General features: G+C 39.5%; 2 protein-coding genes across 3 annotated transcripts; one reads left to right on the plus strand and one right to left on the minus strand.

Moving 5' to 3' along the window:
- Positions 1–21,477: 21,477 nt before the first annotated feature.
- On the plus strand, positions 21,478–92,923 carry rmdn2 (regulator of microtubule dynamics 2). 2 transcript variants are annotated; one of them, XM_079843099.1, is made up of 12 exons: positions 21,478–21,562; positions 22,061–22,148; positions 24,211–24,617; positions 57,719–57,893; positions 59,005–59,107; positions 62,255–62,315; positions 80,293–80,368; positions 80,967–81,044; positions 82,100–82,198; positions 87,668–87,721; positions 90,147–90,227; positions 90,317–92,923. In XM_079843099.1, exons 3-12 carry the CDS (start codon positions 24,217–24,219, stop codon positions 90,362–90,364), a joined length of 1,176 nt encoding a protein of 391 aa, XP_079699225.1. In that variant the 5' UTR covers positions 21,478–21,562; positions 22,061–22,148; positions 24,211–24,216; the 3' UTR covers positions 90,365–92,923. The 2 variants fall into 2 exon arrangements, with proteins under 2 accessions (XP_079699225.1, XP_079699226.1); XM_079843100.1 differs by lacking the exon at positions 87,668–87,721 and having other exon boundaries at positions 90,317–92,917.
- Positions 92,924–120,004: 27,081 nt separating this feature from the next.
- Positions 120,005–126,016, minus strand: cyp1b1 (cytochrome P450, family 1, subfamily B, polypeptide 1). Its single transcript, XM_079843699.1, has 2 exons — positions 124,843–126,016; positions 120,005–121,993 (listed from the first exon to the last, which is right to left on the minus strand). Exons 1-2 carry the CDS (start codon positions 125,832–125,834, stop codon positions 121,396–121,398), a joined length of 1,590 nt encoding a protein of 529 aa, XP_079699825.1. The 5' UTR covers positions 125,835–126,016; the 3' UTR covers positions 120,005–121,395.
- Positions 126,017–144,179: the final 18,163 nt, after the last annotated feature.

Genomic DNA, 144,179 nt, shown 5'->3' on the forward strand with positions numbered 1-144,179 from the left:
ATACCCTCAAATGTTGTCAAGGCAACACTCCACGTGTGTTGTGGTGTTGTGTCGGGTCGAACCGAACGCCCCACAGAGCAGAGGGGGCGGGGTCAGCAAAGCTCATTATCATTTAAAGTCACATACACTGAAATGAGTTGCTGAAAACTGAGCTGGTTTTGACCAGGTAAAATGAGTGTTTTCTTACAATACTAATGAGAATTTTTAATTAAAGTATATTACAAACTTTTCATTTAGACACTAAAGAATCATATTAACTTGTACAAAAATGTCATTCTATGACCCCTTTAATAATCAGTAACTGATTACAAATCCCAAGTAATCTACCCAGCACTGCTTCCTGATTACTACTTCATTTTAATAATTTTATAAACCATTTATCTTAATTTTTTTCTTGGTAACCCCTTGGTTACTGGATGCTTTTACTAACAAAAAAGAATCACATTCTGCCATGTGTAAAGACTACTTCAGTATCGACCATGACTAAAAGCTCAGTCTCAAAAAATGTCTTTGTGTTACACAGAAGAATATCATGCAGCTTTCGAACATGACTTTGTATCTTGTGTCTCACTGCTCTTGCTGTTACTTCTCTCTGTCTTTTGTGTGTGAGGCTGGAGAGGAGCAGAGTGAGGGAGAGACAGAAATATCCGAGGGTGTGTAGGCCAAGGTCTAACCACTGGCATGCAGCAGGAAACAGGCCTCTCAGGAGGATATGCTTGCCTTCCATGAGAGAAAGAGAGGTGGTTGTGATTACTCATAAGATTCATAAAAGACATGTCATACATCTTTTCTGTTGTCAACTACCTTCTGGTCACACACAGTTTCACATGTCGCAACAGTGTAACTGCAAGAGCAAACTATTTATATATAACCCTATATATATATAACTATATATAACCCCACTTCCAGAAAAGTTGGGGCATTTTGTAAAATGCAATAAATTCAAGAATCTGTGGTTTAACTGAGAAAAGTACAAAGAAAAGATTTCCAATGTGTTCACTGACTAAATTAATTGTTGGGGCGAGCGGGTCACAACCTAACGCGAGGTTAGTTGTAACACACATGGTTTAAAACTTTCCACACATGCCAGGATGAAGAAACTTTTATACACAAAAGTGTATTTACTAGTTGCCATATCAACACTATATAGAGAAAAAATTGCGGCAAAATTCAAAAATCTTTGGAAGATATCCCTGAACATTTATTTAACCATAGCAAAAGTAATTTTCTTGCTTAAATTAATTTTTCATCTTTTTTGTGTTTATTTAAAACTTGACAAATCAAATATTATTGTAATCGTATATCTATTATTTAATAGTTGAGGTAATTATTTAATACTGATCTAACCAGCAGAAAACACGAGCCGGTTTTAAATCCAACCCATGTTGTAACACTGCGTTACAATGAGCCCCTATTAGAACTACGCTATTATATTCTATACTTTTATGGATTCTATTGAGAAACCATGAGAAAAAGGTGAATAAAGACTGAGAGTCAATGTTCAGAAATTAATTATTATTATGTTTTGAACTATGCTGTATAGCTAGGTTTTTTTGCAGTGTTTGTTGTCAAACTCAAAAATTAGTTTATTTCTAATTATTAAAAAAAAAAAATCATTATTTTTATATGAAAAAGTTAATAACTATTTATTTACAAAATATTTTAGTTTGTCTTGGATATTTTTTTTTATTATATCCGGTAACATTTTAAGCTGTCATATGCTCATGTTACAATATACCCCACCTAAGGGGCATGTTGTCACATTTCACTTCCATTCTTTTAGGGTAAATCAAGAAAAAAGTATACACTGTATTAATGAAACAAAACCACATAATAGTACTAGACATGTGTGAAATGAATGAGGGGGGAAATAAATACTTTGAACCTCAAGTGAATTTACCCCGACTGAGAAAGTGAAAAGCAATAGGTTGTGCCCCATTCTCCCATATTTTGTATAAACAATTTTAGATGTTGATGACTGCAATACACTCCAAAAAAGTTCGGACAGAGGCAAAAGTGGCTTGTAAACTTACTGGAAAAGCTACTTTATTTCAGATACACCACTGAAATTGGGGCATTTAATTTAGCGTGGCACTATTAGCCTACTACTACTGGTGAGTAAAACGTTAAACAACCAAATACCAGGAAATGCAACAAACGCTTTGAACTGTTTAGTCTCCTTTTTAAACATGATTTTAGTCTTTAGGAGTCATTTTAGGTGAAAACACCGCCCACTGATGGACCAAAAGCTTGGCTCTTCTTGACATTTGGAGTTGTTTAGACTTGGAAATCCAAATTAGGCTACCTTAAAACTAACACAGGGCTGGTCATAACAGCTCTATTAATGACTCAGTCCCTCCTATGACTGTAGACAAGCTTTAAAAATATGAACAAACACCCTCCACAAATGTCAGGATCTGTGTTTAACCAAATTCCCACCGGAATAAGTTTGTCATACTCATTAACACAGCAAAACATACTCACGCTGGATGAATCTCTGTCTTGTTTGTGGGCAGATGAAGCATTTAATGCTAAACTAAGCTGACCACAGGAAAGAGCATGCAGTCAAAAGTCACAGAAAAAAAAACACTCACCACCACAAAAACACCACAGTAGGATCCTTTGGCAGCCGGTTTAACGGAGAAGATAGTCATGACAGTAATGCAAGCGCCCTCTGCTGGGATATGTCTGCATGTGCACACCTTCAATTTTTGCATTCTACAATCAAAAATGTGTTTTACTCTTAGTTATACACCACAAGAGTTGTTGGCAGATGAAGTGCTAAAATGCAAACAAAGCATGCACAATGGAGAATCTTAAAACACTAGATTTCTTATTAGACATTTTATTAATGACTATTTACAAAAAAATGTATTTATCATATTGTTTTATAAAAACGCTAATGCCATAGCAACTTATAACACTTTGTTTTAGGGTTCAATTCTCGCTGTTGCTTATTAGCATGCATATTACTATTGGCTGTTTAGTAGTACTTATAAAGCACATATTTATGACTTATTCTGCATTCTACATCCCTTAATCCCAATACCTAAACTTAAACGCCACCTACTATTATTAAACTGTAAATTACGAGTTTATAAGGCAAAAGTCGTAGTTAATAGGGAATATGTGTCCCCAAGTGTTACTGCAACTTATTGTCTGATTATTTTATTATGAAACTAATTTTTCAACCAGAAAATTCTATACATTCTGCTGCATGAGTTTTTAGATGTTAAATGAAGATCAAATTGAGACTTTTGAGAAAAATATCACTCTAAAATAAATGCTCTTTTGGCCAAGTTCTGCTCTTACTTTATATAAAAAATTGTCTAATTTATGTCTATCTTTATTGCTCCCAAGGAATGTTAGGAACAATATCCAGACAAAGTGGATAATTCATTTAATCACAATTGAAACCAGTCAAGTTTCCTGACTAAAAGAGCAAACTTAAATAGTTTGATACAGCATGTTCCAGGCTTACAGACGCTGCACTGATGTGTATCTTCTGCTGCTGGTATTTGAGGCCACTGCCATGTAGCTGAAGCACGTACAGACTTTAGATGGAAAGGAGTAAAGGAAGCAATCGACTCATCTCTCTCTCACTCCCGTATGGGCACACTGCCAGCAGGAATCCTTTATATAGCCTATAGTGAGTTATGAATTCATGGGGGCACTGGGTAATGGAACAGGGTCATGGTGAGGACAAAAGACAATTTCTTTTATTTTCTAAAAACAGCAGGAATCTTTAATATCAGTGCATCAGTTTATGCACACGTACATGTATGTCTGGCATTTATTTTACTGTATCTCAAAACGCGGAGCTTTGGAATGTGAAAAATTGTCCTGGATACATCTAAGCAGCATTTTTTTGTTGTTGTTGTTTTGTTTTGGAAAAAACATCCACAGGAAGTTCAGTGAAGTTCAAGTAAAATCTGATGGTTCTGATTAGCAGTTAACTGTCCTTGCATGCATGAACAGACCATCAGATATATCAGATTATATGTACATTTCAAAACCTGTTACACAAACAGGAGGCTATTGTAAACGGGATCATTCTACATGCAGCTTGTGTCAGTAGCTTAATAGCAAGTCGATTCATAGCCACGGGAACATATTTTATTTTGTCATGATACTCAACTGTAGTTTGGCACTCAGGAGTAATGCTGATGAGGACCCCTATATTCAGTTTTTCAGTGGTGAACATTCAAGTGTCAGATGAGTTCTGAGGAGGAGTGGAAAGAGTACAGAAAAATAATACTCAAGTAAAAGTACCAATATTTTCCAAAAAAATCAACCTGCTCTCACAGAACTCCGTGAAATGAACACGGGCCCCTTGACTCAAAATCTGTGGCAGTTTCACGGAATCGCCGAAAATTCTGTGATGGGTCCACGGAAGTGATGCCTATGCAAGTCAATGACAGTATACAGACGCGTTGGGCATGGTTATCATCATGAAACTATGATTTTGCCATTATAACATGGAGAGTGATTCTCGAATTAATCAGCCAGCATAATTTTATTTACAATTATTTTCTTTTTTTTAATTTTTAAACGTAACCCAATCCCTTCCCTAAACCTACCCATTTGCGTATTATAAAAAAACAGGATATAACAGGCAGAAACGACTGCAGGCACAATTTATTCAAAAAGTACAAATATTCCAAGTGTTCCGAGGCAAAACAATTGATTTGTGTGAAGAAAATCCCCCAAAGCGATCAGCAGCGTTGAGTCCATCCGCCAAAGATCATGTTGCATAAAATGTAGTGTGAATAGAGTCTCTTATTTAAAAGTATTCATGAGTAGTGAGCTGCGGAACTTGAAAATGTTTTTGCGCAAGTGCACTTGCTAAATGAAGGCAGATTGTATGAAATGGATCAAACAAAAATGTTTATTAATGAGCTGTAGTTTTATCACATCATGTGATGCAGTACAATATCATCAATAAGGTGCATAATGAATTTGGTCCTCCAATTTCAGTGCATTAAGCCATAGTAAGCTGTTTTTCCACATTAAGCATTTTAGAATGTCGACCCAACAAGAGTCAACGAGCTGCAGGACATGTGCGAGGCACAGACATTACAGCCCTTACATGCATGAACAGACCATCAGATATATCAGATAATATTTACAGATGTAATATGCCACAGATGGCTGTTGGCCAGGGGAAGCAACATTGAGCAGATCGTTGACCTGGTCGTGCTGGAGCCATTCATTGCACGACTCACAGCGGAGTGGGTCCCATGCCACTGCCTGACATCACTGGACCTGGCCATTCAACTGGCAAAGTATCAGATGGTGGCGTGCCCCAGGGTCGGCGAACCCCTACCTGCTGTCTCTCTCTCACCCCTCCCCTTCAGTATCTCTCTCTCTCCCCCTCTCTCTAGACCTGTCCCTTTTCCTAGGTCCAGAGCAAACCTCCCTCCTCGAGCCACACCACGAGGGCAGGGTGGACAGAGACCAGAACCTCCAGAGGCCCAGAGACTGCCACCCAAATGGGGGTCGTCCAGTATGGACCCATCATCAACTCCCTTCCCTCCGCTCTCTCCACATCAATTCCTTGTCCGCTTCCTGATACTAGGGCGGCAGGGAAGCCTGGGCTGGCCTGTTGGCATTGCGGAGACCTAGGGCATTTTGTTGACAGGTGTCTGATAATGGAGCTGCACTACAGGCTGCCCCCAATCAAGTTGGGTTGTATCAAATATCTGTAAGTATTAAGGGAGGTATTTATCAGTCGGGAGAAGCTGAACTGGGACCGGCGAGTGCTTAGCCAGGGAAACAGAGCACTGTTGAGAAGCAAATCCTCGAAGAGCGAGATGATTTTCCTCTGGAGCAGTCTCAAGATGAGATGCTAAAAAATGCCTTTAAATAGGTTGCTCTATTAAATAGGTTGCTCATTCTTTAGACAGCAGATTCGAGTGGTTGTAGCAAGCGATCGACAGCTTAAGGGAATTTTGTCACTGTCGTAAGGTGCTTCTGAGTTGGGGAAGCTTTTTGACTCCGAAGGGAAGTTCATTGAGTCATCATGTTTCTTGCATTTGTGGTCGTGCTTCAACACAGCTGATGTGGCATACACTCTCCTCAGCATGGAGAAGTTTTTATTTTTTTATCCCCATAGCATCTTATTCAGACGCAGTGCAAATTCTTATTTGAAAGTTACAAATGTAACCATGGTTCCCTGGGAAGGGGAACGAGGCACTGCGTCTCATTGCATGCTTCAGGTAGGCCTGCCCACGTCTCCTGCAGACAAATAAGTTGATGATCTGTACTACAGATGCCCTGTTATACTCATGGTCGCACTTATTCAGATGCAGTGCATAGATACATTTTTAACCCGAGACATTTTCTATGCACAATTTGATTTGACGGAGTCACAAGACCGATTACTCTCTCCATCCAATCAACAGATTAAAAAGTAAACTTTAAATAAACATGTAACGACCACAAACAGAGTAAATAGCGGAGTAAAAGTACGGGTACATTGCTCAAAATCAGTGGCGGCTGGTGATAATTATTTTGTGTCTTCACTTTTATCTTTTTACACATTCATTTCCCACATATAATTGAATGAGGAAAGGAAAAACAAAAGAGAACAGCAACAACAGACTAGCATGTTGACTACTTGAACATAAATTTTGCTCTCCTTTCTTTCTGGCCAGCAAATTTCTCAATGGCTCTCTGATCAAAGTCAGTCATCTCAGTAGTGTCATGACGTTTGCATAATTCAGTTAGATATTTGAGGTCTCTTACCCCTGTTGTTGTCCACAAAACTTCAGTACCAACACTTTGAAATAAAAGACAAGGAAAGCAATAAAGGGCATTGCTAACAACCCATCCAGCCAGCCACTTACGTTTCTCATAACAAGCTTGTGAAGCTCCAAGTGCAGCTGCGTCCTGTCACTGGCCTGCTGCTGGATTTGTAAATCGCGTTGGTCCGCGATCCTTTATCCTTTTGTTTTCTTCCAGCTAACGCCTTGTGAAATAATTTGGTTTAACTGCTGCCATCTCTACGAAAGTGATCATCATAACAAGGTTTTGGCGGAGTCGGAGAGTGACTGTGTCGCCCGCGTACTTTCGCTTTAGTTGCCAAGAACGGAAAGTTGAATGACAGGTGACGAGAACCAATCAGATTGGATAAAATAACACGCATCCAATTCTGATTCGCCAGGGACGCAGCGACCTGCGTCCGGAGGAGGATCTTTAAGAACCAATTAGAGACCAGCTTCAGGTCACATGCTTCCCGTATATTTTTAGACTCAGATAAACATCCATTTGTCCGGCGTCCCTCGCCCATGAAACCGCATGAAACATATTGAAGAGCATATAAAATAGTTATAAGATAACCCATCAAAGCCAGTTTTTATTAAATGCTGAGGCTCTTACTAACAGCCGGCACATCGTATGAGTAAACTATTTTATTTTTGTTTCATTTTTATATCATTTTTTGTATACATGTATATTTCCGGAATTTTGATGGGGGCGGCGCCCCAGAGTCCTCTATTGACCAGCCGCCACTGCTTAAAATGTACGCAAGTAACAGTAAAAGTACACAATTTTTAAACTAACAGTAACGTGAATATAGTAGTATTTGTAATTCATTACTTCACACGCTGCTCCAAAATAATGTTATAAATAAATTAGATGTTCACATGTACACTACCATTCAGATGTTTGGGGTTGGTATGATTTTTTTTAATGTTTTGATAAGCTTTTTACGATTTAAAGTAACAGTTTTCTGATTTTATTTTTTTTAAATGTCACTGCTGAATTTTCAGCATCATTACTTTTTTTCGGTGTCACATGATCCTTCAGAAATCACTCTAATATGCTGATTTGCTGCTCAAGAAATTTCTTATTATTATAAACAGCTTGATATTTTTGTGGAAACCATGATCAATTTTTTCAGTATTCTTCGATGAATAGAAAGTTAAAAAGAACAGCATTTATTTGAAATACAATTTAGTTTTGCAACAATATCAAAGTCTTTACTGTTGATCATTTTAATGCATCCCAAATAAATGTATTAACATACATTATTTTGAATGGTAGTGTATATTATGTTTTTCTGAGTTAGGGGAAATAATCAGTGCATTACATTTGCTATAGTTTTATCATCTGATATTATTGCAAGCAAAATTTAAAGTCTAGCCAAAAATGAAAATTCTGTCATTATTTATTCACTCTACCTCATGTTGTTCCAAACATGACATTTTGAAGAATGTTTCAACATGGCACCCATATGACTTTAATTTCAAGCATTGACTGAATGACAGAATTGTAATTTTTGAGTGAACTTTCCCTTTAAATTTGTATATTTAATTGCAAATCATAATTTAATTGTAGCCTATTGCAATGACAGTAGACAGTTAAATGCTAAACAAACATGATCTCCTTCTTGGAGATGTAAATTAGTAAACATATGTTCACAATTTGTATAAAAACAGTAAATATTGTGTAAAAATATCTGTGCAAACCAAATTTAAAGTCAACCTTAAAGCCAAGATATCATCGACGGCCTTTCAACCATGTCTGCACAGAGCCGAATGTACAATATCAGTGTGTAAGCTTGGGTCATGATAATTATTTAGTTTATGGAGATTGATGGTTTAAACATTTTACCCAGCCATGTCCGCATAACCTATTTAATTTTTATGAGGATATCAAGCTGCACATCTGCAGCACATTTTAAATGTGCTGTTATCTAAAGGGGAAATAACATGCAAACAATTCTGATGAACTAATATATAAAATAAAATAATATAGTGATTCAATTATAATGATAAAATAATGATTGTACTCTTAATAGTGACAGAATATATATGGAGTTGCATGAGCTGTATATATTTGCTATATATAGAGTTGCATATCTTGTACCATATTTCAAAACAACCATGAGAGATTCTAGTTATATAAAATAACTTGGATGACTTTATGTAAGAGTCTTTATCTACTGTATCTTAACAGTCTTCCATTCATACCGCAGGCGTCTGATGCATAGATAGCTGTTGATCTTTATATATAACTTCAATACAGTTTCAGCTTGTGTGTCTTTGAATAACATACCGTGACATTGATGATGGTGATTAATCTGGATCAGAATGAGATCTTTGATGGATGACAGCTATCATTCAATCTCATGTGAAGCAGAACCTTCCTCTGCTTTGGGTTGGTTTGTGTGTTTATAGGCTGAGCGAATACAGGTTGGTTTGGAACAATGAAGTGTTTTTGTGAAAAGAGCCACGTCTGTGAAACTGCACGTAGCAATCGTAGCCATGCATGCAGGCTCCACCTCGCACACCTTCATGTGGGCTTTACCATCACTATACTGTGTTTAAATGGGGCGGTACAGGCTGGGCTTATGGGTGACTGCATGTTATTCCACAAATAGCCCATGTTACATAAAGAAATTGGACTGTGTGTTGCCTCCTCCATTGCTTTCCACTGGCAAAGATGCATTCAAGAGCCACTTTTAAGGAACTGTTCACCCAAAAATGAAAATTCTGTCATTATTATAATACCCACTCTCATGTTGTATGTTTTTTCTTTTGCATAAAATATTCATTATTGCAATTATGGGAGACTTTATTTCTCACAATTCTGACTTTTTTCTCTCTCGCAGTTTGTGTCTTTGCAATTCTGAGAAATAGCTGCAATTCTGAGAAATTACAAGATATACAATTGTGAGTTTATGGGCCCTTTCATACACCCGGTTGTTTAAAGGACAACTCCGGTGAAAAATGAACCTAGGGGTAATTAACACATGGTTACCGAGTAGATCGTTCTCTGGGATGCGTTTTCATGAAAATCGAATGTAAAGAGTTTTATCTCTAAAAACAGATTAGCTTATAACGCTAGTTATAAGCCCTAGTTAATACCACTAACAAGGCTCAAAATAGCCTCTAGTAGCCTACACTAACACGGTAGCATAATGAGGGTCCCTACATACAAACCCAAGCATTGAGAACGTTGTAAGTGTACAAACAGTTTAATAAGAAGATACTTTATAAAGACAGTACATTGTGCGTATACAGAAAGGAGCCATCTTGGAAAATAGTCTCGACGAGTCGAGCCACGAATGCTGTGCAAAGTGAGCTGGTCGATAGGAATTAAGTTTGTGAAATCTAATTACATGGAAATGCATGAATTGTTAATTACCCCTAGGTTCATTTTTCACTGAGTTGTCCATTAATTCCTATCGACCAGCTCACTTAGCACAGCGTTCGTGGCTTGACTTGTCGAGACTGTTTTCCAAGATGGCTCCTGTCTGCAGTGGCTGTTCTACATTAAATTGCACACTGGGCAAGACTTCCTTCGAGCGCACCCCCCCCCCCCCCACACACACACACACACTATTCTCACTACTGATTAGTAGCTTATTAGCATGCATATTAGGATATCGGCTGTTTATTGTTGCAAATATTAAAGGGTTAGTTCACCCAAAAATGAAAATTCTGTCATTAATTACTCACCCTCATGTCGTTGGACACCCGTAAGACCTCCGTTCATATTCGGAACACAAATGAAGATATTTTAGTTGAAAGCTGATGGCTGAGAACGGCTTCAGACAGGCCTCCATTGGCATTCAGTACATTGACACTTCCAAGATCCATGAAAGGCACTTAAAACGTCGTTACAAAGTCTATCTCACCACAGTGGCTCTACAATAATCATACAATGCGACGACAATAGTTTTTGTGCGCAAAAAAAAATCAAAATAACACCTTTATCCAACTTGTTCTCGACTTCCGTGTATGCCTCCACGACGCATGCGCGAGAATATGACGCAGATCCGGCGTTCGGACATATGACCCAGAAGCGATTTGTTTACGAGCAGAGGAAGACGCGCGTGTCTAAGCTGTTGGATTCTACATTGATCGTACTTTAGGTCTCGGCGTAGTGCTCAAAATGGGGCTTAAGTGTGTATTTAATCGATTCCCGAACACCGGCGCTACGTCATATTCTCGCGCATGCGTCGTGGAGGCGCACACGGAAGACAAGAACAAGTTGGATAAAGGTGTTATTTTGATTTTTTTTTGCGCACAAAAACTATTGTCGTCGCATTGTATGATTATTGTAGAGCCACTGTGGTGAGATAGACTTTGTAACGACGTTTTAAGTGCCTTTCATGGATCTTGGAAGTGTCAATGTACTGAATGCCAATGGAGGCCTGTGTGAAGCCTTTATCAGCCATCAGCTTTCAACTAAAATATCTTCATTTGTGTTCCGAATATGAACGGAGGTCTTACGGGTGTCCAACGACATGAGGGTGAGTAATTAATGACAGAATTTTCATTTTTGGGTGAACTAACCCTTTAACGCCTTATTCTGCATGACCGCGGTTGCATCATACCCAGGAATGTAGGCAGGTTTATAATCACTGAGATCCCAAATGTGAGGTTAGGGGGGTTCGGGGGCATGCTCCCCCGAGAATTTTTTTATTTCTGTGATTTATCTACATATGTGCATTTTAAGATGTTCTGAAGGCCAAAAAATTAGATAACAATAGCTTGAAAACCATGTCAGTGGGCAGACATTTTCATCAGTGAAGAAAGTAGTAAACATATGGTTAACTGATATTTATATGTTATATGCTAATTTACTGAAGGCTACCAGGAAAGCTAGGTAACTAAGTTTATTAAATTAATTCACAATATGCACACATTCATTACTAATCTTAAGCCCAATACAGGCTGAAAAAAACTGAGCTTTTTTATTTACTGAGAGCTACAAATGGAATTATATTAATTTACAATGTTTTTTTTATTTTTATTTTTTTTATTATTATGATAGAACAGTAGGTAGACAGGAAGCGAAGTGGGAGAGAGAGAGGGGGATGGGATCGGGAAAGGTCCACGAGCCGGGACTCGAACTCGGGTCGCCCGAAGCACAACAACACTATATGGGCCCTATCTTGCACCCAGCGCAATTGACTTTGTACACCGACGCATGTGTCATTCCTATTTTGCACCCGCGCAAAGCGCGCTTTTCCCTCCACAGAAGCACGTCGCTAAACTAGTGAATGAACTTGCGCTACCTGGGCGGTTCAGCGCAAAAAAGGAGGCGTGTTCCGGCGCAAACAATCCCTGGTGCTATTTTGCAGTTCCATTAAACAATTGCGCCACTGACCAGAAAAAACCTAGTCTAAAGTCAGTGGCGCGTTGCGCGTTGTTCATTATGCTATTTTAAGGGCGCATGCTTGACCATAATGTAGGCTATAGCGTGCACAACGCGCATACACTTTGCTCATGTAATCTACACAGATGCAACAGTTATTTTTGCAAATCATAAATTGTTACACTAAAAAAATATTAACACATGAGATGACGGAAATCATTGTGGTGTGCCACGAAGATGTGAAAAAATAGGCATAAATCTAGCTTACAAATGATTCAGGCTAATTGTAATAATTAAGGATAAGACCTGTTTGCCCAATAGTGGCAAGACATATATGTATATAAGGACATCTGACAAATTGGTTTGTCCGTCAAGAACCAGGAAAAAAAATCGACTGAAAAACTGAAAAAACTGAAAGACTGAAAAAAAAAAGACTGTGAAATCACCTTTGTGTAATGTACAACATTACAACTTCACTTCTCTGTCTTTCACTGCTCTTACAAGAACATCAGTCTCCTCGGCTGTGAACCGCTCCTGGCGTGTGCCTGGTAAATACGCCATAATAATAGCAATCCATAATGGAACTTGCGCACCTGCTTTTAAAGGGAATGTTGGATGACGCTCGGATTGGTTTATTCACGTTACACCCAAACCACACCTATGAATAATGAAGCTACTTCAGACCAACCCATTTTAGATTTGCGCCGGGCGCAAGAGCCATTTATCCCGCCGGGAAAATAGCAACAGCGCCGAGACCCGCCCACAAAGTTACTTGCGCTTCGCGCTTTGACACTCGCGTTTCAGATCGTTAAAATAGGGCCCTATGTCAGCGCACTGCCCACGAGGCTATTGGTGCCGACTTAATTTACAATGTTAAAGGGGTGGTAAACCACGATTTCACTTTTCTAACTTTAGCTGGTGTGTAGTGTTGCTGTTTGAGCATAAACAACATCTGCAAAGTTACAACGTTCAAAGTTTAAAGCAAAGGGAGATATTTGCTTTTAAAGAAATCAATTTCTAAGGACTACAGTAAACGGCCGCTAGGGACTACTAAACATTCCTCCAGGGTTGCTGACATCACCAGCCACAATATTTAGACAAAAGTTTATCCATTTATCCACTGCTAAAATTCGCGCCTCATCAGCTTCTATGTGAACATAAAGCCTGCATACTATGATTTGATTGGTTTTCTCAAATATTTTGACATTGACGAGTGGTGACAGACCAATGAGGATCAGATGAACACACACACCTCTGCTTCTGGGAGAGACCCAGAGGTGAACTGTCACCCGCGCCCCCTCCCCCCTTCTCACACACACAACCAAAGTGCACGGCACCTTCTCAGCAAGCAGGGGCGCCTGCAGCTGCAGTCTGTGCAGAGGGCATCAATTTACCAATTCCACATTCAGTGAAATGATAGATAGAAAACCGCTTCGCCGCCCCCATGTGTCATGATTTGTTCAACCATGGTATGGAAACGAGGTGTATTCAGGTGCATTGTTGGCACATTGCTATTTTGAGGCAACTGAAAACGACTGCTAGCCTGACAAGCCAGACTCACATCAAGATGTTGGGTCTGGGAACACACCATTGGCAGGGCTCAATCCGAGGGACGGTTGTCTTTCAAATTCCCTCTGCACGCAATAGGATAGCGCTACAACCAACCAGAGCAACGAAGAAGGTGAAGTGGAGCTAGTTGATCAATTAAACTTTCTCCGTATCCGGTCGGCAAAACGCAGAACACATCTTCCTTTCTTAAGAAGGACTTCAGTGCCGTTCTTTATTCTTTCCTCAAAGAAAAGCCAAGTCTCCAAGTCTTCCAGAGTCGCTGCCAAAGCCGATTCGAAAGACCGCTGTTCGCCAGCTTCTTTGTTTACGAGTAGTACACGGAACCACCGCAACTCTGCCGTCATTATGTTAAGCCTGTCCACCGACTCTGTACACTCTAAAAAAAAAGGCTCGTAATCATAGGGGAACCTTTTTTAGTGCTATATAGCACCAATTTTGGTGCTTCAGTGGTTCTTCAGCGGTTCTTCAGAGGTGCTATATAGCACCTTAGTCAAAGAACCGGTGAAGAACCTCTGAAGAACCGCTGAAGAACCTCTGAAGAACCGCTGAAGAACCACTGAAGCACCAAAATTGGTGCTATATAGCACTAAAAAAGGTTCCCCTATGATTACGAGCCAAGAACCATTTTTGGTGCAATATAGAACCTTTTTTTTTTTAGAGTGTACACGATGTGATTGGCCTGACCAGAGTTTGGTTTTTCCAGCTCGCAAGCCAACGGAGAGTTGCTACTACCCTGGCTGCAAATTAGATTTGCTGCCGCTAGGGTGCGTCTAGATTTCTTGGCTAAACTACTGCGCCATTGACCAACAAAAACCTGGTCTAAAGTCAATAGCACAGTATTTGTGTTATTCAAAGGGTGCATTAGTAATATGCGCCTATAGGCGGGTGCACAACACACGCACACTCTGCTTATTACAAACACAGGGATGTGCAGCAGCACACAAACATTTTTAAATATTAAAAATAAAAGGATTCCTCTCTGGAGAAGCGTTACGTTTTTCTGCTTGCAAATTCCGCCATGTAAGTAGCAAATCTGCCATGGTGCAAGCACAACTGGCTTTTAAAGAGAATGGGAGATGAGACTTTATTGCACGTTACGCCCATACTGTTTTTTTTCCGTCGTTAAACTAGCAAAAGTGGATTCGGACATGCCCTAAGTGCACCTGCACCATGCACTTTAGACCATGCACTCAGACCGTTAAAATAGGGCCCATAATCTCACAATTCTAAGAAAAGTCAGAATTCTGAGAAATACTTATAAGTCTTTCGTGTGGGTTTATATCTTACAATTGTGATTATATGTTATAAGATCTGAATTGTGAGATTATAAACTAACAATTGCAATAAAAAAGTGAAAGATAAACGTGAATAATCTCTACGCAAACAGACAGGCAACAGCACAGCACAACACAACTTAACATAATGGAGATCGCAGAGACTGAAGGAACGGGAGGAACTTAAATAGTGAACAGAATGAGGATAATGATGACACACAGTTGACACAGATTAACTAATAACAATGGTAACCGGGGAGACAGACAAGTGGCGGGAAACAGAACAAAGGAACATGTGACAGATACAAACCAACTGAAAGTCCAATCAAACTGAAACTAAACGTGACTGTGACAACTACTATGTACTAACATTTACATTAACTATTTGGACCCACTTTATATTAGGTGGCCTTAACTACTATGTACTAACATTTTAGTTAATCATTTGATACAATGCACTTATTGTGTACATACATGTTTTTACATTGTACTTATATTTAAAAAAAATACCTGCATGTAATTACATCTGTAATTAATTTATGTTGCATTTGTAATGACACAGTTGACTCTTCCCTTACACCTAACCCTAGCCTTAAACTTACCCATACCACACCTGTCCCTAACTTTTTACCCGTATCCCACCTCAATATCAGCAAAAGTGTTTTGCAATACAATTTGAACACAGTAAATACATTGTACTTATTTTTTGATGTAAGTACATTACTTAAAGGGTTAGTTCACCCCAAAATGAAAATTCTGTCATTAATTACTTACCCTCATGTCGTTCTACACCCGTAAGACCTCCGTTCATCTTCGGAACAGAAATGAAGATATTTTAGTTGAAATCTGATGGCTCTGAAAGGCCTCCATTGGCACAATGGCACTTTTTGAGTAGTGCAGTTTGTATATTAATGCAGAATTTCTCATACACTGATAGTTTGCAGTGACCACAGCTTCTATTGCACTATATTGTGTCTTCAGTCATATCATTGCTTTGTGAGGAAGAAACTGAATTCAATGAAGTTATTAAACGAAGTGGAAATTCTTCCCTCTGCTCCACATATTCAATATACATGTTTAATGTTTGTGCTATTTTTTATTTTTTTTAAGTTGACTACGTGTAAATAATGACAGAATTTTAGTTCATGGGTGAATGATTCCGTAAAGTGATACCCTTGGTTGTCTGAAAGAAAATCACAGAACATTCTTGATTGAGACATTTTTCTGAGAAATGGCTTTTTAAAATCAATCATGCTTAGACACGATCATCAAGCGTTCTGCTTTTAAAAAGGCTGCCATTGAGAGTGCTTTCAGATCACGAAGCATAGAGTCAAGATTGTATATGATAAGCAGATGTTACGACAGATAGTACATAATAGTTTATTAAAAATAGACAGTAAAGCTACTGAAGTATTTAAACAAGCAGTATACTGTATATAGTCGTAATAATTATGTATACATATAAATAAAAAACGATAAAGTGTAGAATTGGCATTCTATTAAGCAAGATGTCATTAATGACTCACCCTCATGTCGTTCCGCACCGGTAAGATCTCCGTTCATCTTCGGAACACAGTTTAAGATATTTTAGATTTAGTCAGAGAGCTTTCTGTCCCTCCATTGAAAATGTATGTACGGTATACTGTCCATTTCCAGAAAGGTAACAAAAACATCAACAAAAAGTAATCCATGTGACATCAGGGTAACACTTTAGAATAATGTTCATTAGTTAACATTAGTTAATGTATTAACTAACATGAGCTAACCATGAGGAATACATTTGTTACTGTATTTGTTCATCTTTGTTAACGTTAGTTAATATAAATCCAGCTGTTCATGGTTTGTTCATGTTAGTTCACAGTGCATTAACTAATGTTAACAAGATTTTAATAAAACATTAGTAAATCTTGAAATTAACATTAACAAAGATAAATAACTGCTTTATAAGTGCAGTTCATTATTAGTTCATGTTAACTAATGTAGTTAACTAATGTTAACTAATGACCATTATTCTAAAGTGTTACCGACATCAGTGGGTTAGTTAGAATTTTTTGAAGCATCGAAAATAACAAATTTTTCCAAAAATAACAAAAACTACGAATTTATTCAGCATTGTCTTCTCTTCCGTGTCTGTTGTCAATCCGCGTTCACGACTCCGCAGTGATGCTGCTAACGTAAGACGCTGATGACGTGTTATTTGGTGCACCCGAACTTCGTTTACAGTCTGGGTGCATTTCATTCGACAGGGTCCCTACGCACTGTTCAGTGCTCTCTATAGATTAATAATTTTCTGTTCTTATTCATAAATCGGTTGAAAATGACATGGACAGACGAACTAACGTTTGTGGAACGATTTCCTGATTTTATAAATTGCATCACTGACTAAATGGATTTTAACAAACAAATCACTGCACAAAACCATTCAGCAGCAGCAAAAGTCGCATTAATGGTAAATGTCAAATTCACTTGTATTTATGTATATTGATACACCGTTTACTATTGTAACATATAGATCCACTGGAGGCAAGTGTTTTGAACCCATGTGCAGCATTTATTAACAATAAACAAAACTTAAAACAAAGACTTGGCTTAACTTGGTCAAAACATAAAACAAAGTCATGGCATGGCTAAACAAAACTCACCACCAGCAGGTTACAACGTTAATAACAGACAAAGACACATGGCAAACATGAGGGCTTAAATACACACACAGACTAATGACAAGACAAGTGACACCTGTGAACAGTGATGAGACAATGAACCAATGACAGGACAAGACACAAGATCACATGAGGGCATGGGATTCACATGACACTGAAACATGACAAAACCAGGAAGTGCATGACAAGACTGTGAACAAGACACTAAAACAAAGCAAGAACATGATAAACTAAAACATGAACCAAGAACAATGAACATGAACCAACACCAAGACACCATGTGACAGATCCCCCCCTCTATGGGCGGCCCCTGACGCCCAAACAACACCAACACATCAATAACCTAACAAAGAGTCTTAACAAAAAGTCTTGGGGGGCGGTCTTGGGGGAGGGATGGGGGGCCAGGCCCGTGCAGGGGCACCGGACCCAGACATGACACGGCCGGGCCTGGGAGCGTGGGCGGACCTGGACCCTGTGGCGTGGGCGGACCTGGACCCTGTGGCGTGGGCGGACCTGGACCCTGTGGCGTGGGCGGACCTGGACCCTGTGGCGTGGGCGGACCTGGACCCTGTGGCGTGGGCGGACCTGGACCCTGTGGCGTGGGCGGACCTGGACCCTGTGGCGTGGGCGGACCTGGACCCTGTGGCGTGGGCGGCCATGGCGGCAACGGCAGTTCATCAGGCCATGGCGGTAATGGCGGTTCAGGGGCCCACAGAGGCGTGGCCTTCATGGCCTCCATGTACCCCCTGCCCCCCCCCAAAATTTTCTTGGGTGGGACAGCGGGGCCGTGGGCTGGAGCCTGGACGGGGCCGTGGGCTGGAGCCTGGACGGGGCCGTGGGCTGGAGCCTGGACGGGGCCGTGGGCTGGAGCCTGGACGGGGCCGTGGGCTGGAGCCTGGACGGGGCCGTGGGCTGGAGCCTGGACGGGGCCGTGGGCTGGAGCCTGGACGGGGCCGTGGGCTGGAGCCTGGACGGGGCCGTGGGCTGGAGCCTGGACGGGGCCGTGGGCTGGAGCCTGGACGTGGGCTGGAGCCTGGACGTGGGCTGGAGCCTGGACGTGGGCTGGAGCCTGGACGTGGGCTGGAGCCTGGACGTGGGCTGGAGCCTGGACGTGGGCTGGAGCCTGGACGTGGGCTGGAGCCTGGACGTGGGCTGGAGCCTGGACGTGGGCTGGAGCCTGGACGTGGGCTGGAGCCTGGACGTGGGCTGGAGCCTGGACGTGGGCTGGAGCCTGGACGTGGGCTGGAGCCTGGACGTGGGCTGGAGCCTGGACGTGGGCTGGAGCCTGGACGTGGGCTGGAGCCTGGACGTGGGCTGGAGCCTGGACGTGGGCTGGAGCATGGACGTGGGCTGGAGCATGGACGTGGGCTGGGCTCACTGGGGTGGAGAGTACTGTGGGAACGTGGAGCTCCTCATCCACCGTTCCCACAGTAAAAGATGAGCCACTCAACTGAAGTGCATAGTCAATATATCCAGCTAGAGTTCCTGGAGAATTGCTCTCTGGCATCAAATACCTTAAAAGGTCATTAAGTCCATTTAAGAAAATACCCTTGAGGGCAACATCATTAAAGTTCACCTGGTAGCAAAGTCCACAAAACTCCTCCACATAGTTCTCTATGGCTTGGTTTCCCTGGCGTAGACGAAGCAAGGATACAACTGCTGGGTCCATTTTGTAGGTCTGTTATTCTGTAACATATAGATCCACTGGAGGCAAGTGTTTTGAACCCATGTGCAGCATTTATTAACAATAAACAAAACTTAAAACAAAGACTTGGCTTAACTTGGTCAAAACATAAAACAAAGTCATGGCATGGCTAAACAAAACTCACCACCAGCAGGTTACAACGTTAATAACAGACAAAGACACATGGCAAACATGAGGGCTTAAATACACACACAGACTAATGACAAGACAAGTGACACCTGTGAACAGTGATGAGACAATGAACCAATGACAGGACAAGACACAAGATCACATGAGGGCATGGGATTCACATGACACTGAAACATGACAAAACCAGGAAGTGCATGACAAGACTGTGAACAAGACACTAAAACAAAGCAAGAACATGATAAACTAAAACATGAACCAAGAACAATGAACATGAACCAACACCAAGACACCATGTGACAACTATTTCATGAAACTATCAAAGTTAACAAACCCCAAGTGCCACCAGCACCTACAGGCCTATTATGTGAAGTGTAGGCCGACGAAATGGTTACGTGAAAGGACTTTATTATATTACCATTTTTGAATATTATGCAGCATTATGAAAGTCTCTTATGTTCATCAAGCCTGCATTTATTTGATAAAAAACAGCAATATTGTGAAATATTATTAAAATAATGGTTTTCTATTTTAAAATAATTTAAAATATAATTTATTCCTGTAATCACAGCTTTATTTTCAGCATCATTACTCCACTCTTCAGTGTCACATGATCATTCAGAAATCATTCTAATATGAGGATTTAATGTCAATGATGGAAACTGTGATACTATTTTCAAGATTCTTTTATTAATAAAAAGTTAAAAAGAACATAGTGTAATAAAATTTCACAATATTAGGCTACTGTTTTTTTTCTGTATTTTTGATTAAATAAATGCAGGCTTGATGAGCATAAGATATATATATATATATTTACATATTGCCCCTTTTTTACATTTGAGCCCCTGCCCCTGAAGAACTCTCTGCACGGCCCTGGGAACCAGTATTGGATTTTTCAAATGAATTTATCTATGTTTAAATAGTGTAATTTGTGTTTGTTAAATTAACGTGATTTAATATGTTGTTTTTATGCTTTTCATCCATGTCAAGTATTTACAGTTACCTCCTGGTAATTTAACATTAATTGCTTGTTTAAGTGAACACTTTTTATGTTGAGTGTACTGAATTACCATGTGTTAAACCAACATATTTTATTTCATTTTAATATTTCCTTTAATGTGTAGTATATTTAATTAATATGGTAAACCAATATGTATTGTAAAATATATGCAGTTTATGCATTGGTGTGTAGACTGCACTTTATTGGTGTTGTTAATGAGAATATAATATTCAGTTAAGCAAGTCAACGCATACAAATATGGTGAAGATTAGGTGTTTTTCAATTCAAACAGTGGAATGTTGTTAAACTATTGAATGTTTTTGGTGCCAGATGCGCTGGTTTAAGTATCTCAGAAACTGCTGATGTCCTGGGATTTTCATGCATCACAGTCTTTACAGAGAATGGTGCAAAAGTTGGCTGCAGTTCTGTGAGCATAAAGGTCAGAGGAGAATGACAAGACTTCAGTCTCACAAATTTCACAATATTACAATAAATCTATGAGGAAGAGCACCTCTGAACACACTGAAGCTTGCAGTGGATGGGATGGGATGCAGCAGCGAATAACTAAGAGGTTATAGTGGGCAGATGGGCATAACAAACTGGGCAGTCCAAGAGTATGAAAAAAACAGTTTGATCAGTTAACATGACCCCTAGATAACTAGACCCCTTCTGGTAGATACTGTAACTACACCATCTGGACCCAAAAGCATCTTGGGTCCAAATGCATACACTGAAGATAGGAGTAATGATTCTGAAAACTCGGCTTCGCCACCAAAGGAAAATAACGGTTTTAAAATATCTTCAAATTGAAAACAGTTATTTGAATTGTAATAATATTTCACCATTATTACTATTTTCACTGTATTTTTAGTCAAATAAATGCAGCCTTGGTGAGCACAGGAGACTTCTTTCAAAAGCATTTTTAACATAACAGTGAGTGCAGTGTCATTTAAAGTAAATGTCTGAGCAAAGATGCTAAAAGCCAATCCGAGCAGCTGAAACAGCTGAATCACAGTTCAAGGTTGATCAGATACATGTGTTTATAGACTATAGAGAGAAACACGCCATAGCACTGAACTCCACAGCAGTGAAGGCCACAGATCACTGCTCCATTACTGTAAGTTTTCCAAACTTTAGCCAACTGCTAACATTGCTTGGACGGTTAGTCATGGTTTTCTCTGACTATATGCACAGGATTGTGCTCAAGAGATTCTTTGTGCACATATGTCGTAGGCTACAGATTATTTAAATTAATGCCTTTTTTAAAGTTTATTTGTAAGCTAACTTGTAGGCTTTCTGCAGGTCTGTTTTGGAGTCTGTTTTTGTAGTTATATAAAGTAGTGTATACTAGCAGTTTGTCTCTGTTAATGAGTGATTTTAATGAACTTTGATTCTTTGCTTCATCTGTTTTTTTTAGCAGGTCATTAACATTGATGGTGCCTCTTTATAAAGGGAATACAGTTCAAAGTACAAAAATGTATACAATAGTTTCTATATAAAATTAATAACTATAACAACAAACAAGACTATACCATGTTTCAGGTTCCCATTTAAAACATAAATATTACATCATAATTGCTTAGGTTTGACTAAAAAGCTGTACTGTATATTGCAGTATCAGGACGGAACCTTCAGTATCGAGCACTAGAGCGTTACGGACTGTTTTTGCAGACGCACCACTGCGCTCAGAAGAATTCAAACAGGTAAAAGCTGCTGTTTTTATTAGAATATCGCTGTTTTATGCTTTTGCTGATGGGACTTGCGCTGTTCTGAGGATGTTAGAAGGGTTTTTTCCTCCGCTACATGTGTATATACAGACAGATCGCAAGCTGCCCTTAAAGACCTTGACAGCTGATTCATGATTTTAAACACTGCTGCTGTTTAAAATGTTTTTCTTTCTTTTCTGAACTTTGATACAATGCTTTTCTTTCTTTTCTGATCTTTGATAAAATGCTTTTCTTTCTTTTCTGAACTTTGAAACGTATCTTTAAGGTGAAGTGGGAGCCTGTATCAGAATAATTGTGTGCTTTCATTATTACATCTGTTTTTACTTTTTTGCTCATGTGAAAATAATGTGCCACTTGCCTGGAAACATATCTGTGTAAAGGTGTACTAAACTTAGCCTATGTTCTGGTCAAGCCCAAACACCTAAACCTTATTCAATGTAACTTGATTAAGAGTAATGACATAAACTAAGACACTTCTCATTGACAGAATGACAGCTTTATGAGGGTTTCAATTATTTAGCAAAAACAAATCGAATCTTTTGTAACATTATAAAGACATTCATGATGTTACAAAATATTCTATTTCTAATAAATGATGTACTTTTGAATTTTCTATTAATCCCAGAACTCTGCTTTTTTCCCCCAACATTACAATAATAAATTGTTCTTGAGCAGCAAATCAGCATATTATAATGATTTCTGAAGGATCATATGACACTGAAGACTGGAGTAATGATGCTGAAAATTCAGCTTTGCCATCACAGGAATAAATTACATTTTAAAATATATTCAAATATAAATAATTATAGTTAAATAATTATTTTAAATCGTAATAATATTTCACACTATGACTTTTTAATCATATAAATGCAGCCTTGGTGAGACGAGACTTTTAAAAACATAAAACTTACTGATCAATACAAAATGCATGTAATTTTTTTTTAGTACTGTCCTGAATAAGATATTTTACATTAAAATGTTTACATGTAGTCTACAAGACAAAACAATAGCTGAATTTACTAAAATAACGCAGTTCAAAAGTTTATGAACCATTAATTCTCAATACTGTTTGTCGTTCCCTGGATGATCCACGGCTGTTTTGTTTGTTTTGTGATAATTGTCTTGAGCTGGGGGGTGAAAACTTAATGAATTTGAAGATCATCAAATGATAAGGTAAATTGTTCTCAATTTGTCTTCTAGGAAACGTGCAAGTATCTTCTGTTGCTTCTGAAGGGCAGTACTAAATGAAAAATAAATAAATAAAATAAAATAAAATAAATAAATAAATATAAATATATATATATATATATATATATATATATATATATATATATATATATATATATATATATATATATATATATATATATATATATATATATATTTAAACAAAATAAGAAACATTTGGACATCTTCATCCTGCTCAAATAAAATATAAAAATATTTTATGTAAGATGTCTTGTTCAGGACAGTACTAAATAAAAGATAACATGCATTTTGTATGATCTCTTTTATTTAGTTAAAATGATTCACATTTTCACAGATTCTGCAAGTGGTTCACATACTTTTTCTTGCCACTGTATATATTAATTTAATAATAATTTTAAGTGCGTGTGTGTGTATGTGTGTGTTCAACAAATTAACAATGTATGTGTATAATAATTATTATTATATTTGAAGTTTTTTAGAGTAGTTAGATATTTATTTTTTCAATTCACCCTGTGTATATAATTATTCACTCAAAAAAAACTCTATACATTATTAAAAACTGATTTGACATAGTGCAGGGCTATTTAATTTAACTGCAAAAAAGTGTAATTATGTTGAAATAAAATATTTTTCCTTATTGATTCCTATTATTTTAAACCTAAAGCTTTGATTGTTCATTCAACTATCCATAAAAGGATCTTCTTGTGTAAACTAATTAGCTGTCCCTTGGGATCATTTGTTTGTTTGTTTGCATAAATATTACCAGAATACTTATGTGCATTGAATGTGATGTGTTTAATCAGTGTTTTTTTCTTCCTTGTCTCTGCAGTTTAGGATGGCTCAAGCAGACAGCAGGGCTGTGGCTTTGGGAGTTTTGGCAGGAGCTGCTGGGATCAGCTTGGCGATCGTCTACTTCCGGAAAGTTGGAGCAGGTGGTGGCAATGTCTCACACACAGGAGGCAGTCTGGGTCTGCAGACGGGCCAGGCGGAAGTGCTGGATCGGCTCGGTGCTCTGATCAATTGTGTGTCTGAGCTCAAAGAGGAGGTAAAAGCCCTGAAGGATGCGCTTCCACACCTGCAGGACAACGTCAGAGATCAGCTGAGGGGCCGAATCGGGGAAGAAATTGGTGCTCGCAAGGCAAGTCCACTTCATCGAACTCCCGCCAGGAGAAAAAGAGCAGGTGTCCCGGATAGAAGTGAAGGACAAAGCTCGGAAGAGGCAGAGAGTGAAGGAGGGTGAGTTTACTGAGATCCTTTTTTTGTAGAATGCCAGGAAATGCTTCTACCTGACTGTCTAGTGTTGTCAAAAGTACCGACTTTGTAACCAAGTTGGTACTGAAATTAACAAAAATGTTACGCTTTGAGCGCTGTTAAGCGGAATCGAAAACACCTCAGATTACACATTGTGCTGACGTGCTCATCAAATATGTCTGTGATTAGGACGATTCTAAGGGCCCTGGTCAAAGAGGGGGTCCGTTCGGTACTATTGGGGGGTAAATCTGGTGGTTCCAAACCCATAAGACATTCATTTATCTTTGAAACACAAATTATAATGAATAAATATTTTTAATAAAATCTGAGAGATTTCTGGCTCTCCATTGAAAGTATATAAAAAAAACTCTGTTCAAACATTCATTAAGCGATTGCAAAATAAATGCATATAAATTGAGTACAATTGAGTACACTACCTTTGTATTAATACATTCACTGATCAATGTTTATATGTGACTTAAAGCCTAAATTAAATCTTTTCATCATATAAAACAATCGTATCTCTTTAGAAGAAGGATTAAACCACTCAATTCAAATGGGTTTATTTTACAATCTCTTTATGAATGTTTTCGAGCGTCAGAGTTTTGGGTGAATAGACTTTTAATAAAGGGACAGAAATCTTTCAGATTTTTTAAAAAATATCTTAATTTGCATTCCAAAGATGAACAAAAGTCTTATGGGTTTGTAATGCCATGAGGGTCAGTAAATGATGACAGAATCTTCATTTTTGGGTGAACTAACACATTATATGTCCTGTTATATAGCATTTGTTTCTGTGACAGCCCTAGACTCGCAGTCAGATTCTTTGTTTAACCAATGCATCTTCTGTCTATCAATCATTTTACGCATTAACAGGGCTTCCCTAATGTGGAAGCAGGAAGCTGAAAGCATATTAAAGGATTAGTTCACTTTAAATTATCAACTTTTGCTGATAATTTTCTCACCCCCATGTCATCCAAGATGTCCATGTCTTTCTTTCTGCAGTCAGAAAGAAATTAAAGTTTTTGAGAAAAACATTCCAGGATTTTTTCTCCATATAATGGACTTCAATGGGCTCCAAATGGTTCAAGGTCCAAATGACAGTTTCAGTACAGCTTCAAAGTAGGGATGGGCATTTTTGTCAATTTCTCATTTCGATCATCGATAGGTCTCAAAAACGAGTACTCGAGTAATTGGGGGCGGGGCATGTGCAGGGGGCGGGGCATGTCCGTCATTGAGATAATGAAAATACTGTTATGAAAATGGTTGTTGACAAATACAAACGTGACATGAAAACGGGTATATGAAAACATGAACATATAAAACAAAAAATAACTGCTAGATTATGATGCATAAATGTCTTTGAAAAAGAAACATCTTTATAAAATGACCGTCTCAAATAACCAAGTCAGTAATATCGAGCATTGCCTTTGAGCTGAAACTGTGAAATAACACCACCCTGCAGAGCTTGCTAGCTGGTTAATAAACTCAACCAAACGCACCATATATCAATATTAATATGAAGATTATTATGAACCTATTACGACATAAATCAACACAAAAGGACGTGAATGCGCACGTGAACTTCAGCGTGCTAGATTTTACAGGCGAAGGGTTTGAAACGGAACATTTTGAATGCGCTTTTCCCTTAACAACGCTCATACACGGACAACGAAAGCACACAGAAACAACATTTTATTAAAATCCTGTTCTCATTATAATGCTTTGACAGATTGACTCTGCACATCATGTTACTTAATTTTATTATTCATGATCGAAGCGTTTACAGACATCACTGCGCGTTTTCGAACTCATAGCAAAAAAACAACTTTAAATTAAAGCTGCGAGCAGCGATGACGGGCCCAAGCCGGTGGCACCGCCACCCCGGTGGCATCAGTTTAACTGTGCACGGCAGGCAATAGGCATTTAAAATGGGAAAACATAAAAGGACTATGTCAAAGTCATCTGAATTCACCACATTAACTGCAGCAGTTGGTGCTGCTATGACCACAAACCACAACAGCCACATCTATGAGATCAATTAAATTTATATGAATTTCATGTCAGATTATGTCAAAGGTCAAATTGGAATGAGTTCAGAATACCATTCGAATGCTGATGTTGTTTTATTCTAACACTTCTCTTCATGTGTTTTTGAGCTACCTTAGCTACCGTTTGTGCACCAATCTTATGCACCATAAAACATGCTTTCATTTCAATATGGGTGGTCCAATAAATTTCTTTTAATAAAAAATGTATAAATGGAGCCAAATCACAGAAACTGCAAAGATGATTTTAATATCAGTGTCAGGTAAGAGTAAGATGCGTGTCTACATTTTATGGAAGTTTATTATAAATAGCCACTTTTATAAAATCATGTGAAATTTATGTTTTAATACATTTATATTATATCAGTAAATAATTAATTTAAAGACATGTGCATCATACGTGATCTTGGCAAACACATCACATGACGTTTTTATTTCAAGTGATAGTTATTTGTGATAGCCTATATGAAAGGGTTAAATTATGATCAAGAGAGAAAGTCACACACACACACACACACACACACACACACAAACACAATGATAGAGTGAGAGTGAGGGGGAGGGTAAGGACTGAGAGAAAGGCACACACACAAACTCACAGGGTGAGAGAGAGACCCCCCCCCCCCCCACACACACACACACACACACACACAGATAGAGAGGGGGAAGGGGAAAGACAGGCAGATGGCATTCCATAGACTTAATGGTTTGTATACTGTACAAACTGTACATTCTATCCCCCTACACTACCCCTAAGCCTACATATCGCACACACACACACACACACATACACACACACACACACACACACACACACACACACACACACACACACACACACACACACACACACACACTACCCCTAAACCTACCATCACAGAAAACATTCTGCATTTTTACATTTTTATTAAAAAATTGTTTAATATGCTGTTAAAGCTATTTTGATTTACGGGGACACATGAAATGTCTTCATAAACCATGATTATGTTGTAATAAACACCCCTCCACCTATATATGTTATATATATATTATGTTATATATACCATGATTATATCCCAAAATAATAAATGTTATATTTACCCATGGCCTTCCCTGTTATACAGAAATGTAATAGTTATCAAACCTTCCTTAACTGCATAAATAATAAATGAAATATAGATGAATCATCATTAAAGCTACAATTTTCTCTATTCCCGTTGTTCTTTGATGAACATTAATGACAGGCATCATCAGTGCTCCTGTCACTTTAAGAACAACCGCGGATCTCACGCGCGGTCCCGCGCATCTCATTTCCTCACAACTCTTTAAAGTTCATTTAAGACGTTATTTAACTAATTTAAGACTCTAATATGAGAATACTCAAAATCCTCTGTGTTATTGTTTGTTCAAGAGCAAAAGAGAACTCGATGTGAGCAGGAAACTGACGCGAGTCTATCTATGCGTCGAGTGTGTGTGTGTGTGTGTGTGTGTGTCAGTGTCCCTTGATTAGCTGACATGAGACGCATCCACACAGATAGGACACTGACAGACACACACACACACACACACACACACACACACACACACACACACACACACACACACACACACACACCGCAGCATAGCCATACAGTTTAAGTTCACCCACACTATATATTAATAAAAAGGTTTACAGTGCAAATACTGTTGTTGCAAATACTGTGCATAAAATTTGAAAACATTTGCAAAAAACACCACTGTATCATTACATTTTTTTTTTAAACCTTTAAGTAACCATTTTTTAAACATCTATAAACATTACATTTACATAGATAGACGGACCAGATATTCCTAACACTTTGGGAATACTTTAGGGTTACTAGTTGTTTTGTAAACTGTCTATAAACATTATCTGGATGGTTATTGTAAAGTTGCAACCGATGACTATAATACCTTGTTAAATAGTTTAATAAACAGTACCAGTAAAACGTGGGCAGTACCAGTAAAACATGTAAACAGTACCAGTCAAACATGTGGGTTGTCCTGATACTGTACTTCAAAATGTAATAGTGTAAAAATTGCCACAGAATAAAGTAATTGTTCAAGATCTATTGGTAACTCATAAAAATAATGTCATATTTGCATAAACTGTCACTACCGTATATCCCGACACTAGCACATTAAGATAAGCTATGAAAAAAATCATGTTCCTCTGCCTCTTTCTGGTTAAATAATGTTTATAATAATTGTTAATATAGCATGCTATATTAACTATTCCAGGTTATTTATGCATAGCATAAATAATAGTTAGTATAGCATGCTATGCCACTTTCATCAAAACATATTACAAAGCTATAGCAATCTCATGTCATTCCGTCTGTTCGAAAAAAAAGTTGCACTAACTGTTCGTTACAAGCAGCATTTGCCGTCAGGCAGGTAACGATAGCTAACATAAACATATTTTTGCTAGCCTACCTGCTGCAAACTTACACTTTTTTTGTACAAGACAAGTAGAGCTATTTTATCCAGTGTAATTTATCACATACCACTATCTTGTTTTTTCTTATCCTCCTCTTCCTTTCTCTTTTTTCTTTTCTGGCTTCCTGAAGCATAAAATTCCGCTTCAAATCCGAAGATTTTGTATTTTGCCGCAGCAGAGATCGCGTTGTTGGCTGGCTGCTGTCAGCGACTTCTGAGAGGGGCCCCTTAAGGGGGATCCCGATAACAGTGTCATTGCACTTTACTGCATTGACTATCAATGGGGCGCTCACACAGTTTGTCGTTTCATTTTATTCTTAACCTGTCGCTGTCTTGGTGCCCCAGGCCAGCTCGAGGCCCCAAGCAATTGCTTGGTTTGCCTGCCTTGTCGCGACGGGCCTGCACACACACACACACACACACACACACACACACACACACACACACACACACACACACACAGACAGGACACTGACACACACACACACACACACACACACACACAGGACATTGGCATATAGCGTGTTCTCTTGTGTCTTGTCGCGCTTGGAAGCATTTACATGAATAGGAGCGTGATCATGTAACGCTAAGCAAAAATGGATATAAAAACGGACGCTGCGTTATTTGCGTTAAATATTTTTAATGCGTTAAGCTTCCGTTTCACGTTGACCGAGTTTGGTGGAGATTGAATAAATCGCCTACGAGGAGAACGTAAAAACTCAGAAACTGAATTATACAAATATTCACGTTGAAACAAACTTTCTGTGAAAAAAGACACTTATAAACAGACACTTGTAGAAAATAATGTGAATTTTTTTTTTTATATAAATTTGAACTATGTCAGTAAATAATGAATTTAAAGACAAATGTGTCAAAAGTGATCTTTGCAAACACAGCACATGACCTTCTGTAAAGCACATGTATAGAAAACACACTCACACTCTGTTCTAAAAAAGAGTTCTGTCTGAATGAGTACATGAAATCACGGCTGTCAGGTGAAAAGAATTGTAACTCAAATGTCATTAACAAGCACACATACAGAGAAAGGGAGTTTCAAAAATAATACAACACTGCCACCTTGTGGTGATAGAGGGGAGGGCACACAAACAGCAAAAACATTATTAAACTTTGACATGTTGCCATGGCAACATTTTTTGAAATATTAGGAATCCATTCATATGTCTCTATCTGTCATGTTTTCACATTATACTGATGAAGTTTGAAGTCAATCAGGTGAAAATAAGATGGGGATTCAAAGCATTTTTGAAAGTGACACACTTCCTGCTGCCAGTTGGTGGCGCTTTAACTTTGACTCACAAAAGTCATATCCATGTGATCGGCTTCCTACAACAAACACACAGCTGAAGTTTCATCCAAATCATTCAATGTTTGCACAAGTTATTACACACTTCCTGTTTCCCTTTTCTCGCCATAAATTCGTTGCTTCGCCACGGCCAAACCGTTTGAGTTATCAAAAATCCGCTCGCAATTTAGCATCCTCTGTGTCTTGACTTCATGCTGACCGAGTTTGGCACTGATTGAAACAATGGCCTCGGAGGAGTATATTAAATTCCAGAGCATGTGTTTTCAGAACAACCCATATTAGCTCACTTCCTGTTGGGCTGACACGTAACTTAGAGCACGAAAGTTGTTTGGCCCAATGAGGTCTATATGTGTACCGAGTTTCATACATGTACGTGCAAGTGTGTTTGATATATAGACCAAGTTTTCAGACCCCACTTTAGGGGGCGCTGTCGAGTCCCCCTGCCACGCCCGGGTACCAGCTTCAGCCCGGCTCTGATGGCCGCGCATTCCGATGTGTGTGCTAAGTTTCAAGAGTTTTTGAGCATGGTAAGAGCCCCAAAAGTGCCCGAGAAGTCGATAAAATAATAATAATAATAATTAAAGCTGCGAGCAGCGATGACGGGCCCAAGCCGGTGGCACCGCCACGCCGGTGGCATCAGCTTAACTGTGCACGGCAGGCAATATGCATTTAAACAGGAGAATATTTTAGAATCGCTCGAATATGCCACATTTACCGCAGCAACTGGTGCCACTATCACCACAAGCCACACCCATGATGTAATTTAAATCTAGATTAATTTTAATATCATAGGATAAAATAAATAAAAGTTATATTTTCCTGCTCAAAATTTTGTAAGTCCAGAAGGCCAGTATTTAATTCAAGGTGTTTGTAGTTCTTTTTTACTTATTCACACTAAAGTAGGGATGAAACGGTATGGAAATTTAACATCACGATTATAGTGACCCAAATTATCACGGTTATCAATATTATCACGGTTTTGTTCAAACAAGATGAAAGTGTTCAAAAAGAACAGATGCACACACTTAAAACATTTCAACAAGTTTTATATTTGAAATTAAACAAACAACAAATAACTAAAGCAGCTCTAAGCACTTTTTTAAGCTAGATTCTGTGGGATTTCTTTACTTAATGGCCGTCGTCAATAGCAACGCATAACGCATAAATAATAATAATTTGTCGTAAATATAATCTCTAATATTATCTCTGTAAATATATTCTCAATAAATATTCTCATCAGTGTTCAGCTACGATGCATTTAAATCAAGCATATTTTGTGTTAGAGCCCAAACAGTATCCAAGTGAAATAATGCATATCCATATTTCCATATGATTTGACAGTTTATTTTATTAAATATCAAAATGTGTGCATCATACCTGACACCTAGATGAACACTTTACAGTCAGTTTTATGACTGTCATTCTCTTTAAATGCTAGTGAAGTTTGGTAACGTTATACACGTTTCAATGTTGTATGTAACTTTGCAGACGGTCCCTAACTTCGCCAGCGTTATGCCAGTCATATCAGATGCGCTGTGGTTCTGCTGTGTTTTTTTTAAACCATTTTACCTAAATCACCAAAATAATAAATGTTATATTTACCCATGGCCTTCCCTGTTATACAGAAATGTAATAGTTATCAAACCTTCCTTAACTGCATAAATAATAAATGAAATATAGATGAATCATCATTAAAGCTACAATTTTCTCTGTTCCCGTTGTTCTTTGATGAACATTAATGACAGGCATCATCAGTGCTCCTGTCACTTTAAGAACAGCCGTGGATCTCACGCGCTGTCCCGCGCATCTCATTTCCTCACAACTCTTTAAGTTCATTTAAGACGTTATTTAACTAATTTAAGACTCGAATATGAGAATACTCACAATCCTCTGTGTTATTGTTTGTTCAAGAGCAAAAGAGAACTCGATGTGAGCAGGAAACTGACGCGAGTCTATCTATGCGTCGAGTGTGTGTGTGTGTGTGTGTGTGTGTGTGTGTGTGTGTGTGTGTGTGTGTGTGTGTGTGTGTGTGTGTGTGTGTGTGTGTGTCAGTGTCCCTTGATTAGCTGACATGAGACGCATCCACACAGACAGGACACTGACACACACACACACACACACACACACACACACACACACACACACACACACACACACACACACACACACACACACACACACACACACAGCATACCAGCATAGCCATACAGTTTAAGTTCACCTACACTTTATATTAATAAAAAGGTTTACAGTGCAAATACTGTTGTTGCATATACTGTGCATACAATTTGAAAACATTTGCAAAAAACACCACTGTATCATTAATTTTTTTTTAAACCTTTAAGTAACCATTTTTAAACATCTATAAACATTACTTTTACATAGATAGACGGACCAGATATTCCTAACACTTTGGGAATACTTAAGGGTTACTAGTTGTTTTGTAAACTGTCTATAAACATTATCTGGATGGTTATTATAAAGTTGCAACCGATGACTATAATACCTTGTTAAATAGTTAATAAACAGTACCAGTAAAACGTGGGCAGTACCAGTAAAACATGTAAACAGTACCAGTCAAACATGTGGGTTGTCCTGATACTGTACTTCAAAATGTAACAGTGTAAAAATTGCCACAGAATAAAGTAATTGTTCAAGATCTATTGGTAACTCATAAAAATAATGTCATATTTGCATAAACTGTCTACTACCGTATATATCCCGACACTAGCACATTAAGATAAGCTATGAAAAAAATCATGTTCCTCTGCCTCTTTCTGGTTAAATAATGTTTATAATAATTGTTAATATAGCATGCTATATTAACTATTCCAGGTTATTTATGCATAGCATAAATAATAGTTAGTAGAGCATGCTATGCCACTTTCATCAAAACCTATTACAAAGCTATAGCAATCTCATGTTATTCCGTCTTTTCGAAAAAAAAGTTGCACTAACTGTTCGTTACAAGCAGCATTTGCCGTCAGGCAGGTAACGATAGCTAACATAAACATATTTTTGCTAGCCTACCTGCTGCAAACTTACACTTTTTTTGTACAAGACAAGTAGAGCTATTTTATCCAGTGTAATTTATCACATACCACTATCTTGTTTTTTCTTATCCTCCTCTTCCTTTCTCTATTTTCTTTTCTGGCTTCCTGAAGCATAAAATTCCGCTTAAAATCCGAAGATTTTGTATTTTGCCGCAGCAGAGATCGCGTGGTTGGCTGGCTGCTGTCAGCGACTTCTGAGAGGGGCCCCTTAAGGGGGATCCCGATAGCAGTGTCATTGCACTTTACTGCATTGACTATCAATGGGGCGCTCACACAGTTTGTCGTTTCATTTTATTCTTAACCTGTCGCTGTCTTGGGGCCCCAGGCCAGCTCGAGGCCCCAAGCAATTGCTTGGTTTGCCTGCCTTGTCGCGACGGGCCTGCACACACACACACACACACACACACACACACACACACACACACACACACACACACACACACACACACACACACACACACACACACACACACACAGAAAGAGAGTTTAAAAAATAACACAACACTGCCACCCTTTAGTGAGGGGAGGGCAGACAGAGAATAAATATTCAGAAGAAAGTTTGGTGATTGTAGATGAAACGAAGCCCTTCACTTTTGTCAAAAGGTGGCGCTAGAGAGCCCCTCATCCCCGCCCGTTTCTGAGGCTTTGTCCATGTGTACTGACTGACATCTCTGATGTGTGTGTTGAGTTTCAAGCAGTTTCAAGCAATTTCAAGCATGCTAAGAGCCTCAGAACAGCCAAAAGATTATTAAACTTTGACACGTTGCCATGGCAACAGTATTTGAAATTTCAGGAATCCATTTCATACGTCTCTATCTCTCATGTTTTCACATTATACTGATGAAGTTTGAAGTAAATGGGGTGAAAATAAGATGGTGATTCAAAGCATTTTTGAAAGTGACACACTTCCTGCTGCCAGTTGGTGGCGCTATAACTTTGACTCACAAAAGTCATATCCATGTGATCGGCCTCTTACAACAAACACACAGCTGAAGTTTCATCCAAATCAGTCAATGTTTGCACAAGTTATAACACACTTCCTGTTTCCCTTTTCTCGCCATAAATTCGTTGCTTCGCCACGGCCACACCATTTGAGATATCAAAAATCCGCTCGCAATTTAGCATCCTGGATATGTTCTCTTCATGCTGACCGAGTTTGGCGATGATCGAAACAATGGCCTCGGAGGAGTATATTAAATTCCAGAGCATGGGTTTTCCGAACAACCGATTATAGCTCACTTCCTGTTGGGCTGACGCATAACTATGAGCACGAAAGTTGTTTGGCCCGATGAGGTCTATATGTGTACCGAGTTTCATACATGTACGTGCAAGTGTGTTTGATATATGGACCAAGTTTTCAGACCCCACTTAAGGGGGCGCTGTCGAGCCCCCCTGCCACGCCCGGGTACCAGCTTCAGCCCGGCTCTGATGGCCGCGCATTCCGACGCCTGTGCGAAGTTTCAAGAGTTTTCGAGCATGTTAAGTGCCCCAAAAGTACCCGAGAAGTCAAAAAAAAAAAAAAAAAAAAAACAAAAAAAAAAAACAAAGAATAATCTGAGGAAGAACAATAGGGCTCTGCGCCCTTTCAGGGCTTGGGCCCTAATAATAAGAAACAGAGGAAGAACAATAGGGCTCTGCGCCCTTTGGGCTTGGGCCCTAATAAACTAGGTCTACTGTTAAAAAATACGAGAACAGTAGGCTATAGCACTGCTGCATTACTAATATCAATGATTCTGAGAAAGAAATAGCCTATCTGAAAAGAATATGACCGTCTCTAAACCATCATGTCGAGCATGAAATATGCGTTTGAGCTGAAACTGAAGAGAATGAACAACAGCCGGTATAACGGCAGCGCTTTTCTAGCGTATTAAGCTCAACCAAACGCTTCTTATATTAGATTAATCAGATATAGACAACATAAAAGTAATCTTACAACGTGCATCTGCAGATAAGGACGCGGATGCTCACATGAACTTCACGCGCTAGTCTGAGTGTTCTCGCTAGTTTCTCTGTGGATCAGCTGATACACGGGGAACTAAGCACAGATCATTTACAGCATTCTAATTTCCATCGTGTTTTCATTATAATGCTATGTAGGCTATGACAGATTGGCGCTGCACATCTTGCACTGACCATTTAATGATCTCATGATTCCAGACATCACTGCAGTGCACGCCTTTATTTCGCCGCGGTGGAGGCGTGCTGTAAAACGCTAACCAATCAGACCTCCGCAAAACGATGCGATAACCAATAAAAAAGAGACAAATATTTTTTTTTTCAGGGCGATCATCGTTCTCATGATCGATGATCGCTGTCACGTTCGAGTACTCGATTACTCGACCACTGTTGCCCATCCCTACTTCAAAGGGCTTTAAACGATACCAGACGATAAATATGGGTCTTATCTAGCGAAACGATCAGTTTCTGCGAGATACCGAGCAGTATTCATGCTATTATTTTACCTCTTATCAGACGAATGTGATCATCTCTGAGCTCCGCCATAACTTCCGCTAAGTGAGGTCAAAATACGAGCGCGGTCATAGATATATTGATAGTAGATGCCTCATTCTACTGATCCGTGCAGGCGCTAATGAGACATCTATGTATACATCTATGACCACGCTCATATTTTGACCTCACTTAGCGGAAGTTATGGCGGAGCTCAGAGATGATGTTCGTCTGATAAGAGGTCAAATGATAGCAGAAATACTGCACGGTTTCTCGCAGAAACTGATCGTTTCGCTAGATAAGAATCTTATTCATCGTCTGGTATCGTTTAAAGCCCTTTGAAGCTGTATTGAAACTGTCATTTGGACCTTGAACCGTTTGGAGCCCATTGAAGTTCATCATATGGAGAAAAATCCTGGAATGTTTTCATCAAAAACCTTAATTTCTTTTCGGAAAGAAAGACATGGAAATCTTGGATGACATGGGGCTGAGTAAATTATCAGCAAATGTTTATTTAAAAGTGAACTAATCCTTTAAGTAGATGATTCAAAACATTCAGATTGATAAGCAGTTTGTCAGTTGTTAGTTTCTCTCGACAGAACACCAGTTTGATACCACTTTGGTACTGTCTTGCTCCTCTGATTACAACCATCTTAGCAGTCCTTCCAGAAAAACGCGGCTTAAAAAATGCGATGAAAAATGCGGGCTATTTATGCAATTTTATGCGAAAAAATTGCGGGAACTTGCAAAAACTGCGGTTTGATGAAAAAGAGAAAAAAAGCACTACATCACAGAAAGTGCTGGGAATATTTAAGTTTTATTGATCTTGTTTTCATCTTGTTTTATTGAAGACCTTAATAAACACATGGCTCAAATTCACAAACCATTGAGTCAAACAAGTTCTGTAGGTTTACAAAAGGAATATGCTACACAACGAGAATAGTTTTTGTGCTAAAACCTAAATAACGACTTATATAGTGATGACCGATTTCAAAAAACAGCATCATGAAGCTTCGAAGCGTTATGAATCAGCGAGTCGATTCATGATTGAAATCGGTCAACACACCAGGAAACTGATTTGCGCGGTCTTTTGCTGTTATTTTTGTTGGCAAATGGGAATTTGTGTGCTTCGTCATGGTTTCACTGATATATATGGTTTCACCACGGGGTTTGCAGCTTTTCAAAGACGTTCATGTCTGGTAATTACGTCACTTCAACACGTTCCCATGGCAATAGGGGGAAATGTGTGTGAAGTAAACGAAAATTTTTCAACTTTCTGCTAATATATATGACCTTTTTGCAACGAAAATGCGGGGATTATGAAATCATGCTAGCCCGCATATTTTGCACGCGGAAATAGGCAATTTACGCTACGAAAGTGCGGCGTATTTGAAAAAATGCGGCCCCCGCATAAATATGCAGACTTTGGCTGATTATGCATTAAATCATGCGATCGCATACGTTTTTCTGGAGGGACTGCCTTAGGTTCTATCAAAACAAATGTTACTCGTGTTTGGAGCAGATTCAGTGCAACCTCGGCGTCCGTTTTCAGGCCTTCCCGCTCAGGTCTCTCCAGTGCTCTTGCTCACTCTCTCTCCTCCCTCATCATGAGTGTTTTATGCCCCCTACTGCTCATTGGCCACAAGTGTGTTGTGTTGCTCGGGCCGATCCACATTCAACAGCATTTCTCAGAAATCGCTTACTGCACATTTGCATAACTAATTTATTCCTAGAAAATAAAAAAATCAGGTTGTTAAACTGTATTTAGACACACCCCTAGTTTTGGAAAATCCCCTCTGCAGATTTTAGTAGAGCATTGTTTGCTTTTAATTAAAAAAACATTTTGGATTTTGATTTGTTTTTGACATCCCGACACTGGACATAATATAACATAATTTTGAGTTTTAGGAGGATTAGAAGTGTGCACATAGCTGGGGCATGAGTCAGGGAGAGAGACGAGAGCGTTCCAGATCATGTGTCGTCTGTACAGACGAGGTAAACTCCGCTGCCTCCAGTCATTCATTTGAACGATTGTTCACTAAATTCAGCATTAAGCACTTTACAAGTCTGTTCCAGTCTCACTAAATTCTGCTCCTGAAACCATTCAGAAATAATCTGTTTTGTTTTCCATAGCATTAAACTGCAGTTCTTGTTATTTTTAACACATTATGTTCTTCAGCACCTTAAATTTCCAAAAAATGATTTGTTATTTTAAACTGCTTGGTTTGTGCAATTTTGCCTCCACATCCTCGAAATGTAAAAGTAAAGGAAACCCTTGAGGCATCTAAAGAAGTTGTTTTTATATGTCTGTTTTGAGCATTTCTAGACCATGACTAGCTTTTGTGTTGCTCGGTTATCATGTTTTTGAGCAGTCAGGATGTGTTCTAACACCACAATGCAGCGCAGAACATTGATTCAAGAGCATGTGTAATTTGGTCCTTGGGCCGCTTGGGCTTCAAAGGACCGTTCATCTGTCAAAACAGTTTCCTCCTTTCTGTCTCCATTTAAAGCACCGGCCGATCAATCTAAAAGAGTGACTGCTGAGTTATCACAGCCTAAGTTTTACTGTCTCATGTAGGAACTTGTAATTCTGTCAACATTGCTAGAGTGAAATCACGTCACAGCTCGCCTTAGTTGTTGAAGGATCTTAGTACTTGAATTTTTAAAACGATGCCATTTATTATGTTTGATTGCTGTAGATTTAGAAAAAAGTTATTGTTTACATAGAGGCTGACAGGTCAGATCACTCCAGCTCGTATAGGATGGAAATGAGTGAATGCTCTTTAATTAACTGCTCTGCTAAATGGACTGGGACGTTGTTTATCTGTGACTGTATCGTATCGTATTGCTAGAAAGGAAATGTTTTTGAAGATGCAGACAGTACAATATTGTGTTTGGAGTTTAATCACCTCATTAAGGTGTGACATACAGATTCTCAGACCTATAACTTCTTTGTATTTGTACTTAAATAATCGTTTATTTGTGACTTAATGTGGCGTCTCACTTGCCGACTTGATTCGGGCTCGGTAAGATTTTTTCAATGTTCAAAAGAAGTATTTTATGCCGACCAAGGCTCTGTTTATTTGATCAAAAATACAGTAAAAACAATAATATTGTCAATTATTATTACAATTAAAATAACTTTATTTTCTAATTTTAAAATGTAATTTATTCCTGTGATGCAAAGCTTAATTTTCATCATCATTACTCCAGTCTTCAGTGTCACATGATCCTTCAGAAATCATTCTAATATCCTGATTTGGTGCTCAATAAATATTTCTTATTATTATCAATGTTGAAAGCAGTTTTGCTGCTTAATATTTTTGTGCAAGAACTTTTCTTCAGGATTCTTTGATGAATAGAAAGTTTAAAAAAAATTGTCCTAGCTGAATAAAAGAATTTATTTCAACAAAAAAGTTGAAAGCCACCTCAGACTTTAAAAGAATAAGAAATCGAGGAATAAAGAATAGTTTAGGGGTTCAAACTCCAGGGGGCTGCAGCTGATGAAGTCATCTGAATGTGTGCACAGCCACTGAGTGTTGGGATGGTAACCGTGTTCCCCCTGAACAGCTCTTTTGAAAGTGTTTGCCTTTGTTTTGCATTTTAAAGTCTTGAGATTGGACTTTTAATCAGTTAAATGGAGGTGTTCAGCATAACAACACCACAAACTCTCTCTTTCACGGTTTGTTCTATAAAGTCATTATAGATACCATAGAAACCACATTGCTACTTTTTTACCATGGTAGTGAGGTGCTATGCTTGGTTTTTGAACCAACTGTAATTGTCATAAGAGTAGAGTTCTAACTCTGTACAAATATTTCATCTTTGTTGATGAAAATACATTTTGTTAATGAAAATAAGTGTACATCTGCATCCCAGGTGTGACCCCTTAGACACCCCTGATCTAAACCATGATTTTAAAGGTCCCATGGCATGAAATTTCCATTTTATGAGGTTTTTCAACATTAATATGAGTTCCTCTAGCCTGAATATTGTCCCCAAGTGGCTAGACATTTTGATCGGTGTAAACCGAGTTCTGGCTGTCTTTCTCTGCCTTTGAGAAAATGACAGCTCAGATGAGCTGATCTTGAATTTTCCTGTTATGACGTCATAACAGGAATGGTTACCTCCCTTTCCTCCGCCCAGAGAATTTGGCACGCCCATGCGAGCGCCATATTTGTTTGTCCTCGAGAGATCATGGCTTGTGAACGAGTGAATGCTGGCAGTTTCTCAGTGTTTGGATGTACAAATGAAAACAGAAGTCTTTTTTCAGTTCCTTCTGATTTGTGATCAGTAATTTCTGATGTGTAGCTAATTATTCAAGTTCACACAGAACTTTATTATTTGTACACACGCTGCGGCTTCTCTCTCTCCGTCCTCGTCGCGTCTATCTGTTCTTAAATGTGCATACAGTCGTGAGTTTCTGCTCAACATCGGCAGAGCCACATCTTTAGAGATAAACCTCACGCACGCCGAAGCTCGGGCTGCATTGACCGGTCGGCCTTCAACATCACCGACCCCCAATACTGCATCTCGCGCACAGCGGAGGTGCCATACGCAGTGCGAGATTAAGCAGAAGGGGGGTAAGCGCGGGGTATCCGGGCTAGGCTTGCCAGCTATCCCCACAATAAACTGGATTACATTTGATTGCTGCGCTGTTGTGTCTTTGTTTGCGCTGTGTACTCAATGCACTGACGCTTTTTATATGATAGGAAAATATCTAAAAATAATGCTATAATCAACACTTACTCATAACTCGTTCATCTCGACAGCTGTAATGGTACATTTATATGTGTTACAAAGTTGGTAGAATAAGGAGGAAGGCGGGCTCGGCCTGACTGGGACTCGTGTTTATTCAGAACTCTCAGATACAAACAAAATAAACTCGCGCTGACAGCACAGCGCTCTCACAACTCAGTAGTTACAATATAACTTTGTTAGCAATCGCTCCGTCTCTGGTCCATTGATGTCCGGTTCGCGAACGAATCATTCTTTTGAACCGGTTCTTTTTAGTGAACCGGTCGAACCAGTTCACCAAATCGGACTGAATCGTTCTAAATGGTTCGCGTCTCGAGTCAGCGCTGATCCATCATTTACTAAAGTTACTAACTTTCTGACATGAGTGACAGTCCCTCCAACTAGAAATAAACTAATAACCTGAAGTATATGCTAGTAACTACAACAGTTCACTGAACTGAGACTTGCTGAGAGAACTGATGAGAAGTGAACTCAGGTCCATCCGTCTCTCTGGCAGGCTTGTGCCTCTTAGACCTCGTTAAACCATGCCCCCTCCGCTCATTTCAAATGCAAAGATGTCAGCCAATCACAACAGTGGCCGTTTTTACTGAAGTCTCACAGCAGACACGCCCCTTGAAACAGGGCATTCAGCCAGAGGGCATTGGTATAGAAAAAATGCCTTTTATTTCTAAATTATGACATTTTATGATGTAAAAATCATACTAACAATATAAGTACACCTCAGAATACATTATAAAATAAAATAAATCCATGCCATGGGACCTTTAAAGCCCAAATATAATTTTGTGCACTACTGTGTCAGATCTTTTATTATTATATTATTATGATAATTATTATTATGGGCCAGTATTTGTTCCCTAGAGAATTTGAGGAACATTTGTTACTTTTTTAATAATGGCTTTTTTCTTACTATAAAACATGGTGTTCCATGTATCTTGAAACATTTAATCTGAATCAGTTCATTTCATACACTCTTAAAAATAAAGGTTCCAAAAGGGGGTTTTCCTGATGCCATAGAAAAAACATTTTTGGTTCCCCAAAGAACCTTTCAGTAAACTAATAAGAACCATTTATTTCTTATTGTGAAGAACATTTTAATAATATTTTTTTCCACTACAAAGAACCTTTTGTGCAATGGAAATATCCCACTGATGTTAAAGATTTTTCACAAAACCATATATGCCAATACATAACTTGTCTTTTAAAGGCTTAGTTCACCCAAAAATGAAAAGTAGCCCTTGATTTACTCATCCTCAAGATGTATATGACATTCTTCTTTCAGACGAACACAATTGGAGTTATATTACAAAAATGAAATATATAAACTTTATAATGGCAGTGAATGGCAGTTTCTGTCTCTGTCTGTTTTTGAAGTCCATAAAAGTTACACATGTGCAGAGGTTTTGGTCCTCTGCGCATGCGTCAGTTCAGTTGTTATTCTTTCGCTGTCTGTCAGAAGTAGGGATGTGCGATATTGAAGAAAAATGAAATATGCAGTACCTTGTTAAATAATGCGATATTCGATATGCGATACGATATTGCTTTAAGTGTGTAAAATCTATTTCAATTATATTTAATAATTTTTTTTTAAACTGAGAATGAGACCATTTATGTGTTTCACATTCTTTCTGGGAAAAGAGAAAGCATCGCTACAACTTCTGAAAGTGTCCAGCAGTGTTTTAGCAAAAATGTATGTCACAAATCAGACTATATAATTTGAATATCAATGTAAACAAGCAAAAAATGTAATGCCAATATTTAAATTTAACACTTATTAAAATTTAAATAAACACTTCTGGTCACTTTCAGAAGTTGTAGCCTCAAAAAAAAAACATCCATCGCTAATAAACTTACTCCACATGTCTCCGGGGGGTTAATAAAGACCTTCTGAAGCTTGGTTTTGTTAGAAAAATATAAATTTTTTAAACTTTATAAAGTAAAATATCTAGCTTCCGCCAGACCGCCTTCTTATGAAAAAAGCATGAATGGCGCAATGTATGACGTCGGATGTAGCGTAAGAGTTTTGAACTGCGAGAAGCGTTACACTTTCTGCGTAAGTTGAATACGGAAGGCAGTCTCATTTTAAGAGGCACTCATTGTAGGCACTAACTTGATTAGGCACTAACTAGGCACTAAATGTCATTGTGATAGATCTACAGTATTGTAGACTGCAGACAGGTGTGGATCACGAATGAAACCAGAGATGAGCTTCAGTGCTGGAATGTGCTGATGATTTATCTCAAGATCAGCAACGTTCATTAAGAGAGAACATGCTCAGCAGACAGAAAGGAAGACTTTAGCTGATGAATGGGAGGATCAATAAATTAAAACAGACAGAAAGAAAACGCCCATGTTACCTTTTCACAATTGCATCGAAAACTTTGACTGAAATGTTGGATCCACTTCAACTGCAGGTTGGACGCTAGAAAGTCATTCATCATTTGGGAGGGTTATTTTGCTTTCATATTCATCAGGGCTAGGAGAATGAGGAGAACTATTTGAGTATTATTATTTTTTTTTTTTGCAAATCAAAAGGGTAAACATACAAATGTTCTACTATTCATATACACTATTCAGTATTTAAACTATTTACTCTGAGCATAAAGTACTCGTTTTTGTAAAATGCAAAAGCATTGGCAAAAATCGGTTTCAGTTTGTGTTTTTGCTTGTTCGTCAATGATGTGATGATAGGACATGGTTTTCATTGCTTTGCAAAGATAAACAAATCAGAAGCAGAGAAGTAATGCAAAGGCAAACCTTTGCACTAATGATGTTGGTTAATGTTTGTCTTGATGATGCTTCAGATCTGATTGTACAGCCAGATCCTTGACAGTTGTTGATCTTTGCTGAGGACAGATGTGAGACGTGCTCTCAAACAAACATTGTGCTCTTGAACCCTAACAGTTCTGCTCATGGTGGCCACACAAAGAGGGAGATAAAAGATTGGCATCGTAATAATTCTTGTTGAAGATTCCGTTTTTCCTGGGTGTGGCTGCATCCTTCAATCCAGATAGAGGAAAGACAACTTCATTCAGATTCTGGCTGGGCCATATTGCAAAAATTTTTTCTCTAAAATGAAAGTTTTGGAGATATTTACAATGTTTTTGCGGGTCTTAAAAAGTCTTAATTCTCTCTTCCACAATTTGTGACAATGACAAATAACAATGTGATGCCAGGTGCGACGCAAGTGTTTTTTTTTTATTTCAGCCTGAAAGTTATTCCCACGTCCAGCGCCACGTTGTTTAAATAGCAAACACACTCACGCCTATATTTTCACCCATGGGCGTGCTGGTCTGAAAACGAGGTGCACACACACAACACGTCATCGCATTATAGACTCTCTGTTCATTCCGGTTAAATCACTAAATAAAATATTACAAACGTGTCCCTGCTCTTGATAAAGAATCACTGATGAATATGTAACCCATGTAAATATGACATAAATAAGAATAAATAGTTTAAAAGCTGTATAAATAAGTTTGAATGTTAAGTGATTCATTTAATGTAAGTTTATTCATCAGAGTTAAAAATGTTAAAAATGTTAATACAACAATTTAATGTTTAAGATTAATAGTATGCTGACAGAAAATTAATGTCACTGCCCCTTTAAGAGACTAGTGACGTTAGACGCAGTACTTCAGTGACGCTGCAGCGCGGAAGCCTGAAAGTGAGAGCAGAGGATAGATCGGAGAGAACGAACTGTGTTTAATTAGCAGAGAAAAAGAGTGATAAAGTTGATTTTGCAGCTGAAAAACATAACTTACCTGGTTGGGAACTGACAGGGATTTTATGAGAACTAAGCCACCCCGGTTTTGGTCAAGTTTTTTTGCTTGGTTTGAGGCTCGGTCGGAGCGAGGATTGGCCTGCAGTGTGTGAGTGTGCACATGGCATGCACAGACAGGATTCAAGATGGCGAGCCAGACCCAGACTTTCAACTCATCTTCCCCATCGCATCAGTGAGGAAATCTGCTGCGTATGGTGACTCGCTGCCAGAGTGGTAGGAGTATCAGAAATTGTTTTGAACTGAACTGGAAACCGATTGAACTATCATTTTTGAACTGAACTGAATTGAGCTGAGACTTTTCATTGGACTGAACAATTGAACACGCACATTTGGACTTGAACTTGAGTTTAAGGTTTCACACTTTTATTTTCAAATTGAGTTCATATGTTGAATGTTACTTGAAATGCTTGTGGTCCACTTTGATTGGTTGTGTAAATTGAAGGTATTTTCTCACCTGTAAAAGGAAGGAAACAGAGTTAACTCAGGAAGAAAATAGGAATTCTAAGATAGAAAAAGACCGGTCTAACTTAGATTAGTCTGATTATAACTCGAGTGAACTAAAGAACAAAGAGAGAGTGAAATACCTTTTCATTTATTTTACTTACCTCAATATTAAGAACCTGCAGGGTATTTTTCTTTGTTTTGCATTCTGTTTATTCTATGTGTTTTTGCATTCAGTAAATTGCCGGCCTTTTGTATTTAAAGCAACGGTCTCTGGTGTAATTATTTTTGCTCCCCACTCCTTAGAACCTAGAACTGGTCCAGTGGCGCAGTAAGTGGTGTGATACCGGTGCTACAACTTGGCGAGCCAGCCAGGAGTGGCTTAAAGCATTTAAAACTAGAAACCAGAGACCGCATCGTATCGTTATCAGTGATTCATTATGGATGTTATTCAAACGAGTAGTGTGAAAATCCCTAACTCAGTCATAGTTAGTGGCATAGCCGATACCGAAACTGATGAAGAACTATATGATTTCCTGAAACAATATGGTCCCATTCAAAGGGTAATCCCAGTAGATTTCGCTGAGCCAGCGTCAGACAAACAGGTCGTAGTAGAGTATGTGTATGGTACAGCTATGCAGTCTCTCTTACCTTCGTTGCCACACAGACTCAACAGTAAGACTCAGACTGACGTCACTTACCACATTAGAGCCTTAGCCAGTGTCTACTCACCTGTAGCTAGCAAAACAGCTACACAGACTTACCTTTCAGAGTTAAAAGACATTGCAAAACTGACTGGCAAAGACTTTGCAGCTGTCCTCAGAGAAGAGCTCTCCGTCATCAGTGAGAGTGTCGATCTAGTTCAATCAGAAACCCAAGATGAAGATGTGGAACAGAACTCACCTGATGCCCCAGGGCAATATGGCCCTGAAAATGCTGCACACGTAAGCCCCCTACCCAGTACGGCCCCGGGGCAACATGTCCAACATCATTGGTCTCCACCACCATCTAAAGAAAAGACACAGCCTGCTCTGAAACTTCTTGACGTCAACCCACCTGACATACAAAAAGTAATAGTCGAGCACATAGTGAGAAATGAAGATTCTGCTCTGCAGGTGCACACTTCTTTGAGACTCAGACCCTTCTCTGGGCGCTTCCCCCGATCTAACAATGAAGTGGATTATGAGACATGGCGTTCCAATGTGGAACTTCTCCTTAAAGACACAACCCAATCTGATCTTTACAAGTCACGGAAGCTTCTTGAAAGTCTCTTATCACCTGCCATCGATATTGTGAAGCACCTGACACCTGAATCTCCCCTTAATGCGTACTTGGAGATCCTGGACTCCGCTTTTGGCACTGTCGAGGACGGAGATGACCTCTTCGCAAAGTATCTTAACACAATGCAAGATAACGGTGAGAAACCCTCAGCTTATCTACAACGGCTGCAGGTGATGCTGAACACCACCCTCAGGAGGGGAGGTGTAACCGCAAGTGACCTTGACCGGCATCTTCTCAGACAGTTTGTCAGAGGCTGCTGGGACAACATCTTAATAGCTGAACTCCAGCTAGAGCAAAAGAAACAGAACCCACCTACCTTTGCTGAACTTCTCCTGTTACTCCGCATAGCAGAAGATAAGCGTACTTCCAAAGCATCCCGCATGAAACAGCACCTCAATATTGCAAAGCCAAGAGTGTCTTCTTATTATCAAGGTATTTATGTGCAGAGTGAAGAAGACCGCAACCCATCTCAGCCAGCTTTTGATCACAGGTCCGAAATCCAAGACCTAAAGAAACAAATAGCTGATTTACAGTCGCAGCTTACACGTATCACACAGAAAGACAGTAGGAAGGCTAAATCAACTGCCAGACCAGTACCTCCCCAAACAGCTATCACTCCAACATCTCAAAGGCCGCACCACAGCCGAGATGTAAACAACAACACAAGCAATAGACCAAGGCCCTGGTATTGCTTTAGATGTGGAGAGGACGGACACATTAAGCCTCAGTGTGAAAGTGAGCCGAACCCATCTCTTGTAGCTGAGAAGAGGAAGCAGCTAAGAGAAAAGCAGTTAACATGGGACATTGAAAATGGTGCTTCAAAGCCTGATCATTTAAACTAGACCCAGTTCCGGTTGTGGGACAAACAGGGACTGGAACACAGACAAAGTGTCCCAAAAAGAAGCTGCACAGAGCCTGTGTGTACTCTCACACACAAAAACAGACAGTGACCCTACCAAAAGGGCTGATTGGAGCCAAGTGCACTGCACAAGTGACCATAGGTAACAAAGACTGCAGATGCCTGTTGGATTCAGGCTCGCAAGTAACAACGATCCCCAACTCTTTCTATTTAGAGAACCTGTCTCACTTACCTATGAATTCCTTGAATGACCTGCTTGAAGTGGAAGGAGCCAACGGCCAAAGCGTCCCTTACCTTGGCTATATTGAGGCCACCATCGGATTCCCAAAGAGTTTGCTTGGAGCGGACATTGAGGTGCCCACATTGGTTTTGGTTGTACCTGACATGCGCTCCACCTTGTCATCAGTACTTATAGGCACAAACACTTTGGATGTTCTCTATGAAAAGTATGCAGATATCGCACCTCAGAACTATGAGTCTCTTCCTTACGGCTACAAAGTTGTCTTAAAGACCCTTGAAATCAGGAAAAGACAGTCGGTTGATTCCAGTCTAGGGGAGGTGAGGCTTCATAGTAGAGACTTTGAGACTATTGCAGCTGGGCAGACCAAAGTCATTGAAGGATCAGTGAGCCGCAGGACAACTGACGTTGGAAAGTGGGTGATGGTAGAGTCACCAAAGTCATCCTCCCTGCCAGGTGGCATCCTGGTCACAGATAGCTTGGTAAGCCTACCACCGAAACTACCACGCTGCATACCAGTCATGCTCAAGAATGAGTCACAACATGACATCACCCTATCTCCAAAGGCTGTAATAGCAGAGATACATGCTGTCAAGAGTGTTCAATCAATTAAGACCCCTGACTCAGACCTTCCCACAAAACCTGACCAAAAATTAAATCTCAACCTTGACTTCACTGACTCTCCTGTACCCAATGAGTGGAAAGAGCGGATAACTGAGAAATTAAGGTCCATGCCGGAGGTGTTTGCACTGCACGAGCTTGACTTTGGTCGCACTGACAAAATAAAACACCACATAACCCTCAGTGACGAGACAACATTCAAACATAGACCAAGACCTATACACCCCCAAGATATAGAGGCTGTGCGTAACCATCTCCAGCAACTCCTTGATGCAGAAGTCATCCGTGAATCGGAGTCGCCTTTCTCCTCGCCGATTGTCGTCGTCAGGAAGAAGAATGGCGATGTCAGACTCTGCATAGACTACAGAAAATTGAACACCCAAACAGTAAAAGATTCATATGCCTTACCTAATCTTGAGGAGTCATTCTCGGCGTTGACCGGGTCCAAGTGGTTTTCAGTGCTTGATCTCAAATCAGGATTCTATCAAATAGAGATGGAGGAAGCAGACAAACACAAAACCGCATTCGTCTGCCCACTAGGATTCTTCGAGTTCAACAGGATGCCTCAGGGGATAACTAACGCCCCTAGCACGTTCCAGAGACTTATGGAGCGCTGTATGGGAGAGTTGAACTTGAAGCAAGCCCTAGTTTTTCTTGATGACCTCATCATCTTCTCCTCGACACTGGAAGAACACGAGGAAAGGTTGATGCGCGTGCTCAACCAATTGAAAGAGTTTGGCTTGAAACTGTCGCCAGGGAAGTGCAAGTTCTTCCAAACTTCTGTGAAGTACCTCGGCCACATCGTGTCTGAAAGGGGCATAGAAACTGATCCAGACAAGGTAGCAGCATTAAAAACCTGGCCAAAACCAAACAACCTGAAAGAGCTAAGAACCTTCCTGGGTTTCTGCGGTTATTACCGCCGGTTCGTAAAAGACTACTCAAAGATTGTGAAGCCACTCAACGAGCTCACTGCTGGCTATCCGCCGCTGAGAAAGTGCAATAAAACCCCAGAGAACCCTAAGAAATACTTCAACCCAAAGGACCTCTTTGGTGACAGATGGACGTCTGCTTGCCAGGCAGCATTCGACACCATAATCGGAAAACTGACAACTGCCCCCATCCTCGGGTTTGCTGACCCCAAGCTCCCCTACATTTTACACACCGATGCAAGCACCTCAGGACTCGGTGCTGCTCTTTACCAGGAGCAACAGGGGCAGAAACGAGTGGTTGCCTATGCAAGTCGAGGTCTGTCGAAATGTGAGTCCAGGTATCCTGCGCACAAATTAGAATTCCTTGCCCTTAAATGGGCAGTGACAGAGAAATTCCAGGACTACCTATACGGGAATACGTTTCTTGCTGTCACTGATAGCAATCCATTAACATATATTCTTACCTCTGCTAAGCTCGACGCCACAAGCTACAGATGGTTAGCCGCTCTGTCGACATTTGATTTCCAGCTACAATACAGAGCCGGTAAGCAAAATCAAGACGCGGACGGGCTGTCCAGGCGTCCCCACGGTAGATTACCTGATGACACATCATCACAAAAGGAGTTGGAGAGGATACAACAATTCACAAAAAGACACTTGTCAGAGGCTGATTATGCACACCTGGATGAAAACACTATCAAAGCCATCTGTGAGAAGCACTTGGTTCGCCAAGTGATCAACAATCACTCTGGGGAAACATCACCCGGCACCACCTTGGTTGTGTCACTTGCCCATCATCCAAAAGCTCTCCCACAAAGCTTTGAAGAGGAGGATCAGCTTGGTGGCTTACCTGTCATCCCCTCATTAGCATCTGCTGAATTAAGAGACAAGCAAAATGCTGATCCCTGCATCCGTGAAGTACTCAGGCAAGTGGAGTTAGAAGAGAAACCTCCACCATCCTTGAGGAAGGAACTTCCTGAGCTTGGTCTCTTATTAAGAGAGTGGGACAAACTAACTGTCTTAAATGGTGTCTTGTATCGCAAGCGGCAAGAGGGTGCTCAGACTCACTACCAGCTTGTGCTCCCCGAAGTCCTGAGGTCCTTAGTCCTCAAGAGCCTCCATGACGACATGGGCCACATGGGTGTAGAGCGCACTCTAGATCTCGTCCGGAAGCGTTTCTATTGGCCCAAAATGTCAGCCGAGGTGGAAGCTAAGGTCAAAACCTGCAACCGCTGCATACGACGTAAGGCTATGCCTGAGAAAGCCGCACCACTCGTCAACATCGTTGCTACAAGACCACTCGAACTTGTGTGCATGGACTTTCTCAGTGTGGAGCCGGACTCCAGTAACACCAAAGACATTCTGGTCATTACCGACCATTTTACGAAATATGCAGTGGCTGTCCCTACCCCGAATCAGAAAGCCAGGACAGTGGCCAAGAGCCTGTGGGATCACTTTTTCGTCCATTACGGCATCCCTGAAAAACTCCACAGTGACCAAGGTCCCGACTTTGAGTCCCGAACAATAAAAGAACTGTGTGAGCTCATTGGCACTCAAAAGATAAGAACCACTCCTTACCATCCGAGAGGGAACCCTGTAGAACGCTTCAACAGGACCCTGCTCAACATGTTGGGAACTCTCGAGAATCAGAAAAAGAGTCACTGGCGGGATTACGTCAAACCATTAGTACATGCTTATAATTGTACCAAAAACGAGACAACTGGTTTTACCCCTTACGAGTTAATGTTCGGGCGTCAGCCAAGATTACCAGTTGACCTAGCCTTTGGCCTACCAGTCAATCACCAGCCAGGCTCACACTCGCAATATGTTCGCAACCTGAAATCCCAACTCGAAGACAGTTACAAAGTAGCAACTGAGAATGCTAAAAAGACAGCCAGTCGCAACAAAGTGAGGTTTGACAAGCATGTTGTTGACTCCACCTTGAAGGAAGGCGACAGAGTCTTGGTTCGAAACGTCCGCCTTAGGGGCAAGCACAAGTTGGCCGACAGGTGGGAGTCCGATGTGTACATTGTCCAGAAACAGTCTGGAGACGTCCCAGTGTATGTTGTGAGGCCTGAGACAAGAGATGGTCCACAAAGAACTCTTCATCGTGACCTCCTGCTGCCATGCGGTTTCCTTCCTGTGACCTCAATCGAAAGTGAAACTAACCCGTCAATGGCAGTGAGACGACCAAGAACTCGACAGCATCCTAAAAATGACAGTTCAGATGGAGCTGATGGGGATGAATCCCAATCTGACTCTGAGGAATATCACTATGATGGACACAGAAACCTAAGAGTGGAAACACTAGGGTTTGATCCGACCCCTGAACCCATAGAACACTTATCACAAAGGATTGAACCGGAACCCTCCAAAGAGTTGACTGCTGTTAAGCAAGGTCCTTCAAACGTAGCCAAAGCTCTTCCTGAGGATGTTCCAGTAGAGACTTGTGACCTGAACTTACCTAATCCTGCAAACTATGACTTACCTGACCCTGCAGACTACGATTTACCTAATCCTGGAACCAATGACTTACCTTATCCTGAAGAGAGCAGCTCAACCGCTGAACAGGAAACTGGAAACCTACCTGAGGAAGACCTGGATAATGTCCATCCTTCTACTCAACCTGCTCAGGAGCGCAAAGAAAACACAAGTGTTATGGACCAAACTGACATCCAGACAGAAGGTGACTGTTCTAGAAGACCTATCAGAGACAGAAAAGGGGCTAAAAGACTGACTTACCCTGAACTAGGGAACCCGCTGGTTACAATAGTTCAGTCTTTATTTCAAACCTTGAGTAATGTGTTTACAGGGTCCCTTGAAGAGCCTAGCTTTCCAAAAACCCCTAGAGTTATGACAGTATAGATTCAGAATGCACAGGGACGTGCATTAGGTAAAGAGGGGAGGATGTAACCCATGTAAATATGACATAAATAAGAATAAATAGTTTAAAAGCTGTATAAATAAGTTTGAATGTTAAGTGATTCATTTAATGTAAGTTTATTCATCAGAGTTAAAAATGTTAAAAATGTTAATACAACAATTTAATGTTTAAGATTAATAGTATGCTGACAGAAAATTAATGTCACTGCCCCTTTAAGAGACTAGTGACGTTAGACGCAGTACTTCAGTGACGCTGCAGCGCGGAAGCCTGAAAGTGAGAGCAGAGGATAGATCGGAGAGAACGAACTGTGTTTAATTAGCAGAGAAAAAGAGTGATAAAGTTGATTTTGCAGCTGAAAAACATAACTTACCTGGTTGGGAACTGACAGGGATTTTATGAGAACTAAGCCACCCCGGTTTTGGTCAAGTTTTTTTGCTTGGTTTGAGGCTCGGTCGGAGCGAGGATTGGCCTGCAGTGTGTGAGTGTGCACATGGCATGCACAGACAGGATTCAAGATGGCGAGCCAGACCCAGACTTTCAACTCATCTTCCCCATCGCATCAGTGAGGAAATCTGCTGCGTATGGTGACTCGCTGCCAGAGTGGTAGGAGTATCAGAAATTGTTTTGAACTGAACTGGAAACCGATTGAACTATCATTTTTGAACTGAACTGAATTGAGCTGAGACTTTTCATTGGACTGAACAATTGAACACGCACATTTGGACTTGAACTTGAGTTTAAGGTTTCACACTTTTATTTTCAAATTGAGTTCATATGTTGAATGTTACTTGAAATGCTTGTGGTCCACTTTGATTGGTTGTGTAAATTGAAGGTATTTTCTCACCTGTAAAAGGAAGGAAACAGAGTTAACTCAGGAAGAAAATAGGAATTCTAAGATAGAAAAAGACCGGTCTAACTTAGATTAGTCTGATTATAACTCGAGTGAACTAAAGAACAAAGAGAGAGTGAAATACCTTTTCATTTATTTTACTTACCTCAATATTAAGAACCTGCAGGGTATTTTTCTTTGTTTTGCATTCTGTTTATTCTATGTGTTTTTGCATTCAGTAAATTGCCGGCCTTTTGTATTTAAAGCAACGGTCTCTGGTGTAATTATTTTTGCTCCCCACTCCTTAGAACCTAGAACTGGTCCAGTGGCGCAGTAAGTGGTGTGATACCGGTGCTACAACTACCTTTGGTTTTAATGAGAAAAAAAATGATACAATGGTGGATTCGAATCCAGAACCGAACCTCAGACACACTCTACCACTGGGCTGCGAATCTATGTGAAGAAACCTGGGACTAATAATATTGTATTATTCTATAGTTAGGAGATGTAACGTTAAGGCCTGTACACACTGGGACGAAAATCGCGCGCGCTTATCGCCAGCGTTTTTCGTGACGTTTTTCGGCGCGTCTTGAGTGTTCACACCCAAGCGATTTTGACTGGCGATGCGCCGAGTGAACGTGCACATTCAGTAGATAGCGCTCCCGGTACACAAGGTGGTGCTGCGGCACTTAACACTTCTGACACTTGCTTGTCACACAAGAAGAGAGACAGTATTTACGTGCTTGCCAAAACCACAGATATATTATGTCTATGGCCAAAACCATTCACACACTTTTTGCTAACTGGCAAGTAGCATTAGCAGCTCATCTTCTTCTTTGTCTACTTGCTACTTCTTCGTTGTATCAATGTGTGCTCGGCAAGACCGTTTTGTGCTTGAGCGCCACCAAGTCGTGTTTTATTGTAACTTCAGTAGCTCCAGGCACGTGAACAAAAGTGCTGATCTCATTGGTCGGCCAGTTTTTAACGCGCCGTGTCAAAATTAAAAAACGAACCTGAGGCGTTTTTTTTTTATTTTAATTACGCTTTTACGCCTGCCGTTTTGCACGTCGGTGTGCACACTCACATGGGCGGCCTTTGTTTAGTCACGAGGCGTTAAACGTCGGCGATAAACGCGCGCGAAAATCGTCCCGGTGTGAACAGGCCTTAAAGGATGAAACTATCACGTTAAACATGACTTCCCCCACACTCACCCACTTTTTAAAACAAAGTCACGCCACTGCATCGCATTATCCATTGATAACTTTTTATTCTCTATACGTTTGTGTTGTTTACATTGTATGCACTTATGCGCAGATTGCCGACAAAACACAGACATTTGATGCAGTTTCACTCATCGCCTGCAACGATCTGCAAATCCAACGAGCCTTGCTTATAAAACATTCATCACCAAAAATGCCGGGAACACACTTGAAAAACAAACTGCATCCACTGTTCCCTTAACGCTGGGTTCTTTGGGAAGCTGAACAAGGTTATCTTTCCCTCACAACCAAAAAAACTATTTGGTGACATTGTTGAAAACCCTGGCGAAAAAGGTTGTACCTAGTCTCTTAATGAGTCATGGGTGTGTTTTGGCCGTAATGTGCAATAAACCAATCAGAGCCTTATCTCCCATTCCCTTTAAAAGCCAGTTGCGCTTGTACCATGGCGGATTCGCTATTTACATGGTGGAATTTGCGAGAGGAAAGACTGAACGCTTCTCCAGGGATAAATCCTTTTATTTTTAATATTTAAAATTGTTTGTGTGCTGCTGTGCGTCCCTGTGTATGTAATAAGCAGAGTGTACGTGCGTTGTGCACGAACGCAAAATAAATAAATAATCATTTTTTTGCGTTAAATAACGCAAAAAATACTGCGCTATTGACTTCAGACCTGGTTTTTGTTGGTCAATGGAGCAGTCGTTTTCAGTTGCCTCAAAATAACAACGTGCCAACAATGCACCCGAACACCTCGTTTTCAAACCAGCACGACCATGGGCAAACAGATGGGAGTGCATTTGCTATTTAAACAACGCAACGCTGGACATGAAAATGATAACTGGGTCAGGCTGAAACAAGCAAAAAACACTTGCGTCGCACCTGGCGTCGCATTGCGTCGGGTGTATGATGGCTTTAAATGTTGCATGCACTGCAAAAAAAATTATATCTTCCTCAGTATTTTTGTTTTGTTTTTCAATACAAATATCTAAACATCCTTAAATCAAGATACATTTACTTGAGATACAAAATGAAGAAAAATTAAGTGAGTTTACACTTTAAACATAAAACAAATATATAAAAACTTGTTTTCCCTTTGAATTAAGCTGATTTTTCTGAGCCCATTGGCAGATATTTGTTTTTGCTTTAATCATAAACATTTTGATGTGTTTTGCAGAAAACAAGAATTCTTATGTCATATAATTTTGAAAGTAATGGAGATCAGAAATCGAAACCCTAAACTCCCTAGACATGCACATTTAGACATGTTGTGTTCCTTTCACTTTATTCCCTAAATGGATAGTTCACCTAAAAATGTAATTAAGTCATCATTTACTCTCCAAACCTGTATGAATTTCTTTCTTTTGTGAAGAATATGGGTAACTAACAGCTGATGGTCCCCATCGACTTCCATAGTAGGGAAAAAAAAAACTATGGAAGTCAATGGGGACCATCTACTGTTTGGTTACCGACATTCATCAAAATACCTTCTTTGGTGTTCAACAGAAGAAAGAAATTCATACAGGTTTGGAGAGTGAGTAAATGATGATAGAATTTTCATTTTTGGGTGATTTTTCCCTTTAAATTTTATTAACTTGGTCTTATAAACACTAATATTGTGAAATATTATTACAATTTAAAAAGGCTGTTTTCTATTTTAATCGATTTTAACATTTATTATTATCATCAATGTTAAAAACAGTTTTTGCTGCTTAATATTTTTGTGGAAAACGTGATGCACTACTCTTTAAAAGTTGGGGGAAAATAAGATTTTTAACAAAAAATTCAGCAAGGACACATTAAATTGTCAAAAGTGACAGCAAAGACATTTTAAATGTAAAAATATTTCAATTTCAAATGAATGCTGTTCTGAAAACTGGAGCTGAAAATTCATCTTTGCCATTACAGGAATAAATTACATTTTATTAATATAATAAAACAGAAAACAGTTCTTTTAAAGTCTAATAGTTCTGCGTTAAATTGAGTCCCCCCCTCTGCCAATGCCGCTCACTGAGAGAAATAAAAAATACATATATTTTATTTTGGTGTTTATTGCTTGTGCTGCTCAACTTGAGTTAGTTTTGGGATGTGACTCACAATTATTTCTGTATGACACTGCAGAAGAAGAGGAGAAAGACATTGCAGAGGTAGAGTTGCCAGTATACGTTTAGCAATAATGAGGGTCTGAGAAAGACATCACTTCAGACAGACAGATGATAATGGCTTAAATGAACTCAGATCTCTGGCAGTTAATGTGTAACCATAGCCCCTGAAATTGTGGCAGAGTTAACACTGAACTAGATTAGAAGAAAGCTCAATCACTGGTGTTCCAATCAGAGTTTCTTTGGTTCCTGGGGCTGCCGGTGATTTCCTTTGTCTGTCATGAGCGACCTTCGTTTATGTAACATTGAAGTGCCCTCGGAGGTTCCAGCTCCAACACATCCCTGCAGAACTATCGCTTGAAGTCTCAAATGTTCTCACAAACAGCAAATGACGCAAATGCTGTAGGTGCCAGTTCTTAATGGAAGCCTTTTATGTTTTCACTTTTTCTCAAGCCTTTCATTTGTACCTTAACCTGTAATTAATGTTTTTACGCACTCATGTCGGCTGCTGAGAGTGTTAGTGCACACCTATAGACATTGAAAAGGGGCATTTTTTTGAAAGCTGTAAAAGTTAGGCGGGTATAATAAACAGCTCTCACAGTGTTTTTTTATTGAAGCCTTTAGGTGTAGTACTGAACCCGACAATCCCAATAAACCATTAATTACCCTGCTTCACTTGTGTGATATTTTGCATTTAAATACTTTATGAATGCATATCCATTAACTGCATCAGTGACACCCTTAAATATGTACATTTATTACCCAATTTATTTATTTCTTCACCTTCTCTCACTTGAGTAGGAAAAAAACACAGGTTGAAAGCATAGTCTAAACTAAGCAAAACTTTAACTTCCTGTTTTTATCTCTTTCCCCGGCAGCTTTTTTTGTATTTTTTATTGCCAGCCACCGCCAGCATTTTTAAAAATAATTTTTACATGTTTAAATGTTCATAGAATGTTTTGTTGTATGAACATCTGAACATGCAATATAGCAAAAGAAGGAACAGACCCTCTCCTTTGAAACACAACTATACAGTTTTAGTATAGCTTAATGCATGCTTTTTTATCAACACTTGAATGTGGATAAGTTTCATAAAAAAGCTACATTTTGAGCAAAAAGCTGAGAAAAACGTGCTACATCCAGATGGGAATCAGAACGATTATCAAAACATAGATGGAGTAGATCAAGTCCATCAACACCCCCAAAGCTTCACAGTCCTATAGCTCGTCCTGGGTCAACATTTCAACCAGTAACATTAGGCAGTTTTGATTTATATGCTGTTTAATGTTGATGATCTCGTTATTTTACATATGCATCTGCTTACGTATGCTTTTGCTTGTTTCTGCATCGCTCATCACCATCATTGACGTAAGCTTTCTGCGTGTGTACAGCCGAAGCGCACTATTTGAATTGTTACCTTGTAAGGCTACATTTTAAAATGGGGAAATTAGTTTGGCTGTATTGCTCAGTGACTTAAAATCCAACATGAAAAATAATCGTGATAAAATTGTGATCCTGCCTAAAAAAATATTTTGTGATGTGATATTTTTGCCATATCACCCACCACCACCTTTTCAAAAGCCACTTTACCTCTGTATTGTGAATGGAAGCAAGTTATTTGGGTCAATTTTGATTTCTCTTTGACTTATAGAGTCACTTCAGTTTCACTTCAGCTCCAAGTTAAACTGAAGTGTAAATTACCATGTAAATGACATCCTTGTTGTCAAGAATTGACATTCCTGTAAAACATAGCTAAAGGTTTTCAGTCTTATACGAAGCCAATGTCATCACAACAACAGAGACATGCTCACTGTGCTCCTTACTGTCATGCTCACAGGTATATAACCGCACTGACAGATTCTGAGGAAGAGGAAAGTGGCGATGAACGAAAGCCACTGCAGGAACCAGTGGATGAATTAATGGCTCTACTGCAGAAAGCAGACCGACTGCACAGCTGTAATGGTGCAGAAAAAGCACAAGGCCTGGATGTTCTGCTGGAGAGGAAAGAAGAGGTATGTAAACTTCCTTTCAAAAGATTGGGGTCAGGGTTTATTTTTTGAAAGAACGTCATGCTTTTATTCTTCAATGGTGCATTACATTGATCACCTGTGACAGTAAAGAAATGTATAATGTTACAAAAGATTTTTATTTCAAATAAACGATCAGGTGTTATATTGTGTTAGTCCCCCTTTTTCTGCCAAAACAGCTCTGACCTGTCTAGGCATGGACTCCACTAGACCCCTGAAGGTGTGCTGTGGTATCTGGCACCAAGATGTTAGCAGCAGCTCCTTTAAGTCCTGTAAGTTGCGAGGCCTCCATGGATCGGACTTGTTTGTTCAGCACATCCCACAGATGCTCGATTGGATTGAGATCTGGGGAATTTGTAGGCCAAGTCAACACCTCAAAGTCATTGAAGTGTGCTCCTCAAACCATTCCTGAACCACTTTTGCTTTGTGGCAGGGCGCATTATCCTACTGAAAGAGGCCGCAACTAACTGTGATGCACCGTGTATTCTGACACCTTTCTATCAGAACCAGCATTAACTTCTTGTTTGTCATCACAATTTGGTCAGACTTGATCAAATCCTTACGCTTGCCCATTTTTCTTTGAGGATAAAACGTTCACTTGCTGCCTAATATATCCGACACACTAACAGGTGATGAAGAGATATTCAGTGTTATTCACTTCACCTGTCATAATGTTAGGCCTGATCGGTGTATGTTGTTCTTTTGAACTTTCTATTCATCAGAGTATCTCCATGAAAATTAAGCAGCATAACTGTTTTCAACACTGATAATAAGAAGAAATGTTTCTTGAGCAGCAAATCACCATATTAGAATGATTTCTGAAGGATCATGTGACACTGAAGACTGGAGTAATGATGCAAAAATACAGCTTTACATCACAGAAATAGCATTTTTAAATATTTTCAAATTGAAAATGCTAAATAAATATTAATGTTTTACTGTATTTTTGATCAAATAAACGCAGTCTTGGTGAACAGAACATACTTCTTTCAAAAACATAAAAAAATCTTACTGACCCCAAACTTATGAATAGTAGTGTACGATGGTTTCTGGTTTATTAATAAAAGTTACACACATGTCATGTATGTGCTTGCAGTTCGATCAGAAGTGGCAGTACCTTTGGCGGTTGTCCAGAGCCTATGCAGATGCACATGATTTTGCCGTTGACCTCGCAAAGAAGAAGAGCTACGCTGAAAACGGTAATCACAGCTTTCATGATTACGGGTATATATGTATTTATAGACTGTAGACATTTGTGCTGGATTTTCATAATTTGACATAATGTTTAATTAAACTTAAACTTAAAAATGTAGTCCTTGCTTTCAATTACCATGAAATATTATTTAATTATAATCATATGGTGGCTTTTCTCTTTTCTCATTCATTAAATTAAATGTGATGTATTAAATGAATGAATGAATTGCCATATAATTTGATTGAAGAAGATTAATGTAGTTAAATCATTAACTAATTAATTTATAACCCATCTTGACTTATTCACGAAAATGGAACCATCTACCTAGAATCGGGAAGAAGAAAAGGGCTGTCTTGAGGTTATCAGTTCCGTGTGCCCTGTATTAGCTCTTAATTTGGCTGTACTTTCCATCCCTTTCTGTTCTTTTTTTGTCCTTCTCTCCCTGCTAATTAAATGTAACACAATAGCAACTCAGTCCATGTGTATATGGAGGGACAGGATCAACTAGTTCAGTTTCTGATCCTTCTTTTCTATTGTGTCTTTAATTGCTGTTCTCCAGTCACTTCTCTGTATGAAAGCTTCAATAGCTATGTTTCCATCTAAAGTTGCGGATTTAACTTATGCACAAAACTGAAATACAGCATAAAACATTTGCAGCGTTTCCATCATGTCACTTCTTGGGAAATTGGCAAAATATCTGTAATAGACAACGAAGTGGCTGCAATTGGGGAAGCCACTTTCGCTTGCATAAAGCAGTGGTTCTCAACTGGTTTAGTTATGGGACCCACATTTTCCCATGGTTATGAAGCCACGACCCAAATTGAGGAATTTTAACCAAGCTAATTTAGTTCTCAAAAATGTTTGACATACACACAAGTACTGTACCACATTACTTTACAAACATAAATTGTAAGAATCTCACTAACACTGATGAATAACAGTATAAGGTAAGGGTATTATTAGCAGCCCCAGACTAATATTTGCTAATACAATAAAGTTAATAAGTTGGTTTGAGCCACCGTAGTCATCAGTAACAAAATAAGTGAAAATAAAGTGGTATTTTGGAAACTACAGAAACTACATTTACCATGATGGTAAATGCATGAACTGTTAATAAACATATGGACACTGATCCTAATAAATAGAATGAACATCATACCTGCATGTAAATCCTTCCCAGCACAACGTACCAGTTACGTAATTTATTGGTACTTTTTGGTAATTTCAAGACATAGGGGAGCATAGGGGAGCGCGGGGCCTAACGCAGGGTTAGTTGTAACACGCATGGTTTAAAACTTTCCACACATGCCAGGATGACGAAACTTAGTATATTTACTAGTTGCCATATCAACATTATTTAGAGAAATAATTGCGCCAAAATAAAAAAATCTTTGGAAGATATTACTGAACATTTATTTAACCATAGCAAAAGGAAATTTCTAACTTAAGTTTATTTTTCATCTCTGTTTTTTGTGTTTATTTAAAACAAGACTAATCATATATTATTTTAATCTTATATCTATAAATGTTGTTTAACAGTTGAGATAGTTCTTTAATGCTGATTTAACCAGCAGAAGACACAAGCCGCAGTTTAAATCCGAGTTGTACAGATCGGGTGCGTTGTAACACTGCGTTACAATGAATGAGCCCCTATTCGAAATATGCTATTATATTCTATACTTTTAGGAATTCTTTTGAGAAACCATGAGAAAAGGGTGAATAATGACTGAGTCAATATTCATAAATGATTTATTATTATTATTATGTTTTTTTAACTATGCTGTATAGCTGTATTTAGCGATGTGTTTGTTGTCAAACTCAAAAATGTGTATACTTTTAATGTTTTAGAAATGCCATTATTTTATTTTAAAAAGTTAATAATTGAATTTTATTGACAAAATAATTTAGTTTGTCTTGGATATTTTTTTTTATTATATCAGGTAACATTTTAAGCTGTCATATGCTCATGTTACAATGTACCCCTCACATGTTACAATGTACCACACCTATGGGGCATGTTGTCACATTTCACTTCCATTCTTTCAGGGTAAATCAAGAAAAAAGTATACACTGTATTAATGGAACAAATCCACATAATTGTACTAAACGTGTGAAATGAATGTGGGGAAAAATAAATACTCTGAACACCAAGTGGATTTACACAAACTGAGACAGTCAAAAAGCATTAGGTTGTGCCCCTTAGGTTGTGCCCCGCTCTCCCCTACTAAACGTAACTATGCCGTTGCATGCTTGTGATTTGCTCTATGTATAGTGAAGTGATATACAGCTTGGCCTCCCAGGTGAGACTTTTTATTTCATTATAATGACAGTGACATCATTCTTCTGTCATCATCAAAGACCTATTTGCGCTTGTCAAATGATTCAATTTCCAACGTGTTTTCGCTTCAGTGAGTAAACATGTTTGTTGATTTCTTGAATGCAATGGCCAATCGTAGGTGTTGAAGTTAGAATCCACTCACCGCTCGATCTTTTGTTCAGTGCTGAGTTCTGCACTGCAAATCTTCTCTAACAAAGTGTAGACATTTATGTAAATAAAAGATTTATGTAATATAAGGAACTTTGTGAGATCGCGTTCATTGAATGAGTGACAGCTTTTAGTGATTGCGCTCTGTGCGCTGTCTAGGCGATATAAAAAATGTTATTAATAGGCCTATAATATATTCAGAATTTGAATAAAACTTTAGTTTCTCATCCGCATATACATGCGGGATTCACTCTCGAAATGGTGATGAATGACAGTGATAAATATTTATGTATCGAAATCTGGCACATATAAATGACAGGAAAACACGATTTCTGGCTGCATGTCAATATCCTTGGATCTTTGGTAAGTTGTAAGTTGTATATTGAGTCCAACCTTTAGTTTAAACTGATAACAGTTTCTTTTACTCGCGTTTTCCCCAATTAACTCCAGTCATGCAGCAGCTCTTCTGCCACTCAGTCCCGGCTGAGGGGGTCGTGTTCCGGCGGGAAAGTGACGTCGATGCATGCCCTCTATTTAAACCTTTAGAAGATCTTGTTAGTCCAGCTGTGAGCAGGTGTTCGATCATCTTCTGCAAATCGTCTGTCTTGTCATCTTCATATCATCTTCTGCATCTTGTTTATTTTCTTGTTAAAATTTTTATTTCAGGAAAAAAAGTTGGTGAAGAGGCAATATCCATCAATCCACTTTGTGCAGAAGGTCATCAGTGGTGAGTTTATGTATCAAATTAATTTGTTGTCCAATTTACATAATATTACAACTGCGAGATTAAGTATTTTTTAAACGGGTTAAATTGGGCCAGGGCTGAGCTCATCAGTGGTAACTCATCAGTGAACTTTCTTCGCACATTTTCAACAATATAGGCTATATGTTTTTACACCTTTCTATTTCTTACTAATTCAAGCAATGATTTAAGCGTGTCGTCTTTTGTGCCGTAAAATAAAGGACAAAACAGCACATAAAAAGCATGCAAGTGGATTACAGCAGCGTGAGCACAGTGACAAAGCTCACGTGTAAAATATAAACCTGCAGAAATAACAAACCCCAAACTCTAGCACAAAAATTATGATTGTGCACACAAATCAGCAAGTTGCCAGGAGAAATAAAAAAACTGCTAGTCCTCAGTCCTGACAGGTCTTTCACACGCAGAACTGACCACAAGCGCTAGTTCTGTTCTGCACACGCCAGCTGATTCTTCACCCACACAAGTCAGTTTGCTATTGGCTGCTGGCCTTCTCTGAAACTCTTTTTTTAAATGTTAGTGGGAAGAAGAAAATTATCTTTTAGATATCAATCTGATCTGCATATGCGATGAACATTATGCCAGGTCATGTTTGTAAATGAGGAGTGGTTCTTAAACAGTTTACCTGGATAAATAAAGTTTAAATAAAATAAAATGATGCTCATTGTTGCCCGCTCCTTTGAAGGAGGCTCTATAAAACAGCTCTATATTTAATAAAGCTCATACAAAAGACCTAAACCGGAAGCAATGAGACCTGTTTTACAGAATACGGAAGTATTCTGTACTTTCTGTAAGTATTCTGTAAGTATTCATTTGTAAAAATATGATGTACAGACAGTATAGTGTAGAATATAATTAGTGTAGAAATATGTGAAAGGCTTCTAGATCATTAAATGTTTATTTATCTTTTTTTTTTAAAAAATTTATATTGCTGTCCATTTAAAATGAAGATACAATTTAATTTGCCTTTTGAAGAAAATACATATTTTAAGATTTCTATAAAGACATTTATATACTGTTGTGGTATGACTTAAAAAAAGAAACATACATACGGCACATTCTCATATATCCTGACACCAGCTTATAAGTACACACAGCACAATAATTATTCCATTTACATATTTTTTTCTAACATGCTTAAATAATATAACCCCCCACATAACAAATCCCAGCAGTGAGCATGTTTTGGACAACTGGGATCATGTACAGTACCTTTACCACTAGTACCTTTGCCTGCCGCTATTTTCCATATGTGTTTTGTTAAAAGAAATGGGTTATTTACTACTGTAAAGCGGCTGATGGTTTCCCAGGCACTGCACACAGACACGACTAATCGATAATCAAATTCGATAATATTTTCATTATTGATAATGTATCATGTTTTATTTTATTGAGTAGTTGTTGCAGCCCTACAAGAAACTTTAAACTTGTTTTTTCCCATCTGCTGTGACTCTGGTGCCTGAGTTTGATATGTTTTTTTTTTATGGTTTCACCTATCCATTTAAAATAATTCCCACCCCCTCCAGTACCTCTTACTGACAACTTGTTGCGTAGTGTAGACTTTACTGTTACATTGTATGACCTTTTTATTCAACAATTTCAATGAATACCAACTTTCAATTTCAAGTTGGTTTCAAGAGGTTTTGCAAATCTGTCCCCCATAAGTGAAACATATTTACATTCTTGTTTGTAGCACCTGGGCTCCTGTGTGTGTTTGTGGGTGACTGAATGTATATGTGGGTGTGCTTGTGTGTGGGTGTCCTTTTCAGCCCCTCTGGATATACTCATCTTACAAAACTCTCTTGATAGCATCACCACACCCCAGGAATGTAAACACATGCAAAGACAGCCCCAAGTTAAATACACACCTACTTAATTGCGTTTCTGAAAAAAGTTTCTGTGCTTTTGTTGCATAATTAGTATACACTACTGTTCAAAAGTTTGGGGTTGTTTTTTCAACATTGATAATAACAAGAAATGTTTGTTGAGCACCAGATAAAACAGAATGATTTCTGAAGGATTTTGTGATCCTGAAGCAGGGCCGGCCCAAGCCCTTATGGGGCCCTAAGCAAAATTGTATTTGGGGGCCCCCCAGTGCCACCAATACGATTGGTTATTGTCAATTCTTGATCATCCACACACCCAGTATCAATGTTAGTAGTTGTAGCTGTGTTGTTTACATCATGTCTGGCTGTCATGTTTTTACCCTTATACAGTTTTTAATCGTAACAGTAGCAAACCCACAAGAGTGGTCATGTGTTAATATTCAAAGTCTTACAGTACTACAGTTCAGAATGGGATATGTACTTTTTTATGCTATATCTTATGCTGAATGTCTTTGATGAATAGAAGTTTCAAAAGAACAGCAGAAAGCTTTCAAAAAATACTACAAATATTGTACACAACTGTTTTCAACACTGATAATTATATATGTGTGTTGAGCATCAAATCATCATATTAGAATAATTTCTGAAGGATCATGTGACACTGAAGACAAAAAGTTATTTCATGTGCTCTTGGGGGCCCCAAGCAGCCGCTTAGTTCGCTTATGCCTAAGGCCGGCTCTGCCCTGAAGACTGGACTAAAGGCCCCGATATACATCAAGTGAAATCAAAGAATGAACTGGTAGGTGTCCTTTAAAAAAAATTAAAATCAGGCCAAAACGAAGTTCGTTTGGAGTTTGTTTATGCCGAGTTCACACGGCACGATTTTCAAACTCGTCAGATCACAGTTCTTTTCACACTGCATGACTATCTGGGATAGCATTCAGTTGCTGCTGTGTTTACACTACACGATGAATCGGTGACAGGGGGTTTCACACTGCATGACTTTACAATAGGAAGAATCGCTGACAACTGTGTCCGGTCTGCAAACTAAGTTTCAAAAACACACACAAGAAGTGACAAGGAAACAACGCGAGATTACGCATGCGTCTCACGCAGTTCTCACGCAGGACTGGAAGTGTTATTAAAAATGAAAAGCGGGGAGCAAGGATTGCGTTCTGCAAAGAGATTTAGATTTTTTTTTGTGATTTATTTATTTATTTTTGACCTTGACCTTGCTGCTGTTGCGGCTGGTCAAGCAAATGTTTGTGCTTTGTTTCTGTTTGATATAATTGTAAATATATCTATTAAAATACTGATATTCTGTTCTATAACTCCTCCCCGAACTTCCCGCTGCCCTGTCTCTTGCTCTCTAATTGGCTGTAGGTCATCGCTGATGTAATTTTCAGTCAGAACACATTTCACACAGCAGGATTTTGAATTGCAGATAGGTCCAGATATTTAGCATGGCAAATAGCTCACGGGCGTCGGCAACTCATTGACGATTCACTCGGATCATGTCTTTGATAATTTACTCTGCGTTATTGTCACTTGCGTGAACATGCACTGATTTGACAATGATTTCGGGCATTTGTCGGCGAGTCAAAATCAAATCTTGCAGTGTGAACTTAGCATTCGGGAGTGTGAAACCACTTGCCAAAACGAAAAAAATGTGCTCTGGTTGTTAGACACTAGGGATGCAACAATACAGTTAGTCCATGGTTCAATACATACCTTGGTTATTTAACCACGGTTTTCGGTTCGGTTTCGGTTCTGATGGCTCACATCAGTTTTTTGCTATTCTATTCTTAGGCGACAGGAACAGAAAGAGGTTAAGGAGAAAAATTACTATTTTTCTTTATTTTACTTAAAAGACTTGAAAAACCTAACTTAAACTTAAAACTTTATGTAAAAAACACTTGTACACATTCCTAGTGTATAGTATAATATAAAATACATATATATATATATATATAAAGATTTACACTGGCAGCTCAGAGCTGTACAGCACCATTTAAATATGAATATAGAATTGAATGAATAAATGTAAAAATAAAACACTACATAGACTTCACTATAAAATATCCATTGATTCTTATTAAAGCTACTGTATTAAAGTTTCTCAGTCAAGAGCAGAGAGTGATTTTTTTTTCTTTGTCTTTTGTTGTTTTATTAACATTAAAGGAATAGTTCACTCAAAAATGAAAATTCTGTCATCGATTACTCACACTCAAGTTGTTTTAAACCTGAATAAAGTTCTTTCTTCTGTTGGACATAAAATATATTTTGAAGAATGTTGGAAACCAACCAGTTGCTGGTCCCCATTGTAGGAAATAATAATATGGATGTCAATGGCTGGTATTCACCTGTCTGTGTTCAACAGGAGAAATTAATACAGGTTTGGAACAACATTAGAGTGAGTAAATAATGACATAATTTTAGAGGTGAACTGTCCCTTTAAGGACAAGCGGCAGCGTGTTCACTCGGCTGTGCTGCTGTCAATTTAAGACCTGCTCGCATCTAATATACAGACACGCCGATTTTACTTTCACTTTAGACATAACCGACTGTGTTTATGTTAACCTTGTGTGTATTTGACAGTATTATAGCGCAGTAAGGCCGTGTGTCCACCAAAGCGTTTTTTTTTTTTTTTTTTTTCACGCAGCTGGCTGGCGTATTCAATTGTTTTCAATGGGAGCGCCACGTTTTTAGAACGCCATGAGTGTAACGAGGTGCTGAGCGAGTATTTCACGCTCAAGTGCTGAACGTTCAGCGTTTTTTACTGATCGCCTAGACCAAAGCTTTTTTATCCAGCTGAAAACGCTAGGCGCTCTGCTGAAAACGGAAGGCTGTGGGCGCTTGAGAACGTTTTGGCAGTTCAGCAGGTTTTTTTTTTTTCAGTTGAGACTCTTGTTATGATATGGAATATCCGCGGAAGTGTTACTAGTATCTTATTTCACAGATAGTTTGTTTCTGTATTGATTATATAAAATGCTCATACAATGTAAAGTATTTGCTCTGGCTCTTGTTTTAAATTATTTTGTTCCGTTATTATACTGCTTGTTATCATCTGTTGACATTGTACAGTACAAGCAGAATGTTGCTTGCAGTTGGTCAGTGTTGTATTTGTCCCGCCCCTCCTCCACTCTGATTGGACGGCTGGGTGAAAAGTGACAGTGATGAGCGCTGCGTTTTACTCAAAGTTGAACATTCTTAAACTCTAGGCAACCAGTAAAAAACGTTGAACGCTCAGCGCTTGAGTGTGAAATACTCGCTCAGCGCCTTGTTATGCGCATGCCGTTCTAAAAACACGGCGCTCCCATTGAAAACAATTGAATACGCCAGCCAGCTGCGTGGAAAAACGCTTTGGTGGACACACGGCCCTAGAGTTGAAGAATGTTCAACTTTGAGTAAAACGCAGCGCTCATCACTGTCACTTTTCACCCAGCCGTCCAATCAGAGTGGAGGAGGGGCGGGACAAATACAACACCTACTAACTGCAACATTCTGCTTGTACTGTACAACGTCAACAGATGATAACAAGCAGTATAATAACAGAACAAAATAATTTAAAACAAGAGTCAGAGCAAATACTTTACATTGAATCAGCATTATATATAGAATCAATACAGAAACAAACTATCTGTGAAATGAGATACTAGTAACTTCCGCGGATATTCCGTATCATAACAAGCAAAGAGTCTCAACTGAAAAAAACGCTGCACTGCCAAAACGTTCTCAAGCGCCCACAGCGAGACGTTTTCAGCAGAGCACCTAGCGTTTTCAGCCGGCTAAAAACGCTTTGGTGGACACACGGCCTAAGACTACTTAGTCCAGTAATCACGTGTTTGACAGGCTTTTAGTGCTCATGCTCAGAAAAGCGCATGTTAAAACAGTGCATAAGCACGCAAATGAAATGTTTAACCGGAAAGGCTTTAAAACGCATACAAATAATTAACATTCGTGATTGTGAATAACTATAGTGTTCCGTGAGTATAACTCTACCACTAATGTGTGATATGAATGCATGTCGCGTTGTTCAGTATATTGGGATCGAGGCAAATTATAGAATGTGTAGAAAAATTATTAATTAAATAGAAAAAAACGCAATTCACAATCGCGTATTGAACCGTGAATGCCGTACCGAACGGTTCAATATTATATTGAGAATTGTGGCATCCCTAGTAGACACCTTCGAACTACGATTGGTCTGTGGCATTTACGTAATAGGTAGGTGTGGCTCTGAGGCTCCGCCTACTTTGATGTTGAAATCTTCTCAGATTAATTTCCTCTGAGTCCGTCAAGGTCAGACGTCTGAAAACAATTGTAAAAATTCAATTGTAATTCTAATTGAAAGCAACCCTGACGTTGTTCTTTCAAGTTTAATACTGTTCATCTTTTGTATAAAGTGCTATAAAAATAAACATGACGTGACTTTACTTGACTGGAGTGTCGAGCTTGTGCAAACATTCACATCGCTATGATCAGATGCACGTCGTTTTCTCACTGATGTCATTTTTGTTTATTTTGTTACTGAGAGGAAAGCACACGGCACATTTTCACATATTCGCCACTCTCTGCAGCAGTAGCGGCATTGGGATGTTCGCTAGCAGTGTACCGCTGCAAAGGTTTCCAACTTCTTTTTACCCCTAATTGAAGAGCGAAAAAGATCTTTGCAATGAGTATATTGGGGCCTTAAAGGTATAGTTCACCCAAAAATGAAAATGATCCCATGATTTACTCACCCTCAATCCATCCTAGGAGTTATATTAAAAAATGTCCTGGCTCTTCCAAGGGTTATAATGGCAGTAAATGGCTGGCAAAAAAGTGCATTCATCCATTATAAAAGTAATCCACACGGCTCCGGGGGCTTAATAAAGGCCTTCTGAAGCGAATTGATTGGTTTGTGTAAGAAAAATATTCTTATTTAACACGTTATAAAGTAAAAAATCTAGCCGGACGTAGCTTAAGCGTTTTGAACTGCGAGAGGTGTTACATTTTCTTTGTAAGTTGAATACGGAAGGCCCATCGATTTACTTCAGAAGGCCTTTATTAACCCCCCCGGATCTGTATGGATTACTTTTATAATGGATGGATGCACTTTTTGGGCTTCAAATTTTGGCCTGCCATTCACTGCCATTGTAATGCTTAAATTAGCCAGGACATTTTTTTATATATTTAATTGTATTCATCTGAAAGAAGAATGTTATGTATTAAATGTGCTTCATAGCTTTGTGTATTGCATCATGAAACATATCACGTAATGCATTTTAAAAGGTTAATATCATCAGAAATCATAGTCCCTTATCCAAGACCAGGGCAACATTTGAAAGCTGTTGAATGCAAGACAGCTTTCCATAGATCAGATCAGTTTTGGCTCCCTTTAGTTTAATTCTTTGTGAGCTGTAATGGTTCGACTGTTTTGTTGATGGCCAAACATGTAAAATACTGTAATATGCAGTGATGCTGGCTCGGATTCTTTGTGATTCTTTGTGTGTTTGCATTTGTTTGGTTACAGGGTGTCTTAATGAAGGCATGTTCACTGATCCCTGTGTCTGTATTTTGCCTGTGTAAATCCCTGTGCAATGCTTTTGAGAGTTTATATCTCGCAATTCTGACTTTATAATACACAATTGCGACTTTATCGTGCAAAATCATGCAAAATCTCTCAGGAGAAGATGCCAGGATTATCAAATGGAGCCCAGAGGAGAGTCGTTGTGACCTACACACATGCCCCTCCATTACTGCCTCTTTTATCTGTCCTTGGCAGTACAGTTGGTTTTCATTGAGGATCTAGCCTTCAGCTCATTTAAATTCTGTTCTTAGTGCACTGCCATGACTCTGCTTGTTGTGGAATAGTTTTTTGGGGTTTTTTGGTTGTTTTTTTAGCCATATTAATTTAACACGAGCAGAACAAGTGTAGGATTTGAGTGTAAAACATTTTACATGTAGTAATTTAAATTCAAATAGATTTACACTACTGTTCAAAAGTTTGGAGTCTGAAGATTTTTTGAATACATTTGAAGATTCTTACCCTCACTAAGGCTGCATTTACAGTGGTGGTCAGAATTATTGGCACCCCTGGTAAATATGTTCAAATATGGCTGTAAAAATAAATCTGCATTGTTTATCCTTTTGATCTTTTATTAAAAGAAAACCACAAAATTCTATCCTTTCATTGAAGTAAATATTTACAGAAACATCTTAATGATGCTATGCTGGAGCATCATCAGTGGTATTACCTGGTAACAGGGTGTTTTGGGTGTTTCGAGTATCACCCAGGTGACCCGACCAGGGTTGTCAGACCCCGGCCTGTGCCCCTGCAGCAACACATGGATCTGCCCTCGTCTGTGGTGGTGTGAATAGCTATTTTTCGTCTCTCTCCTGTGATCCTGAATGCCGTGTATGCCTTGCACAGCGATTGACCTGGAAAGCCCTGACACCCATCCTCCGCAGACCAACACTTGGCTCTCCAACCTTTCCTTTGGCAGTCACTCCTCTGTTCCCCATACTTTGCTCTTTTCCATTCACAGGCCTCCTCCATCCTTTCTTCCCATGGTACGGTGAGCTCAAGCATCAGAACACTTTTTGATCAGTATGACCACAACACAATGTCAGGCTGCAGTGTAGTCTCTGTGATGTGGGGAGGAAATTGCATCCGCTTTTCAAGGTCTGCTTCCATCCTCCAATCCTGTGCAGTAAAGAGAAGCCCAGTTGCCTTCTGATGTTCACTAGTTTGTCTTTCTCCCTCTTTGACAAAGTGAATGGCGTTCCTGCTCAGCCGTGTTCTCCGGCAGATGTTAAGAGTATTGCAGATGGTTTCTGCTATTGTTCTGAGGACCTGGTCATGCCGCCACCGATAATGGCCATCGGCGAGAGCTCTACTACAGCAACTCAGGATATTTTCAAGTGTGCCAGTTCTCTCACAGAGGAGTCAGGCTGGTTGTTCCCCAAGGCCCCAGTAAAATAATTGAAAGTGGGGGATACATTACATTATGAAATTAATGCTTTTCTCCACAACATGTTGGTCATAATTATTGGCATCCTTTTATTAAATACTTTTTGCCAAGATAACAGCTCTGAGGCTTGTTCTATAATGCCTGATGAGTTTGGAGAACACCTGACAAGAGATCAGAGACCATTCGTCCATACAGAAAAATCTCTGCAGATCCTTCAGATTCCATGTTGTTCCTTCTTCTCTTCAGTTCACCCCACTCATTTTCTATAGGGTTCAGGTCAGGGGACTGGGATGGTCATGGCAGAAGCTTCATTTTGTGCTCAGTGACACATTTGTGTGTTGATTTTGATGTTTGTTTTGCATCGTTGTCCAGATGGAAGATCCAACCACGGACCATTATATGATTTCTAGCAGAGGCCGTCAGGTTTAGATTTTTTTATCTGTTGTTATTTGCTAGAATCCTTGATACATATCTGAACAAGATGTCCAGGACCTCCAGCAAAAAAAAAATAGGCCCACAACATTAAAGATCCAGCTGAATTTGTAACCATGGACATGGGGTACTTTTTATCCCTGTTTTCACCAAACCCATCTGGTGGGTTAAAATTGATAACATTTTTGCCAAAAAGCTCTTTTTATAGTTTCATCTGACCATAGAACCAGGTCCCTTTTGAATTTCCAGTCGTGTCTGACAGCTGAATATGCTGGAGTTTGTTTTTGGATGAGTGAGGAGGATTTTTCTTGAATCCCTCCCAAAAAACATGTGGTGATGTAGGAGTTGTTTAATTTGAGGGTTTTTTTTAGGCTTTCTGACCCCAAGACTCAACTAATCATATGCGTTTTAAATGCGTTTTAAAAATGTCTTTACTGTCATTTTTTGTTAATGTATTCTTGCTGAATAAAACCTCCCTGACCCTAAACGTGATATTTTTGAGGAAAGGTGTTACATTACTTTTCTTTTAAATTTTGTATTTATTTAGATTTCTGGATGATACTAATTTTATATTAATAGTGGCTAAATATTATGGGAACTTACAACAATTTTTCCTTGTATCCTTCGTGGAATACAACAATTTAAAAGATAATTGTGACTTTTTATCTCTCAATTCTGACTTTCTCACAATTGTTAGTTGTAAAGTCAGAATTGTGACTAAAGACTTTTTGTGAGGAAAAGAAAAAAAGTCAAAATTGAGAGTTTATATCTTGCAGTTCTGACTTTATAATACTCATTTGTGACTTTAAATCATGCAATTCTGACTTTTATAACTTTGTGAGATAAAAAGTCGCAATGACCTTTATTCCGTGGCGGAATCAAGCTTCCATAAAATATAGCTTAAGTCATTCTTTCAAAGTTTTGAAGCACTAGATGAAAATCATAAATATAATCCCTTAGAAAAGTAATAGCACACAATGTGTGGCGTCATAGAGACTTGTAAACCACATAGCAACACCCTGGCAACCACGCACAACATTCTAGCATGGTGGTGCATATGCAGCCAGAAAATGTAAAACTGTAATTTATGCAGGTTTTTTATTTTTTATTTTATGAACCTGAATTAGAAAGTCCTGATACAATGCAGAGTTTGTGTCCATCTACAGCTCTTCTTTTTATGTGTAATTAGTTTGATTGATTGGGTTTGACATTTATTTTATCAGATTCCCTGAGCTGAAGGTTTCTGTCAGTGTCTCATGGTATAAGTTGGACATTTATCCTTCTATTCCACGTCACAGCTGGTTTTTCCCTGCACACAGAGCAGCAGTTTGACCTTGAATGGCAATGGCAGCTCTTGTCATTGAGACTTTACTGAATGCTCAGCCCAAGGTGATGAGAGAGAACTTTCTGTTGAGAGCCGAGAGGTGAAAGGAATCTGTTCTTTCTGTCGATCAGTTTAACTCTTAGACCTCTTTGTTTGTGGTCAGTTGCTCAGGGGATTTCTCTGCCCATGAGGAAAATACTGGTTAAACTTACATAATCCTCTGGCAGCCACAAGTCTTAGAGTTCTGCTGATTTTTTTTCTTTTCTTCTTCTTTTCTTTCTGTGTGGTGCAAGTTTGTGTATGCATGAGTGTGTATGAGTCTATATAATATTTCAACTCACCGAAAGTACTCAAATCAACTGTCAGAAACAACCTATGGCCAAACCACACTTTTTCTTGTAAAAAAATCTTTTCTCTTTCTCTTCTAGTGTCATTTTTGTTTTGTTCTTTTTTCTCTGTATATCTCCCCCATCCTCCCCAAACACACACACACACATTTCAAGATGGAATAAACTTTACAGAAGTTTCACTCCAGAACACTGGAAACTGCCTGAAGCTCACAAACCTCCCTGACCTGTTCTAAACATGAATAACTACACTAATAGTGTAATAGAGGACACAAACATCTGCTTGTTTTCTTTAACACTCTAGAATTTTGTGGGCGCATTACGTCCTTCGATGAACTCAAACTCATTTGAACTCATTCACTCTAACTCTTTTTAATTATGAAAGATTTGCATTTCCTGAATGAAATATCAGTGCTTGCAAGACAGCAAAAGAATAAAGTTGTGGGCACTGGGATTTAGATTTTGGTTCTGCATGAACAACATGTTGCATCATAGCCACCTTATACTTGACTGTCGTCATTGTCGACAGTGAGCATGCAACTTGTTTGAACTTTAAAGGAGGTTATTAAAGGTTAAATAGATGCATGAATGCACCTCTCACAAGTTAGTATGCAAATAGATGCTAGAAAGAATGCATTCAAAAATGCACATGCTAGGGGTGTGATGAGATCATGTGTTTGTGTTTGTGGCAATCCTTTTACATTGTTCTGTTTTTACTCCGAAAATAGAACTAAAGTGACATTAATCACAAGAAGATTAGTAGTTTAAACTCTTAAATGCATGACTGTTTCGCCAATCATTCTTATATATTCGGGTCTTAACCGACCGTATCTTGATCTAACACACATGGATATCTACCTGTGGCGATAATATAAAACTTCTGTAACATTTACAGAAGAATAAAATAAAGCATATTTTGTTACCTTTTGGAGCTTGGTAGGGTTCAGCTTGAGCAGATGTTTTATACCAACATCACTGTCCTCGTCAGAGCTCACACAAACACACATTTTTATCAAATCATACGTCATTAATAGCGGATCACTTCCACGATTTAATACGATTGTGTTCACATCAGCAGCGAACCATACCGGAGTTCACATGAACCGAACCCCAGACCACCCTTTTTAAGCGGACTCTGGTATGGTTCGCAGGTGCGCACCCGAGTTCGGAAGACCACGTTCACATCATCCAAACAAACCGAACTCTGACGTCAATCGAACCCGGGTGCACACCAAAAGTGCTAGTGTGAAAGCACCCTAAGTATGGGTGAAACGTCACTTCATCATTGTGTATCAGACATTGCCATCTTGTGGAATAAAGGTGAATTGCACTTTTTGTCATTAAAGATTCAATTATTGTTGTGCAGAAAAAAATATATACGTACACTCTTATACACCTAGCGACCCTATACAATTTTTACAAAAATGTATGGGAAAACAGGCATTCTTTTATTAAAAAATAAATAAATCTTGTTATATTGTTTATAATGAATTGATTGAGGAATATTAAGAAGGTTGATGTCTAACTTAAAAAAATTTATGAGGAGGAGGGTAGAGAATGACGTTCCGGGTTACTAAAGACCCGAGGTATGCATTTAGGGTTAAAACATTTCAAAATGCACCTGCATTGTTTTGCATTTTGTAACTTTCATGCGAATAAAAGACTTCATATTTTTCCAGTCATATATTTCGTAATTGAAGATTTCTTAAAAATAGTGTTAAAGGGGCTATGGGCCCTATCTTGCACCCTGCGCAATTGACTTTGTACACAGACGCATGGGTCATTCCTATTTTGCACCCGTGCAAAGCACGCTTTTCCCTCCACAGAAGCATGTCGCTAAACTAGTGAATGAACTTGCGCTCCCTGGGCGGTTCAGCGCAAAAAAGGAGGCGTGTTCCGGCGCAAACAATCCCTGGTGCTATTTTGCTGTTCCATTAAACAATTGCGCCACTGACCAGAAAAAAACCTAGTCTAAAGTCAGTGGCGCGTTGCGCGTTGTTCATTATGCTATTTTAAGGGCGCATGCTTGACCATAATGTATAGCGTGCACAACGCGCATACACTTTGCTCATGTAATCTACACAGATGCAACAGTTATTTTTGCAAATCATAAATTGTTACACTAAAAAAATATTAACACATGAGATGACGGAAATCATTGTGGTGTGCCACGACGATGTGAAAAAATAGGCATAAATCTAGCTTACAAATTATTCAGGCTAATTGTAATAATTGAGGATCAGACCTGTTTGCCCAATAGTGGCAAGACATATATGTATATAAGGACATCTGACAAATTGGTTTGACCGTCAAGAACCAGGAAAAAAAATCGGTGAGGGTGGACGCAGCGATGTCCTCTGCTGGCGTCAGGTCCTGAGTAGAGGCAGATCCACCTCCCGTTACACGGCATGCCCGATTGATGCTGGCAAGCTTGGACTTTCCCCGTCTTCTGATGTCATTGCAGCGCTTGCGGCACTGGTGCGACGTCCTGGGGATGCCAGCTGATGAAACGATTGAGGCTATTTCCTCCCACGCCTGTTTAACCCACGCTATTTTGGGTGGGTTTCTCCCATCCCCATACAACACAACTTCTCTGTCTTTCACTGCTCTTACAAGAACATCAGTCTCCTTGGCTGTGAACCGCTCCTGGCGTGCGCCTGGTAAATAAGCCATAATAATAGCAATCCATAATGGAACTTGCGCACCTACTTTTAAAGGGAATGTTGGATGACGCTCTGATTGGTTTATTCACGTTACGCCCAAACCACACCTATGAATAATGAAGCTACTTCAGACCAACCCATTTTAGATTTGCGCCGGGCGCAAGAGCCATTTATCCCGCCGGGAAAATAGCAACAGCGCCGAGACCCGCCCACAAAGTTACTTGCGCTTCGCGCTTTGACACTTGCGTTTCAGATCGTTAAAATAGGGCCCTCCATGCGTTTTTCTGAAATTTAAACTCGCGACTGACACCTGTGGCCAAAAAACAGAACTGCTCTTATTTTCTGCTCGCTCTCGCAGCGGTGGTGACGTCACATCCGCAGACAGCGCGGGAAAAAAACGACTCGCCAGAAAATAGGAAAAATAGGATACAGGCTTATAGGTGCACCCACTGTGAGCGGACAAGGTGTCAGTATGCTAATCAGGAGATGTTTGAGTCATAAATGGTAAAATAAAAAGGCTATTGTTACGTTTATTTTGGGGAAAAAGTTGCATATAGCCCCTTTAAAATATTGCCTCGTTCTCGTGAACCCTATATCATCTATCATCTTGTCTTTTGAGTGTATTGTCACACCCCTAGCAGATGCATATCCAAAGTGACTTAAAAATTAGGAACATCACAAGCAATTTATGATGCAACTTTCAATATACACAGCCATTTAAAAAGTTTGAGGTTGGTAAGATTTTTTTAATGTTTAATCTTATGCTCACCAAGGCTGCATTTATTAGATCAATGATACAGTAAAAACAGTAATATTGTGAAATATAATAAGGATTCCTTAATGAATAGAAAGCTTACATTTATACTGTCACGTTTGATCAATTTAATGCATCCTTGCTGAATAGAAGTATTATTTCTTTCTGAAAACAAAACTCTTACAGACTCCAAACTTTCGAAAAGTTGTGTATTTTACATATTGCAGTAATTTACAATGAAAATTTGGTAATCCGTATTACCAAGCAGCATTCTGTGTATAGTCATTTTTTTTATTCTTTCTTGTTCACAAAGTATCTACTGGTAAACACTTTTTTTTTTTATTGGGGATGTTTATTCATAATGCCTCTGCGGAGGGAAACCCCAGATTCCTAGAGTGGGGAAATGTATCAGGCGTGTGACGGCAGACATTCTGCCACTGGCTTCTATTGCTTAGCTGTGGTTAAATGTTCAGGCCTCTGGGCATTGCCAGAACATGACAGCAATTAATATAAACACTTCACAACCCAATCTGTGAAAGGAGGGGTAAGGAATTAGCCCCGGGAACATTGAGCAACCTTCTCCCCACCTGTACTCTCTCTGCCAGCAGTTGTTATTAGTAATCACTTCTGGTATGTCTTTATGTTGCTTCAGTTCAAATTTATTTGCAATTCATCATGTTTTAGACACATTAAAAACAATTTATGGTGATCTCTAACTTTATGTCCATGCAGTGTCATTTTTGTTTGGTAAGTAATCATAATTGTATTATTAGTTTGGGCTGTTTTAGCTCTGTTCCAAAACCTGTAAAGTGTTACCAATGTATCTTTATAATCCCCTTTCATCTTGGGTAGCTTATTTCACTTAGCTTGTTGCAGTGCATTTTGGGATTACATTATCCGTGAAGGATATATTTGATGCTATCTTGGAATTTGGCCAAAATAAAGAACAGCACAATGTTAGAAACCGCCCTTATGTCAAAAGTGTGTCTATGATTACTTTAAAGTGCTGTCTATGTAGGCAGCACATTTGGTTTTGCAATAGAGCTGTTGATTTTAAGGTAATCGTCCCCCCCCCCCCCCCCCAGAGATCTTGTCGCAAAATTTGTGATGTTCCGTTGCGTTTGGTCATCCTATTTTTGGTGTAGAGAATTTACTTTAACAGTCCTTCTTTGCACCATTGTGTCACAGTAGCCACTAGTCAGACAGAGAAATTGCTAAAACTTGCCCAAGTGTTTGTTTGCTTTGTGAGGAAGTAGGTGAAATATGTTCTTAAACTGTCTGTCCTGCAGCGATGCCAAGCTCGGAGAACAAGCTCCTCAACAAGGTGATGCAATCTTCATTCTCAGTCATCCTCCCTCCTAAACAGATTAACTGATGGTACATAGTCAGAATTTTAAAGAATTTTAAAAATTTGCGGGGGGAAAAAACATTTCAGCTTTTTCAGTCCAAGAACTGCCCACTTTGACTGCAAGGCATAGAGTGAGTTTATAAAATTGTTGCATGCTTATTAGCAAAAGCTGTGTATAGACTTATAATAATGTACACTTATCAGGCATAACATTATGACCGGTGAATACAGTGATAACACTGATTGTCTCTTCATCACGGAACCTGTTTGTGGGTAGTATATATTAGGCAACAGGTGAAAATTTTTTCCTCAAAGTTGATGTGTTAGAAGCAGGAAAAATGGGCGAGCATAAGAATTTGAGCGAGCTTGACAAGGGCCAAATTGTAATGGCTAGACCACTGGGTCAGAGCATCTCCAAAACTGCAGCTCCTATGGGTTGTTCCTGGTCTGCAGTGGTCAGTGTCTATCTAAGGTGGTCCAAGGAACGAACAGTGGTGAACTGGTGACAGGGTCATGGGCTCATTGATGCACGTGGGGAGCAAAGTTGCTACTGTAGCTCAAATTGCTCAAGAAGTTAATGCTGGTTCTGATAGAAAGGTGTCAGAATACACAGTGCGTCACAGTTTGTTGTGTATGGGGCTGCATAGCCGCAGACCAGTCAGGGTGCCCATGCTGACCCCTGTCCACCGACGAAAGCGCCAACAGTGGGCACGTGAGCATCAGAAATGGAAGAAGTGGCCTGGTCGTCTGAATCCCGTTTTCTTTTGTATCACTTGGATGGCCGTGTGCGTGTGCGTCACTTACCTGTGGATTACATGGCACCAGGATGAACTATAGGAAGAAGGCAAGCTGGCGGAAGCAGTGTGATGCCTTGGGTCCTGCCATCCATTTTGACACATACCACCTACCTTTTCAGACCATGTACACCCTTTCATGGAAACGGTATTCCCTGGTGGCTGTGGCCTCTTTCAGCAGGATAATGCGCCCTGCCACAAAGCAAAAATGGTTCAGGAATGGTTTTAGGAGCACAACAATGAGTTTGAGGTGTTGACTTGGCCTCCAAATTCCCCAGACACCTTCAGGGGTCTAGTGGAGTCCATAACTACTAGGGGTGTTTTGGCAGCAAAAGGGTCACACAAAATTGGTCATAATGTTATGCCTGATCGGTGTATAGTTCTTACATAATTTCTGATAACACAGACATAGCCCCGAAAACAAATAGGAATTTGCCATTTTATTTGTGCATACCTAGTTTAATTGCTATTAAGTGCACAAATAACCTGGCAAACTTCTCATATAATTTCTCATATCATTGGTTCAGCCTTAGTAAAGTGATTTTGGTTTCTGGTTTCTCATAAACTGTATGGCCTTATTCTCAAAAGTTGCACAAAGTCAGCCAATCAGATTAAATCTTGCTAGATTGAGATGTTCAGATGGCCAGTTTAACAGGCTGTGGGTGGTCCAGGGATTTGCCGCCTATGGCTGAGACTATTCAGTGCGGCACAATCTTGACTTCATCAATGATTTAAAATGCTCTTGCAGTCTTTTTGTTACTTGGATCCCTTCCTGCATGCATTTTTATTTTTATTTTGTCATGGATTTGCAGTCTAAACAGCAAGTAAAAAAAGCGTAATTCCCACAGTACGCACACACACACACACTCCCCACTGTGTAACCGAGTATAGTAAGTCCATCCATTATGTTACATCTGTGCTAGTATTGAGTTTCTCTTTGGTGAGCTCAAGGTTGAAGCCTTTTGGATACAGGCTCTGTCCCCCAATCAAAGCCCCTCTCACCTCCTGTGACAGTCATTTCACCTCTTCACCCCTTGATCGTGCTCATAAAAGGTGTTTGTGCCTGGCTCCATTGTCTGACTGTGAGTACCAGCAGGATTTACATCGCTATGGTGGAAAAGCTTTGATCACCTCTCAACCGGCCCCTCAAAACACTATAACTACACAGCACACGTACACACGCACATCAGCCCTTTCACCTACTTTCTTTCATTCATTCATTCATTCATTCATTCATTCATTCATTCATTCAGTAAAATCATTGTAATGCACAGCCTTAAAGGGTTCGTTCACCACAGGGGAACAATGAAAAACTTAAAGTCCATAAAAACAACATAAACCTGCCAATTCGTAGCATGCAAATATTGTTTAAAATGTACAAATGCTGAAGTTTTGTAGAATGGCAACAGGTGATATATTATTAATAATAGGTTATACAGTATATACTAATAATATATAATTGTTCCCTTTTCTTTTCTGTTTTTTTTTTCTTCTGTGCAGGTATGCTATACTTTGTGGACTCCTGACAGAATATGAATCTATTCAGAATAAAATAAAAAATGGATACATTTTTAAGGTGAGTTTAAGAGCCTTTTTACCCTGGTTTGTGAATGTTTGTTCTTTACGCAGTGTTCTAGATGTTCTTATGTTTTAATTGGATTGCAAAAATGTAGATATGTAGAGAAGAGTTTAAAAGCAGAGAATGATACATTGAACTCAGCATAAGGTCATTTCAGTTGATTTCAATGGTTGTATGTGTTGATGGGAGCATAACATCAGCTTCTGTGAGAGTTAGTGTTCATAATCTTATCTGAGACAAGAGAAAATATAATGAGGGTACCACACACACACACATTTCATAAGAGCCGATCAGTCTCTGATACACGTAGCATTTTATCTTAGCTGTCGGCTAGATTTCCAAACACCACACACCTGCAGAGCACTGGCAGGTGAGCTAGCAGTGTGTGAGAGAGAGGAGCTGAATGACAGATGCATGTGTTGGTTTTTTCTGTGTTCGTGCGAGACAGTTCAGGAGAAATATTTGTGGTATCTCAGCTGTAGAGATCAACAAAAAAGACAAGTCGTGCCACAATGAAAGAAATCTCTCTCTCTCTCTCTCTCTCTCTCTCTCTCTCTCTCTCTCTCTCTCTCTCTCTCTTTCTCTCTGGCTCAAGGATCATCTGCATAAAGCGATTGAGTTGAAACCTGAAGATCCTCTGTCGTATTACCTGCTGGGCCGCTGGTGTTATGCTGTGAGTGACAGAACATTTGGCATATTTGTGTATTTGTGACATTGTGGTAGTTTAAAGCATATATCATTAAAGCATATATATTGAGTGTTCTCAAGGTCATAAAAATCTGACTGAGTGAAAAATAAATAAATAATTATATATATATATATATATATATATATATATATATATATATATGTGTGCATTCAAATATACATAATAATTAAACACAGTACACACACATATATTATATTAATTTATTAATTAGTGCTGTGAAATTGATTTCCGATTTTTTTTTTTATATTAATTTCTTAATATATACATTTCTGTAGTGAATACACGCTACCATTCAAAAGTTTGGGATTGTTGTTAAGTGAAGTCTGTTTTACAAGTCTGCATTTATTTGATCATAAGTACAGTAAAAACAGTAATACTGTGAAATATTATTACAATTTAAAATAACTATAATAATTTTAATATATTTTAATTGTAATTTTCAGTAGCCATTACTCCAGTCTTCAGTGTCTCATGATCCTTCAGAAATCCTTCTATGGTGATTTTCATTCTCAATAAACATTTATTATTCTCATCAATGTTGAAAACTGTTTAATCAAGTTTATTTCAGTAAAAAATAAATATTTTGTTGCATGTTTTATTATAAATGTCTTTGCTCATTTTATCAATTTAATGCGTCCTTGCTGAATAAAAGTATCATACTCATCTCAAACTTTTGAGCTGTAGTGTGCATTTAGAGTGCAAACCCTGCTGTGTTCTGACTAAATCATCAATTTTGAATGCTGCAAAAATCATTTTTAATTTATATTTAACATTCATGATCTATATATATATATATATATATATATATTGTGAAACAATAAGATCATGAATTGTCTTATGTAATTAGCTTTTCAAATAAATTGACTTTGTTTTCAAAGAACATTTCTTGAATTAGGTGTGTCATATCTATTTTTTGTTGTTGTTATTTTTGTTGCAGTGAATTGGCCTTATTTTCCATCTGCACATTGATAAGCTGAGTTCTTATTTATGATTCTCTTATTAACCTGTTGTGTGCGTAGGTGGCACAATGTACGTGGATTGAGAGGAAAATCGCTACTACTCTGTTTGGAGAGCCACCCAGTGCCACAGTCCAGGACGCCCTGCAGAACTTCCTCAAGGTGGGACGTGCCTCTGATTACCTGCCCACACCAGTGATTGACTGCGTAACAAGCCTCTCTATTTAACAGCCAAACATTTGATTAAATGTATGAAGTGTATGTTGTGAATATTTAGATGGCTGATATCACTGTCCTAATTTTTTTTTTTATTTTTTTTATTCATTATCTGTATGCCACAAAAGACACCCCAGGTGAATAGGGTAACAAAATAACTAATAGTTATTGATTACATTAAGAATGGCAAAAGTTTTCTGAAATGTTATGTTTGAATATGCAAATTAGGCATTATATAATTCATATGCACTAATTTGCATACATTTCTAGAACAAAATCTGAAAATTGGATAAAGCCAGGTTATTAGATATTAGAGTAAAATGTTTTTACTGAGTGGATCTTGGACATCTCTTTTTATCACTCCAAACATCAGAAAATGCTGTCAATAGCCAAAATGCTATAGCTTTCTATAGAGCTATAGAGTCTATAGCTGCAGACCTCCAAACTCTGTGTGGCCTTCAGATTTGCTCAAGAACAGTGTGTAGAGAACTTCATGGAATAGGTTTCTATAGCTGAGCAGCTGCATCAAAGCCTTACATCACCAAGTGCAATGCAAAGCGTCAGATGCAGTGGTGCAAACCACTGGACTCTAGAGCAGTGGAGACGTGTTCTCTGGAGTGACGAATCACGCTTCTCTGTCTGGCAATCCGATGGACGGTTGGGTTTGGCCGTTGCCAGGAGAACGGTACTTGCCTGACTGCATTGTGCAGAGTGTAATGTTCGGTGGAGGGGGGATTATGGTGTGGGGTTGTTTTCCAGGGGTTGGGCTTGGGCCCTTAGTTCCAGTGAAAGGAACTCTTAATGCTTCAGGGCATTTTGGACAATTTCATGCTCCCAACTTTGTGGGAACAGTTTGGTGATGGCCCCTTCCTGTTCCAACATGACTGTACACTAGTGCACAAAGCAAGGTCCATGAAGACATAGATGAGCGAGTTTGGTGTGGAGGAATTGTACTGACCTCAACCTGATAGAAAACATTTGGGATGAATTGGAGCGGAGACTGCAGCCCAGAAGAGTTGAAGCTGTTATAGCTGCAAAGGGTGGGCCAACTCCATATTCAACCCTACGGATTAAGAATGGGATGCCATTAAAGTTCATGTGCATGTAAAGGCAGACGTCCCAAAACTTTTGCCAATATAGTGTAGATAGGTTAAGATAGATTTTTCTTGTATTTATTTCATTCGTTACATTTTTTTTCAGATTTTCACCTCTCGCCTCTGTGTCTCCAGCAACCTCTGCAATGAAATCAACCAATTCAATTTCTAGATTTTCCCACCATAGACTTTGCAGAGATTCACTTAGGTTTGTGTTCAATTCTGATTTGTTGCTCAGATCTTTTTGTTTGGCAGATCACATTATTTTTTAAAGGTGGCCAATATCAGATTTGAGTCTGAACTGATCACGGTCCCGCACAAAGGAACAATAACAAGATAAAAGCAAACACAGCGGTTACTGAAATCAGCATTTACACATTCAGTTATGAGCTAATGTGCCACAGAAGCCCTCAAATGTATGCACAGGCGATAAGGAAGATAAGGGTAAGGAGAGAGTAGATTTTCTTTCTAGTTTTAGTAGTTTTCCCTCAAGTTTTGCTGCGGTGAGCTCACTGTCTCTCCGTGACTACAGTTACGAAATAAGTATAAACGGAGGTCAGAGCCATCTCCAATTGGGCAGTTTAAATAACAAACCATGTTAATTTATGAAAGAGCGTGACCTGTGTTCCTACATTCAGTGTTTTTACATAAGTTGCTCTCTCCTCCGATGTTCTCCTGTCCTTTGTATCTCACCCATCACTTCTTATTTAAGGGGTCTGTGCTTAGACTTGTTGCACCCTGCCAAGACAACACAGCATTCTGGAGTTATACAACAGCATGACTAATTAAAGGAGAGAAATACAGAGTCATTCTTCATCATTAGTCATTAATAATCCATTAATTATAGAAAACATTGAGCATCAGTTTATGTCCAAATAACGTAATGTCTCTTTATCCACACACTGAATGATCTATCAGAATGCAGCATTATATGCTTCATGGCCAAAAGTATGTGGAAACCCCCTTCACAGTTATTACTGTGTAATATTACTGACTAGTGCAGAGTGTGCATACAATCAAGCATCGATACAGCCATGCATTTCCAAATATATTTAGTTGAAAGGAACATTCCTGATACAGCATGATAATTCAGAAAGCGAGTTTCCTGAAAATTCTTTCTATTCATCAAAGAATCCTGAAAATAAAATGTATCACAGTTTCCACCAAAATATTAAGCAGCTGTTTTCAACATTGATAATAAATATAAAATGTTTCTTGAGCAAAAAATCAGAATGATTTCTGAAGGTTCATGTGACAATGAAGACTGGAGTAATGTGATGATAAATTCAGCTTTGCCATCACAAGAATAAATTACATTTTAAAATATAATAAAATACAAAACCGGTATTTTAAATTGTAAAAATAATTCATAATGTTACTGTTTTTAACTGTATTTTTTATCAAACAAATGCAGCCTTGGTGTGCATAAAATACGTATTTCATAAAATTTTTTTTTTTTTTAAATCAACCTCAACAAATTTGAACAGTGATTTGATTGATGTTTGTCAGCCCACACACTTTTGGCCATGTTGTTTATAGCCATGTTTGAGATTTTGAGAAGATGTTGGTGGGTGAAATGGTTACCTTTTACATCAACTCTTTTTTATTGGTTTTCAGTGACATAAAAACAGTAAACATTAAGACGTCCATTTATAAATCCCTTGCATGAGCCCATCTAGCCAAAAAAAAAGCAAAAAAACCCTTGGGCCGTCAAATCAGGCCTAGGGGAGACCCCAAAAAGGGCTATAAATGGGTCAGGGTCAATATTGGTGTTGAGAGATTTTTTAAGTGTCGGACATGTCCAAAACATATGCAGATGGTTGGCAGGTGAATGCTTGCAAAGATTGCAGGCAGCACTCTTGCCTGGGAAAATGTGCGCTAATTTGCCATTGGTTAAGTTAGTTCTGAATAGTAATTTACATTGTATTAAGTAGGGATGCACCGAATCCAGGATTCGGGTTCGGATTCGGTCGAATATAGGGCTTTTTGACGGGGTTCGAGGATTTCTGCCGAACCTCAGAATTTTTTTCCACTGAACCCGAACCCTAGGGCTTGCACTATGCGCGAACGTAATGATGCCGCCGTTGAAAGTGAAAATGGAACTCATGAACAGAAAACGTGGCAGTATGCTACTTCAAGTCAAAAGAAGGCGATTCAAGTCAATCTACATGTTCAATTTGCAATGCCGATTTGTCTCGTGATGACAAGGACCCTAAACAACAGTTGCTGTTAAAACATTTGCGTATGAAACATCCGATAGAATACGAGTTGTGCATGAGGGAATCTACAGACAGCAGCCAAAAGGTATTTTACCGTGCAAACAGCCGCATATAGATCAGATAAAATATAAATAATAATACATAGGCCTACACTAAATATTTTTCACTTAAATAATTACCAAATTAAGATGACAAAACGAAAATACACTGAATCCGTAAGCTTTGAAGAACCGGAATCGTTGTTTTTTTTCTTGTTTTTTTTCTAATAAAAATAGAAGGCCTAGGCTACCTCAATCCACACCTTGTATGTTTTTTGTTTGTTTGTTTGTTTTTTAAGTAACATGTCTAAGTGACGTGGGTTAGTCTGGAGCGCAGCCTGTTGACAGTTAAACCCGCGGCAGAAAACAACCTCAATCCTTCTGTCTCCGCTGCGCGCAAGCCTAGGCTGACAGCGCGCGCGCGCGCCTCCTGCGCTCTCCGTTGTGTTCTTTTAAACGACAGAGGACGACTCGGGTAATTTTTCTATAAGCCATCAAGAAACAGCGGCGAGAAGAACATACACGACAATGTTTAGTTTAGTAAACTTGACCAAAACCACACTATTAAAAGCCTTAAACAAGGCTTCAGATGGACCTGATAACGGAATACAGAGATAACGCCTCGCTAGTGGCCAGCCTCAAGAAGCGCCGTTCATTTGCTTTCCACCAGTCAGGAGCTTCTACTACTGCTGTATTTTTCATTCGAAATGGTCCCACACAGTAAGCTTTTCCATTGCTTCATTTTGCGAGATATATCTGGTTTGTGGTTGCACATGTCAACCGTGAGTGAACAAATAACGCTAGAATACAGCATATTTTTCTTAACCATGCATCAAAAAACAAACAAACAAAAAAGCTTTAAAAACATTTAAACCGTTTAACTGGTAGTATTAATCTGTCAAAGTTCTTACATTCGGTTAACGGTTAAATGGTCAATAGCATCCCTACACTGCTGTGGACGTTGTTTACTTTGTTAATGTGTTTACTGTGATAATGAGGATGGGAGAAGTATTCGGTTTCGTATTCGACCGAACCCCAAAAATCTGGATTCGGTGCATCCTTATTATTAAGCCATGACTTGCACATATGGAAGAGGAGTGTACCTGGTTCAAGATGTTATGCCATAGATCCTCTGTAATTGCAATGCTGAGGTCTTGTTCCCAGGTATCTTTAAAGGTGTCATTATGGTCTAAATGAATAGAATTGATCAAATTATAAATGACTGAGATTAAAGGCCTATGGCTGGCATTTAAAGCGAGAAACTGATCAATGTGTTTCAGGAGGACGATTAGGAAAGTGGAGGAACTGCTTCTCTATGAATTGATTTGAAAGAACCGAAATAAGTGATGGCTGGGAAGGTTATACTTTTTAGATAAGGAGGAGAAGGAGACAAATACTCCCTCCTCGTAGAGGTCACTAATTTTAAGAAGACCAGTAGATGACCAAAGGCGAAATGGCAGGTCTGAGCTAGATGGGGGAAAAAGTAATTGTTGAGGATGAAATTTTTACCTTTTAAAACTAAGGAGAACTTGAAAATATGAGGATAAAAATGGACATTTCCAGCCTTGGGAATCATGGAGATTAGCAGCCCTAAGATTTTGAAAATTTCTATAGTTAAAATGAACAGCTAAAAATCATGAAAAACTGTTTTACAAAAAATGTATGAAACCTGGAGTTATCTTTTGTAGAAAAAATAAGCAGTGCAGTGTTTATATTTTCAGTGATTATGTAAGTCTTGTAAATGTCGACAGCATTATTTATTGCTCTGATTATAGAGCGTAGGTTGACAGCCTGCAATGGTAATTGTTAAAAATCTAATTTAACACACAAAATGTTGGGAGAATTCACCTTAGACGTTTGCCTGGCAGCAATGCAAGCCTTCTTTAAAGAGAGATGTGTTTTTCATGATCTCATTTAATTAACTACTCCTCAAATGCAAAAACAATACTCTTACATAAACAGTCGTTTTTCGATTTCAACAGTCTGTAGTCAATAAATAAATTCAGTCTGACTGTGGAGGACAGATTTGTGTTTGCTTACTTTGTCTTGTGTTTGATTCTACAGGCAGAGGAGATCAGTCCCAAGTACTCAAAATTCAACTATGTGTTTTTAGCCAAGGTACTGACTCTTTTATTTATGATCAATATTAAGTGAATGACATTAGGTATTTTGTTGGCTCAGCACCTAGTGAGCTGTCTACCACCTACATAGACAGCTACTGCACCTTCCAAGGCAGCATCCTAACTGAATTAAGAATGAACTTAAGTAAGAAATTTACTTTTGCTATGGTTAAATACATTTTCAGTAATATCTTCCAGAGATTTTTTAATTTTGGCGCTATTTTTTCTCTAAATAATGTTGATATGGCAACTAGTAACTAGATTAGCCCATCTGAGCTTTCATTTTCTCAAAGGCAGAGCAGGACACCCAGGGCTTGGATTACACCTATCAAAATTTCTAGCCACTGGGGGACCATAGACAGGCTAGGGGAACTCATATTTATGTTAAAAAAAGAAATGTTCATGCCATGGGACCTTTAAAAATTATCCCAAAATTTTTTTGAGCAAGTACATAACCAGCCAGTGTTCAAAACAATTGCCTTACCTTAGCCCGACTCACAACTATAAGCTTGTATTATGTTATAATTTGAGTGGTACTGGTAGCTTTCTGCCGTTCGTCTTTGCGTCATTATTAGGGGTGTAACGGTACACAAAACTGACGGTTCAGTACGTACCTCGGATTTGAGGTAACGGTTCGGTACAGCAGTTTTACAAAATTGCTTTTTATTTATTTTTATTAAACAGTGGTTTACTGGAAAAATAGTGTATGTCCTTAAATGAATTAAATTATAACGTAAAGTTTATTGAAGATTGCACATTAATATTAAAGGTTAACAACAGAGCCCATACTATTAGCCTAAATTCAGTTGCTATTTATTTTTAGATATAATAATCAAGACTCAAATAACACATTGCATGCAAACTTCACATTTACATGTTTTTGCAATAACTTCTAAATCTAATTATACAATAGTTTTTTCTCAGATTCGTTGTTGAAATATAATCATTTTGTCTGTCATTTTCATGACTGGTTTATTTAAACATACATGAAAGAATCAAGACATTCTTAGTAGAATATAATGAATATATAGGCTATTAAAGTGCATATATTTAGTGAAAGAGTTGATTTCTCCAGTGAATAAAATTCTGTGGACACTGAATGACTGCCTGAGGTAAATGTGATGCTACATTGTTTACAAGCAGTTATATTGAGGTCTTTCCACCGTTGAAACACTGAGCGATTACACGACATATGATATGTGACAGTAAGTTGTAATGTATCCTCAACATACCTTCAGATATTCATTCATGTTTATTCTTTAGGAATAGATGATCAATCGCGTTCACGTCACGCGGCCGCTTGAACTGTGATCAGTGATCAGTCACGCCACATTAAAGAGCGTCAAAACGGCATTTATCTTTTGAATTTCGAGATAAAATGGACTGAATACTTAATATGTTCGTGTGGGAACTCGGATTGAAGTGTGTTACGCGCTTAAAACAAGCCTACTGTTAACTGTGAAAGATTGCGGGTGGCAGTGGCTCAGTGGTTCATGTAGGTTGGCCACAAACCGGAAGGTTGGTGGTTCGATCCATCAGAATTCCATCGATCCATCGATTCCACCTGACCAAGTGTCGAGGTGTCCATGAGCAAGACACCTAACCCCAGCTGCTCCTGACGAGCTGGATGGCGCCTTACATGGCTGACACCGCCGTCGGTGTAAGAATGGGTGAATGTGAGGCAATGTGTAAAGCGCTTTGGATGGCCATTGGTCTGTTAAAAGCGCTATATAAGCAGTCCATACTCCTCAAAATATAGATTCATTAGATTAATCCGCGCTGAGGAGCCATGCCGATGCACAACCCACGTAAATAACTCCACAAATAACTACAATTTCGGGGTTCAAACCGACAAATATGTAAAACTTACGGACTGCAGCTTTAAGGGCACACTTGAACTTTATATTCATCAAAAACTTTTCAACACTGATCTTAATAATAAAGGTTTCTTGAACAGCAAATCAGCATATTAGAATGATTTCTGAAGGATCATATGACACCGAAGACTGGAGTAATGCTGAAAATTCCGCTTTGCCATCACAGGAATACATAAATAATTCAAATATGTTGACATAAAAAAACAGTTATTTCAATGGGTATAATTTACATTACTGTTGTTTTTACTGTATTTTTGATACATAAATGCTGCCATTGTGAGCATAACAGACTTCTTTCAAAAACATTTAAAAAATCGTACTGACTCCAAACTTTTGAACAGTATAGTAGATAATTGACATTTCTCCAATTTCTTCCATCTTCGATGTATTTTTTTTTTCTTTTGGAACAGCTTTTACACACACATGCTGTCTACATGGGCAGCTCACTAGGTTTTAAAAGTGAGCCAGTAAAGCTTTTTTAAAAGATCATTAAGAACATTGTAATGGTTGACTGTAACTGCAACTCTTTCACTTTTCTCTTGTCAGTGTTACAAAGACTTGGGTCAGAGGACTCATGCCCGACAGATGTGCGACACTGCCTCTGCAATGAGCATTGTGACCAAAGAGGTGTTTTTCTTATTCAGATGTATAGTTTGAGTCTCTTGTCGTTGTAATTCTCTGTCAGTAACTGAATTATTTTTGCCCTTTCTCTAAAGGACGAGGAGGCACAGAAGGAATTGGACTCTCTTTTCGCCTCACTTTAATAAGTCTCAAACAGAAGGGAACAAAGGCTCTCTGTCTCTCCATCTCTTTGGGTTCAACTGTGACTGGACTGTAGCCGTTTACCCACAAACCAACATATGAACTACTAATGTTGGCAGGGCACGTGATTTATTGTGCCTCCATTAAAATGCACAAAATACTGTATGTGTTTTACACATGGGGTCTTTTTCTCCCCCAGGAACATTTTAGACATTAACAATAATAGCTGCAATACACAACATGGCTGACACCTATTGACAACGCTATGACTATCATTGGCTGCTGTTAGAATGAATATCACATTAATGATATCTTCAAATACCCAAAACATAAAGGTTTATGTCATCTTTTAGATTTTGTGAAAAGGCTAAGATAAAAATATTTATAATTGACCAGAAACCACAGGAAAGATCTATCTGACCGGAATGAAAAGCGTCCAATTACTTTTGTTTTAATTTGCCTTTTAGGGACATTTTTGTGTGTACATTATAATCAGGATGTCATCCAAAAATATAAATGTAGCTACAGATTATTTCATAAAACAGCATGGGTATAAAGTTATATTTGTGGAATCTATCTTACCTCCTAATAAGCATCTGGAACAAACTTTTGAATATCTTTCGAAGAACTTTGGCACATTCAATAATTTGTCTGAAAAGCTGCTAATATTAGACTGCGTGCATGCAAAGCTGAAATTATATTATATATATATTCAACTTTTTATAGCATGTTGCTCCCTCTAGAGATGCAGTATTTTACAGTGTACAGTATCTGGATTGAATCACTTATCTGAGTTCTCTTTGTGGAATCTGTTTGTTTTTCAGTATGATGTAGTAAGTAGATAATTTGGATGATTTGTGTACATTTTAATTCATATACTTTTTTTTTTTTTTTTTTTTACCAAAGATAATTGCTAAACAACTGTGAAATTATTGGGACCATGTAAGTGGAAGATTATTTTGGTAATATTATTTTAATATAATTTTTTTTAGTGTTTATATGATCCAGCTTTAAGAATGTAATAATTGTTTGTATGTTTACATGATTGTTCTATATGGTACATTTTAGATTGTTGGTGATCTGTACAGAACATTGATACTGTAACCGTGCATATGAAGATCATTACTTCATCGCTGTGCTCAGTACAATATACAATAAGGTGAATTCAGACTGTGTTGTACGTTGATCCAATTTTTTTACGTTTTCGAACCAAGTTTTAAAGATCAAAGTGCACACCAAAATGTATATTCTCTTAAAAGAAAGAATTGATTCTGAACTTGCCGAAAAGAGTCAGCAGAGATTCCAGTCTCACTTCCTGTTACATACTAGTTTCAGCCTTACGGACCGTTGGCTGAACGTCTGATGCATATGGCACACTAAACTGGAAACACTTTAGGATTTTCGAAGTCGTCATCTGATTGGTTGAATTCTACAGGAATTTCCGGGAGATGTGTGTTGTGTACTTTAACGGTCCCGCCAAGAAACAAAGATGCCGTGATGCCAAACCCCCTCATGGAAGAAGAACGCAATCATGTTTACAACTGTGATGATCAACTTATTATGATCAACTTAACGCTGGATTTTCAAAAGTATGTGAATTATGTAATGTCCGCGGCATAGACTCTAGACAAAGACAAACTATCTGTGATTGTTTGCTTTTAGGGATGTAAACGGTTAATCGATTATTGATTAATTGTTGACAAGGATTTACTAAATTAAATTAAACTAATTGTAGGTTAATTGAACATTGCGAACGTGACACGAGATTCTCGCGGGCGGCGAGAGACCCGACACAAACTTGAGGCGGCAAAAAAGAAACCAAACATGAGGTGGTCAATACGGAGTGGAGTGTGGGAGCATTTCAAATTAATTAATGATGACAAAGACGCCCATTGTAAACTTTGCGGTACTACGATTAAGTACAACAGCTCTACGAGTTTGCTAAGATACCACCTTCTTAACTTGCATGCAGCCGTGTTGCAGGGAGGAAGTCTGTCGCCTTAACCTACAATCGCTGCTGTGGTCGGAAGGTGAGTATGTGACCACGGGAAAGCGAAGGGCATTACTCAGAGGATTTGCGGCATGATCGAAAAAGATATGATGCCAGTTAGCACCACTGATAGTAAGGGATTACGAGAGTTAATACACTTCATGGAGCCAGGATATAATATCCCTTCTCGAGCGACCATAACTACCCACTTGGAAGCACGCTACAAAAACAAGAAGGCTGAGCTAAAAACACAGTTAGCCGCGGCTAATGTGGCTCTGACGACGGATTGTTGGACGGCAACGTTGCTGCTAATGTTCAAGTTTTTCATAGTAATTTACCAGATAGATTATTATATGTAGGCTTAATAAAGTGTAGGCTAAGCCTACCCATATAGATTTTTATTTAAAATGTATTTTTTTATGTTGCTTAATGTTTCACATGCAACAGGTGAGCCAGTGCACAATCATTTTTTATGTATTTTAATTTTCAGTTCATAATTTATTTTGTTAAACTACATAAATTCCATAATCTGTACCGTATCCCAACTGTTACAATAAAACATCAATTGAGCAATATAACATGCATTTTTATTCAGTATATAAGCAATATTTAGCTTTTTATGTTAAAGACACTATTGATACCATGAGAAATTTACATTCTCAGGAAAATAGCCGCTTATCAGTTAATCGTTAATCGATCAATAAGGTCAATCAACTATCGATTAATGAATTAGCATCCCATCGATCATTTGCATCCCTAGTTGCTTTACATGTCATTCAGACAGCCTCGTGGCGGTTCTTGGCCAATGAAAGCTGCTATGGGAGTCCAGACTTTCTGCCGTCAGTCTGAAGGTCTGGCTATGCAAGACTAGTTACATACTTACTTAAAGGGATAGTTCACCCAAAAATGAAAATTAGCCCATAATTTACTCACCCTGAAGTCATCCTAGGTGTAAATGACATTCTTCTTTCAGACGAATAAAATCTGAGTTATATTACAAAAGTCCAGGCTAATCCAAGCGTTATAATTGGATTCATAGTTGCTCTGTTTTTGAAGTCCATAAAAAGTGCATCTGCCCATCAAATAACATGCTCCACGTGGCTCTGGGGTGTTAATAAAGGCCTTCTGAAGCGAATCGATGCGTTTGTTTAAGAAAAATATCCATATTTAAAACTTTATCAAGTAAACTTTCGACCGACCGCCTTCCCCGTTCAATTAATGGAAAAATTGTTGAAAGTTCCCCTGCCGATCGAAAGACTAACGCGACCAGGTATGCTCGTCATGACTTCACGTACGCATCTTGAGTTTCACTTTCAACATTCAACACTTTTCCATGGAAGGCGGTTGATCGAAAGTTTACTTGATAAAGTTTTAAATATGAATATTTTTCTTACACAAACGCGTCGATTCGCTTCAGAAGGCCTTTATTAACACCCCGGAGCCGCATGGAGCACGTTATTTGACGGACAGATGCACTTTTTATGGACTTCAAAAACAGAGCAACTATGAATCAAATTCTCAACCACTGACAACTGTAGTTGTATCTGAGGCCTAGATGAGTTAGTTTTTTTGTTGTTGACATATCGAGAAGATGCTGTTTTCAGTGCAGCGAATCCACTTTCAAAAGGATGAGGACTTGAAGTACAGGAATGGATATGGAAAAACCGATGTCAATGTTTGTATCGTTGTGTATCAAGCAATGAGGAAGTCTCCGGAGCTGAAATTCAGATATAGTAATAGGCGTCATGTTTCTGACAAGTGCTGTAAACGGTAGACCAATCACAACAAACTAGGCCGTCTGACCAATCAGAGTAGAGTAGGCTCACAGAAAGGAGGGGTTTAGAGAGACTGAATCTTTGAACAGACTCTTCAGACTCTTGAGAAAGTGATGTGCAATGTATATTATGAGAAAATCAAAGTGTTTTTGACCTTGGATGACCTTTAAAGGTGGACTGTTTAATTTTTTTTAGCGGCAACTAGTGGTGAGGTTGAGAATTGCAACCACTCACCCCTCCCTTTCGAAGCACATAGAGAAGCTACGGTGGCCGACACAGGACAAAGATGTCGTCGTCTGAGACAGCAGAGAGTAGCTAGCGCTCCGTAGAGCAGTTTGTCCGTTTAGGGCTATTGTAGAAACATTCCGGTACAAAATGGTGACTTCACTGTAAGGGGACCCGTGGTGTATGTAGATAGAAATGGTTCCTTCTAAGGTAATAAAAACATAACGGTTCATTATGTAAGGTCTTTATACACCACTGAAAACATAGTTATGTATATTCAACCTGATCTCACTCATGGCAATTCGTACGTATTTTACGAAGTGGCTAACTTGTACGAATTTGAACGAGTTCACTATTTGACGAGTTGGCCAATTCGTATGATTTCACATGAATGACCTAACCTCAAGCCCGCACCTAAATCTACCCATCACTAGACTGGGTAAACCCAGCCTGATCTGCCAGTGATTTGATTTCGCCCGGCAACTCAGTCTGGAAACCCGTACATTCACTTCTACTGCTTCTGTTACACTTTTGCGAGAACCAATCACAGACTGGCTTATCCACCTGGCCCGCTATTGGAGGGATTATCACGATGACGGATAGAGAAGCGATGGGTCGTTGCCCGTTGATCACGTCTCTTGTGGTCTGATTGGTTGAAGGACTATCGAATTACGTACAGAGTCATTTGAATTATGCTTGTTTATCACGCCTCTTGTGGTCTGATTGGTTGAAGGACTATCCAATTGCGTACAGAGTCATTTAATTTATGCACATTTATGCTCGCGTGTGCAGTAGAAAATACAGAGCAGACTCCCCAGACCAATGTTCAATCTTAAATTGAACTTGGTCTGGTGATAGCCAGACAAACCCATCACTGCAGTTTAGACAAATCGTTTGAATTCATTGGAGTGAGGTCATACAAATTGGCCACCTCGTACAAATACATACAAATTGGTTGTGAGATAGCTTTGGGATATTATATTGCATTTATGTCAATAGATCCTCACAAGTATTACACACTGCACCTTTAAAATAGCATAATTGGCGGACATTAGTTTTTTAAGTTTTATTCGTTTTCTGTCGTTTTTTCTGTCGTTTTTTTCGCCAAAGTGATCAGGGAGACAGGTAGGAAGGTGCTAGGTGTGTCATCTGGAAGGAGGAAAGAAGACAATGAGACTTGGTGGTGGAATGAGGTCCAGGAGAGTATCGAGAAGAAGAGGTTAGCTAGGAAGAACTGGGACAGTGTGAGGACGGAGGATAGTAGACAGGAATATAGGGTGATGCAGCGTGAGGTTAAGATAGAGGTGGCAAAGGCGAAACAGAAAGCTTATGATGACATGTATGCAAGGTTAGATAGTAAGGAATGTGAGAGGGATATGAATCGGTTGCCGAGCAGAGGGATAGAGATGGAAAGGATGTGCAGTAGGTTAGAGTGATTAAAGATAGAGATGGAAATGTGTTGACAGGTGACAAGAGGGTGAGGGAAAGATGGAAGGAGTACTTTGAGGAACTGATGAATGAGGAAAATGACAGGGAGAGAAGAGTTGTAGAGGCAAATATTGTTGAGCAGGAAGTAGAAAGGATTAGCAAGGGTGAAGTTAGGAGAGCTTTGAAGAGGATGAAGAGAGGAAAGGCAGTTGGTCCTGATGACGTACCAGTGGAGGTATGGAAGTGTCTAGGTGAGGTTGTGCAACGAGGTCTTAGAGAGGGAGAGGATGCCTATGGAATGGAGGAGAAGTGTTTTGTTGCAGATTTTTAAGAACAAGGGAGATATGCAGAGTTGTGGAAGTTACAGAGGTATTAAGCTGTATTTAGTTGTGGGAAAGAGTAGTGGAAGCAAGGCTATGGGGAGAAGTGAACATTTGTGAGCAGCAGTATGGTTTCATGCCAAGAAAGAGCACCACAGATGCATTATTTGCTTTGAGAATGTTTATGGAGAAGTACAGAGAGGGTCAGAAAGAGCTGCATTGTGTCTTTGTAGATTTAGAGAAAGCATATGGCAGGGTGCCAAGAGAGGAGCTGTGGTATTGTATGAGGAGGTCTGGAATTGCAGAGAAGTATGTTAGAGTGGTGCAGGATATGTATGAGAGCAGTAGGAAAGTGGTAAGGTGTGCCTTAGGTGAGACAGAGGACTTCACGGTGAAGGTGGGACTGCATCAAGGATCGGCTCTGAGCCCCTTCTTGTTTGCGGTTGTGATGGACAGGCTGACAGATGAGGTCAGACAGGAATCTCCATGGACTATGATGTTTGCGGATTACATTGTGATCTGTAGTGAGAGCAGGGAGCATGTGGAGGAAAGTCTAGAGAGGTGGAGGTTTGCTCTGGAGAGAAGAGGAATGAAGGTTAGTCGCAGCAAGACAGAATACATGTGTGTGAATGAGAGGGAACCAAGTGGAACAGTGAGGTTACAGAGAGAAGAGGTAAAAAGGTGCGGGATTTTAAATACTTAGGGTCAACAGTCCAGAGCAATGGGGAGTGTGGAAAAGAGGTGAAGAAGCGTGTGCAGGCAGGTTGGAATGGGTGGAGAAAAGTGTCAGGTCTGTTGTGTGATAAAAGAGTACCAGCAAGAATGAAAGGAAAGGTGTACAGGACAGTAGTGAGACCAGCGATGTTGTATGGTTTGGAGACAGTTGCACTGAGGAAAAGACAGGAGGAAGAGCTAGAGGTAGCAGAGCTGAAGATGTTGAGGTTCTCTTTGGGAGTGACGAGGATGGATAGGATCAGGAATGAGTACATCAGAGGGACAGCACATGTGAGATGTTTTGGAGACTAAGTTAGAGAGGCCAGGTTGAGATGGTTTGGACATGTTCAGAGGAGGGAGAGTAAATATATTGGTAAAAGGATGCTGAGGTTAGAGCTGCCCGGCAGGAGGTCGAGAGGAAGATCAAAGAGGAGGTTTATGGATGTAGTGAAGGAGGACATGAAAGTTGTTGGTCTGAGAGAAGAGGATGCAGGGCATAGGGCTAGATAGAGGCAGATGATTCGCTGTGGCGACCCCTGAAGGGAACAGCCGAAAGGAAAAGAAGAAAAAGAATATTCGTTTTCTGTTTTTTTTTTTATTATGTATATATAGTTTTAATTCATATTTATCTTAGATTGTTAATTTAGTACATCGTTAAACTACATTCAAATGAAATTGTTGCCTTTGTCAACTAGCTGAAATAAAATCATTTAAGAGTTTGTATATATATATACAAGCGATATATGTATATATATATATAAGCGATATATGGTACAAGCGATATATATTATATATATATATATATATAAAATAAATTAACTTAAAATTAAATTATATATATATATATATATATATATATATATATATATAATTTAATTTTAAGTTAATTTATTTTATTTCCAGTAACAAAACAATGGGTCACACTTTATATTAGATGTCCTTAACTTCTATGCACTTCCATCAAAAAATAAGTACAATGCACTTATTGTGTTCATATTGTATTGCAAAAGTCAAGTCACCTTCATTTATATAGCGCTTTTTACAATATACAACCCCAAATCAGAAAAAGTTGGGACAGTATGGAAAACGCAAAAAAAAAAAAAAAAAAGAAGTGATTTCTAAATTTACTTTGACTTGTATTTCATTGCAGACAATATGAACACAAAATATTTCATGTTTTGTCTAGTCAACTTCTTGTCATTTGTAAATATGCATCCTTTCCTGTCATTCAGACCTGCAACACATTTCAAAAAAAGTTGGGACAGGAGCAATTTTGGGCTAGTAATGAGGTGATGTCAACAGGTGATTGTAACTATATGATTTGGTACAAAAGCAGCATCCAAGAAAGGTCTAATCCTTTAGGAGCAAAGATGGGCCGAGGATCGCCAGTTTGCCAACAAATACGTGAGGAAATTATTGAAATGTTTAAAAACAATGTTCCTCAAAGAAAGATAGGAAGAGATTTGGATATTTCACATTCAACAGTGCATAACATAATTAAAAGATTCAAGGAATCTGGAGGAATTTCAGTACGTAAAGGACAAGGGCGCAAGCCTAAGCTGAACAACCGTGATCTCCGATCCCTCAGGCGGCACTGCATCGAGAATCATCATTCATCTATAAGCGATATCACCACATGGGCTCAGGACTACTTTGGCAAACCTTTGTCAAGTACCACAATACGTAGTTACATCCACAAATGCCAGTTAAAACTGTACTGTGCCAAAAGGAAGCCCTATGTTAACAGTGTCCAGAAGTGCCGTCGACTTCTCTGGGCTCGGAGGCATCTGGGATCGACCATCACACAGTGGAAACGTGTACTGTGGTCAGATGAATCAGTATTTCAGGTATTTTTTGGGAGGAATGGACGCCGTGTGCTCCGGACCAAATAAGAAAAGGATCATCCAGACTGTTACCAGCAACAAGTCCAAAAGCCAGGGTCTGTCATGGTATGGGTTGTGTCAGTGCCCTTGGAAAAGGTAACTTGCACTTCTGTGAAGGCACCATTAATGCTGAAAAGTACATAGAGATTTTGGAGCATAATATGTTGCCTTCAAGAAGACATCTTTTCCAGGGACGTCCATGCATATTTCAACAAGACAATGCAAAACCACATTCTGCACACATTACAAAGTCCTAGCTGCGGAGGAAGAGGGTACGGGTACTTGACTGGCCTGCCTGCAGTCCCGACCTGTCTCCAATAGAGAATGTGTGGCGCATTTTGAAGCGCAAAATGCGACAACGAAGACCCCGTACTGTTGCCCACCTTAATACTTGTTTGCAGGAAGAATGGGACAAAATTACACCTGAAACACTTCATCACTTAGTGTCTTCAGTCCCTAAACATCTTTTAAGTGTTGTGAAAAGGAATGGCAACATTACAAAGTGGTAAATGCTTTACTGTCCCAACTTCTTTTTAAATGTGTTGCAGGTCTGAATGACAGGAAAGGATGCATATTTACAAATGACATGAAGTTGACCAGACAAAACATGAAATATTTTTTGTTCAAATTGTCTGCAATGAAATACAAGTCAAAGTCAATTTAGAAATCACTTCTTTTTTCTTTTCTTTTTTGCGTTTTCCATACTGTCCCAACTTTTTCTGATTTGGGGTTGAAGATTGTTTCAAAGCAGCTTTACAGAGATAATAAGAAATTAATGGAAGAGAGATTGTTTGGGTGTACATCATTAACATCATGTATTACATAAAACACTTTTGCTGCTATTTAGGTTGATATAGGTAATTGTAGGGATGGGTTTGGTGGTACGGTTTAAGGGTGATGTAAGGGAAGGCTCACCGGTGTAATTATAGTATGTAATTACAACGATTAATTACAGCGTTACATGTATACTTGGTGGGATGATACACAAATTTCACCTGCTCAGGCAAGTGCAATGACATTTTAATTTAGGGAATTTTAATTTAATTTAGTTACTTAGGGAAACTGTGCCATATGGCAACGCTATACCACAAAGGAAAATGGTCAAAAGAATAGTTTTTCTATAAAATTATGATTTTCTTTTTTATTTAAATGCACATTTCTTTTAGAAATTGATAGATTTATATATTTGGGACTCATGGAAACCAAAAATAACTCCCTATCATTTAATCCTTATCGTTCCCAATAATTTGGCTATGTTACTTATTATACATAAACACAACTATACTACAGTAAACACTTTAAATAAATAGCTAAATAACTGCAATCATACTGTTGATACTACTTTCTATAAAATATATATTTCAATGGTGAAATACATTACTGCAATTCCACTGTGGTACAGCGTTGCCATATGGCAACAAACATATTTTTCCATAGTGGTACAGCTTTGCCATATGGAAACATTGCTATTGTCTCAATTTACAGTAAAACTATGTTAGACAAAGCTGATTTGTGAATTTAAAAAATATAATTTACTTATCAAAGATGCTGCAAAAAATCCCCCTTGAGAAGAGATGTTTAGAAGTGAGGTTAGTAGAGCAATTTTTGGAGCACTTCAACAGGTGTCTTCCGTCATGTGAAGGTTACATGGGGAAAGAGAGTTTTGGAGGGACATTCAAATATAATTTGACTAAAACGGCACATCATTGGCTACTTTAAAGGGTTAGTTCACCCAAAAATGAAAATAATGTAATTTATTACTCACCCTCATGCCGTTCCACACCCGTAAGACCTTCATTCATCTTCGGAACACACATTAATATATTTTTGTTGAAATCCGATGGCTCAGTGAGTCCTGCATAGGCAGCAAGGACATTTCCTCTCTTAAGACCCATTAATGTACTAAAAACATATTTAAATCAGTTCATGTGAGTACAGTGGTTCAATATTAATATTATAAAGCGACAATAATATTTTTGGTGCGCCAAAAAAACTAAATAACGACTTAGTGATATTCGATTTCAAAACGCTGCTTCATGAAGCTTCGGAGCGTTATGAATCATGATTTGGATCCGATCGCGTGTCAAACTGCTGAAATCACGTGACTTTGGCGCTCCGAACCGCCGATTCGATACAGTGAATCATAACAGTGCGAAGCTTCATGAAGCAGTGTTTTGAAATCGGTTATCACTATATAAGTTGTTATTTTGTTTTTGTTTGGCGCACCAAAAATATTCTTGTCGCTTTATAATATTAATATTGAACCACTACTCACATGAACTGATTTAAATATGTTTTTAGTAAGTTCATGGATATTGAGAGAGGAAATGTCATTGCTGGCTATGCAGGCATCACTGAGCCATCGGATTTCAACAAAAATATCTTAATTTGTGTTCCGAAAATACAGGTCTTACGGGTGTGGAACGGCATGAGGGTGAGTAATAAATTACATTATGTTCATTTTTGGGTGAACTAACCCTTTAAGGTCTGCCCTTTTTATTCCTGTAGTGCAATTTATTGTATTTTTTGTATGGAAATGAGTAGAAATTATGTGTTGCCATATGGCATAAGGGATTAATAATTTACATAATTTTTATTTGTGCAATTCTGTTTAGTGGCACAAAAATTACACTCCACTTGTATCTTCTTCCTAAATGTAGGTCAAGTAGTTTTCAGTCAGTATTATGCCTGTGCACTCTTGTCCAGAGAGCAGCCAACGATAGGCAATGCCAGGAAGACATGAAGAAAAGGTGCTGATTTTCAGGTGTTAAGGGTGATATTACAGGGCACGCATAGTGACTCACCCATCAGTTGTAAACAGAAATAACCTTTTCATGTCTGAACACCTGAACCAAGTGCTGGGTTAATGAATGTCTTCAGCAGCAAACAGCTTCTGATCAGAGACTCTTTTGTACTGACATGTTTTATGTGAACTGACATCATGTAATGAAAAGTAACTGAGGCAGTTTAAATTTTTCGATAATGCTTTTGATTATTAGCCGTTTTATTGTTTCTTACTTTTAAGCGGGATTGGTAATGTTTTTGAAAGAAGTCTCTTATGCTCAGCATTGAATCTTTTTAAAAAATCTAAAATACAGTAATATTGTGAAATATTATAATTGTAGGGCCGCTGAATTCGCTCCAAGGATCGGTAACGAACCGCGGTGAAGGTCGCTTGTGCGTTCGTGTCTCCAGCTGGGTAGAATGGATTTAAAACTAATATATATTTAATCTGACTCCATTTATCATATTGTCGAATTTAGGATAGAATGCCAATGTGTTGTTTGGTCATTTATATTTGATAGTTAGTCACACATTTAATCATTTCATTTTAACCCTTTGTTGCAATTATATTGTTCCGTACTGGAGATAGTTAATAATTACAGAGTAATTCAGAAAGGATAAAAATGTAACAATTTTATTAACAGTCAGGTAAATGTATTATGCCAATTACATAATCAATTCAAAGATCATTTGTACATCTGTAGCAAAGAATAAGATATCGATACCTGACTGAATATTACAAGACACAATATATGACACTCCACGTTACGGGCCGAACTCATTACAGTAAGCGCCCCAAACTCATTAATCATTAACGCTTTAAGTAACTCAGACCAGACCGAAAAACTGTTTCAAATGGAAATACATGAAAACAAAGGGAATTTAAATTGAGTCGAATTCCCATTTGGCTCGATTGAAAGGAAACCAAATGGCTCCAACAGCCACACCCACCATCATAAGTAAAATACCTCTAAGCTCTAAAAACTCTTATTAACTTCTTGTATACTTCTGTGATTATGAGATTGTTGTACCATTCGCACTGAGACATTTCAAACGATACCAAACACATATAATATTGTATAGTGAGAGTTAAATTGTATATAGTGAAATATACCCAAAATCTATTGGATTTAGTGATCTCCCAGGAGAGGGGATCAGGAGTTTGGGGGAAGTTTGGGACAAGGTAAATACATGCAAATGAAGCCATTCTCAGTTGACTCACTCAGTGGGACGTTGTCTCAGATGAGAGTGAGAATTGTATGAGTGGATTCAGATGTTAATCTCTTTCATTTTTTTTCAGACAGTCTTTGTTCCTCACACAGACAATCTGGCTGTTACAAACAGAGATGACACGGAGAACAAAGGCAAGTGAAAGCAGAGTTTATTACTGAACCAGGAAGTGAGCAGGTGCGGTGAGAGTCAGAGTGAGAGTTTCTGGTAATGCTGGATATGTTGATAATACGATACGTCTTGGAATCTTGAACACAGGAACAATGGATCGAAGGAGACGAGGACCAGGAGACAGGACGAGACGAGGAGACACTCAGGGGTCGTAGGAGATCAGGTAGGTTATCAGGTGAGTCCGAGGAAGCAAGCATGTAGGGTCATGTGCAAACGATACCGGACAATGACTGAGTGTGAGCGTGGGGCTTAAGTGCAGGTGGTGATTACTGTGGTGATGACGTGCAGGTGTGTGTGCTCAGTACTCTGGTGATTGGGATCGTTGTCAGTGTTGTGCCAGTTCACAGCTTTTCTGAACTAGTTCAAGTTCAGTTCATACATGCTCAAAGTGAACAGTTCACGTTCAAAGTTCACAATTTTAATTCTGAACTAGTTCAAAGTTCAGTTCATTTTACTTTTTTCGTGAGATATTCAAATAAATACTTTTTTTCACACTACGAGCTAGAAATCACTATACGTTCCTTGAAGCTGCTCATTGTAGACATTTGCTCATGACACTGCAATTGTGGTTCCCTTTCGAAAGGGAACTCTCGCTGCGTCTAGCTGACGCTATGGGGAACGCCCTCGGCGTGACTGGTGTCTGAAGCTACTATCGAATCACGGCAAAGTCTTTGACCGACGTCAGCCCATGACGTCATCATCGTGCGACCCGGAAGTATAAAAGGGCGCCGTGCCAACACATACACATCTTTCTCGTCTTCAGGGACTGTCTGTTTGATCTGCTATACGAGTTAAGGTAAAACAAATTCAATTATTAATACACACGAGTGTGTATTTACTGCCTGGGATCAAGAGCATGCACAGTCAAGTTCATTTGAAGTTGTTTGTGTGTGAGTGTGAGCGGTTTTCAATCTGAGATCGCTCCACTCTAGTCTGGCTTTTTTCCTGAGGGAAGAGAGTTTGGCATCTGGGACTGGATGATGCTGTCCCGCTCACGCTGAGGCTGAGCGTTGACATACATCATGGGTTCTCAGATGCAGCTCGCCGATCGTTGCGACGATCTGGCGGTTAACGAGACTAAACAGCAAGTGCTCTTAGGGATGGCTGGTGAGAGTGGTATGGATCCTCTTAGCCACCCTGACCGTGTATGCTGAGCTGATGAATGTTATGGAACGTACTGCAGGCAGGCTGCGGCTGCCATGTTGGCGCGTTAGAGGAGAGATCGCTCGTGGTAGATTGCACGATCGTTTTCTCCTTGGCCATAAACCATCAGCTCAGATGAGCCTTCCATTCCTTCTTGATCTTCTTACAGAGATCGAGAGGGCATGGAAGAATCCATATTCGACCCAATATTCATCAGCATCAGCGTTTAACTTCGCTGATGTCGAGGGGATAGGGGAATATGGATATGTGTTGAGGCTACCGACTGGCGAGGAAAGTTTGCGAACTTTTCTCGCATATCGTGGGCATCAACACTGAGAGCTCAAACTGTGCTTTAATGGCAGGGGCATACACGGCAGCGGGTCAGGCTGGTGCTGCTTTTCACACCATGGCGGTGTTTCAGGCGTACCAGGCGGACCTGCTGGAGGATCTCGACCAGGGGGCCGGGCTGTCCCCTGAGGCGGTTGCTGAGCGGCGCCGCACCACAGATCTTGCTCTCCGGGCCACCAAGCAGACTGCTGCTGCTAGCGGCCGCTCTATGGCGGCTATGGTGGTCACGGAGAGGCATCTGTGGCTGAGCCTGGCTGATATCGGGGAGAAAGAGAAAGGCTTTCTCCTCGTTTCGCCGACTGAACTTTTCGGCACCTCCGTTGAGGCGGGGGTTGGAAAGTTCAGGGAGGCGAAGGCGCGCTCAGCGGCATTTAAGACATGCATACCGCTGAGATCCGCGCCCCCACCCAGGCAGGCGGGACCTGGTCCTTCACGGTCTGAGGACCGTAGGCAGGACCAGAGGGCTAGCGTCTCCTCTCGTGCCCCCCCTCCGTGGAGGAGCAGGGCACAGAGGAGACGGGATTGCCGCGGGGGAAAAAGGATCTGAGGGAGGTGATCCAGGACCAACGCTCTCGGCGTTGGTGATGGATCACTTCCCTTGAGGGCGGTTACATCCTAGCCCTCTCCTCTCCTTTTCCTTTTTAATGTCTTTTAATGATTTTTTACCCAGGCGCTTCTTACATCAGGCCTGAGGCGGGCCCATGATAGTAGAACTATGTTCTGACGGCCCGCCCGGACTTGCTCAGTGAGAACACCCCTTTCAGGCATTCAAGGGCGGTAGAACATGGTGGTGAGAACTGCTCTATGAGTCTTCGCTCAACATGCCGCAGGTGAGAGTGGTCATTTTTTTGTGTATTACACTAAAAATATGTATTTCTTACAGACCCCAGGTTTCCTGTATAGAGTTGTGTATTCATCAACGACTGAACGCTGAGGCGTCAGTTGGGATGTGGATGAAGGAGGCGCGTTGCTGAGGCACCGCCACCGTTGGTAATATGTACCAAATATTACTACTTCCCACTAGTAAGGCAGGTGCCAATGCTGAGGCATCAAGGTACTGCTAGCCTAGCTGGCTATCAGGTTAAAAAGGGGCAAATACGCTCTCCTGAAGGTCGGCTGTCAATTGTAGGCCTCAGTAGGCCTCTTGAACAAGGCGCGTTTTCAGTTGGAAGGCCTCAACCAGGCCTCACTGGAGATATGTACCGATGTGCGCATCGGGACAGCTAGCCTGGCGGCTATCAGGTTGTAGGCCTCATCAGGCCTCCCTGAAGGCCCGCTGTTAGTTGTAAGGCCTTATCAGGCCTCCCTGAGGGTGAGCTCTCAGGTTGTGATCACTACCAGAGGCAGGTTGTAGGCCTCATCAGGCCTCCCTGAAGACCTGCTGTTAAGTTCTAAGGTAGTAGGCCCCATCAGGCCTCCCTAAGGTGTTCCTGGGATCCAGTCATCTAAAACAGTTAAGCACGAATTACAAACAGGTAGCAGGCCTCTCCAGGCCTCCCTAAAGGCTGATTATCTGGTAGTAGGCCTCAATAGGCCTCCCTTGAGAGCGAGTTCCTTAATCAGGATGCTCGGATAGCCTGCGTAGCTTGACTGTCGACTAGTAGGCCTCAATAGGCCTCCCTGAGGGTGAGCTCCCAGGTTGTGGTCACTCGAACGAGGTAGTAGGCCCCATCAGGCCTCCCTAAGGCGTTCCTAGGATCCAGTCATTTGATACAGTTAGCACGAATTGCAAACAGGTAGCAGGCCTCTCCAGGCCTCCCTGAAGGCTGGTTATCAGGTAGTAGGCCTCAATAGGCCTCCCTTGAGGGCGAGTTCCTTAATCAGGATGCTCGGATAGCCTGCGTAGCTTGACTGTCGACTAGTAGGCCTCAATAGGCCTCCCTGAGGGTGAGCTCCCAGGTTGTGGTCACTCGAACGAGGTAGTAGGCCCCATCAGGCCTCCCTAAGGCGTTCCTGGGATCCAGTCATTTGATACAGTTAGCACGAATTGCAAACAGGTAGCAGGCCTCTCCAGGCCTCCCTAAAGGCTGGTTATCAGGTAGTAGGCCTCAATAGGCCTCTCTTGAGGGCGAGTTCCTTAATCAGGATGCTCGACTAGCCTGCGTAGCTTGACTGTCAAGTAGTAGGCCTCCATTAGGCCTCCTTGAGAAAATAAGAGTAACCTCAGCAAGGGACTATGCTTCGCTAAAGGCAGGTAGTAGGCCTTACTAGGCCTCCCTGGAAGTGAGCTTGAACGCTCTGAAAATTGGCGGTATTGCTGTCAGGTAGTAGGCCTCACTAGGCCTCCCTGAGGATGGAGTCCCGAGCCAGGATGCTCGGGTTGCCAGCATGGCTTGCTGTTAGGTAGTAGGCCTCTATAGGCCTCCCTGGAAAACCCGCTATCAAGTAGTAGGCCCACAGGGCCTCCTTGAAGGTGAAGTTCCTGAGCTAGGCACTTCTTGATTACCAGTTCTCTGTGGAGAACTTGTGGTAGTTGGGCCTATAGCTGGAGGTTACCCGCCAGGCAGGTTCAGCTGCTCCCCTCAATGAGGGTCGTCTATGAGCGCTCAGCCGCCTGAGCCTGGTCAGACGGTCGTAGGCCTCTCATGAGGCCTCCCTGTTAGATCAGTCCTTAGGCCCTTTTGGCCTCCCTACTGCTTTGAAACACAAGCACCTGGTAGATCCTTGATTTGAGCAGGCAGACTCCCCTCGCTAGCAAGGGTTCTAAAGCGCTACGCTGAGTATTGCTCTCTTGGATAACCCGTCTCTGAGTTCCGGGCTAAGTAGGACTGCCAGTTGTTTCAGTCCCTTAGTTTGGATGCCCCATGGGCACCATCCAGAGGCTCTGTTTTTGAACAGACAGGGTTGGCTAAACCGAAGTGTCCATAACACTTAGGGCACCAGGTCAGGCCTCCCTGGTGGCACTCGGGAGAACTGGTTTCCCGAGTAGTGACTGGCTGGGGTTCCTTCGGGTCCCCTAGCCACATTCCCTTAAAGGGACCCCTTCTTTGGAAGTAGTGGTCCCGGGCCTTCGAGCTGTCTAGATGGAACCCCGCGCAGTGCGCTAGGGTTCTTTTTAGTTGCATAGCTTGGGCTATGACCGTAGGGAGTGCTGTCACTGTCAGCCCAGTGTGACCTGAGGGGGAGTCGCTCAGGTTTTTTCAGTGGAATTACTTGTGTTGACAGTTGTCACTGCCAAGAGGCAGACACTCCCCTCAGCATGGCGGCGTTGGTATATCGTTCCCCATAGCGTCAGCTAGACGCAGCGAGAGTTCAGGCGGTGTGTGAAGAGAGCTCAGAGGATCATCAGAGACTCTAGCCACCCGAACCATGGGCTGCTCTCACTGATGCCATCAGGCAGACGGTACCGCAGCATCAGATCACGCACCAGCCGACTCCAGAACAGCTTCTTCCCACAAACAATCAGACTCCTTAACTCTTGACCCATCAGGATCATAACACACACTGGACAGAATATCACTCAGCACAACCCACTGTAGATAAACACACATTATATACACATTTATTTATCATACAGCATCTATTGCACTTTGGATTTCAATTTTTCAATCTGTGAATAATATTTTATACTGTACATTGTATATTATTATTACTATTATAGCGTAATGTATATTGTTTAGTGTATGTTTAGTGTATATTGTTTAAAGTATATGTATATTGTAAGTATGTGTATATTGTTTAAAGCTGTGAGAACTACACTCACATTGTGTAAATTATTTATTGTTTATTGTAGAGTTTACTGTGCTGTGAGTAATTGTGGGCGCATCAGTGTAATCTGATGCTGCTTTAAATGTTGTACATGTCATGTCATGACTACCATGTTGCTCGGAATTGCACCAAGAATTTCACCTGCTGTTGCACTTGTGCATATGTAGAGTGACAAATAAAGTGATTTGATTTGATTTGATTTGATTTGAGTTCCCTTTCGAAAGGGAACGTCTAAGGTTACGTATGTAACCTCTGTTCCCTGAGAACAGGGAACGAGCGCTGCGTCGCGTTGCCATGCTTCAGGGCCTATCTGCCATACAGTCCCTTCAGACGAGAAGATGTGTATGTGTTGGCACGGCGCCCTTTTATACTTCCGGGTCGCACGATGATGACGTCATGGGCTGACGTCGGTCAAAGACTTTGCCGTGATTCGATAGTAGCTTCAGACACCAGTCACGCCGAGGGCGTTCCCCATAGCGTCAGCTAGACGCAGCGAGAGTTCCCTGTTCTCAGGGAACAGAGGTTACATACGTAACCTTAGACGGTTTCTTACCAGGTGATGAAACTTGCAGCAGTACAGACAAGGTAGACCAGTTCTATACTTAGTGCAATGAAATCTACCAGCATTTAATTAAAAAAAGAATATATAATATGAAATATGTATATATTATTTGATATATATGATATTATATATAGCCTACATATGTGTGTGTATGAAATGAGCAAAACTCTTGAATGAAGGTAATGAAGGCAAAACTCAAAGGCACAAAAAACTTCCACTAGCCATTTTTTTTAAAATTGCAGCGCTTTCTCTCACTCTCGTCTTTGGTCTGTCTCTCTCTCTCTCTCGCTCCTCTAGCCCTCCGCGCTCTCGTCGTTGCCTGCTACGCGGCGTTGCTATGCCTACCCCGCTCTGCTGCAATTCATCACGGGTAACGTTGCGCGGAAGCCAGTATGCTATTCAACTATTCTCAGCCGGACACTACGTTGCCCGCAATGCATTGCGCACACAATGTCAAAACCATTTCTGTCTGGTGATACATGATTTAAGCGGCACCAGCGAGAATACAGGAGGGAGGAACTTTCTCTCGTTGCGTTTCAAAAGAGAAAACAGATGTCACTCAGTTTTCAATGGAAAACAAATTCCAACGTTCATTTACAGTGATGTCTGCCGTTCATGACACATAATGTGAACTAATTCACGTTCAAGTTCTTTATTAAAAAATGTGTTGCGTTCAGTTCAACGTTCACGAAAAAATGAGCGTGTTCAATGAACGCGTTCTTTTGAACTCGTTCACGCACAACACTGATCGTTGTGGTAGTGAGGAGGTGGAGCCTGGCGTGCTTGTAACATTACCCCCCCCCCCTCCACGGCCATCTCCTGAGGGCCGAGGACCCCGACGCCGTGGTGGTCGACCTCTACCCCGTGGTGCCGGTCGATCAGGGCGGGTAGCGTGGAATGTCTCTAGTAGATTCGGGTCAAGGATGTCATGCCTGGGTACCCACGATCTTTCTTCAGGGCCGTACCCCTCCCAGTCTACCAGGTACTGGTGTTGACCACCACGACGCCGGGAGTCCAAGATGTCCTAGACCTGATATGCTGCGCCGTCGTCAACAAGAAGTGGAGTGGGAGGCTCCGGAGTAACGCCAGGCTCTGGGGAAACAGAAACAGAGGGATAGTGAGGTTTCAGGAGAGACAAGTGGAAAGTGGGGTGAATCCGGTACTGAGGGGGTAGTTGGAGTTTGTACGTCACCGGATTGATCTGCTGCAGGATCTCGAAGGGGCCAATAAACCTGGGACTCAACTTTTTACACTGCAGACGCAGTCTGATGTCCCGGGTGGACAGCCAGACCTTCTGCCCCACCTGGAATGTCGGAGCATCGGAGCGGTGAAGGTCGGCTGTCAACCTGCGTTTGCAGAGTGCCTGTTGTAGTTGGTGATGGGCTGAGTCCCAGACCCTCTCACTCTCCCACTCTCAAGCCAGAGACTTGGGCTTGTTGCGGAGAAGGATGGTGAGGGGACTGGCGATGGAGCTGTAGTTTTGAATGAAGCGTCGATAGAAATTTGCGAAACCCAGGAATCGTTGCAGTTCCTTCACGGAAGTGGGAGTTGGCCAAGACCGGATGGCTTCCACCTTCCTCTCATCCATCCGGATGCCACTGTGATCAATGTTGTACCCGAGGAACTGCACAGAGGGCTGGTGGAAGGAGCACTTCTCGGCCTTGAGGTAGAGCTGGTAGTTCCTCAGGCGTTGTAGGACCTCCGCAATGTGACGGCGATGGTCGGCCATGCTCCGGGAGTAGATCAAGATGTCATCTATGTATACCAGCACGAACCTGTGGAGACACTCCCGGAGCACCTCGTGGATGAAGTCCTGGAATACGGAGGGGATGTTGGCGAGTCCATATGGCATCACTAGATACTGGTAGTGACCAGTGGGCGTGACAAAGGCGGTCTTCCACTCGTCCCCCTCACGTATCCGGATGAGGTTGTAAGCGCTGCGGAGGTCCAACTTCGTGAACACAGTGGCACCACGGAGATGTTCCAGGGCAGCTGGGACGAGAGGAAGGGGGTAACGGAACTTAACTGTAATGTTGTTTAATGACCGGTAGTCGATACAAGGCCGCAAGCCTCCGTCCTTCTTTGCCACGAAGAAGAAGCTCGAAGCAGCAGGGGAGGTGGATGGACGGATGTAGCCTTGCTCCAGCGCCTCCTTGATGTACTCCTCCATGGCCTTCTCCTCCGGAAGGGAAAGGGGATAGATTTTCCCCCTGGGCACTGGTTCACCTGGCAGCAGATCGATGGCGCAGTCCCATGGCCGATGGGGAGGCAGCTTGGAGGCCCGTTGGGGACAGAAGACGTCTCTGAAGGGGGCGTAACAGGAAGGGACATCCACCGATCATCTCTCTACCGGACTCTCGATGGACGTGGCACAGACAGGGAGATCTTGGGGACGCGGAGAGGGACGAATCGGTGGAGATGGGAAGCAGTCCGGGAAGCAGCTGTCGCCCCACTTCAGGACTTCTCCCGTCTTCCTGGAGATGACTGGGTTGTGCTGCTCTAACCACGGGCGCCCTAAGATGATGTCAGCGGTGGATTCCTCCAGAACCAGCAGGTGTAGTCGCTCCATGTGGAGGATTCCGACTTGCACTCCGATGGCACCCACGGAGCGACTAACCTGCCTCCGACTGAGTGGTCTGCCTGTTATCGACTGGACTTGGTAGGTCGTCATAGTTGCAGACGTGCGGAGCTTGAGCTGACGGCAGAGGGTTCCCGAGATGAAGTTCCTGGCTGACCCAGAATCGAGGAGGGCAGTAACTGAAAGGGAAATTCCAGCAGCAGTAAGGTTCACAGTTGTGGTAAGTGGCTTCATCTTAGAGAGAGAAGGGATGATTGCACTCACCATGGGTCGAGGAGGACGGACTGGGCATTCAGAAATGTAATGCCCAGGTAGACCGCAGTAGAGGCAGAGATTCTGGGTCAGCCGTCTCTGCCGTTCAGCTGATGTCAGTCGGGTGTTCTCCAGTTGCATGGGCTCGGGGTTGGGTTCTGGAGTGCTGACATCACCTGGTCGGCGGAGGAACAATGACGACTGGCCCTGGTGTTCTTCCATGCACGACTGCATACGAGTGGCGAAGCGAATGGAGAGTTGGATGAAGCGTTCTAGCCTGATGGTATCCTCGTATGCAGCGAGATGCAGCCGCACCCGAGGATCCAGACCCTGTCGTTGGGTCGTAATCAAGGACTGCTCGTTCCATCCACTAGCAGCAGTGAGGGTTCGAAACTGTAGAGCATATTCATTATCTGTGGAGGTACCTTGTTTCAGATGATATAACTGTTCTCCGATCGACGAATCCCATGATGGTTTCCCAAAGACCTCCTTAAAGTGAGACATGAACCCCAACAGGGTCTGGATCACTGGACTGTCTGTGGACCACATGGATTCCGCCCAACGGAGCGCTTTACCGGAGAGTTGAGATGTGATGAACGCTACCTTAGCGTAATCGTTGGGGTACAGGCGCGGCTGCATCTCCAGGACCAGCGAACATTGCAGAAGGAATCCGTTGCAATCCTCCGCCGAACCAGAGAAGGGCGCCGGTCTGGCCATGGGACTGGCGTACTCGGGGGGCGAAGAAGTGGTTGTGTGGATCCCGGAAGTGCTCGCCGGTGAAGGTGCTGGTGCGCTGGTGGGGAGAGCTCACCGAACGGCGTCGACAAGCTCTTGGAAAGGATCCGGGGTGCTCATCCTGGTGCGCTGTGTTGGTCCGGTATTCTGTTACAAACAGAGGTGACACGGAGAACAAAGGCAAGTGAAAGCAGAGTTTATTACTGAACCAGGAAGTGAGCAGGTGCGGTGAGAGTCAGAGTGAGAGTTTCTGGTAATGCTGGATATGTTGATAATACGATACGTCTTGGAATCTTGAACACAGGAACAATGGATCGAAGGAGACGAGGACCAGGAGACAGGACAAGACGAGGAGACACTCAGGGGTCGTAGGAGATCAGGTAGGTTATCAGGTGAGTCCGAGGAAGCAAGCATGTAGGGTCATGTGCAAATGATACCGGACAGTGACTGAGTGTGAGCGTGGGGCTTAAGTGCAGGTGGTGATTACTGTGGTGATGACGTGCAGGTGTGTGTGCTTAGTACTCTGGTGATTGGGATCGTTGTGGTAGTGAGGAGGTGAAGCCTGGCGTGCTTGTAACACTGGCCTTGTTCTTTACATTCTTACACAATTTAAAATAATTAATGACTATAACATGTATGACACTTCAGTGTCACATGATCCTTCAGAAATCATTCTAATATGCTGATTTGCTGCTCACAAAACATTTCTTATAATAATCAATGTTGGACACATTTGTGCTGCTTGCTTGATATTTTTTGTAGGTTGCAGCATTTATTTGAAATAGAATGTCTTCACTGTCACTTTTGATCAATTTAACACATCTTTCAAAAAAAAAAAAAAAAAATACTGTTCCCCAACTTTTGAACAGCACAGTAGGCTATATTATGCAGAGGCATTGACGAGTCTGACTGAGATGAAAAAGTTGAATTGCACTTGGGACAACAAACTCTCCCTATACATTAAATATGGAGATGATTGTGGACTACATGAACCAGCCAATGAAACCCTTGTTCAATGAAATGGTCATTGGTCTAAGTGAAGGGGCGTTGTTACCACAACACGGATGAAGAGGGCAAAATCTTCATATAGGATCCTTTAACTTCATTGTGATTTCTCTGTACATTTTACCATCTCTGTATGTGAAAGTATCATATAACAGGACAACTGTTCATCCTCTGGAACTGAAAACCATCTCATAGTCTCTTATTACCTGATGTTTGTGAATCTGTTCTCTCACATACAGCACAGAGATAATACCTGAAGGCCATGACCTGGATACCTGGAGGTCTCTTCTAGATCTGAAACAGAGCAAGCAATGAGGCTGTCCGTAAATGCTTGAGCTTTATGCAAATTAGAGAAAAAATGCCAACCAACCGCTGTGATCTACCTTAAGTATTTATTTTGCAGATGCAGCACTTTTTAGGATTCAGTGCATAAATTACATGGCTATAATTGCTGTATTTCAAAAGCAGTTTAAATGCTTTCATTGTTGTGTTTGCCAAAAACTCTAACACTTACATATAATAATAACTAAAGTCATAAAATACTTACAAATCATCAACAACCTATTAGTTTATAGTTAATTCATAGTTAATATATTGTAGTCTCTAAATTATTAATATACTAATGGGCTATATACAAATAGTGAGTTCTTAAAGGTGCAGTGTGTAGTATTTATGAGGATCTATTGACAGAAATGCAATATAATACATAACTATGTTTTCAATGGTGTATAAAGACCTTACACAATGAACCGTTATGTTTTTATTACCTTAGAATGTATTACCTTTTATTACCTTTTTATTACCTTATTACCTTTTCGCTGCCATGTTTCTACAGAAGCCCTAAATGGACAAACTGCTCTACAGAGCGCTAGCTACTCTCTGCTGTTTCACACGACAACATCTTTGTCATGTGTCGGCCACCGTAGCTTCTCTAAGTGCTTCGAAAGAGAGGTGTGAGATTTGGGTGGTTGCATTTCGCAGCCACACCGCAAGATGCAGCTAAAATTCACACACTGCACCCTTAATTCATTGTCACTGTAATTAACGCAATTATTGTTGTTTAAAGCTGCAGTCCGTATTTTTTTTTTTTTTTTTTTTTTGAGCAAGTACATAACCAGCTTGTAATAATGTGTTCTTACAATCTGGTTATTAGATTGTTTTCCGCGGGAAATTCGAGCATGGCGCAGTTCGTCTTTGTGTCTTTTAATTTCGGCTCGTAGGCTATAGCACATGTGAGGATACTGCAGGTGGCAGATCATTTATAGCCTTTTCTCATAGCAGCTGGAATAATTAAATGTATCATTTTGATGGCGGATTGTAATCCAGAAAAGACCAGTCATCAGTGACAACTGGAGATTCACCCGTAGTCAAAAGCAAAATATTAGACTGTAAGGAAATTGAAATCTACAGGTAACGCTAATACACACTAAATACACAAAGTCATACAAAGCTGATGTTGTTAACATTAACAATTTGCGAACAAAGTATAACAATAATAATAATTTGCGCGGTTTAATGTGATGTGAGCTAAGCGATCGTTAGATTTAATCACCGTTGGTAGCAGGATTTATTGTAATGCTTTTTTTCCTTAGTTGGTCAGAACAAAAGTGTCAGGCATGTTACTTACTTGTTCAGATGACATTTTCCGGTGAAAATTCTTATATTGGTCAGACTTCCAAGATGTAAAATGTGTAATTCCAAAGTACAGTATTCACACCGGTGCGATGACTGACAGCCACACATACTGCTCAAAACATTAGATTCATCCACACTGAGGAGCCGTGCCAATGCACAACCCACGTAAAGAAGATAACTCCACCGATAACTGCAATTTCCGGTTTCAAGCAGAGATGGCAACAAAGCGACAAAACTTACGGACTGCAGTTTTAAAGCTGCAATATGTAACATTTTTGCAGTAAAATATCCTAAAAACACTAGGCCAGTATTATATATTTTGTTCCGTTGAGTACTTACAATATCCCAAAAGTTTCCAACTATTTGTAAATCGTCAGAAAATTGCTATTTTAACCAAGGAACCGGGACATGTCAGGGAGTCGCCTTTCAATTGCATCATATCTGCGTTACCCTCGGTTTCCGGTTTATTTAGCAAAAACTGCGTTATACAAAAAGTATCATAGCAGCCGCCGAGCGAACGCACAGCATAACGTTTTAACATAATTTTCAACACACTCCATTGTATCTAATATGATAAACAGAGCTGCGTTACCTCGTACTCATGACCGGAAAAGCAGAAATGGTGCGGCAACTGTGGCAAAATAAAAGTCCCACTGCTCGCGAGGCGTATGTTGCATTCATCAAAATAACAATCGCTCCAGCGGCCTTGCTCAGCTCCACAACACTCGGTCCTGCTCTGCTTCATACTACAGTAACGTTAATAATCCCAACCATGAACATGATTTCTGCCGGAGTCCTATCCCAATTCTTTTCCAACGGCTGTGAGGTGAAAACCACATGTCCCAAGATTCTGCGCTCAAACGTGGCATCATCAAGCTACACCTTTGTTTTGAATAGGCAACCTAACCCTATCCTCTAGCGGACGGAAAAGTTACATAGACCACCTTTAATTAGCTCGTAGTATTAACCTACGGTGTGCAATATGATTTCAATGAGGAAAAAATTATTTGTGGTGTTTTTCCTGCTTAAAATAGGACACTATTAGCCAAGAAATCTAGACGCACCCTAGCGGCAGAACATTTATTTTGCCGTGAGTGTAGTCTAGCAACTCTCGGTAGACCTGAGAGCTGGAAAAACCAAACTCTGGTCAGGCCAATCACAGCGTTTGTAGAGTCGGTGGGCGGGCTTAACATAATGACGGCACGTCACGGCAGAGTTGCGGAGGTTCTGCGTGCTACTCGTAAACAAAGAAGCTGATGAACAGCGGGCTTTTGAATCGGCTTTGGCCGCGACTCTAGAAGACTTGGAGTTAAGCTTTTCTTTGAGAAAAGAACAAAGAACGGCACTGAAGTCATTCTTAAGAAAAGAAGATGTGTTCAAAGTTTTGCCGACCGGAAACGCCGAAAGTCTATCAACTAACGTAAGTTCGGCTTCACCTTCTTCTTCGCTCTGGTTGGTTGTGGCTCTCATGGCGCTATCCAATTGCCTGCAGAGGGAATTTGAAAGACAACCGTTTATACCGCCCCTCGGATTGAGCCCTGTCAATGGTGAGTTTCCAGACCCAACATCTTGATGTGGGTCTGGCTTGTCAGGCTAGGACACTATAACAATAGCAATAATATATATATATATATATATATATATATATATATATATATATATATATATATATATATATATATATATATATATATATATATATATATATTATATATATATATATATATATATATATATATATATATATATATATATATATTATATATATATATATATATATATATATTATATATATATATATATATATATATATATATATATATATATATATATATATATTATATATATATATATACTGTATATATATATATATATATATATATTTTTTTTTTTTTTTTTTTTTTTTTTTTTAAGTTTGTTGTACCAACATTGTACCACAACGGACAAATTTAAACATTTGACATTTTCATGCAGAAAAAATAAATATATTTATTGAAAACTTTGGTTTCTTTAACCAGGCACCTGCACAAACACATTTATCCAGTTTATAATGTATTACACGTTTCAAATTTAATAAAAAGTTACATTTCAAATTCAGCTGTTGCTCTCACTGTGGCAACATTGTACCATCACAAGTGTTACCAAACCATCACATCTTATCATGTCAAGTTATCATGTCAAGTTATCATATAAAGTTATCATGTCAAGTTATCATATCAAGTTATCATATCCATCTTCATCCTCATCTCCATCTTCAATCTCTCCCTGCCAGATTGTCACTATGACCTCATCTTTCTCATCACATGACACCTCATCCTCACCCTCATCAGTTGTGTTTTATACCTTTTTTTAAGTGCTATAGAAAACGTGCAGATCATAATATATGCAGTTATAGTATGTGAATTACTAATCTTATACGTGCATTACAAAATCATGCAAAAATGCAAATACATTTCGAGAACTGTAACTCTTTTCCTTACAAATATACTATATTTGTATCCAATCTAGTGTGTCTGGTATGGGCTTATGCGATTCCATTATGGTACAATGTTGCCTTGAGGCAACACACAGTTTTTTGTTATTTACTCTAAAACATTTGATGATATATAATGTAAAGTTCTTGAAAATAATTCTTTACTTACCAGTGAAGGTGACTCATATTGTGGGTGATTAACTGGACGGAAACTAGTGAAAAATGCATTTTTCATTGGAGAAAATATGGAGCCATGACCTGTGCACATGTGCTGAAACAGGACACAAAATGGACCCCTGTGGGTCATGTGACCAATTTTTTGCACTTTCATTGATTAGTATTTGAGTTCTTATAAAATAGGTTTGACCAATAAATTGGTGTTTCATTGTATTAAAAATAAACTAAAATAGACAATGTTGCCTGGAGGCAACACCGTACCAGAGAGGGTTTTAAAGGAAATGTAAATTGGTAGGAGAAAATAGTTTTCACTTTAGATTAGGTCAAGAAAAATGTAATTCATTAAGTTCTTTAAACCAACCTTTATTACCGGTAGTCATTAATTGCATTCATATTCAGTGTTTCTTAAAATGTTTACATAAAATACATTAAGCACACTCACACATTGGCCTATGTTGTTTATGGGAAATCTCCATAGGCATAATGGTTTTTATATTGTACAAACTGTATATTCTATCCCTTTACACTAATATAGTTTGCTGTGATGGGTAGGGTTAGTGTAAGGGTTTTTTTTGTTTTGTTTTTGTTTGTTTTTTTAAGGAACACGTAACTTGTGGAATTAATGTCTAATAAAGGTTGGTTTAAACTTACAGCACTTCATTAATTAAATTTTCCTTGCCCTAAAAGTAAGAACTATTTACAGTTAATAAGTTGTTAACAAAGCATAAAAAAAACATTGTCTATTGCTTTACATATGAGTTAATTAAACAATAATAATTTGGTTAATTACAGTAACAATGAATGAAAAACTCTAAGCCTATATGCCTATAACTCACTATATTGTATATTAACAATGTAGAGACTACAATATATTATCTATGAATTAACTATAAACTAATAGTTTGCAAATAAATTGTAAGTATTTTATTTCTGTATAGCTATAAAGTGTTACCAAAAGCTCTCTTTTTTTTGTTTCATCTGACCACAGACCTCAGTCCTGTTTGATGATCCAGTCGTGTCTGACGACTGAATATGTTTGTTTTTGGATGAGTGAGCAGGATTTTTCTCTAAACCCTCCCAAACAACATGTGGGGATGAAGGTGCTGTTTGATCATTTTTTTAGGCTTTCTGACCACAAGACTCAACTAATCTCTGCAGTTCTCCATCTGTGATCCTTGGAGAGTCTTTGGCCACTCAAGATCTTCTCCTCGCTGTGCATTAAGACAATATAGACACACGTCCTCTTCCACACTGATTCATAACATCTTTAGTTCACTGGAACTTCTTAATTATTGCCCTGATGGTGGAAATGGGGATTTTCAATGCTTTAGCTATTTTATTACAGCCACTTCGTATTTTGTGAAGCTCAAAAATCTTTTGATGCACATCAGAACTATATTCTTTGGTTTTACTCATTGTGATGGATGATTAAGGGAATTTGGCCTTTGTGTTTCCTCATATTTATACTCCTTTAGAACAGGAAGTTATGGCTGGATTTAATTTATTGCTCCTCTTAGTCTCTCTGGTGTGCTAAAAAAGTGTAAATATGAATGGGAATATAGCCTACTTCAGAGATATTTTAATCATAAGATTGTCTAGGGGTGCAAATAATTGTGGCCAATGTGTTTTGGAGAAAAAAACATTTAATTCAGAATGTCACCCCCCCCCCTCCCCCTTTAAATCTTTAAGATTTGTTATTTTTATGAAAGATCAAAAGGATAAACAATGCAGATTTATTTTCACAGTCGCCTTTGATCATATTTACCAAGGGTGCCAATAATTCTGTCTACGACGGAAATATAAAAATACTATAATACTAAAAATAGTAATATTGAAATATAAAAAACAAAATCTAAATATTAATAATGGGATAGTACATACATACTAAAGTAACACTGCTGTTAATGTTACAGTAAGAAAGATTTCACATTTCACTGCATCTTTATTTTTAGTTTTGTACCACTGATAGATTCTCATCTAAGCCCTGCACTCAATGAATCCCTCGCCTCCTTGGCAAAAGCAATTCTGCCGCAGTCCTACTGTTACAGTGAACCGGGGCCTGGAAGGGGAGCAGGCGGCTGTTGGCGTATCAGTAATCAGCTGGCTTTATCTGGACTTGTCACGCACTCAAAGCTCAGCTGGCTACTAACCCCAGATCAGAACAGGATGTGCTGGGAAAACAAGATAAAGCATTTCACAGGGAAGGACATATCCTACACACTTTCCTTATATATTTCAATTTCCCAATTGAGTGGCTGTGTGCAGGTATGATGTGTGTAAAGTTAGTTGGGTTATTTTTTACTTGTCAGTATTCCTAGGATAGTAGGGAGCCACTTATTTTTATACAACATGAAATTGGCCAGTTTTGTTTTACACACTCACATTGTGTCTAGGTCTTGTGGAAGGACGAAATCGCTGCCCGAACTAATTTACATTTACAGTATAAAGCATTTACTGTCCTAAAAGCTTGAGTAATATACTCAATATTGATATGATAGATTTGATCAATATGATGATTTATACATTTATTTATATATTTGCACTATGTTTAATTACAAAAACTGTAACCTGTATGTAGTTTAGAATTCACAGAGCACCCAAATGTCAGCTTACATGAAGTAGAAAAATATAATATTATGTGTTGGTATCACATAATAGGAACTAAATATCAGCAATTCAGGTATAAACGTACATATCAATCTTTTGCACACACACAAAAAAAATGTAGATCTAATACAGTTCAGCAGCCTATTAACATCTAATGATATTACAGTACAAAAAATGTATTACAGCAGATCAAACATCGCTATTACAGTTCAATATATTGCAGCACTGCATATAGAAATAAGCCAAAATTAGTTACCATAACGCATACTATACAGTTAGTTAACAAACCCTGAAATTCCCCTTCAGGATTCCCCTAGAAGAACTAGAAGGGACCCGAGGGACACACAATGTATTTCCTTTCTGCCCACACAACATCATGTGCCAGTCACATTCAACTTATTATAGACATAGATCTCCAGAATAGTTTCATTGGAGACTTCCTGTGACCCACTGCCAGATTCTCCAGATTGGGAAGGAGGCTGGAACACAATGGAAGTGGACTGTGTTGAACCCACCTATGCTTATTTGTCAATTACAGATTGATGCTTAGAAGTCAATGATGACAAGGCACAGACCTCAACACTGCTGTAGTGAGAATCAGGAAATATTATAAAGGTGCACAGTGATTACGAAGAACAATAAAGTGCTGTAAGAGTATACTGTACAAATATGAACATTATAGTGACATTTACAATGCAGCACAGGGCTAGTTTGAACTAAAGCAACAACTAAAAAGGTCAAATTACTTTATGCTCAATGCAGTCATGTAACATATCATCAGAACAGTGTAAAGATAAAAGCCATTCATGCCACCGTTTTTTTTTCTGGTTTCAATCGGAAATACATTATTGAAGTAAAATGGGTAGCAAACAGTGTTGCGCATTGACTTTAAGCCACCGAACAAAAAGTGTTGGCATTAAAAAATTGAAGCGCGATGAGTCTGCATTCTATATACCGACTAGAAGAACCAGAATTAGTAACATACAAATCTATCGACTGGATAATGCTATGCATCTAAAAGCCACCATGCAATGTCCTGTTGTGTAGCTTTTACTTTGCTGCTCTTGCAGAATATACCATAAATCAGTGCATCGTGTAGTTACAGTAATGCCTGGGTGTGATTTTATTTTTGTAGCTCGTTCTGAGCAGGAAAATGTTTTGCCTGAGTGTATATCGATGTCTATAAATATAGATTTTTTTTCCCTCACACATGCAGATGTGAGATATTCTTCAGTGTTTGTTTTCTCCTTCATTTGCCAGAGTATTTAAGTAGTGTGCTTTGATTTCACTTCAAACTTGAGGTCTTTGTCTCTTTTCTGTAGGAGTCAGAGACGTTCCTACCAAGCTGTCCAGCAGTTCTGCGCTGTCACGGAGCGTGACGGACACTTTAAAGGCTTTGGGTTTAATCGTGAGCCCATACAGATAGTCCATGCTGGGAATGCTTTCTGCTGTAAAGCTACATTGATGGACCAGCAAGGAAGTGAAGAGGAAAAGCTGTATCTTGGACAGATCTTCTCCAATGCATCTGCGCTTCCCCACGGAGAAGATCATCACGTTGGTGGTTAAGTCTTTGTTGAGTGCTCCATCCTCATCCATGAAACGCTGTGGGTTGAATACCTCTGGATGATCCCATTTGGTGGGGTCATGGTTCAAAGACCATTGGTTGACGAAAATGATGGTATCTTTGGGGATGCGATAACCGTTGATGGACGTGTCCGTGGTCGTGCTGTGGGGGATTGTTACAGGGAGGAACGAGGTGAATCTCATGACTTCATACATGAAGGCCGTGAAGTACGGAAGATGAGGCTGGTCTGCAATGGTTGGAAGGCGACTGCGATCCACCACTCTGTCAACATCATCCTGAAGACGTTTCTGGACTTCTGGATACCTGCAATGTAAGTGAAGACCTCTTTTAGCATTTTCAACTTTCTACTGCTTGAGTTTCGCAGTCACCAAGGATCAGAGCTAGGTAGTTTACTTACAAATTGTAATCAGTATACATTACAAAAATTGTAGTAGGCAACGTAATCCAATCGGACTACTTTTGGATTACTTCTGACCTAACTTGTTTAGTTGGGGAATCCCTGAATTGCATGTAAATAAGAAATGATGTGAATTTTTACATTTTAATGTGTTTGAAAGACAAAAGCCTTCCAAAGACATTAATGCATGGTCAAATCAAAATTAGTGTGTTAATCAGAAGTTGATTGGATATGCAATGTTGAGAAATCATTTGTTAAAAGTGATTTGTGTAAATACAGTGATCAAATTGCTGTGGGTCTCAGTTTTCAGTGATAGTCACGTGACCAATGACTGGTCTGTGCAATTCCACAAACTTTGAAGACCTTCTGAACGTATACAAGCAGTGGGCGATTTTAAGAAAGGTAGGGAGAATCAATGAATTATGAATATTTGACTGCCATTGTGAGAATAACATGTAATCAATAAAAAGTACCTGTAGACTGAATATGAGTACTATTTTAAAATGTAATCTAATTACAAGTATTTACAAATTACATAATCCAGATTACTTGAAATCAGTTACTACCCAGCTCTGCCATTGAATGTGGATATTGAAAATACTTGCAAAACAGAATAACTGTTTCAACCATGATTTAAATGTAATTTTATCCCATTTCTTTAAAAATTGCCAGGAATTTACAGGATTAAACAGCATTATTTTACAATAAATCACTGTAGTCAGAAATGTACTGCAAAATCAGTGCATGTGTAACACCCATGGACTCTTGTATGTTTGCTTTTTGTCCTGTCATGTGTTGTGTTTTGTTAATTTGCCCTCATTGTGTGTTCTTATTAGTTAACTATTTACACCTGTTTCTGTTCTCCCCGATTACATTCTCCCTCATTAGTTCCTACACTCTAAAGAATGCTGGGTTAAAAATAACCCAAGTTGGGTTGAAAATGGACAAACCCAGTGGTTGGGTTGTTTTAAGCCAGCGATTGGGTTAATTTAACCTAGCAATTGGGTTGTTTTAAGCAAACATTTAAACCAACCGCTGGGTTAAAACAACCCATTCACTGGGTTAAAACAACCCAACCGCTGGGTTTGTCCATTTTCAACCCAATTTGAGTTATTTCTAACCCAGCATTGTTTAGAGAGTGTAATCTCCCTTTTCTGTTCAGTTCTTGCCTGTAGAGAACTTTATTCGTCTGTTTGCTGCAACCACCCGTGACAGAAGATCCGACCCAAGAAATTTATAATTTGGCAGCGATTTTCCCGTTTTTGTTTTGTTTTGTTTTTCGTCACGGACATCCCCGCTGTTCGCCTGTTATGTTTGGAGCAGGGGGAACAAAGATTGGAGGACCACACGCTGACCTTTCTCGAAACGGCCCCTTCTAACTCACTACCCGGACAACTGCCTCTGCGCATTCTATCAGGTGAGCTTGAACGCCACATGCAGAGCGCAGTTGTCCGGAGAAGGTCCGCTGGGTAATTTCGCTGCCTTTTGTGGAGTGGGTGCTGGCGAGCTGTAACTCGCCATTCACCATCTGGCTCGAAGATGAGGATCTCGCCAGCACCACTCCGGACCCAGAGCCTGACCAGCAGCCATCCCGCGGCACGGAATGCCGCCACGAGTCATCGCCGAGCGGAGCGACATTATAACTGACCAAGTGCGTGAGCCGGCTGTGGCGCTCGTGAAGGAGCTCACGGTGGAGAGTGAGGGCATAGAGGGAAGCCCCGCCCACTGTAGCTACCGCCGCTGAGGGTGAGCAAGGGCCATGCTCTGAGAAAATTGACCTGATCGAATTTTCAAACCCAAACCAACAACTCAAACTGCTAAAAGTGAACCAATTTCAGCAGCACAGATAAAACCCAACAAGATTCAAGAAACTCCACAGCATAATCTACCAATGCCGCACTGCATGCTGGGTACCTTCATTCACTGGAGAAATACAGTATGATTTACAGCAAATTGTGTTTTGCAATACTGTAAACTCGTAGCACTTTTTGGTGCAGTTAAATACAAGAAAACTATTTCCTACTGTGAAAGTAAGGCAATTATTAGCCTGGAATATACTGTAATTTTACACTTAAATGTTTAACAGAGTATAAAATAGGCCTAATGTAGCCTACTAGTATCCTGCATGAAGCAGTCATTGTGTTTTGAGTTTCACAGAGTGCCCTACATGTTTAAAAGTGTTAGTGGGTCAGATTTCATTTTGTGTTGCTGTAACCTGCCCTCATTATTTGCTGCCAATACCTGCACGGAAGAGTTACATAACACATGAAAGCTGTTTGGAGTTATTGAGATCCATCTGTCTCTTGTGGACTCTTGTAAACCTGTTAGTTGCCGCACTGCACACTTAAATAAAATAAAAAAAGAACGATGCATAATGTAGCCTACTAATGTAAGTTTCAAACCCATATTTTCTCTTTTTTTCTGGGAAATATAAAAGAAGGTATTGCAGCAGGTCCTTTTTCATGCAATGAACGTGCATTTATAGTGTCAAGCAGAGTAGGCATTGAATGTTGCTTTTTTTCTTTTTGGAGCTTCACAATATAAATCACTGTCCACTGAGCAGCTTAAACGTCCAGCAATATTTATTATTTTATATTCCCACAAAAGTCATGCTTTTTATAAAAAGTCTATACTAATTTGATATAAAAGCTAGTAATAAAAATAAGAATTAGTAGCTAATAAGAGTAAATGACGTCATAATTTTCATTTCCGCTGACCTGTGCCTTTATATTTATGGTAGACAAAAAGCATTTACCTGACTAGTAACAGAATGATCCACTGCAGAGCTGTAGATAGAGTGTCTTGACTGGCTCCAAAAATATCTGAGATGGTCGATGGCACGAACTCCTTATCTAGAAAGACCCCCGGGCCCCCTGACAGCCCTTTATCCAGAGCCACGATGAACGCGTCAGTCATGTCACGGACGGTGCTCAATAAAATAGTCTTGCGGTGCTCCACCACTTTGGAATGGATAAACTCGTAAAACTCCTTGTTGAGTGATTTAAACTGCCAAAAGAGAGTTTTTATTGGGTTTGGGAAGTACTGCAGCCATGGCATCACATCCACGATGCTTCCAGCTCCGACTGTCATGGTGAACTGATCATTTCTGCCCACCACCTGCTGGAACTCCGCATCATCAAACGAGTACCGGCTCCCGAAGCACACGGCGCTCATGGTGTTCGCCACCGACACCACCAAATACCTATGCGGTTCGAAGAATTGCTGCTCGCGAGTTTTAGTCAGAAACAAACGGATGAGCTCTCCAATCTCGCACACGATGTGCTTCTCAAACGTTTGTTTGGTGTGGATGTTGGCTGTGGAGAAGTTTCTCACGGTGCTGTGGGCGATCTTTCGATGCAGTTTCCACCACTGACTGTAGTTACCGAATGCCATACTTTTCCCACCGGACACGAACCTGAACGAGGCAAAGTCGGGTCTGCCTGCAAAATCGACTCCTTTTTTAATGAGCGCCTCTTTAATCGCGTCTCCGTTCAGAACCACCACGTTTCGGCTGCCCAGTTTGATCTGAAACACGTCCCCGTATTTCTGAGCCATCCGGGTGAAGTAAACGTGAGGACAGGTACCGAGCTGAGCGGCGTTACCGATGACCGGCCACGGGAAGGGACCCGGTAACTGCCACCGAGCGGGTCGCCGCCAGAACATGAGCGTTAAACACACCAGCAGAGATAGTAAAGCACTACGCGATGAAAGCTGAATGAAATCACCCACAGCCGCCAGGAAATCCATTTCTGATGTATCTGAAAGCCACGAAATCACTCTAAAGTGGTCAAATACCGTTTACCTGTTGAGCATCAGATAGCTGTTGAAGTTTCCAGCGCTCGCGGCGTGTCTGAGTGATTCATATGAAATTATAGAGTAGGCCTATAAAGTTACAAAGAAGTGTTGTGATGGTCGGTCTAAGATTGAATGAGTTTATTCAAGAATTGATCCACGACTAAATAACATCACAGAGAGTCTCCTCCTTTACACACACACACACACACACACACACACACACACACACACACACACACACACACACACACACACACACACACACACACACACACACACACACACACACACACACACACACACACACACATACTCTCTCACATCTCTCTCTCTCTCTCTCTCTCTCTCTCTCTCTCTCTCTCTCTCTCTCTCTCTCTCTCTCTACCTACATCTCGCGTGACAAAATGTATGCTGTTTAAAAAAGTAAGTGCTGCAGTATAACCTGCAATCGTATTATTATTTTACCTAAAAAGGACTGAAATTACGGGATATTGAGGGGAAAAAATAGACTTGGCAAAACGTAGGCTACTTCCATGGTAAAATAAATGATATTATAGCCTAAATCTATAGTTAGCTATCCAGTGAAGGGGATATAATATTTGTTGCTTAATTCAAAGCAGTTTTGAACATGATGGGAAAGTTTTTCTCTTAGTTTTCTCATGTTTGCGATTTTAGAAATGTGCATGTCAGAACAGATCGTAAAGAATGACGATGTGTGCTGAAACAGCGGATCAAAACTAATGATTGACAGGACAATTGTGTACTTCCTTCATCACCGTGGAAAAGCTAACAATAGAAAACTGGAAATGTCTATGCAATTCTGGAGATTTTTGATAGTATTTTCCTCTTTCTCTGTTTCCACCTGTTGCCACTAGGAGGACCACATGCCCAACCAGCACTGAATTATATGACACTTAAATTAAGTAATGAAAGGAAAATAAAGAGCTGAATTTATTTGTAATTCTACAATTTAGTTTTTGTTGTCCGTATGTTTTATTTAAAGTCTTACTTGGGATGCCTAAAACATATGATGGTCACCCACGAATCACGATCCACTCTGTTTTCACAAAGCAGAGGCAGAATTTCAAAGTGTGCTAAACAGCTCAATTCATGTTTTCCGAGTGAATCATCTTTGAAATTCGATTCATAATTGATTTTTTTTTTACTCTATTAAAAAAAAAAAGACTATTTGGAGGTTTGTTGGTTTAACACGTATATGAAAACTAAATATTATTATAATACATTATTATATACATTATACTATTATTATTATAATGTATAGAGACACATTACATATAAAGATATTTTCATAAAAACGAAATTCTCGTCAAAAATGATGCCGAATGAGTCCAGCGGCATCTCGAGTGTTCAGTACCACGGACAGCGCGCGTGCAGATCACGTCACGTCAAATCACTTATCAGGTTTTATTGATCCCAGGAGAAGACTGACTCTTTACAGCTATCAGGACTTGACACGCTCAAATGGGCTATTATAATTAATAATAAAAAAAATTATAATTGTAGGCCTACAGATTAAGACATTGTTCAACTGCGCTTTAACAGCCTATGTGCACAACTTTCACGGACTCGTTCATTCCATTCCATTATTTTCCCCATTTAAAAAAAAAAAATAGCAAAATCAAAACTATTTGTCTCAACCAACTTCATGAATTACATTCTGGGTGCTTTGTAAACTATATGTATGCTTGAAAACTAGCTTCGTTCCTTCATTATCCGGTCTACTTATATGCTTTAAAAGTTAGGCTACATTTAGTCAATAAATTAATACATATGCTATTGATACAAATATGCTGATGTATATTGATACGCAAATATTGTAGTATATAAGATTGAGTGTAAACTATTGTGTAAATATCTGTGGTGACATTAACGTTTAGTACTATTGATCATTTTGAAGTTTTAACAGATAGCCTAATGCTGTAGGCTAGTGTTATTTCTTTGACCCTTAATTTTATGACATTGAAAAAATAGAGACGATTCCATAACCATCCCTATAGGCATTATCATTCCATAAGCATTTATTTCGGGTGTCAGGATAGAAGAGAGGCTTTCGGGAGCGCGCGTAAACGTCACATCTTTTTGATTTTCCCGGCACGACCCGAGCCCTTCACAATCAGTGCCGGCTTTCATAGAAAACCTTGGAGTTTGGGGAAGGTATCTTTTTAAGTGTCATTAATAGCTGTTCACACATTTGCAATAAAAAGCGATGAATACAGATTCTTAACCCCTTTCTGATCTGTTAACGTGAATTAACATGAATATGAACACATTTCTTAACTGTAAGAAAGGTTAATAAATGCTGTAAGAATATATTGCTCATAGTTAATGCAGTTGATGCATTACCAAATGTTAAAATGTTGTGTAAATATATATATAAATGTGACAGTGACATCATTAACGAGGTACACTCTAAAACATGCTTGGTTAAAAACAACCCAAGTTGGGCTGAAAATGGACAAACCCAGCGATTGGGTTAAATGTTTTCCCAACATGCTGTGCAGTTTTATTTAACCCAACTATTAAAAATTACTATATAGCTGGCTTAAAATGAACCCAAAATAGGTTGGAAATTAAAAGCCAGACACATAATTACTAGAGGCAACAATAATAATCAAAAGGTGAACGTGTATTAATAAGCTATTTAATAGGCTAAATGTTTATTGCTAATTATTATTCATCAAACTTATTAATACATGTTAATTTATTAAACAAATTAATACATGTTAATTTACAACATACTTTGGGTTCATTTTAAGCGAGCAATACAGTCATTTTTAAACAATAGTTGAGTTAAATAAAACTACCCAGCAGGTTGGGCCAACATTTAACCCAACCGCTGGGTTAAAACAACCCAATTGCTGGGTTTGTCCATTTTTAACCCAACTTGGGTTGTTTTTAACCCAGCGTAGTTAAATTATGTACGCTAGTGTTATTTCTTTTATCCTTCATTTTACGACATTGGAAAGCAAAAAAAAAAAAATGATTTGAAAACCATCCCTGCTAATGGGCAAAGCAGGGCCTGTAAACTCGAATCAGTCACCCAAACTTTAAGACAACACACACACACGCACACGCGCGCCAATGCATGCTCCAACAATAATACTCTCTGGGGATTTTCGATTGATTCATTTATCTCATTTGCATTTGCCATATATTTAAAATATTTGTACACTTAAAAAAAATAGCCTACTTTAATATTTTTGCTTTTATTACAAACAAATCAGGGGAATTATATTTTATAACTAAACGCAAAACACTTTTAGTTTTTTATCATTGTGATGGAGATGTATCATATTTGATTGGAACAACATAATTCCAGGTGCAGATTAATTTTCTTTAATACATTAGATTCAGTTCTTATGTGTCACGGTTTACCTTTTTGGGAAAATGTGGACTTATGGTCACCCTCCGAACAAACTCCGGATCCCCAGGCCTTTTTACTATATCAAAGACCCATGCAGGCCATGCTGAGACAGGCCCTGACACACACACACACACACACACACACACACACACACACACACACACACACACACACACACACACACACACACACACACACACACACACACACACACACACACACACACACACACACACACACACACAAGCATCACTTTGCTGTGGTCCAGGTGTTTCCAGGTAATTGTAAAGCTGTATGTTGTCATTTTTATGTGCATGTGTTATATAGTGCTGGAGTCCTTTTGACGGACTGCATCCTGTGGAACTCTAAACATACAGGTTCTATCTTAAAGGATTCTGTCAGGTGCTTCCCATCATTATGAGGGCTTCCCATCATTAAATTATTTTATGGATTTAGTTGTAATTCATTCATTTTGTTTTAATTAATTTTCATTTTAATTAAATTTTATAATTAAACAGCTTGTAAACATACGTTATCACCAGTAAAAAATAAATAAATAACCCATTAAAATATTATGCAATCATTTAAGACATTTCTTCTCATTTAACCATTTTATAAAACCTTAGGGTTTTATATAGAACCTTTAATAATAATACTTCTAATAATAATTAACAATATAACCAAAATATAATGATTTAAATCTGGCAATATTGAAAAAAATCTTAAATGATTTAATAACTTGGAAAAAAAAGATGGTGCTTGGTCTATTATGATATAAAAAATGGTAGGCTAACACTTTACAATAATGTTTCGTTTGTCAACATTAGTTAGTTAATGTGAATCAACACAGAACATACTTCTACAGCATTTATTATTCTCAGTTAATGTTTTTCTCAACATTTAATCAACTTTTAAAGTTGTTGAATTCAAAAAACAGTGTTATTAGCGACACTAATGTCCGTTAAGAGAACTGCAATTAAGCAACTTGCCAGCACGTGCTCGCAATTGTGCATAGTAATGTAGCCTACAAGCGACATGATTCAATGCCCTGATACAATCACCGCAAGGTTGTTTTCTTTCTTTGCCTTGGGGTAAAAAGAAGTTGGAAATACATTTGCAGTGATACTGTTACCGTCATCCACACTGCTAAGAGCGCCATTTAGATAATTATGTTGATAATGTAACATTAGTCATGTTTCCATGTAGCTGTTTGGATGTGTAATGTGTAAATTCAAAATTTTGCATAAAACATCTCTTGGAATATTCTGTTAGTAGCCTATAATATGATAAACATGTTTTCATAAATGCTGCAACACACAGAAAGTCACCACATTAGCAGAGGGACAAAAGAAACTCCTTTAGTGGGACAAAAGTAGGCCTAACTGACATTTAGCCAAAACCTGATTTCCTACTTTTATACTGAAAAACTAAGGATGTGTTACAGCCCTAAATAACCGGTAGATTTATCATTAGCCTACTGTGACACATGAAACGAGAAACACAAGTTGTAATTGAAAGAAAAAAAAGTACAGCTTCAGTTATTTCCTTGCCATACTCAAAAACTGCTTTCCATACCTAACTGCAGGAAACGATGACGAAATCACATGATATTTGGCAACTCCATCAAGTTGTGTACTGAAAGTGCTGTCATAGCTTGGAATGCAAATGTATTCAGGGCTCTGAGAAAATCACTTAGTTTCGTTCCGTGTAACTTTCGCCCCATTTTCCCTAAATATGTGCGGCGTGCTTTCCTCTTAACTCAATAACAAAATAAGAACAACACAAATGACTGCGGTGAGAAAACAGCAGTTAAGAAATCATCTGACCATGCCGATGTGGATATGTTTGGCCCGATTAAAATTACACTTATAATAGTTTGATTAAAAAGTATAAATGAGACTGTAGACCAGTGGTTCTCAAAGTGTGGTACTAGTACCAATGGTACTCAGGCTGCCTCTAGAGGTACGTAGAGGAATCACTAAATAAATTTACGTTAAAACACTTACATTTTTAATTGAATCATTATTTGAGTATTTTTTATATTTTTTTACATTTAAGTGCAGTACAGTTTTAATTTAACTTTACAACACATTTTAATTTAATCATTATTTAATTATTTTATTTACCTGTATGTAAGCACGGTGCAGTGTTAATGTACAAACTGAGTATTTACAATGTTAAAGTGGCTGACAACAATAAATATTCCTATTAGGAATAACCTGCCTCTTTTTTGAACTGTGCAGAGCTGTAGCTGAATAGTTAGGCCTACTACGCTGCTGTATTTTAATATTGGTCATTATGGTGGTACTTGGAGAGCCAAATATTTTCTGAGGTGGTACTTGGTATAAAACGTTTGAGAACCACTGCTTTAGACTATACTATGGAGGCTATGTAAACTTAGAAAAGGGTTAATTCACCCAAAAATGAAAATTCTGTCATTTATTACTCACCCTCATGTCGTTCGACACCCGTAAGACCTCCGTTCATCTTCGGAACACAAATGAAGATATTTTTGTTGAAAGCTGATGGCTGAGAAAGGCCTCAGATAGGCCTCCATTGGCATTCAGTACATTTACACTCACAAGACCCATAAAAGGCACTTAAAACGTTGTTACAAAGTCCATCTCACCACAGTGGCTCTACAATAATTTTACCAAGCGACGACAATAGTTTTTGTGCGAAAAAAAAAATCAAAATAACACCTTTATCCAACTTGTTCTTGTCTTCCGTGTGTGCCTCCACGACTCATGCGCGAGAATATGAAGTAGCGCCGGAGTTCGGGAATCCATGGAATGCACACTTTAGCCCGATTTTGAGAACTACGCCGAGACCTAAAGCACGATCAATGTAGAATTCAACAGCTTAGATACGCTCGTCTTCCTCTGCTTGTAAACAAATCGCTTCTGGGTCATGTGTCCAAACGCCGGATCTGCGTCATATTCTCGCGCATGCGTCGTGGAGGCACACACGGAAGACAAGAACAAGTTGGATAAAGGCGTTATTTTTATTTATTTTTTCGCACAAAAACTATTGTCGTCGATTCGTAAAATTATTGTAGAGCCACTGTGGTGAGATGGACTTTGTAACAAATAAGACCTCATTGTAAAGTGTTTCCAATGTTTCATAGATGTGACTTACATTTAAGGCATTTAGCATGACACTGACTTGCCATTGAAGTCACTCTATGATTGAATATTGTAGTGAAGTAATGACCTAATCCCATAAACACAAGGAACAGGAAAAACCTGACATCTTCTCTTTCTATTCAAAATATCTATAATTTCTGCTCCTTTCTGATTGGACCAAAATAGTATGATATATGGAAATGGAATGTCTATTGATAACTGCTGTTGTGTGAAGGCCAGTGGCCATATAAACAAAAATCCATGAAGTAACAATTCAGGAAAAAGTACAATATTTCACTCAGTAATTACAGTGACAGCAGGAGTTTTGTCACTAATATGTGCATTGAAAAAAAGGTGTGTGCTTGAGACTGGCTTATCTTCTTTGCTCAGTCAGAACAGTCAGCTTCTGGAGGAAACAGACTAACGGGAGAAATCGCCATGGGGCGTTGAGTTGAGTGCCGCAGTCACGCACAGGCACTTTATCATGAGAGGTGACATGACATCAGACACAACTGGAGCTGCCTGCCTAAAGCTTACAACTTTTTTCTGTTTTCCAAATGACTGATTAGATCATAAAGACAAGTTGGTAACACTTTACCAACTTGAATGAACGTGCATAAATACATTTATTTAGCATTTATAACATGTGAGTTAAAATGGCTCACTATTTGGAAGGTATTGCGTTAAAGTTGCCCTTTTTAGTCATGCAGTTATAACTGCTTATCAACGATTTATAATGCATTTGTAAATAAGTTATTAGTAATTTAAAAACACCTTTTTGAACCCTTTACAAAGGTAACCTTAATGTAAAGTGTTACCGGCAAGTTTATTTACAGAGTAAGGAAGAGCCTGAGAATGTTAACACTTCAAGTATTCAAGTGTCATGTGCAAATGAAAAATGAGAAAATTCTGTTTTTACATTTAAAATATTTTTTTTTTTATTTGAGAACAATTTGAGTAAAAGGTTGTGCATAAATATTGAAAAACAGTGATAACCGGCAATGAAGCTAAATATATAAAGCTAACTTTAATCATCAAGAACAAAACGAGTATTAAAATACTAATTCATTATTTTTACCTGTACAAGCGAAAAGGTTTTTTCCTGTCGCTGTCTGCGTAACTGTAAACAGTGTGAAATGTGATATCGTAGTCGTGTTGTTGAACAGTAGGTCATATAAGTTCATTTAGCAAAGAATACTGTACTTCCTCCCCTATTACAACAATAGTTTGTGTGGTTTTGCACTAGGAGAAAATGACAATTGGTGATCTTTGTTATGTTTACATAGCTGATTTTAGAGCCTGAGACCATTTGTGAAAATACATTTTCATTGCACACTATTGGCATAACAGTGGGAGTGGAGAATGTACATTCATTTCATTCTCAATATTTGATATGTCCTTTTATTGCACCACAGATGATTTGAGAATGTTCCAAAGATCATAATTTTTGATTAATAAATATAAAGCATAATCTTAAAGTTGCAGTAAGCGATTTCTGAGAAACACTGTTGAGGATATTTGAGATCAACCAAAACAAACACACCCCTCCCTTTATTGCTCCGCCGCCAAAATGCACAAACACGCAATGCAAGAGTGGATGTCTCTTTATCATAGCTGAAGCGAATGCTTCATGGAAAATAAAGCAAAGATGAAAAATGAACAAGGAAGAACAAAAAATTGACATTTTAAACATCAAGAGTATATTCAATACTGTCTTGTTACTATAGCTAACATTACAACAACAGCAGATCTTGAAACGGCAAAACCAATGTTACTCACGTATGGAGCAGCCTCTTCGTCCGTTTTCAGGCCTTCCCACTTAGGTCTCTCCAGCGCTGGAAAGCTTTTCTAATATTAACACAGTTCCTTAAGCTCTTGCCTGATTATAACCCTTCTTTTTCCAGCGATATTCCTCTGTCATTGTCTTTCTTCAAATCTCCTTATTGCTCACTCCCTCTCCTCCCCCTTCACGAGTGTATTCGCTCGGCATGTGCGAAATTGACAACCAATGATATCTCTGTATTTTCTGGGATTTTATCGATGATGATACTTAGACACATCATGTTGATATTTAGAGACAAAAATGGCACTCTTTGTGTGACATTGATTAACTATATTAAAGGATATAAATATAAAAGACAGAGGCAAAGTCATGCAGTGGAAAGCGTGCATTGTAAATGTGCAAGCGCACTAGTCTAACCTACTACATCACGTAGTGTATGTGTGCACTCTCTAGGTGTGATTGCACATTGTTAAAACAACAATCACGATATTATCGTAGACGATATATATCACACAACGCTAAGGCTATGTTCACACTGTCAATTTTTGGGATTGACAACTGCATTTACTTACAGGTGTTGTGTCGAAATGTCCCGTTCACTCAGCAATTTACAGTAGCGTCTCGAATACTGTCTGTTTGAACCGTAGACTGTAAAAAAAAGTATGGATGTAGTGTCCGTGACGTCACACGTAGGTTTCTGAAGAGCATTTTTGAAGCCTAAAGTAGCCGTCGCCATCTTGCTTGCTTCACCTTTAAATGTTTTTAATTTTATTTTCTCACTTATTTTTTCTATTTTATGTATTTGTTTGTTTGAAAGCCATTTCAAATTTGAATGGGAAGAAAATATTCAGATTTGAGTGTGTTCTTTTGGGCCCTCACTGTGCGTGACCGTAACTTTTTATAATAATATTTGCTGAATTTACCCATCCTGTATCCTGTGATACAGTTGTGCAGTCTGACCGTCTGATTTCCCCTCTTTGTTTGTCCTTGTTACACTCACACTTATACAGGCACACCTGCAAACGCATGCAAGCAGGCTATTTGTATTTATCAGCTTCGCTCTGTGTGATGGTGTCAGAGAGTTTAATCCAGAGCATCACCCTGCCACTGTGTTACGGCCCTGTTTCCCACATTACAGCACAATGACCCTTATGACGCCACAGTCTCCTCAACCTCCAGTTTCCCAGGAAAATGATAAAAACCCTTTCTTTCCTCCCCCTACAAAAGCTCAAAAACATACTAAAACGATTGAAAAGGCAAACAATGCTAATGAGTCTTCGAAGTATCCTAACGACCCCACAAATTAACAACCAATTGAGGTACAGCTTCCATCAGGCTGCGCGGCTTTTTTTGTCTAGCCAACTGTTGCGGAGGCCCTTGCCAAAGCGAGTTACTAGTCCGTGAAGGCGTCTCCCTCTTCCTGACACTAGGAGGGCATGTTTCCCCCAGAATTTTGAACTGTCACCCATGTCAGATTTACATTCTTTTTGTTTCTTTTCTCTCCTTTCTCTTTTTGTGGAGGGAACTTTTGCAGGCGATGTCTAAACATGGGCTCTTTGGGGAGAATGTGCAGGAAGCCACATGGTGGTATGTGATCAGCCGCATGACTGCGCTTTAATTTCAGCCCACACTCTTTTCAGTGGGCGTGATTGCCTAATGCTGTTTTTTTTTTTATTTGAGAACACGTATACAGTAAGCAATGCACGCAATGAAAAAGTCATTACAGTAAGTTTTGAGTGTAAAGTAATCCAGACTTGCTGTGACATTTCATTATTGCTAAAAAATGAATACGTAAGAAAACATTAGTAAGTGTATTGCATAGCCAATATTTTACTAAGGTAAACAGTGATTCAGTGGGTCTGAATCTATACTACTAAAACAACACTTATCATGTGAATTTGAGTTTGTGATGTTGAGATTGTCCAAACATCCCAATACTTTATATACAGGGATGTAACCACCATAGATTTATTAGATTAGTGGTTGATCTTTATGGAGTGCAGATTACTATAATATTATATTTTGTCTACCCCAATATTGATTATTTGGTGGTAGTATTGTTTACATGTAAAATAATAATAATATTTCTAATAAGTTTTTGTTTTTCACTTATTTTTATGTTTCATTGTTTAAATGTTGTCTACATATGTTCCCCAAGCTGAATATGAGAACTAAGGGCCCTGTGACTGTCTAGTGTTTGTTTCTGAATAAAACATATAATTTCATTTTACAACATAAGTATAAGGTTTTTTGTTTTTTTGTTTTGTTATTTTGAAAATTACAGATCGGAGAATTAAAGATTGGATTTTATTTATTTATTTATTTATTTATTTATTTATTTATTTATTTATTTATTTATTTATTTATTTATTTATTTATTTATTTATTTATTTATTTATTTATTTATTTATTTATTTATTTATTTATTTATTTATTATTTTTTTATTTTTTTATTTAATTAATTAAAAATTTTTTATTTATTGGTCTGGTTTCCAGAATCCACTGTGACATGAATAAATTAAGCGATTGGATTTGTATATTATGTGCAGGTTTATTTATTTATCTATTTATATTTCATTTCATTTTATTTCATTTTGTTTTATTTTATTTATTGTATTATTTTGGTTTGGTTTGGTTTGGTTTAGTTCCTAGAATCCACTGTCCACTGGATTTTTATATTATTTGCAGGTTTATTTAATTTAGTTTAGTTTAGTTTAGTTTAGTTTAGTTTAGCATATCGGTTTGGTTTTGGTTTGTTTCCCAGAATCCACTGTGACATGAATCCAACTTTGGATTTTTTTTATATTAAATTTTTTTAATATTATTTTAATATTGTCTTATATGATTTATTATTTGTTTATTTTTTTGTTGTTGCGGTTTTTGTTGTCATCACAAACCTATGAATTTCTTTCCATGAAACACAAAAGATATTTGCAGAATGTGGCGTTACTGATGTACTAAAAAGGGAAACGTTTTTCTTTTGTGTTTTTTTGAGTATGGACGACAACGTTGTTAAAACAATCCCTGTTCTCACGGATCTGCAAAAACGATTAAAAACCCTGTATTCTGCTGCCAGGCCAGTAGTTGGCGATATCACTTTGTAAAGAAAAGCTACGTGCCCATAGAGCACGTAATACGCATGCACATGATGTCACCGTTTTCACAAATGCATTTTTGTAGTTTACATGGAGATGATAACACTATCGTTTTTAAAAGTTGAAAACCCGTTTTTAAAAGTTTGCATTTTCAGGCCCTCAAAATGCATTAAAAGTTTTAAGTTGAAAACAATGTTGTGTAAACGGCCCCTCAGTCCCAATTAACTTTCTTCCTCTTTTTCCATAAATTGTAAATTACTACTAATATTGTGTTCAATTGAAGAAGTCTAAGCAAATTTTGGTCAACATGAGGGTGCGTAAGTAATGTTTGGGTGAAATATCCCTTTAATGCTGTTGCCTAACAAACAGTTCCTTACACCTGTTTTGCCATCCATATCAAGCTGTGTTGAGTTGCCAAATGCTAATCCTATTGTGATCCAGCCTGAACAAACTGAGTTTTTACGTGTCAGTGGACTTCAACTCTTTACCTCCTTTATTTTACCCAGCCTCCTAAGAAGAGATCAAAGGTCACCCAGTGCTCAAAGAGATGTTCCGTCTCCACATTACGAGACATGACGGCAGTGTTTTCATTAGCAGTTAATGATGACAGACAGTCATGCATGAGTGACACCAGCCTGCAGTCACGCAAGGTCTCCAAGAAGGAAGACACTCCATGAAAGTGTTTTTTTTTTGGTCTTGTCACGAAGAGCACAGACCATCCAAGAACATAATTCTAGGAAATCAAGTCACCATGATATGAGGAAGTGGCCAACTTTATCCTTCACACATTCTTGGCATCCAAGTTTATTTCTGACAACAAGTTTCCATAATGTTACAAGGTTTTTTATAGTAGTATTGTTAGAGGTTATTAATAGGCCGCGGCTATTTGCACTAAGTGAATATAGCATATTTTCTTAGCGATAATTAATGCGATAACATTATTAGGCGGACCTGGTGCGAATAGCACTTGCCAACAAGGCATCCTATTTGCACTGGTGTGAATAGACACTCTGTTATTTTAATATTATTTGACAAATTACAGATAATACAGCCCACAGTACGTGGACTGTTGACCATGCATTGTGGCATTAATAAAGCGGTTGAATTTTAAAACAATATTTTTGTTGTTGTTGTTGTTGTTTTATGTTGACATTTATTTTATTTTGTTAATAATTTTTTTAATATTTTAAGTTTTATTTAGTTTATTTTTATTTTTAATTGTTTTGTTTTTCAGTGTTCCAAACCTATGACTTTCTTTCTATGGAACAAAAAAGATTTTCCATGATTTTTTATTCTATTTTATTTTATTTCTTCTTTTTTCAGTGTTCAAAACCTGTGACTTTCTTTCCATGTAACACAAAAGATGTTCCATGATTTTTTTTTTTTTATATATATATGTATATATATATTATTTTATTTTTATTTTTATTTTTTCAACTGTTACCTGGAAAATAATTCAACAGATCTCACAAAAACTTTATGCAGAGAAGATTGTCCATCGCGTGCAGATATGTGACTATTCAACATGGTAATTATTTCTGCACTGCATGAATTGTGTTTTTCTAGTGTTCTCTCGTTATTTCTGTCTAGCTTTTGTTTCAAGGAACTTGCGTGACATTGTACAAAGTGAGGAGGAAGAAGAAAAATCCCCTCTTGGCAAGGCACAGCTACATGGTGAATGTTCCCTGCAGCTAGTAATATCTGAGGCTCTGTCTGCCCTCACAGTATTGTTTCAGGGAGGAATTCGTATAATTTCCTCTGGACATTTTTGTTGTCATTAATACATAATGACATAATGAATTCATCATTCTTTTTTTCATCAGATAAGATGGTAAGATTTTAAGATTTCATCACCTTTGTTATGCATACTTAGCCTTAATATGTATACACTGACCTTTGTGTGTAAAACAGTTGCTAATGTTGTTGTTGTTGTTGATGCTCTTGTCGGTTGTGGTACCACACCAACAGCCTGTAAGAACAATGCTAGGTGAGTGCTGAAATCGCACGTACACGTTACAACCAATTGGCACAAGTCCACGCCATCCCAAAATGTCCAGAGTTCCCAGTGAAAACAAGACACTTCCTCTCCACCCATACTCCCCTTCACCGGGATGATAAATCCAGAGTCTTGCAATGGGAAATCTGGCTCCAAGATAAAGAATGTAGAGTTTTTAATGTAGAGCCGTAGACATCAGAAGAGACAAAACCATGCAGTTACCAACAAATTGTTGGTATTTCCCGATTCATCTTTACCATCGCAGGAATAAATTACATTTTAAAATGTATTCTAATAGAAAACAATTATTTTAAATTGTAATAATATTTTACAATATTACTGTTTTACTGTATTTATGATTAAATGAATGCAGCCGAGGTGATCATAAGAGACTTTTGGATGCATTTAACTTTTAAATATTTAGACGTGAATTTTAAGTTTTTGGAGATGTGGATTAAACGGTAAAAGACTTGATCTGACGGTGCAGATCGAGGCAGGTTTTACAGTTGCACGGAATCTATGCTCACTAAATTGCGAATTGAAATCTGAACTGATGTTATATAGAAAATTCTATAGACCTCCTGTCCTTTGATTATGTTTTTGGCTGTCCTCTCAGCTCCGTTTAAAGACACGGTGAAATGGAAGTAACAACAGATCTTTTCTGTATTGCAACATACATCTGAGTGAAAGGGATTAACAAAGAAAAGTTAGTATATATATGATGTATATCGGACGTATTCCAAGGTAGGAAGGCATCAGGGCACGTCTGAATCCAATATTAGCTTCACTTCCTGTCTCCTGAGATACCTTCATCTGATGGATTTTCGAAGGCAGCATAGATGTATATCCCATAATATATCCCATATCCCTGCCTTTGATATCCCATAATCCTGTGCTTTCCATTCTGTGACAGTTGAGCTAAAAATAAAGATGGTATCTGAAAGTTGTGGTTGGTGGTCAGTTTGTGTGTAAATGTACGTTTTTGACCAACGTTTTACACTTCTGATGTAATTCTAGCTAGAAATGACTACTCTAGTAATTAAAACTGCATTCTGTAACTTTTTTTTTGGTTAAAAATTATCCCCAAAATTTTCTTTTAGCAAGTACATAACCAGCCAGTATTCAAAACTATTTCCTTAACTTAGCCCGATTCACAACGGTAAGCTTGTAATAATGTTATAATTTGAGAGGTACTGGTAGCTTTCTGTGGGAAATTCGAGCATGGTGCGTTCGTCTTTGCATCATTACGTCACATCGGTATACATAAAGAAGGAGTCCGGCTAGTAGTAATATTGCATGTGAGGATGCAAAACATATAAATACCTAGGCATCTGGTTGGATTCATCACTGTCATTCATTACACACCTTCAAGCAAAAGTCAAAGCTAGACTATAGCCTTTCTTTTTCGCAATAAAGCTTCCTTCACTCATGCAACCAAATGCATCCTTGTTAAGATGACAGTACTGCCAATTTTGGACGATGGCGTCATTATCTACAGAATGGCACCAAACACAGCCCTAAAAAAACTTTACACACTCTATCATTCAGCCATCCATTTTGCCACTAATGCACCCTTTCACTAGCCTAGAAATCTAGACACACCCTAGCGGCAGCAAATCTAATTTGCAGCCAGGGTAGTCTAGCAACTCTCCGTTGGCTTGCGAGCTGGAAAAACCAAACTCTGGTCAGGCCAATCACATCGTGTATAGAGTTGGTGGGTGGGCTTAACATAATGACGGCAGAGTTGCGGCAGTTCTGCGTGCTACTCGTAAACAAAGAAGCTGGCGAACAGGCTTTGGCCGCAACTATGGAAGACTTGGAGTTTCAAAGCTTTTCTTTGAGAAAAGAACAAAGAACGGCACTGAAATCATTCTTAAGGAAGGAAGATATGTTCAGAGTTTTGCAGACCGGATACGGCGAAAGTTTAATCTATAAACTAGCTCTGCTTCACGTTCGTTGATCTGGTTGGTTGTATCGCTATTCTATTGCATGCAGAGGGAATTTGAAAGACAACTGTTTATACCGCCCCTCGGATTGAGCCCTGCCAATGGTGAGATCCCAGACACAACATCTTGATGTGGGTCTGGCTTGTCAGGCTACCCTTTCACACTCATCACTGTGACCTGTATAAACTGGTATAAAGACCTGTATAAAGACGGTGGCTTGGTTTCTCTTTATATAAAAGACAATCTTGGGCAAGACACCTTACTATCTGTCATCTCTCCTTCATGCCGCTCATAACACCTATCACACAAGATCAAGTTTAAGTCATTAAGTATATTACCCCCCCCCCCCCCCCCTCACACACACACACACACACACACACACACACACACACACACACACACACACACACACACACACTTCTACTACCTTTGGATGTAGGTAATGCCTTTTCGCTTGGCAGCAGTACATGACTGGACCATACTACAAAATACTCTGAAACTTGCGTCTCTGATTCCAACCTCCACCTTTAAGCAGAACCTCCAAAACACCATAGTTGACTCTTGTTCCTGCTGATAATCCTGAACCATATTTATACACACTTACTTAAGCACTTTATTCCTTTTTTGGTCACTTCAGGTTAACTGAGGCCAAATCCAAATGAAGCCAGAGCTTTCCCTATCCGATCTTTTTTCCCCCTCATCTCAAGAAATATCTGTGTACACATGAAACCACTGAAACCGACTCAAAATGATGTAGTATACATACCAGACCAGTATGTGGCGCTATAATTCTGCCACAGAGATACACTAAAAATGGAGAAGAAGACTTGGAGCATGCGCAAGACATGGTGTGATGAAATCACTGTTTCACAAAATATACGGATTTGCTGTACACACGAAAACGCAAGGGTGTCGGTTTAAGATTTATCCACTCCGGGACCCGGTTTCAAAAAATACCGGTTTCAGGCTCCCAAAATGCGAGATCCATCTGGACGAAACGCCGATACGATACAAAATTTGGCCTGAGACTGTAACATTTAAGAGACCTTGATTTATTGCAATATTCAGGTGTTCAGTTTTTTATTTATATTTATTTTAGAAAATAATCGTGATTGCTCTCCTCACAAATCAAAAGTTTCTTATTTTTCACAGGCATGTCTCTTACTGTAGGTGTTGAGGACTAGTGCATATTTCAGCCTACATTCAGTACGAGGTAAATACGCAAGTACTGTTAAAATCAGATACTCTGAGTCTAACTGTCACAATTTACCAGTGTGAGTGCCCGTGATCACCACCAGAGGGCACTCCATCCCGGACTGTCATTCTATCATAGACTACATTACCCATAATCCTTTGCCTGGACTCATTAGCACTCAATGTTTACACCTGTGTCTCATTACCTCATTACTTATGCTTATATACGTGAAGTCTTGTTTTGTGTAATACTGCATTTCTGAGCTTTTTTCCTGGTTTCATGTCTCTTGGTCTTGGATTACTTGCCCGTTCAGTGGATTAACCTTTTGCCTGTCTCTCCTGTTTTGTTTGCCTGATTGGACTGATTACCTGTTATGACCTCTTGCCTGTTTTTGACTACGTTTGTGGATTATTCTAAAATAAAGCTGCGTTTGGATCCTCTACCTTCTGTCTTAGAGCAGTCCGTTACAGAAGACTTCGCCATGCACAGATCCAGCAGCCAGTGAACGTCCGTCCACAAATTAGTCCAGCCGTCTCCGCCAGGGAGATCACCCTATTGAGAACTATCTGCAAGACTTTATTGAACTGGCCCCAGTGACATTTCCTGTTTCGAGTCTGGTGGTCCCGAGTCCGGCAGTCCCAGTTCTGGTGGTCCCGAGTCCTGACACGGCCAGGAGGGCTGTGCTGGGGTTTTTTGAGGTGGCAGTCCTACGAGCCTGGGAGGAGCACAGGGCTGCCTCCAGACATTCGGGGAAGATTATGGAACAGCCCGTGGTCGTCGTGGAGGAATTTCCTGAGCCACCCAAATGTATTGCCTTGCCGTGGCTAGCCCGTGCACTGAGTCCTGAGAGGGTTCTGTCCCGTGCACCGAATCCAGAGAGGGCTCTGTCCCTTGCACCGAGAGAGCTCCGCTTCCCATGTCGAGTCCAGTGAGAGCTCCGCTTCCCATGTCGAGTCCAGAGAGGACTCCGCCTCCTGTCACGAGTCTAGAGAGGATTCCGCCTCCTGTTACGAGTCCAGAAAGGACTCCGCCTCCTGTCACGAGTCTAGAGAGGACTCCGCCTCCTGTCACAAGTCCAAAGAGGACCCCATCTCCTGTCCTTAGTCTAGAGAGGACTCCGACCGGACCACCTGCTCAGCCTGCTCCGTCGTGGGAGTCTCCAAGAACGTCTGCGCTACTGTGGTGGTCGTCTGCTCTGCCATGGGGGTCTTCAACCCCGTCTGCGCTGCTGTGGTGGTCGTCTGCTCCGCCGTGGGGGTCTTCAACCTCGTCTGCGCTGCTGTGGTGGTCATCTGCTCTGCCATGGGGGGTCTTCATCCATGTCTGCGCTACTGTGGTGGTCGCCTGCTCTGCCCTGGCTGCCCGCGCCACTCTGGTCATCTGTCCAGCCTGTTCCTTTCTGCCCTTTTGTTCTGCCTCAGTCTCCAGGCCCTCTTCCGCTCCATGGGCCTGGCCCTCCATCCCGCCCCCGGGTCCGCCTCCGCTCCACCTCCCTCCAGGATTATTATAGGAGTGTCTGGAAAACACTCCTTAGGAGGGGGGCTATGTCACAAATCACCAGTGTGAGTGCCCGTGATCACCACCAGGGGGCACTCCAATCTGGACTGTCATTATATTATAGACTACATTACCCATAATCCTTTGCCTGGACTCATTAGCACTCAATGTTTACACCTGTGTCTCATTACCTCATTACCTCTGCCAATATATACCATGTTCACTCAGTCATTCACGGCGAAGTCTTGTTTTGTGTAATACTGCATTTCTGAGCG

Source organism: Gobio gobio (assembly GCF_949357685.1).
Source record: "Gobio gobio genome assembly, chromosome: 18".
NCBI classification, from domain to species: Eukaryota; Metazoa; Chordata; class Actinopteri; order Cypriniformes; family Gobionidae; genus Gobio; species Gobio gobio.

Excerpts from the sequence above, each read along its gene's own strand:
- rmdn2 (XM_079843099.1), top strand. The coding sequence starts at position 24,217 with ATGGCTCAAGCAGACAGCAGGGCTGTGGCTTTGGGAGTTTTGGCAGGA. Across the intron at positions 24,618-57,718 it reads GAGGCAGAGAGTGAAGGAGG|GTATATAACCGCACTGACAG; the intron begins GTGAGTTTACTG and ends TCATGCTCACAG. Across the intron at positions 90,228-90,316 it reads TGAGCATTGTGACCAAAGAG|GACGAGGAGGCACAGAAGGA; the intron begins GTGTTTTTCTTA and ends CTTTCTCTAAAG.
- cyp1b1 (XM_079843699.1), bottom strand. The coding sequence starts at position 125,834 with ATGGATTTCCTGGCGGCTGTGGGTGATTTCATTCAGCTTTCATCGCGT. Across the intron at positions 121,994-124,842 it reads ATCATTCTGTTACTAGTCAG|GTATCCAGAAGTCCAGAAAC; the intron begins GTAAATGCTTTT and ends CTTACATTGCAG.